The 129,601-nt window shown below is 38.9% G+C and overlaps 2 protein-coding genes across 3 annotated transcripts in view; both read left to right on the top strand.

The window, feature by feature from the left end:
• Positions 1-14,639: 14,639 nt before the first annotated feature.
• On the top strand, positions 14,640-75,899 carry LOC107188892 (elongation of very long chain fatty acids protein AAEL008004). The gene is made up of 6 exons (XM_015577276.1): positions 14,640-16,033; positions 44,750-44,822; positions 58,269-58,459; positions 70,576-70,713; positions 71,803-72,045; positions 73,244-75,899. Exons 2-6 carry the CDS (start codon positions 44,762-44,764, stop codon positions 73,601-73,603), a joined length of 993 nt encoding a protein of 330 aa, XP_015432762.1. The 5' UTR covers positions 14,640-16,033; positions 44,750-44,761; the 3' UTR covers positions 73,604-75,899.
• A 5,570-nt stretch (positions 75,900-81,469) lies between these two features.
• The window catches only part of LOC107188900 (elongation of very long chain fatty acids protein AAEL008004), a 71,260-nt gene continuing 23,128 nt past the window's right edge, over positions 81,470-129,601 (top strand). For both annotated transcript variants that reach the window (XM_015577294.1, XM_015577295.1), the window contains exon 1: positions 81,470-81,962. The gene's annotated coding sequence lies outside the window, so the exon portion shown is untranslated. The remainder of the gene's footprint in view (positions 81,963-129,601) is intronic.

The raw sequence follows: 129,601 nt of genomic DNA, 5'->3' as shown, positions 1-129,601 counted from the left end.
TTCTCTTCAACTTCTGTTTCAGAAAGCATCCTAGGATTGAATTAATGCTCGCTAAATTATTCTAAATTATTAACTGTCCACTGATATGATATTATCCACTGAATTTCTCTTTCAGGGATCATTCTAGAATCAAGCTACAAGTTCATCTGAATGAATTATTTATAATCTGTAAAATGTTTTGTTATGCTTCTCCCAGTTTCTGTTTCAGAAGACATCATATGAAGATTTCTCTTCACCCGAAGATCATTATATGAAGATGTTTCATCACCCGAGGATTGTCATAAAGGCGACCGGATTTAGAAAATAACTGCGTTGTTTGAATATTAGTTTCCATGGGCATAGCCAGGTTATCAGTCAGGGGGAAGCAATGTAATTTTTTTCCGTCCAGGGGGGTGGGGGCAAGTGCCCCTCCTGGCTACGTCTATGTTAGTTTCTGCGTTGTGTTTAGTTAAGTTGTTGAGTGTGAATAGTATGAATGCGTTAACAGATTTGTAAAAGGGGGATAGATGTGGAACGCATGTGATTCCATCTATCCTCCTTGGGTCTCCATTCGCAGCAACCTCCACGTGGTGAGACCTGGGCAATCATTATTATTTGGTATATAATTGGCAACTATAATCACCTACAAGTTGGCGAACTATATAGCAAATAATATGAGCCAATTGGCTGCGATCTTTGGTTCATTTTGATTAATTGATTCTTGTTGTTAGTTTCTTTACTGGCTAGGTCCAAGTGGCAAAAATTTCTTGTTCTGTATATAATCTTGTTCGCACCACCACAGATGAGGCTTAATTGTTAAAAATACCATGCTCGAAGATTCGCATTTTGTAGAGGAAATTTTAAGGAATGTGGCTATATTTCTGTTCAAATTTTCAACTTGTCGAGGGATACGTTGGAGCGAGAGGCGTTTCTAGTGATCAATTAACGGACACTCAATTATTGGGCTTCTACTGTAATTCAGGAATTCACCGTTCTCATAATGTAGAGGGTAGCAAAAAATCTGACTGTTTGCACGATCGGTATTTTAGAACATGAGACACAAAATCCCATAAGATGATAGGTCTATTTTCTATCTCGCTGTGTCTATACATACACTTGTCTATGGTTGTGACTGTACCGACAGGAATCTTGAAGGCCCTGATGAATAGTGCCATCTACAAAGATCTACCAACATCGCATCGTCTACTGCGTCGGTAATAAAGATTCTCTCCTGATCGACCCAGTCTCCAAACAAAAACGGAGGGAAACCAAAAGATTTAAACGGCTATAAAGGATCCACCAATCGTTGTCGTAAATCCCAACGGAATATTACCGCGCAATTGTCACGTTAAATTTACTTTGATTTCGATTATCATGCTAAGAATTCACAACGTCAAGTGGCCAACGTCCACGCGTTGTCAACGTGTTGACTACTATTATCATTTAACCAAGGAGTTGACTACTATTTATAGTAATCGTGGAGGGACTAACATCACGGACACTGTTACGTGGGCTACAAAAATAGCAGATATTATTCAATCTATGGCCGCCCAATCGGTATTTTTGATAACGATGTCCGATAGGATCGATAGGAAGAGACCTTGGTGTCATGTAAATCCAGGTGTTCGGCCAATTAACAGACGGTCGTCACGTTGTTTCGCAAGTTCGAAAAATGTTGGGAGCGGCACGCGCGCTCTGGGTTCCCTCGTCCGCAGAATAGAGACGATCTAGGCGCCCAGTCCCCGCGTACGGCCGAACGAGGCGATACTAATTTTCATCGGTGAAAGTGGCGGCGGGGCCCAGTGAAAGTCGCGCGAGCCACGCGACATAAAGGAGGCTCCGGATAAACTGCATATAGTGTGCCTTGCTAATGCATGCGTTATACATGCTAATGTATTACGACAGATAGATCATGCTTTTACCCGGCGATTACGATACGCGTTGCGCTCGGGCCGCGCGAAACGTGAATTCATAATCGAGGGTTCTGAAGGAGCCTGGCCGTCATTAGCGAATCGTTCGGGCTCGCGTAACCTACGACTGTATGATGAAACGGGGGCCCACAAGGATTCCGTTCTTTCCATAGAATCACGGTAATGGACCCGTTCAACGGCATTTCGCTAGAACACGTTCTCCCTAACGGACAATAAAATGGAACACACCCTTCATCTCTTTTGTCGGAATGTTGCTCAATCACCGAAATAATTTCTCTTACTGTTTGTTCTAAACTTCCATTTGTTTATTCACAGTAGAACTACAAAATACGTACCAATAACGTATGTATATCAGGCTTCTTTTTTTTAGAGTTATTGAGATCATAAAGGTATTATTATAGGAATTTAGGTTGTCGTATTATGGAATTTCATTTGGTATACATTGAACGCTGGTGATTCTAGCGTTAACTTATTGATTGTACCTGTTTCATGAGGAGATACAATTTCTGACAGAAAAAATATCAAACTTCTGACGCCTGTTTTCACTTTCTTGAAATTCTTCTATTTGTTTCCCTTTTTGAATGATTGCATAAAAGTCGGGAGAGGTGGCAGCCCGAAGCACCTGTTTCACGGGAGTATAGATAAACGACGCGTGAGAACTTTGCAAACTCATTTGATTGTACAGTTGTTTTTAGTGCGAAGTATGGTTTCGAATTAATATCTAAATAGCCAGTCTCACTCGAGTCACGCATAGTGTTCCACTTTAACCTCTCGCCAACTGCGACACTGGGTCGTTCGCGACCCATGTCTCGGGACTGTTTTACGGTACACTTACGACTATGCTATTTTAATAATAATATTTGCACTATAATACATAGAGAGCGTCTCACATAAGTATCCATTCAGGACTTTCCTGAAACTTTACAAAAAATTGTGTTAAACAAAAGTTGCATAAGTTTCGCAAATCAGAATCTATTTATCTTCATTTTTTCCCCAGCATTTTTAAAATCGTTCATAGTATTATAAATACTAATTATAGTAAATCATTCATAGCATTTTTTAAATATAAGAACCACCAGATACTGCCGGGCTATCCTGTTCGCGCGTATACAGTAATTATCCAGGAATAGGAGTTGAGGAAGAGAGTCTGTGGTCACGGACGAAACTGTCACGTATGATAATTGTATATGTATATTTTCTCACCTAGTAGACATGGAATTATACGTATCCATAATACTCACCTAGTCATGTAGAAAATTACCTTACATGCGTTCCGTATAAAATCGGAATAATCATCACGCATATATTTTGCAACTACTGTTTCTTATCGTATCGATTAGCACACATTAACACAGTTCTGTGGAACGGATAATTAAGAAACACATAAAAAAAGAATTCTAGTAGCTTTCCTGTAGAAGTTTGTGCCGGGGGACATGTATAAAAGAAAGTTTATTCGCTGTATATGGGGTCGTTTCGCGGATACGGGGATGTTTTAGTATAACGGGCCGTTTTTCAACGCTATCTTCAGGAATTTTTTTCACAAAAACCATTCAGTCTATATTATATTGCGTTATGCCTGCATACTAAGGTATGTTTGAAGTAGTAGTAAGAATTTTTTGTCCTTCATTTATCGCATGTATACATAGATACAGTCAATGCCGGAAGACTCTTCGAAATAATTCTCTTCGATCGGGCGATGGTGTAGGGACTGTTGTAGTCACCATAAATAAATAAACAATAGTTTATTATTTAAAAAAATAAATTATAGTTCGTGAGGGTACCCTCACGAGCAAACTAGGTTTCCACTAGGGGTACAAGTGGTGTAAGAGAAAGGCCTCCTACCACTTAGTAAATTTATTTCAATTACTGAAATAAATGTTAAACCGAATGTTAATTTTTCATAAATTTCTGTAATTGCCAAAACTAAATGGTAGGAGTCAAAAGCGAGTCGAAACGATTTCCGGTAGAATTCCACGGAAAACAAGCGGGAATGCAAAAGAAACCGTCGGTCAGCGTCATCGAACGGAAAACTTTGAGATCGGCTTTAATTATGTCGCGATCAAAAAACACTAGATCGATTTTGCATCACTCTTTCAGATTTTACGTCGCCTCAACGGGATCGATCCTACCCTTTTTACCGCTGAAACGTTTCCACGCGCGGCGAGCTGGTAATTCGACGCGGTAAAAAACAATAGGAGATCAAACGTCGTAAATTATACATACATATTATTTATCGTGCAAGCATTGCGTGAATAAATAGAAAAAGCGACGAGTAACGCCGTTTGCGTCAATTGGACGAGACAATAGGCATTAGCGATCACGTTCGAAGAGATTCGATGACGTAGGACGAACATAAAGCCACGGGGATGGTGAATCGAAGAGGGGGAGGGAGACGGAAACGAAACGACGGGCTGCGACAAATTCATAATGCATTGTATTCAACGGACGATATATCGTCACACGAGTTCCATTTTTCAAAACGATTTTGTTAATCGACCTACGCGCGTCTCATCGGTCCAAAGAATACAAATTCACTATAATGTAAAGAATGTTAAACCTGGAAAACAACAAATTTGCTTTTAAATCGTAACCCCGAAACTTTGAAAGTTTTTTTTCTCTTCTTAATGGTTGTATCACCAAATACTAACAATTCAAAATTTATGTCGATATTAAGATCGAATTTTGTTAAATATTGTACTATTTCTTGCTATTTCCCTCCCAAAAAAACCAAAACACCCTCCAGTCTTGAAAATATTTCCCATTAATTTTCTACAGATTAACGGCATTTCCCCAGCGCAGTCTGCGAACCTCCTTTCGAACAAATAATGAGGATTTTGTACACGAATTAATTTTGTACACGTAATACACTCCTGCTTCGATAATATAATATCGAACTTCGTAAACTTTAAACTCAGTTGCCTCGTGTTTCGAAACCAGTGGAGATAGAACAATTAAGAACCAGAGCGTATACGTATCGATTACATCGCTGTTGCCACGTGGTTATTTCGTGGGTACTAATCAAGCGCATAAAATCACCATAAAAATTGGCCCCAGTCGCCTTTCCACGTTGCGATCGATTATGTTAATGTTTCACCGTGTATTTTACACGAATTACGTTCTATGCTAATCTCCACTTCGGAATCGGTGAACGATCTTCCGGGCGAGAACGCGCGTGGAAGCGTACACCCGTTCTCCGCATGTGTCGTCCCGTATTAAAACATGCAAACGTCGAAACAATATTCGCTACGAATCACTGAAAGAAATCAAAGGTTAACTTTGATTCCCGGGAGACGTCAACCGGCCGACGAGAAGGTATATATTTACCGACCCGATGACCACCGCTTGTTCCCGGAAAATCAAGCGACGCAGGCGGTGGGGGGAACAGCATAGAAAAAAAAGGGAAGAAAGGTACACAATTACACGGACCAATAACAGTGGTCGTTCATCGTTGTTGTATTTGTCCGGCAGAAATTGGAAAAAAAAAAAATAAATTATACTGGGTGATGAAAACAGATTCATAACTGTAATCAGAGATGGGCAAACTCATTATCTAGATAAAAAGTTTCGAGTAACGAATGAAAGATAAAAAAAAAAGTATTTCGTCATTTTTAATTGTTTAAACGTGGATCAATTTTTATAATAAAATGATACTTCTTTATGAACGAATCGACATTTGTCGAACAATTATTTAATCTCATTAATTGTTTAAAGATCAGGACGACACCCTCAGATACTGCTGCTTTTCACTGGGTATTCGAATAAAATTCTGCCCAACTCTGTTTGTGATGGCGATCATGGTCGTGGCCAAGTTATCAGTCAGGGGGGCAAAAATATTAACACATCGACTGCCACAGTGAAAAAGGCTATACGTAGTCAGACACGCTTTATTTTGTTTTTAAAGTCATAAATCGTTGAAAATGTTTGCATAGACGTTGTTGGTCGTGTTTTCAATTATACTGCAATATTAAATAGTACGAAAAAACTTTGTAACTATGGGAAGGGTGGGGGTAAAATCCAATGTTTTCTTGTAGGGTAGCACAAACGCCACTTTTTTCCGTCAGGGGGGGAGGCAAGTTACGTATCTGTGATTTGTAAACTAGTAACGCCGGCCACGTTATGAAAGAGGATACCTTCGTAATAAGCTGCATGTGGGTCACACGTACTTAAGAACGATGTAGGACGATCAGCTCAGAAAAGTCGAGAGAAAATTAGGAGCACCGTTTCCGAAGACCGATGCATTCGAGCTTTCTGAAAATAACCTTTAATATTCCCTTTTATTCTATCAGGATAATGTTAACACGTAAACGAATTAACACTAGAATTATCAACGATAAATGCATATCTATTTCGATTGGTCGATAAACCGTAACAAAATTATGAATTTATAAATTTACTAATTTCTTCACTTCTATATGGTAATAAAAGTTGCAAAAGATCTGAGAAAATGTATTATTATAATATTTCAATCATCGTTGTGAAAGTGTACTGACAAGTCATTTTGACTTGTTTTGCAATGCAATTAGTACTACATTATATTAATTTCTATTATTTTATGATATTTTATCGGTTCTAGTGCCTAATTTCTCCAAGTCAACTTTGATGATTATTAAAGGAACCTAAGTATGAAATATTGATGTGTACTTCATATTTTAAAACGATTAGGTAGTTTATTCTTTTCTTTTGTTTGTGCTCATTAATATCTGGCTTTAAATACAGGTGCTTCTCTAAATTACTTTTTTTGGTATTGTTCAAAGGACAAAGTCCAAGTGTTGCCATTCAAGTATTTAAAGGAGGGAAGTTCGAGGATCCAGTCCCCATATTAAGACCGACGAAGGTTATTTGAAGGTCATGCTACTAATTATAACTGAATTCGCCAGTCATATCTAAAACATTAATCTTGAGAAGGTGTTTGGGTATTCGATGAAAAATCTGAAACTGTAACCTTGCGTTCACACAAATATTGCAAGTTGATTAAAGCAGAAGATCTGTATCGTTATGAATCCCTCCGAACAAGAGAGTTTTTCATTCGATTCAATTTTTCTAGGAAACAATATTCACAAAAATATGCCATATTTCTCAAAAGCTTTTCGATTTTCACCTGCTGTTAAAGTCGTAATTCACTACTACATTATCACGTAAAAAGATATTCGATTTTTGTACATCGGATTAGATTGAAAATGTTGCACACTTACGGAAAAACTGTGTACACTACGTAACGTGCCCCTCTGTACCAAAAAACTATCGTACAAATAATTTTTTCGTATCTCCATTACTTTACGAATTATGCTTTTTTCCCCGATAGAATCGTCATTTGGCCCACAGTGTGCGTCGCTAGGTACCGTTGAAACGACAGTTCCGTGGTTCTACGGGCCGTGTGCTGCGTACCAATATTCAATTTACTATTCGAATTCACAAAACAACGGACAAAAAATGGTCATTTTAGAAGGAAAAAAAGAAAAATAAATGCAACAAAGGACATAAGCAGTGAAATAAAGAACCTGTCCTCTTAAATCAAGGACGCATGGTCGCCGTATCTACGCTTTACTCACGACATCTAAACATCGAAAGGATCGTTCGAAGGATCGTCAACATTTAGTTCTCGTTAGACAAAGTCGAGACGATGTTAATTCGCCTCTTCGTTTACCTTCTTCGATGCGCAAAACGATTCCAGTTATCCGTAACGCGACGCAGTGATTCCCCCCTCTGGTTTCTGCAGGTCGCATATTTACGGAGGTTCGCATTAAACGATTTCCTGGAAAATCATTTAGAAGCATTTACTCTCCCGCGAGGACATTCGTATGCAGAAAGAGACTTGTTGCCGCTGGCTGGATGCGGAGGCCAAGCCCGCGAAATTTTGCCGCGTCACCGGTTGCAATTACCGGACTTTATTGCCAAAGTTCACGGGATCCCGAGGTATAGATATAACTACCAGGTGCTCCGGCGGTGTGTGACAATCACGAACGGAAAGTGATATCCTCGTGGGTAGAACCTTGAACCCTCGGCTGTGAAAGTGTCGCGTTCTTATTCGCTCTCTTGGACAATTCGGTGACGGTAACCTGCCCGTTCGTTCGTTCCTGTTGCATAATGTTTTGGCACAGTGGTACGCTGATCAGAGCGAAAAACCTTCGAGCGAGGACGTCGAATTCTGCGAGACGCCGCGACTGGTGAACTTCCATCCCGTCGCCTCCCCCCCCCCCCCCCTCCCCTCCAGAGGAGAAAAATAATATTATGAAATTTATCTTATGATGAATTTTGACTGCGAATAGATTTTAGGAACATCGAAGTTCAGACGTAGTTTGAAAACCGAACGTGAGATTGCGAAATTTTGTAAACCTTGTATTTACGTAGATCGGATAGTTTTGAATAATGTATCGGTAAAGATTGTTGTTTTAATAAAGTGGTAGACATTGCGTCTGACAGAAACCAAACACAGGATTCTAATGCATTAAACATGAATCGTGTACAGTGTACATAGTGCGTAGTTGAGCACTGTAGTCTTGAACAAAGTAGTAGGTATTGTATAGACTTAGATGTTAGCGGAAAGACAATACCGTAAAAAATGTAAACACTATTCTGAGACGAACGTATTAAGCTTGTTCCTCGCTCGTGTACCAAAGCTACCGAACAGTAGGACCGAAGAATTTTTAAAATGTTCACAGAAAAGTTTTGAAACTGGTTGGAAACCTCGCTCGAACAGTTCTGAGACAGTGTTTTTGTAAATATACACGGTGATTAAGATTCAGAGTCACAACACTTGAGAAAGTTTTTCGATCAAAAGAAAACTACGTGTCAGGATCATACGGAAAACGTGCGAATTTATCAAACCTATCGAATTTCTTTCCTTACTTTCGCTTGGTTCACGCAATATAGGATAGCTTAGTAACGGTCTCCTAATTGGTTCAACTGGTTTGTTCGGCTACTATTAATTCTCGATTTCGTGCTTTGTATTTTAATGAAATCTATACGAACAAAAACCAACAGATTATCCTACCTTACAGTACAGTTTCTGGTTGGCAATAAAACGTTAAAATCTCTGACCCATGTTTATTTAAATAAATGTACATTCGAAGGGAGATGTTAGCCTAAAATTCGTCCATTCTCAACACGCGATACTAAAAATATGAACTGGTATATTCCCATACGGTAGAATCACCTAGAATTGATCAAGAGAAAAGGTTTTATCCTCGATGACTTGCGTTTATTGGATTTCTCGGATTCGTTGGCCACACACCGCACCATCCATCACGAAATTTCTAAACAGTCTACTTTTCCCTACGGTTGCTGAAGAATTTAAAACATTCTTTGGTTGATCCTACGCCGAAATACAGCTAGGTCTCGATTAATGCGTGTTCAAACAGTGTAAATTATAAATTGATGCCAATACATATGGAAGGTATATTTAAAAATTTTTTATTGTACAGTTTCTTTAAATTAGAACCGAATTAGAACCGATTCCTGTATTTCAAGTAATCAAACAGTGCGAATTAGAGTAACACGATCAATTTCTCGGAGTTATTATTCGCGTTACTCGAGACCTATCTGTACGAGACTCAAAAGAGCTGAGGCTACAGACGTTTGCGCCGAATGGAATCGTCTCGAAGGAGACAAAACGATTCGCCGGCGTCTCGTGACCGTGCAAACCAGCCAAGAATCACTTTCGCCGATCGTCAGGGGCAGGGTGGAAGGGAGGCCGTGGTTCTATCCGTGACTTGCATAACCTCCCGCGAAGCTGTTACACAGGCATTATACATACTTTCTGTTCGTTTCCTTGGTAGCCGGAATTACTCTCATTCCGGACCACTTGCCGGCTTGCTCTTTCTTGAACTCGATCGGGGGCAGACCACGCGTTAATTTCCCTCGAAGCCTACAACCTCCCGTTTCGTCCTTGAGGATCATTGCCTTCTGGATTCTGTGCTGTCGTAACATTCACGATGAAGAGATTAAATTCAATTCAATCGTATTTATTTCAATATTTTATCCAACAATTAATAATTATTTATTTCAACCCACTGAAAGCTATTTAAGCACTCAAAACTTGGGGAGGAAGAAATTTGGAAGACTTTTGGTGAATAGTGAATTATGGATCGTTTTGCATTTCCATTTTTGATTTTGTTTGTATGAACTTTTATGAAAAAGTGATAAAGGGGTTTCGTAATTGAGGGTTCAAAGTGACTGTACAATTTTTGTTAGACTATAATGTAGAGTAATTTTCGAATATGAATAAAAAAACTTTAGGGGGAGGGCGAAATTTGGGCTTCTTATCTTATAATGATATGGACAGGATGATGATTTCATCGGTATAGAAGGAACCTACATTGAAAGAAGATCATATTAATCATGGCAACCTGTTGGGTTACATACACATGAATAGTCAACCTCAATCTATTCAACTATTTTTATTTCAGACTAGCACGAAATCCAGACTTGTATCTGTATGACATATTTTCGCTTTGCTACGCGGCTTTCTGCGTAGCACGTTACAACTCGCGCGTCATCTTTGCTTGTTCACTGTCATTCTCAACCTTGCATACTAACGGCCTTGCCAAACAAATATAAATATTATTCTTTACGTTTGAGCCGACGCGAAGTGGTAAATTGGTGCGATGAATATTCAATGTTTAGTGTAAAATATACAACATAAAACACGGAGTTCCCTTTTTTCCCTATCATTAACAATAAAGTGGTTCGAAAGATGTAGTGTTATACACTTGCATGGCATAATTGTAAAACCGCCTTAAAATTTTCAATTCTTACGTCCTGCGGTTACAAGAAAAAAGAATAATTTTCTTCTAGGGAATATAATCTATTCTTTCTCTGGAGAAACATTATTTTTTAACACGATTTCAGACAGGGCATACTTAGTTCGCTTCTATTTTAATTATAACACATAAGAATGGAAAATTTTAGAGTGGTTTTCAAAACCAAAGTTTTGAAAGACGCAAGTTCTCACGGATCGTGCCCATTTGAGGAAAGTTGTCGATGTTTCATCGACGTCACAGATGACATCGTCAGGGTTCCAAGGATATACATATAAGGTTTCGGTGTTTTTTCCCGCAAAAATTTGCCAGCATATCCTATAACAAAAATTAACCCTCCGTGCCCCCCTCAGTCTTTTCTGGCACAAGCAAAATTTCATCCTCAAACAGCTTCGAAATGAAAGCATTGTTATTAAAAAACCTTTTAATATTCAACTTTAAACGCTTTTGGATCGTGTAGTAGAGATCCTAGGAACTATCCTTGAATTTTTTTAGATTTTTTGCAATCCTACAAAATAAAAAAGATAGGCTTCAATATAGAAGACCCAGAAGGATGACATAAGCAGTAAAAATAATTGGTGTCACAGAGAGTTAACAAGTTGCAATAAAAATACGAAATAATTACGGACTGTGCTTTTTTGTTTGGTACCACATGTAGGATTAGATTGTCAGTTCACGTTATAATTCCATTTTAAAGTGTTGGCTGTTATTATAAATGCAAGACCATTACTAATTTTTTTGTTAATTTTCCTTAATTGTCGTCAATACGTCTGACAAGGGAAGGCACGGAAGTGTCCCCCTCCGATTTTGATGAAACTTCGTGTCTGTTAAGCAGTCAAAAATAAGGGATACGTATTTTTTTTTATCGGCTGAGACGCAACTTTAAGAGGTGTAACCATCCCTCGAAGTTTCGATCCGAAATTTTTTTGTTATTAACAAATTATATTTTGGATAATTTGTTAGCACCATATTATTCTACATGAAAAACCACAAACCTCGTCCATTAGAAGTTTTCATGTACCTCCTCTGATTTTCGAGATAGTACTTTCGGGTCGAAACTTCGAGGGGTAGTTTCACCCCTTAAAGTCGCGTCTCAACCGATAAAAAAAAATACGTATTCCTTATTTTTGACTGCTTAACAGACGTACGAAGTTTCATCAAAATCGGAGGGGGACACTTCCGTGCCTTCCCTTGTCAGAATATCTTTGCACTAACACCAGATGCGTATTCATTTGTTTTTGATACACTTTTTCACAGTTCCCCTTACCCTCAACGATGGATAGGTAGAGGAACACATTTAACATATAAATATTAAACATATCACGTCAATGGTTTTTTACTCGAGGGCATTTGTGAAGGAAAATGTTTATCAAAGCACAAATTAAAACGCGCCTGAGGTTCACGCAAAGTATTCCGTGATGTGATTGCTGCAATTATGGAAATTTAATAAGAAATTATTAATGCAATAGAATGCGTAGACGCCAGTTTTGCATTCATAATAACGAATAACACTTAGCGAAGGAATTATAATGTGAACTGACAGTCACAGTTCGTTAGCATTTCGTGTTTTTATTCTAACTTTTTAAGAAAGCATTCAAGAGCTTAGATTTTTATTGTATATACATTTGTTTCTGATTGTTACTTGTAGAATATGCTGGTAAAGTTTTACGGAAAAAAACTGGGATCCAATGACGAGTATACTCGTCAAACGCCGTTAAAGGGTTAAAGGCATCATCGATTCTTTCGCTTCTCGTCGCACGGAATAATAACCGCATTGTTTCGAGGTCGTGCGTGTCGGGTGATTTTTAACGGGGCGAGCAATTGGCTCGTTCCCTCGTTAAGTTTATTCTTCGCAAGCCGACACCCCCCCCCCCTCTCGCGTGAAAACAGTCCGGGGAGAAATGAGGTTGTAATCCGAGCCCAACCGCGGAACTTCGAAACCGTGGAACAGTCTTAAATTCAGCAACGTGAACGCCCAAGAGGCGGGAAATGACCGCGGTGCAGCGATGCCAACGGGAAACGTGGTAAATCATGCGAAAAGATAACAAGACGTCGAGGTGGGGCCGGATGGTAACGCGAGGAACACGTTGATGCGAATTATTTTGCGTCGTGTTTCCCCTTGTTCGATAAAAAAAAGTTGTCATCAGCGTGTCGTATCAGAACACTGGTACATGATGCTCGGAAAAGGATACCCAGAACGTTCAATTGTAACATGTATAGATAAACAAAATTAAAAGAATGAATATGGATTGTAGCTTGATGTTTTTAACCCTTTAACGTCTAGACCCTTAAAACGTTATTTCGAAATTATTTGAAATCAAAAATATCGATATTAACTTTTGAGTGTACTTTTTGAGGGGTGCCTGAAATTAAATTTCCATTGAAGGGTTCCTGATTGGTGTTCCGTTATACGAGTAAGGACAAAGTTTGTGTAACTGTAAGAATACCATAAAGTTACGGTTAAAGTTCGGTTCGAGGAAGACGTGATGCAACGTCTTACAACAAAGGGATACTAACCATTTGCAGATGGACTTCAAGTAGGTTAATCTCCACAAATATGGCTTGCAACCGACACTTGGCCACTTTCCCGACCTTGTGAGTTCAATATCGATGAATCGACCGATCGTAATACGTTTTAATAAATATTGATTCGCAAAGAATAAGCTCGAGATTACACGTGCAAATCTAACCCCATGAAATAGTTATTTTTACATTCACTCCAGAAGCTTTGATCGAAAACAAATATTTAGAAGCGAAAAGGAATAAATACATAGAAATCATTTATATCATTCCAGAGAAGAATATTGAACGACGATATTGAACAGTGTACTCAGGTTAATAGTGACTGCCACCTAATCCTTTCTCGGGAATAAGAAGCGGTTACGAAACTTAAATCGCAGTATCTCGTCATTATTTTGCTTTCGTTCGTGGAAAGTATAAACGTCTGTAAACATAAAAGAGGGAACGCCGCGTGTATCAATGACGTAATTATTGAAACAATGAAACAAGCAGGCAGATAAAAATTAATGATAAACTTTACAACAATAAATTTGCGTCTAACATTTGCAAACTTTAAACTAGGCTCCGGTCCTTTCTTGGGTCAGGTGAGGTTATCGTCAGTACAAACATCATTGGTTTGGCAATTCTTTTCGCTCCACGGTTATGATCTGAGATGTCAAAACACGAAAATCAGATGTAAATGTATTCCCGGTAGTGACACTGGGTCCATTTGCAAATAACCTGCTTTTTCATGCTCTTCGAAATTTTGGAGAAAAAAAAAATATATACACAGTTAGTGCGCGACGCATTTAGTTTTTCAATGAACCTTAAAATAATATCGTGTTAATATTATTTAATTATATGGATTAATTGTAGGTATTTAATCACGAAAAACAATTACTTATGCATTATGAAGTTTACGATACACATTTAAGAGTAGTTAAAGTCAATCAGACGTCAGCAGTATACATAAACTTTGTAAACGTAACTATCAACTTTAGCATTATTTCCCGTGTAAAACGGAATACCGATTACCCTCATTGGTGGTTTAACAATTTTTTATGTACCTTGGTTTCAAGTGTTACGAAATACAATACACTTTTTTTCATAAATAAACTTGTATACATGTTACATGTAATACATGTTTCTGTCATGTAAAACATGTATACATGTTTCTCGATTAAATATTTCCCTTACTTTTATCGCAAATTTAATATTTATTTTCAAGAAACTCAAACACATGTGCTGTTTTAATAATACATATATTCGTCTTTCTTCTCCAACACCTTGTGACATTGTTAAAAATATGAAAATAGTGGGTAAACGTTTCGAACTTGAATTGTGTGTCAGTAGCATATTTAAATCAAAATAACGGATCAGTTTATGTCCTAGTACAACATGGGATCCGCGATTTGAGAACCATACGACACTATTTACAGTAACGCCCGCGAGATGGCAAATCGTCGATGGTGGTTTTGGTCGTCGTCACGGCGGCGCGGCGGCGAGCCCCCCTCGGTTTCCATCGTCTTTGTCGCGTCGTGCCTCTCGTCGTCGTGGTCGTCCTCGTCTCTTCGTTCGCGGTACGTTTCGTTTTCGTTCCCCTTTCGAAAGAAAAATCCACTCGGTTTCCCCGTCAATCACACATACACACACACACACACACACACACTTACGGAGCTAGGAGTGGCAATATAGGCGACAGACGAGAACAACACAGGGCAGGGACAGAGAAGAGGATCAATCGTATGGAGATCGGATAAAGAGCCGCTAGGTGGGAGATCCATGTGTATATGCGAGCGCCCGTAGAAGCGTGACAGGTTACGAACAAATCCATCTCGGTGGTGGTGGTCGAAAGTGGGAGAGACCGAAAACGGGAGGAAGAGAAAAGAAAAAGAGGACGGAAGGAAGGAAAAAGGAGGGAGAGAGTGTGTGCTCTGTGTATGTGTGTATGTGTGTGTGTGTGTGTGTATAGTAGCGGTAGAATGAAGCATCGTGGCGACGAGGAGTAGGGTGACGACGGGCGAGTAGCGAGCAAGGTGGACGGACGCGCGCGGGGCGGTCAGGTAAACGTTTGAACGCGACGGCGGTGGCGGTGGCGGCGGCGGACCACCGCACGTTACGGGCCCGTACAAAAAGAAACCGTCAGTCGAGCGCGACCGCGTGCACAGGAAACTGTCCCCCACGGGGTAGAGAGATATTCGGCCAACCTACGAGGACGACGACAACGACGACTAAGCTGGATTCTCCTTCCTCTTTTTCCCTCGCTGTCCGCTCCTTTATCATTCCTCCTTCCGTCGTCCGTTTCTATACCCCTCTGTACTCCCCTTTTTCTCTTCGCCTTCCCCGTCCGTCGTGTCTGTGTAATACTACGCGCCCGCGACGACCACGGAGAGAAGGAGGAGGAGGAGGAAGAAGACGCGTGTCGCCGATGAAGAAAACTGGCGACGAGCACCAGTCATCATTCTTACTCGCGTTCACTCGCTTCTAACAGCGGCGGCGAGAGCGAGTCGAACCGTCGTTTTCGTCAGTTTCGCGATACACGGCGAACGAACGAGACACGCGCGATCATCGTCGCCGGGAATACACACCGTAACACGAGAAGGAGGAACCAGGACGACACAACGGCGGCCTTATCTTCCGCGTTCACGTAGACGAACGACCACGGCGTGTTCCCTTTTGTATGTACCACGGTCGGTCAGGTGACAAGAGGAAAATAAAACGGGACCCTGGGACGGGAGAGATTTTCCGTGAGTTCGGGGGGTGAAGAAGCCGGTAACCTCGGTGTTGCGAGACGCCCGTCAGACAAAGAAAAAGAAGAAGACAGTCGGTGAAGGGAACAGAAGAAGAGGGAACGACGCGTAAACGCAGGTGGGTGTAGTCCTTTGACATACTGCGCTCTCGGCCTTCCAAATAAGTGTGTGTGGTACCGTTCTCGATGGTTCAAGGCGTGCCGCCCGCCGGCGCGCCTTTTGAGGTTAGGACGGCCCCGTGATCGATTCTCCCGAGCTTCGTAAAAACGAAACGAGACGCGCTGACCGACCACAATACGCCTCCTCGTCGACAATCGTATCGTGATTTCCACGTTTATCGTACCCAGTGTCCCGTTATTGATCGATGAATGACTCCGTCTTGCATCGCGTCGATCACGACTCTGTCCTAAAGTTTCTACGAAGAATTTTCCCAAGTAAACGGTGTGCATAAGCGATACAATCGTTGGATTCCAGGTTTCTGTACGGGCACAACCTAACCTCCAACAGAACACGCAATCTGTAATAACGGTGCAATAACGATTACAATGATTTCGTAACGTATTACTATGACAGTTACTTCACGTTTCGTCGTAACCAGATTACAGATTTTATGTACTTGTGACGTACACGATTGTGTGTTTACTTTATTTGTACCCTGCTCGAAGTTAATGGGCCAGAGATATTTCTGTTTGATTAGGGTCACTGATTTAGTAAATATAAATCTATATTGACGCAAACATCCGACGTTTAGTTGTAACATTACATTGCTCGGTGTACTGTAATCGTGTATAGAAAACGATAAATTGAATATAATAGGGATCAATATTTCGATATATGTACAAGCTAATTACACGACGATACAGTTCCCGAATTGTGGATTGTTGTGTTGCAATGTTTACATTGTCCCTGACTGGGGAAACGGTATAGACGGTTCAATTATATAGATTTTGTGGTGCCGAACAATTTGTTTGATGTAAAAGACATTATAATCGTTATATTGTGGTGGAATAATTATCCGTGAGTCATCTAATCATCTTCCACGGAATACTGCGATAGGTTAGATCTTAGTATCGATATCGAAGAAAATCCTCCGGCTCGATGAACGTAATCTGTGGCACGTGTGTTTCGCGAACCCGTAACACATAAATTCTCCATTTTTAACTATGATATCGCGACGAGAAAAATAAGCGTGTTATATAAATCGAGGAGAAAACGGTATTTTCTGTGTATGGTTTTGACGCCGTTTCTCGACGCCGTCTCATTCTGTTTATTTATTTACCACGCGTAATAACAGTAATCCAGTATGCACATAAGATAGAAATACTAATATTGGTCGGGCAAAGTATCAAAAACGAACGTGTGTCTCATCGTGTTTCAAGTTGTCTGCATTTTTCTCTTAAGGAACGAAAAATAATTCATTAGATTGTTACTCTACTAGGTACGTAGACTATAAGTTATAAATCGTACGTGGAATGTGATCCAAAGTAGTCGAAAAACAGGTGTCCTCTCTAGTGGTCGAAATAGTCCATTAAAGTAAATAGACAAGACTTATATTTATTAATAGTTTCAAATAAAAATGTAAGGTGAGCTCGTTTACTCGTTTATTTGGAAAAACTAATTCAACATCTATCATTTCTCAAACAATTCTTATATGGGATATTGTACTACATTTTTTAATTCATTTTCCCGAGGATAATCACCTCGGTCAGTGTCCACGTAGTTTTGGGCAGCCTGTACAGCCGGATAGGAAAATATCATTTAACCCTTGAACGCCATGTATTAACCTCAGCGGTCCGTATCTAGATCTTTATGATCGTTGCTCGTGGATTAAATTCAGAAGTCCGTATATCATCGTCACCGATTACAACCACCGTTAACATTCTAGTAGTTCAAAAATACATTGCTTTATAGGTACTGAAACATTACGAATAATTCGAGTATTATCGCAATACATACTGTTCGGATATCCGAATAGCGAACATGCCCGAGAAACGATTCGACCTCCAGTATCAAGCGACCCAACGGTCATCCGTCTCCATTCAAAAACAAGCGTAGCTACCAAATACGGCTTAAAACTCCATCGTTTCGAGTCAATTTCTCCGTCTTCACGGTCCATTCGTCGCGAATCTGTTGCACAGGGGGTGCGTGGGGATGGATAACATGAAGGAACTCGGGCCGAAAATAAATCAGAGGGACGCGTCGAATCCGTGATTCACGGTGCTATGTTTATATCCCGCCAGGATATCTGTATCGGCGCCGGCCGCGATTTCTGGCGGTTATTGTGTTCTCCGCCACCCTCCCCCTCTCCCGCCGTTCCAAATCGTGTTCATCGAGGCAACGGATAGAGCATAACCGCTTTTACAAAACACTTTCGTAAATGTTATCCAATCCGCTTTGGTCCATACTATCCAGTCGAAAATATAATTCAGCGTGATTTTTAGCACATTATATTTTTACATATTCGGATTACCAACGAATACCTCGGTGTGGTGTGTACTAGTGATGGCAATAATTCGAATTGTATCGATACGTATTGATACCCAGAGTATGGATACACATGTATATCGGGAATGAAGTATCGATATCATCGGTAACTAAATTTCGGTATTTATGGGTTAAGTGTCGATACTGGAATATATCGTCACATTAAATATGAATACATAATATCGAAAGGTATCGATATTCGAATTTAAAGGTATCGATATCCGAAATATCGATATTTGAATCGAAAAGTATCGGTATTCGAAATATCGACATTTGAATCTAAAAGTATCGGTATTCGAAATATCGATATTGTATCATCCATCGCTAGTATGTACAGTCGGCGGGACGACGGACTGTTTACTATTTGAACGGCGCGACTCGTTTTTACGCGCGGATGCCGTTACTTCCGGTTCGTAAGTCGGGGCGCACGACCCGTCGTTACGAGGGAAAATTAATAATTCTTTCGCACGCGGACCGGCAAACGTGTTACGTTTGAAAATGATAATGCGCCCGGGGACGTAATGCTCGTTTCCGGTACAATTGGCTCTCGTTGGGCTGCTGTTGCTGCTGGACAGAACTCGATCAGACGACGCTTTCTCTCTTCTTCTTTTCACGGCCTAACGATCGAATCGCCCCTAGCCCCTCCCCCCCATTCTCGCGTACGCGTGAATTCACGAACGGCTTATCCGTGAATTGCGGCTGGATTATGTAAATCGAAGTCCACCGGTGTCCAGTGTATAAAATCGGTCGAATGTAAATCAATTCGTTCTCTATCGAAAGTTCTTTTGACACGTTCGGGACGGCGCAGCGGGATTCGTGGAATTGATTTCGATGCTGTAGGGGGTTAAATCTGATTTATTTTTTCAGTTTTTAATTTGGACACTTGTTAAATGTTCGCGGTTTTCTTTCATAGAAAAATGAGGAAATGATGTGGTGATCCATTGGTGGAACACGCTGCCTTCAATCTTTTTTGCCATCCATGATTGGGTGTGGATCATCGAATTGTTTCATCATTGTTTTTATCTCTCTTTGTTCCACATTTATATTTTTGTTCCTTCTGGGTTATTTATTTTTTTTTTTTGTTAGACACTTTGTCGTTTGTTACTATTTTTGTATTTCTTTTTCCAAAAACACTTGACGATCCACCGGTCACGCGTTAATTAATTATTTAAGGTAACATGTTGAAAAATGTTCAATTTATAATTAGTAAGATTTACAAAGCGCTATACATATATAGTTGGGAATATAATGTCGATTCAAAGCGATAAGTATACAATTAATCGCGTAAATATTTATGTTCTTAACAGCCAAGAGCTTATATATGTCTTTACGACATTATCTCGATGATGTAATGATAGTAAAAATGTGGACATTACACGGTGTTGAACATCGAGGAAAATCTTTATCCGAACGTGATTAGTATTTATGCTCAGAATGAACTTCGAATCCTCGGTTCTTTTGCTGATTCATACTGATTAACGACCGTCAGCAACAATTTCGATTGGCGCTGAATATTTCATGCATCAAACATTTTATATCTGTACTTTATGACATTAGTGTTTTAGAAATATTTGAACTCGAAACACTTCTGATCGTGCACTGGACACAGGAATTGTTGCAGCAAAACTTTTAGAAATTGGTGAAACTCGGTCTACAATTTCAGCGAGTTCGTTCGAATCGTTTAACCTTTCGCTGAACGTCTGATGTAAGGAGTCGGGGATGAAAAGTGACAGTCGTTGGTCGGGCTCGAAGTCAACGGATATTCGATCGAGAATATACGTGCTCCAATTAATAAAAAAATCTAACCTGTAGCTACAAAACAGACACTTGATGATCGATTGTTGCAATTAAACCGACGATGTCAATATTTTCAAACCGCTCTGGCATCCTGCTACGTTGCCAAATTTGTCGTTTAGATAATTTTAATTACATTACAACTTACCCTGTGTTACAACCTGCTCCGGTCTCCCCTACCAAAAAACTTTTGTAGAAATAATTTTTTCGTATCTTCATTAGTTTACTTATTACTGACTTATGATTTTCTCCAGTTAGAATCGTCATTTGGCTCACTGTGTGGCGGGGCATATACCGGAAGGCTAAATAAAACCGCGTCGATTCCTTCCAATTTCGTTTCCTTCCGGATGAGAACGTTCCGTCGACCACGATCGAACGATCCTGCGGTGCGCATCGGAATCGAGAAGGTAGCACGCGGGGTATTTCGCTGGAATTGAATAGAATATCGAATGTTGGTCGGTGATTTTTCAGATGTTAGAATCGAGGGATGGGAAATACCTGCCTCTGGATCGGGGGAAGAAAATTGGTTTTCCTTTTTATTTCGCCCAAATTGTTTCCGAATCGAAGTTAAAATAGCTAGTTTTCTATATTATATTTAACATGGTTCTTATGGAGTAATTATTGGAGGTACAGTAATTCCTTGATGAATACGACACGATAGGGTCGTTACAATTTCGTATCGATCAACCTGTTCTAAAGTAGACGACCAAATTGCTCGGGGAATAGGCCTTGTGCGGTTAACTAGTTTGCCACCTACTTCACTGCTGGAGAATATTAATGCTCCCACTTGTAAATTTTCATACGGGTCGTAGAGCAAATAAGTCTTGAGCAACTCGAGAGCAAATTTGAGAATCTACTGTACAAGTCTTCGTGGTGTTGTAACCCTTTATCCCCGCAGTTCGTGGAATACTGATCGGTTATCCTTGAGCACGGAAAAGCACCAATGGTGTCTCTCCAATATACCGAATCCTCTTTAGTGAATAATGTTCCGTTACCAGTTTCGAATTGTTTGGATATCTTTCAACGGTACAGGTCCCCGTTCTGTGTAATAACGTGAATTCGTACAATATTAACGGTAAAATTCGTTACCAGACACGTTTCGTAATTCGAAAAACACAGATTTCCAGGAACTTATCAAATATAATCTTCCACCAGCCACCGTCTCGCAGACGATTTTAACATTTCTCCACTCTGGTTCGTTGACTCGAGATGTTTCGAGACATAGTTTGCATCCCATTACCGTCTGTTACATACTAATGACGCTTTATCTGTACACTGGGCACATGTTCTCGCTCGCCGCCCGTATTATTTCTCTCGTAAACGACAGCGAACGATGTTTCCTTATTTCGTTCCGAAATTTCCAAAGTACACCGTCCCTGGAACCTTTACAGTGAGGTCGTAAAATCGCTTGGGAGTCAAAGTTTCGGCGTTTCGAGCGCCGAACACAGCAACAGGGTCGTTCCTGGCTGGGGTGGTTTATTTTACTTTGCCAAGCAACTTCGATAACTATTGATTTAATATTCATCTTATATCTTGAACGTTTGTAAATTTAATTGATTATATCTTCAAAATTATCGAGTGTCTACGCCTAATATTTCATATATATCATTAGGAACCTATATACTATCATTGTACAGAATCCATTAAAATCAAAGTCGGATAGTTGGGGTCCTTCCCTTCTTAGTTCCAGGGACAATAACAAAGGTATACCTACCCAGTGCATCCCAAGAAAGATTTCTATTTACCCTAACAATCTTTTCAGGAGGGTAGAATCACGCGACGTCCACTTTTATTAGCAGACTTTAGTGCACCCCGAGACCGCATTTACTTATGGGAACGATCAAATGGTTTCGATAAGTATCGAAGAGTCGGTGTGTATACCAGATTCGGTCTAGAAGGGCAATCAATGTCGACAGACCGCTGCAAAGCGTCTTGAGCCGCCATTTAAGGGTACATGGTCGAAATGTCCCGGTAATTAACTTCCCCATTTTCCTTCTTCCCTCCTTTTATCCTTTTTTCCCCTCTTTATCCATTTTCTCTTTCCGTCCTTCGTCGTGGGGAGGCTCGAAATAACGATATCATTGTCGGAGCACTTGTTTGGCATTACCTATTAGAGGATAACAACGGATTCGAAGGAATCGATAGGAATCCAACGCGAAATGGCATTCCGAGGGAAGCCATAAGTCGTACGATGTCGTATGTGCTGTCAATCGATTACGACTTTAATCGCGTCTAATAAAAAAAAAAAACATTCCTGTTTGTCCGTGTTATCGTCCGATGACGCAAAAACTGGGACAGACGAGAGAGCCGCCTGGAATCCACGCAAGGCACCAGTACATCTCGTTAATAATGGCTCGAGTTTCGGAACTGGGTATTCAGCGCGGTTGGAAATAATTAAACAAGCGTTTTGGCGTTTCCCCGTGTTTCTGTAGTTCCCTGTCTGGGAAATCGCACGGAATGGCCATTCTGGGCTTGATTGCAGCGACTTACGGATTGATAATGGTTCTTCGCGGAGTGTTCATTTAGTGATTACTTAGCCTCTCGAGTAGGTAAGCCTTTACGGTAACAGGTGTGGGGCAATCAACTGTTATCTTTTACGGCAATAGACACCGCCGAGGACTCTTTCACCTCATCTACACGTAATGAGAATACAGTCGTAAACTCTGATCGCTTTTAAGACCATGGTATTGGTGGTTCATGTGGGCCTCGATTGTACCTTAAATTACAATAGATAGAGTCTGTTACAGGAGGTATAGACACATTTATGGTACCGATCTCAGCTAAGTCTTTACAGAGAAGTGTTCATAAAGTTTCGATACTCTTCAGTTTTCAACCTACAGTTCCAATACCTTCAATTCAAAAACCTTTAGTTCCAATACATTCAGTTCCCATACCTTCAGTTTCGATACCTTTAGTTTCCAACTTTCATTTCCAATACCTTCAGTTTCGATACCTTCATTTTCCATCCTTCCATTTCGAACCATAACTTTCAAAGCTTTAGTTTCAAATCCTCATGTCCAAACCTTCATTTCAAAACCGTTTACAGGTTTCGAACTGACCATACCTTCAATAATTTTAGAGTTCTAACAAAGGGCTCTAAATAAGTATCTATATAAGTATCTAATCTATTATCATAAGGCGTGCTCCATAAAAAAGTTACCTTCAGGGTAGATCCCCGACGGTTTATGGCATTTTAAATAATATTTAGGTTAGATGGTTACTTTCTTCTGTTAATCCCCTTAAATTCCATGCAATTCTCTAGATCGTACTCGTTATTTTCGATTCATGATTCATGTATGAGCAACCATCGTGAATAAACTCGAGTAATAATTCACCGCGTTCCGTGACCGTAAGGTATTTCAAGCTTCTTCCGGTTACACGGTGAAAAATAAAAGTAATCGATCGAAATGCCCCGGTTACAACATTTAATTGCTGGAAAGTTTGCAGACCCGGTTGAATTGTTCGTAATGGCAATTCTGTATGACACATTCACCTCCGGAGTTGCGTCCATCGGTGACGAAATCATTGCTCGAAAGCGGAATATCCATCCACTGGCAAGACCACGTATACATATCTGTCTCTTCGTATTCGTCAGATATAACGTAATATATCGATGCGTCACGGTGAAACAATTTTATGGAATCGGTTCGATAATCTTTGCGACAGATCTCAAGTAACGGAAAATAATCGGATCAGATTAGGGCTACTAGGAGCTACGCACATAATTCGAAACAAAATGATTAGAAAATCGATGAAAATCGTTTGATTATCAGAATCAATTTGCAAAACATCTGGAAAATAATTGTTAACCCTCTAATGGTAAGGCTTGGGTCATATTTGACCCAAGTTATAGTTCCTCTTATGCTGTCCCATTTTTTATTTTTGGATATTTTTTTTTTGTATTTTCGTTTTAAAATATTTTTTTCTTATTCAGTAAACGCTTAATACTTATTATTATATGTTACATAACTAAATTATTATTCGTTATTACATAAATAAAGGAACATACAAGTTCAATAACTTTTTTTTCGGGTCGGATCCGACCCCACCTTACCAAGTACGGTCTATAACAATTTTCGGATCCTTGTAAGTATAAGTACTCGTATGGTACACTTTGCTGGATTCTCGAAGGAATACGAACAAATCGCTTCGGATTCGTTTTTGTGGGCAATCGAAGTGACCGCATTTTTTGCCACGTGGCAGGACAAATGTCAGCGATCGCTTCCGCGGCGAGTAAAAGGTCGATCGATCCTCGGACCCAGAAACCTCGCCTCTGAAAACCGCGGGGTCTCGATGATTAATACAAGCACCCCCCTTCTCCTACCCCCTTTAGGGGAGAGTCCAATGAACGCGATAGCCGAGCGCGTCGTTATCTGTCACTATTTGGTCTTTGCCGTTTATCTGCGCCGCGGTGGCCCAGAAAAAGCCACGCGATTCGGTCGTGTGTGCGTGTATACAGTTGGGTAAAAAAAAGTATTCGTACACCCTTTAAAACAGAACAACTCTTTCAAAAAATTGGACCAAGTGACTTGAGTTTCTTTGTGAAGTTAGAAGGATATTTCCGGTGGTTTCAATGACACAAGAAAATACGTAAGGGAAAGAATGTTTTTCTCAAGGTCATATTTTCAGATATCTCAAGGTCATTGTTGGGGGTTTTTTTTTTTAATGGGATAATGTATGTTGATTAGCGTAACGTTATAGTAATGAACAGATAAATTCAGCCATGTATAATATGTTGACCTTGAAATGACCTTCGGAGGAATTATTCTTCTAAAAACATTTCTCGCAAACTACTCAAATTCATCGTTGCTTTCTATATGTATATGTATATTATATTTGATGGTGGTGGTGGTCAACTGACTACCCCCTGAATTACCTGGAAGCTCGCTACGAGGGTCGAAACTGAACAAAACGAAGGAAACAGGATCAATACGAGAATGACTGTACCCTGTCGCCACGACACGCGTCGCTTAAAATTATATATGATACACGCAATGTGAGAAACTGATCGCGTGCGTCAGTGCGTAAAGAGGGGCGGGGAGGGGGATGCAAATTCGGCCGTGTGTCACCTGGCCGAGGAGTAGTTATCACTCCCCTGTGAGAATCTAACCCCATTACCGTGTGTTTCGCGTTTTTTTCGTTACTGGGACCAGTCTTGGTATAGTACTAGACAAAAGTATAACAATTTGAGCGTAGTAATTCTTCGAAGATTAATTTCTTTAGCGTTCTCCTCCTCCATACTCTTCTGTCAGGATGTAACTCAATCACCGTTTGTTTCGCGTTTCATTCGTTAATGGCAGCACTCTTGATACAGTACCGGACAAAAGTATAACAGTTTAAGCATAGTAATTCTTCGAAAATTAATTTCTTTAGCCTTTTCTGTATTGACCCCCGTAATACCAGGATTTTGTTTTGGTTACATGAACAATCAATGGTGAAGGTACTCGATGCCCACCTAGTGAAAATCTGTGAAACAAAAATTTTGTGTTTTCAATATGTATCTGGGAATAAAGGGTTTAAATAGAAGTGTCCCACTAAACTTAAGAATATTTATTGGAAATAAATAGTTTTACGAGTGATTTTTTTTTAGAATACAGAAGTTGTTTTAAAATGAAACTTCAGGCAGTAGTTCGGTCACTTTCACTTTGACAATCCTCATGGTCCTGACGTGTAACACTTTTTTTTTCACTGTCATCCACGTACATATACTGTTTATTTTATTCTTTTCCCATTTACACGTCCAGTGTCTGTTTTCATTTTTTGTTGAATTTTGTTTTATATTTCTTCGAAACAATACTTATGCTCTCGTATGAAAAGATTTTCCCAATTTTTCCTGAATTTTCAATTAATTATTCCAGCGGGAATTTGTGAAATAGTAATATGGTAGGCATGAAGTACCTCTTCACAGGTTATTCCGAGGATTAATCGATGAAAAGTATGGATTACCTTAACAGGTATTTTCTTTCTCGACTGTATAGACTACTCTGTATCGATTACAACTGTTAAATTATGCGAAAATCTTGATTTTCAAACAAACTCTTACAATCAGCTTATTATAATTTTGTCTGGTACTGTATCTTCGGTGACCATCACAATCAACAAACTAAGGGTTCGCTCTATTACAGAAAAAAGATCGCTGTGTCATCCATTGTTCTTTTTTTTTTTTTGGTAGAAAAGTCAACATGTGGCAGACGGATCACGAGAATTCTCGTGTTCCCTATTGAAACATGCTTCGCGTGGATCACGGAAACTCTCGTGTTTTCGTATATTTGAAATATTTCGAGCACGAACATACACCTGGTCCCTGTTTCTCAATATTCTTATAAATCAGCGATGAGCAACCTGTGTTTTTTATTGTAGCGAGCCAAAATTCAGAACCCAATAATCCAAATGGGTCGTTGAAATTGCAACTTCAAAAAAGCCAATTTGTGCATTAACTCTTGTTTAAATTTGTTACCTTTTATTTATTCTTTTTTCTACTCGAGTTGATTAAAGTGGCTCGAACAAACAACTGCGGCGGGTCAGAATCGCACAGAAACAACAAAACCACGTTAGATAATTGAATATTGTTTGAATCAGGTCGTGTTCAGCATCATTTCATATTGGACAATTTCATTGGTACACTCTTTTTACCTTTTTCTTTTTCGTTCTAACATTGGGACGCTTACGTATCTTTGCTCGATTCAAAGGTTCTCGCGTATGGGAGTCTAAAAATAGTATGAATTTATATCTTCATGTCTGAATTGAAGTTAACTGTTCTTACTCTGGTTCTTGACTCGATGTTTTTTTCCTTGTGAAACGCGTGTAACGTTTCGTAATGTGCGCAGTACATAGTTGTGAATCCAAGCGCTTCAGAATACTTCAAATTAATTTCGAAATACTTCGAAACTCGAGATCGAAAGCTATCAGAGTCTTCAGTAGCGTTCAAGGTTCGTTGAAGTTCGTGAAGGGCTATCAAGGCCCTTCCAACGGCTTTCAGGGACCAGTTGTGACCGTGAAGATTCATAAAAAAAATCGAAAGCTAAAAAAGTTCAATGGAGAATGATCGAGAATGGCCACAGAAGTTTAAAAGAAAATTACAAAGAATGGCCACAGAAGTTTAAAAGAAAATTACTAAGAATGGCCACAGAAGTTTAAAAGAAAATTACCGAAAATGACCTGTCTCATCCTAAAGATTCGTGGAAAATAAAGGCTACAGGAATTTAACTTTTAGCCAAATGACAAGGGAACTATAGAGAAAAATGATTAAAAGTGGCCAAAGAAAAAATGTTAAATCTGTGTGAATGATCCAAGATGGCCGATCGATGAAGATTGCCCAAGATGCCTCGGACTCCATTGAAAGGAGCTCCATTAAGCCGAAAAGGATTGACAAAGCATGACAATTTCTGGCTTCGGTGACTTCATTTATATTGTTCGAAGGGAAACAAAGCTTGTCCCCCCTCTGTTCGGCCCATAAACAAGATTGACTACTGATTCGATTCTGTTCTCAAGTCACTGAATAATTATTTCCCAAGAAGCAATTTTCCAGGATGGGAATATCGACGTGTAAACGTGTGCACGACAGCTATGGTCAAGAATTGCTTTAACCGCTGTTCTTTGCAAACAATTACTATATTGTTATATTTAATTTTTACTCTTCTGAATGTACGTAACGTTAGGAAGGGACATTGGGACGTTTCACTTTAGAGGTAAAAATACGAATGCAAAATTCCGAAAGCTCACATGGTTTTTTTTTTAAGTAGCAATATATCTTGTGTGCATTCCAATTTAAGGTATATTGGATTCGTTGTTTTAACACAGTTATTACAAACTTGTCGTTGCTCTAGCTCGGTCAATATCAAACGGGTTCGAGAGTGGGATCCATCCAACCATGATATAATTACGGTACCCTGCTTCTCTCTCGATATTGGTCCCGAATCGTGGACCACTAGAGGGCCATTACTAGAGTAAGTTGAAGCATCTGGAGCAGTAGTTACTGCACCATACAAAGAAGTCCATTATTTCTTTTATTGCAAACGAACGTACAATAGGTAAGGGGAAATCTAATATAGTCATCGATATAGTAAACCTCGAATGTCACAACGAACAAACGAATTCGTTCGTTCCTGTCGTCATACATGTTATTCGGACCTTAATTCAGTAACAAAAGAAGAAAAATTCAATTACCGTTTACAGAGAATCAATTCCATCATTTTTTTCTCGTCGAATGTCGTATGGTATTTCATTCGATTCAGTTCGCAAAAAAGGGAGACCAACCAGATGCGAGGGGGAATTTATTATTTCGCAATTGATTAATATTTGCCGACGAATAGAAGATGACTAATTAAAAAGGCCGTGTTTCCTCATTGAATCCTTTCCTCGTTATTAAGAGGTCAACCAATGTCGTCTTGTGTCGCAACTTTCTTCCACATTTTCGTTTTTTATAAAGTTACAGCGCTACAGTCCTGGCAAACAATACCGTACAATACGTGTTGCAATTTACACATTGTCCATTTGGACTTTCTTGTTGTTTGAATTACCATAAATAATTTCAAACTTAAATTAGTTACTGGAAATTGTTGAGTCGGATGAAGTTCCCGGAAAACTAGGGTTAAAATGACCTTTGTCATCGTTCTTCGAGAATTAGAGTTCCCTACAAACCTGCAAAGTTTCAAAAAAATTCAAAATTTTCTATATTTATAAATTTGTTTATATACCGGTATTTTACGTTTCGGTAGAAGTCTCTGAGTAAATGTGTGAACCTTTGGTATGCATCAAGTCAACAATATATGAATGGTGTATTTGTTATAATCAGACATGTTAAAAGTTAGTCAACTAGCCTCGGTCTCCCCTCCCCTGGTGCAACGATAAGGAAGAAAAAATATAGTATGTAGCTTGGTAAGGAAAAAATAAACGGTCGGTCGTTTTACGAAACGAGCAGTTAAGGTAGCTCCTATACATAGAGGCGGCTCATTCGAGAAGAGAATTTCATGGTCATCTCGGAAATGGGGGGAGAGTCTATTTTCATCTGCCGAACCTTTCCTTTACGAAAGCAACGTCGATAAATTCCTCGCCCCGTTGGAAAGCCTGCGTCGATTACTCGAATTACAACGTCCTGCCTCGTGAATTACTGCAACGTCCCCTCTGCCGCACCCTCACCCCTTATAAGCGCGATTTGTTGCCTCCCCCCGCATAGAATTGCACCGCCATCGTGTCCATGGGATTTCAGTTTATCGCTGGACTGCGGTAGGTTTATGCAAATTCACACTTTTGTCGATCGATTCATGAGACCAGCGACGTTTGTTAATTTAGAGGGTGGTTTTTGGTAGGTGAAGATGGAAATGAGGCCTGTGTTAAGGCTTTAACACTAAACCTACCGAACCCTTCAGAAAGGTAGGAATTGGTACGCCAGAACTGATCATTTTGACCGGTCGTGGTAGGTTTAGTGTTAGTCGATTAGGACCCAACGTTGCGTTAACAGGTTGACTGCAACATTGCAAAAAGGCCGTATGTCAGTTGTACTTTATTTCGTTTTTTTGTGTCAGAAATCGTTGGAAATATTTACGTTCGTAGAGGATGTTAGTCTTGTTTCAAATTATATTACGGATATTCATTTTACCTGAAACTATCATCTCGAAAACTAGAGGAGAAAAAAAATTTCCGATCGAAATTTCGAGGGGTGGTTTCACTCCCTAAAGTCGTGTCTCAGCCGATAAAAAAAATACGTATCCCTTATTTTTGACTGCTTAACAGATATACGAAGTTTCACCAAAATCAGAGGGGGACACTTCCGTGCCTTTCCGTGTTACTTCATAGTAACATAAGCTTTCGTATCTCCTAAAACAATATTTATTTCGGACGTTCAGCAATTTCCTAATGTCTGGTAACATTTATTGGATATTCGCTAAGTTACGATCGATTTGTTCAATTTTCTCGAGCGTTGATTTACGAACGATCATCGGGTAGGTGCAAAGTTCTCTCGGAGGACGAAAGAGAAAAAAATAAGAGTTTCTTTTCTCGCGGTGTCGTAACCGTTGTTTCGGGGCAGAGGATTCGAAAGATCGAAAGATGACGAGGCCTACCGAAGAGGATCGAGCTCGTCCGATGGGGCCCCGCTAATAAAATACTTTCTAAACAGTGTTAGACGCGCGCACGCCGGAAGAGCTGAAATTCTGTCGCGTACACCGAGGCTTTTCCCCTTCCGTTTTTTCTAGCCAAAAGTACGAACATTTTCATGTTTATTTTTTTTTTTTTTTTTATTTTTGACAAACAAGTTGATGGAAACTAATACAAGTAAAATACGATAAATAACACAAGAACATAATTAAATATATAAATATATATTAAATAATCTACATTCGTATAGATTATTAAAAAGGAATTAAGAATTTTTTTCAATTAAGTGCAGTTTCCTAGAACAATAAGTAGGAATGTTTTACCTTATAATTCCAATTAAATGGAGGCAAATTGAATAGATCGTGTCAGAACGAAAGAAATCGTTTAAAAACAGAAATAAATGTAGGTATACCGTCGTTTCGCCTGCGGCGAAAGCGTGTTTAATTTCGATGTCAGCTGTTTGAATATTTATGCAAAATCACGTTTACATCGACTAATTTATGAAAATATAAATTACATAAAAGAATCTTACATCGACGATCGGTGGTATTGGGTAATGGAGGTATTAATGTTAATTTGTACATTGTCGTTAACGTTTTTATTCCACTTTTGTTTTATGCATTGTTACCTGCTTGTAAATGCACATATCTCGCAGGGTAATAAGGATATACATAATTAAATTAAAGACACGCGTTCTTACATTATGAATGAATGTTAAGCACTAAATTATCCTTAATGGAGAAATACAGTCTTGTAGTTCATCAATCTAATACTAGATAATAAAGCGTACATGTATTAAATTATTAAATACTGAATATAGAATGATTGAATTTGGCTGTCTTCTAATGCTTTCTGCATTTATCTCGCAAAGGACCATAGATTCACGTGACAATATTAATAAATTTCTTCCTCTTCATTAACTGCTTAAATACAGTAATTCCTCGATGAATGCGACTCGAGCAACGGCGTTATTCCCACCACTGGGCGGAGTCCTGTGAAACCAATCAAAACAGAGTAAACAGAAATTAAGCAGAGCCTCGGCTTCGGGCAAAAAAAACAAATTTATGAGGGGTTGAAAACCTTTCGCCCCGACTTTTGGGGCGAATCGGATATTTCTCACATTTTCGTTTTTTGTTTGCAAGAGGAAGATTTTTAAGTTTAAAATTTTTTTTTTATTATTAATGTTCAAGTTAAATGTGTACTAATTACAAATTTATAACAAACAGTTGGCATTCTAAACTTGGACAATTATTTTTTTTACTATCAAACAGAAAATGATCTGTTTCGCCTCGATTTACCCTAGTTTCATACACTGGCCACTCATAAGTACATAGTAGGACACCTGGTCTGTACGAAGGAAATGTGTTTCGTAAAAATACTATATTCCACCGTCACTTTTATTACTTCATACTAACATAAGCGTTCTCCACCGAGAATTTAATAATATCCTCTAAACGGTATTCATTTTCATCCATGTCATCCTTCAGCAATTTCGTGACGCCTTCTAACGTTCACCGTATATCCGATAAGTGTTCTAATACGTACTTGCCAGCGGAATTGTTCAGTGTACGACTTGAAAGTTACACGCCGTTACACACGGGTTTAAACCGTCTACCCTTTAGTAAACGGGTTAAAGAGGCACGCGACCAAACGCAAGCGACAGGCAAATTTACAAAGGAGCGTGTGTTGCAGAAAGGGAATCTCAACCTATACTGCCACCTTTAGTTTAATTGTCCTAACTGACATATTCAAATATTCGAGAAAAATGAGGTTTTATAATTCTCTTTGCGTCGTCCTTGTTTTCATCGTTTAAATTATGCTTATTTTTTTTACACGTATCTTGAACATAAATAATTGAGGCATAAATATAAGCTATAATCAGGGCGTTCCTGGGTTGTTGGCCGCCCGGGTGTAGTATCGCCGCCCTTATTAATTTAATATTAAGAATTTAATATGCAGTGTTTATTTATATACGACTTGTTTATATTATTTATATCGATTTTTTGAAAATTTCTGACTGAGCATGACCCCTTAAATCACGACCATGATCGTGATTCTGCGAGATCACTGTGATAAATCATTATTAGTGATTTTGCACACCATCTCTAGACTCGACGCGACGCGACGTTACGTTAGATTGGCCGTCTGGTGTAATCGATCTCGAGGACCACCACGTAACCACGTGTTTAGTAACTTTCTCGTAGCCGCCCGTACCCGTCCGCGGCAGACTCCCTTTCTCTCTGCCTCTTTCTCCCACGATCTTCACGCTTCTCTTTCTCGCTTTTGCCCACCTTTTCACGAAACTCCCTCCGCCAACGGGTCTTTCTCTCCATCTTGGAATGCGCGCTGTCTTTCGCGGGACGTTCGCAATCGATGAAGGAAGAACATCGAAAGAGAAATTCCCAAGCGATTTAATAACCGATCTCGAGATCCGGTTTTAATGTCTGGGACGCTGAGCGATTTTTTCACACCCTTTCGAAGACGAATCGACGGTTTTCCATCGATCTGACTCGATGTTATAGGGCATAAGGCAAGGGATTAACACTAGAACTACCTGTCAGAATGACGGATTCCAGATTTCGTATTTTACAATTAATGAAATCCTAGAAATACTTTCATCGGAATTTCAGTTAAAGTATTCAGTTAAAAATGTTGGAGGACTCGGAAATGGGAGACTCGTGAGGTGATTTGAAACAAGTATTTCCGTAACAAAAATGTTATCTGAGGCTTTGTTAACGAGATACAGTGGACTCTAACTATATTGCCATTAAACATATTGCCATGCGGGGCATTTCCCCTTCACACGAACATTAAATGCTTTTTAAGAATAACCTTTTTCTTATTTCAATTCTTATTGTTTCTTGGATATTATGCAAGTTTTGGATGATATTGTGAAATCGGGCGACATGATACACGCAATTGGTCTCACCTTATTAAAGGGTTAAAATAAACGTCACATCCCGTGACCTGTAGGCGAGTAACCCATAAATTATTCGCACAGAATCGATCTATGCATTGTTCGTGCAGAATTGATCTATGCATTATTTGAATAGAATTGATCTATAGACTTTTTAGCGTGAGAATTGTACCGAAATAAACGTTTCGGTTCCGGTCTAATCAATCCCGAATAATGCGCGGGGGTTAATGATATACGCTGCAGGTGTAAACTTTGGATCGGTCTTTGTTCTTTCGATAGACGATCGTTTCGATAGATTTTCCGCATAAATGTTCTTGTTCCATTCAGAATCTGGGGTTTTATTTGTTTTTATTTGCTTTTGATTAGTAGACTGCGGATTATATGCATTTATAACCAATAGGGCTTTGTGTAATACAATAGAGAAAGAACTTTCGTCAGATGCACACTGTTTTCTACTTTATTCTGAACCCAATAAGATATTTAAAAAAAAAAGCACGAAATTCCCATCTTTACAATTGTCTTCAAAAATTATTTTAGAAAATGTCATTTTGCATAAAAATCCGCAGTCTAATGATTAGAAATAGAGACATTGATCTTATGTGTGCTCCAAAATTTGTTCGAATGGCCAAATGACGATGTGCTCTCTCGGCATCTTCGGTACAAGCTCCTAATTATTCCCCGTGACGTTGCTGGTTTCTCCGTTTGTTCCGCTGTATGGTATCACTTCCCAAGGTTGGCCCCGTGAATCTTTCACCGACGATTTACGAAAGCCTTTCCTCTCGACGGACGCAGGAATCTCGTGGTTTCGTAACGTCGCGTAAGAAAATCGTCTGGCTTCGCTAAGAGGGAAGGAAAACCCGTCAGTCAGACACAGGTTGGCGGGTGTTGACGAAGCAAATACTACGCGCGGCCCAAGGGAAAGAAAGGCAATCGCTTTTGCCTCGGATCGCATCCCGATTTCTTAATTATGCAAATTCTCTCTGTGTTCACTTCGACTGTTCCCGCCTGGCACGGTGCACTTCAGCGAATTTATTCCTCGTGAATTCAGACAGTGGTCCCAGACAATTACGTCAACGTTCTTATAGCCAGTCGATTGCAAATCATTAGAGAATGAGTCAAAAGTCATGAGAAGAATGAATAAAAAATCATGTGAAAATTGAAGCTTTGTCGACTGATTGGAAGTAATCAATTGAGGGGTCTCGTAACAAAAACGATGGTTGCCGATTTTTCTTTGATTTTCCAGATGAGAAAAAATGTACTCTGGGATCTTTAAGTATATGCACTGTTAAATACAATAAACGAATGTTGCAAAATTTGATTTTGTGCATTTGACTATAATTTTTGTGGACGAAAATTATTAACACGTTGACTGCCCACTACGGGATAGTTCGTAGTTGAATCATTCCAAAGGGGCTGGGATTGTTTAAATATCGTTGGAAAATTTATGCCTGGAATTAATACCGCAGTTTTATTTAAAACAACACGAAGAATCTGTAATAATGAAACGCATGTATTGTCGACGATTGATGACCAGGGACTATGATTTTGATACCGATATTATGCCATCAAAGCTATACCAAAACTGATATATTACCGAAAACCAATATAAATATCGGTATTTTACGTTTCGGTAGAAGTCCCTGTTGATGACTTGAAAAATGAAACAAACCGTGTCTGCTTACGTACGACATTTTTTACTGTGGCAGTCGTGTTGACTACTGGTATACAGGGTGCCATCAAACACGTGGTACAATCGGCAGCATGGTGATTCCATAAGAAAGAATAAGCCGAAAAGATAGAATAAATTTTATTTGTTTGGTGTTTCGTTTTCGAGGAAATCGAATTTGAACATTAATCCGAAACTCGTGTATTCGTCATGGGGTTAAGTAGAAACGGAATACAATGAACAGACGAGCCAACCAAATCCTATTATTCAATTGCCACGCGTGTCCAGCAGATTTTCAAATTCGATTATCTCGAGAATAAAGCCTCTGAATGAAAAAATGTTATTCTTTTTTTTTTTTTTTTTCAATTTATTTTGCATGTAGAATCACCACCCGATCGGTTGTACCACGATTTTTGGGTATATTTATACACCCTGCATATTCATGAAAGTGTTTTTGTTATAAGCCCTTCGATTGCAGTCGCACAATTATGGAATCACAATTAACTGTCGATTACTATACGTGGAAACGATCTCCGCTTAAAGCATTCCTTCTTATCGAATCGTGTTCAGGAAACGAGAAAGAAACTCGAATGGCATTTACCATTCAGCGATGATAAGACAAGCCAGCCAAAACGGTTCTCTCTCTATTTCTTCGTCGCAACCGTCGATGCGAGAGAAAGTGCCCACGATTGTTTTCGCGAAAATAGGGGTTGCAACATGCTGCACTCTCCCGCAAACAGTACAATTTCGTTGCTGCAACTAATAATGTCTGCATACATTTTTTATGATTCATCGTTCGCCACATGTACTTTTATCTCGATCGAACGAGACCCGTTACAGTGCCTCATCGAATGTCAATCGTATCATTTTTACATTCTGTTTTTTTTTTTTAAATATAGAACATTGTTACTTAACGTTATTTATTGCTGTATGAATAATGCAATTTGCAGAATGTTCAAATCAAGACACGTGTAACGTACAGAAACAGAACTGGGCATTAAAATCGTACTAGATGTGAATTAAATTATTGAAAAAAATACGACTTCTGAACTTAAATTGGACTTTTATATTAATAATCTATAGTGTGTTATTCCCACCACTAGGGGAATGTCCCTGTGGAACCAATCAAAACAGAGTTAACAGAAACTAAGTAGAGTCTGGGCTTCGGCAAAAAAAAAAAAATTTATGAGGGGCTGAAAACCTTTCCACCTTTCCACGAGTGCTCCGAACGGGACCCGAATATGTCGCACTCATCGAGACATTACGGTACATTGTAACTTAACCCTTCAAACACCCAGTGAAAAATTTAAGCAAGGAACCAGAATTTCACTGACAGTAGAGTAAATCGGTAATCGAGTAGTTGGGAAATTTAAGTATTCCCTCCAGGAATAAATGAAAACTACAAAAACTAGTCCAGTCTGATGTCGATATTTTCGACTTTAAAATAACAAGATACAACACAAGTTTCGTAATTTTAAAATAATGATTTTAAGGCGTTAAAGGGTTAAACCGCTTTTTTTTTTTACCCAAAACCTATTACACGTGACCCATATTCGAGGTTTCCATTTAATTCTAAAACGTGGTGTTTCGTGGAATGGATTTTTCGTCCTCGGCTAATTTTCTTGTTTCGCCGAACGTATCGATATAATAACCACCAACAACACGCTGTTGCCACCCCTCACACTGGCTCTGTTCATCGTGCATGTAAACAATACGACCGTGTCGCTATCTGGATCACGGCGGCGGAAAATGGGGTCTTGCGATGTCGATAACATCGCTAGGAGAAAGGTTGGAGAGGCGAGTCTTTTTATTATAAATTTAGTACACGCCGTGGCGGTTTCAGCGAGCTAATTATGCGTAATTATTTCCGACGACAGGCGGGAAATACCGTACATACACACGTGGATCGATAGAGTTCTTTAAACCCGTCGCGATTCGATTCCCGATACGCTTCTGTCGCGGAGACTTTCGCTGATAAACGTGTAAGGTGGTTCGTTGAAACAAGTTTGTCCTTAGCAAAAATGTTATCAGAGGCTTTGTTAACGAGATATTAACGAAAAACCCTGACCAATCAGAGAGCGTAAGTATGTCGGTCGAGTTCGAGTACTGAAATAAATTGTTAAACCGAATGTTAATTCTAGCATAAATTTCAGCGACTTCCAAAACTTAAATGGTGGTCCTTCGTCTACCTCACTTTAAACCCCAGCGGAATTTGCTCGTGACTGTACAACAGACGCTTAGCTTTCGAGGCCTGTTTTGTATTATCGGTTTATCAGAAAACTTGGAGACCAGTCGCGTCTGTCGTGTGAGTCATCCTTAAACCATCTCCGAGTGCACTCGAGTGACTCTCTCTCTCTGCGCCGGTGTGGCTCTTGTTCCGATTCTCGAACAATACGTACCTCCCTGGGTGAAAGAAAGCAAACCACGGCCGCGTTTTCAACAGGCGAATTCGGTGACCCGGTTCCTCCGAGCGTGGTACGGCTTGTGGATATCGCTCGAGAAGCGTTAAACGCCCTCCCCACCCGCGAGTCTTCGATACGCGTTGCGTAATGTTGTGTCACCCGGAGCCTTGAGCACGATTGCCTTAACCCCTTGCCTTATAACGAGTGCCGGACTCGTGACAATTATAAACTGGATTTAGTGAACGTGAATTCTACCCATTTTCTTAAGTCGAAGTTAGATACCATTTTTGGTGGTTTTTCCGTTTAATTTTGGAGATAAGCTGTACACTTACGGTGAGCGTGGAATTGATTTTGCGTTTCGAAAATTGTTACTAAAGTACTACGGCGTGAGAGAAAGACGGAAAAATCGTAAATCATCGAAAAAGTTGGGAAGTCGCAATTCGATACCAAGGTACTCGATGGGAAGTATCGAAAGATATTTGGTATTAGCTTTCGATACCGATACCTCTTGAAGCGATACCGAACGAAGACGAGTACTATACCGACATAATGTCCGTTCGATACTTGACGAAGATATCGATACCAGTTCTGATACCGAATGAAACACGGAACCAATAGAAATTCTTCATGTGGTAATCATTCTCACGTCTCTGTTTTCTCAAGAAATCAATATTTTGGTGAAGTGTCATTTTTGTAGTTCGATAATTCCGTAGAAATATCAAATGGGTATCGATTATGTTTGATACTATTCGATGAGGTATCATAATTAGCGGGCTGAAATCGATAGTATTGATTCGATATCATTCCGATCATGATCTGTGTGATCGACGCTGCCTGAACGGAAAGTATGTGTACTGTTGATCACCGATAACCGACACGGCCACTTAACATGGTTAAGCGATTCGTGCAGTCATCGATCCTCCTTTTTTCATTGCTGTCGCGCTTGGTTCCGACGAAAGCCCTCTTACAAAAGGAAGTTAAGTAACACGACCGGTCGTTACACTTGATGCTTTCGTTTTACATATAGCAGTGGATTGAAAACGGTTCCTAGAGTAACAGTCACGATCGACAGGACCCATTTTTTTTTTTTGTGTTTATTCATTGGCACGCGATGAGTATTACGTTAGATGGGTTATAGAATAAGGAAGGTATCGTAGGAATACAGTATCGTGGGAATGACAGTATCGTAGGAATATAGTATCGTGGAAGTGACAGTATCGTAGGAATATAGTATCGTGGGAATACAATATCGTGGGAATACAGTATCGTAGGAAAATCGTGTCGTATGAATACCGTGTTATTTGTAGGTCTCCCTGATTCTCTAATCAGCGAAATCGTAATGTAGGAAAGCCATGCTACACGGCGGTTGCCTGCAATACAGGCGTTTCATTAGATGTTATTTAAAATTTTAATATATCGATTTCTACGTAATTCTGTACGTTACAAGTGCATAAAGTCTGCAGTCTAGTGATTATAGTCAATCTGGAGCGTGTGCTCGCGTAACATTAGTCCTCCTACCGTTTCCTCTATTTCGATGGTAGTGAGCGATCTTACGAGTAGTAGCGGATTGCAGGGTACAAGGGGCTCCACCTGTGGACAGGCTTGATTTACACCTACGGCTCAATACGGCTTACATCGGTGATGTCTAAGATAAGCCCCGGAGCTCAGGTTCCATGCTCTTTTTTTTCCGTCAGCACGATGCCACCTGTCGATTACCGTCCTGGTATAACATTGTTCCGTCGAATGTCAGCGTCTCTCACCCGTTTTATGGCTCGTGGAAGGGTAACAAAATGAGAAGTGATCTTCCCAACCGTGGACGTCACTGGCTTAGATGGTACATTTATTGGACATCGCGAACTGACAAAATTGTTCTCGGTGGCTGTAGGGAACTTCTCTTCACGCTTCGTGACGATTTTCTTCGTGGAAGTTTGAAAGCAGCAAAGTCTCTAGAATCGTTTAGGGTTGTAGGAAGAGTATCTACAGTCACGAAGAAAGGAATCAAACCGTTCGAATTCGATTTCAACAGAGTATTTATAAGATGATAGTGTATACTATCAGTTTTATCGTCAACATTTCTTTTTCCTTTTTTTTTTTATGCAAATTTTATTCTTATTAGAAGAACCAATACCTTTCCAATATCTTTGACAATTTCGATTCAGATTCAGGTGCCTGGTTATATCAGCCTTCCTGAATATCACCTGTCGCAGGGTGATCGGTGAACTCAGGCCCGGATTAAAATATCTTGCGACCCAGGGTTACCAACCTTCTTTTTAACAAACTTGATTCGATTTAATTCTACATTTACCACAATTCTTAATTATTTCAAAAGGGAAACAGTAAATAAAATTTCATTCAACTATTTTTTAACATAAATGGAAGGCTTAGATCGTCTCCCCACCCTAATCTGTCGCTGAAAGAACTGCCCGTGGAAATTCAAACAGAGTCGCGGTTAAAAAGGCGCGCAGAGCCGATCGATGCGCTTTATGGTGCCGCGAAAACCAGTGGGCTACCACACAGAGGCAGCCCCCACGAGTGGATTTTCGCGAACACTTATCCCACTCTGCATTTCGCACGCACTTCCACCGTTAACGACTTTCCTCGCTCCCCTCGAGGATGATCGATCGGTCGGTAAACCCTTCCACCGACGGTTTAGTCCCATGGAACGGCACCGTTAATGTTGTCCGGGCGAAAAACGAGCGCGTACGAAGAATAACGACCGTTTAATTGTCGGATTTTCAGCTTTGGATATTTGCACGCTGTTTTAATCCTGTTTTGCATATTCTGCAGTGGACGCTATTAGTTAACCCCTTCGGTGTCGAATTAATTCTCGAGGATAGAAAAAGCATGTCTTTACATCTGGACCCCAGAGCCAGAGTGTATTAAGTTTCACTCTTTCCGATGGTAAAAATTCTTTCGTTCTAAGTCGTCTAGTTTGCAATATACAGTGGGTAAACAAAGTATTCCTGTATCCTTTAATACGGAACAACTGTTTTAAAATTGGACCAAGTGACTTGAGTTTCTTTGTGTAGTTAGAAGGATTAGTGTACTAAATGATGTTAAAAAACTTTGAAAAATTTGCGACTTTTCAGAATGTCGAAGAAAATAGTAAATGTCGTTTGTTATTGGATATTTTGATAATGTATAGAAAGAAAAAGAAACGTTGCAAGTGATCAATTTTATTCTATCTTTACATTATACGAATATAAAAAAAATCGATTTTCAAACTATTTTTAAAATAATTACTATTATACCAAATTGGAAAAGACTTTTTACGTTATGCTAACAAATGTTGCCAGTATTAAAGAACCAACAGCAAGAAAAGAAATGTTACAAAGCCAACTGGACAATTAAATCGACTGTTACTTGGAAAATTCAATACGAAGTTTTGATAATCGTGCATTATTTCGATAAAATTCTCAACATTTTCGTTCGTAACAGCGTGGATATTGTACCCAAGGACCACCGAGGGATAGAGAAAAATGCGCTGGGGCGCGCGCGTCTCGTTTCCTTTGATTATAGTCTCGTCAGAGCCTTCTGAATGAATGCATTTCTTTCTCCCCAAATCGAGCAGTCTTTGAACCTCGCAGATTACTCCGGCTTCTGTGCCATCGTTCAGCTGGTCGAGAGATGAGAGTATTAAAAAACGGGAACGAGGACAGTGTCGCTTCGACCGAAACTTCGTCGCGAAATCTTCCTCTCATTTGCTGGCGCGTGTGTGTAACATGTTGTGTAATCCCTGTTAACATTCAAATTGCTCAAGCCTCGTACGATCGTTATTATTATTATATTTTTTTAATAAAATTGTTGGTCAACTTATCGAAGAACCACTTCTTCATTGATATCGATGATTATTGAATATCGGTGAGGAAGTTGTTTTTGTCGATAAGTTCATCCAATGATTGGAATCCCCGTTTGAATGGACACGTATATCATTGTTGTTGCGACGTTACGCAGGTTGGCGGTGGTCGTGTTTTGGTCCGTTTTGGGTCGTTTTTGGCCGTCAATACGGTCAGCAAGCCGTCATAAACGGCAATTCCTGGACCAGCTGCGCATTACGTGCGAAACATTTACTGTCCTAAGACCATTTCCTTATTGTATTTCGACGCTGACTTCCAGGAATCCCGGAAACAATACGCACACCAAAGCCCCACTTCTTCCACCTCGTACTATCCACTTCTTTCACAACTTACACCAACCAAAATCCTGTATTTTCCACCAATCGCACGTCGATCCGTTGCAACAAACGTTCCGTGCGTTCCATCATCCAACAGAATACATTTTACCGTGAACAAGAACACATCGATCAGCCAGCACACAACTAGAACACATACACATACGTCACGTTGGTACGTTTATATTGAAGTTTCTGTGTTTAACGCAGTTGTGTCAAATCATTCGGAATTATACATCATCGTACATCATCATTAGACTGCGGATTTTATGCATTTATAGCCCATAGGGCTCTGTGAAATGCAATAAAAGACTAAACTTTCATCGGATCCAATGATTTTTCTATTTTAATTCGAATCCAATAAGATACTTAACACTACAACTACCAAGCAAGTCAAATGACTTGTCAATACACTCTTACAACGACAATTAAAATGTTGTGACAATAAATTTTCTCAGATCTTTTGCACCTTTTATTACGACATGAAAGTGAAAAAATTAGTCAATTTCTAAATTTGTAAATTTTCAAAAGTTTTTCACGTTTATCCACCGATCGAAGCAAATATGAGTTTATCGTTGGTACTTCTAGTGTTAAGAGGAAAAATAAATTTCTACGTTTGTTCTTGTCTTTATAAAGTACGTTAGAAAATGTTATTTTGCATAAAAATCCGCAGTCGAATCATCACACACCATCTTACCAACGATTTCTGTGGTATTGACACTAGGAACTACTAAGCAAGTAAAGGTGACTCGTCAGTACGTTCTTGTAACGATAATCGAAATGTTATTATAATACATTTCCTCAGATCTTTTGCAAGTTTTATACGATAGGACAGTGAAGAAATTATAATTTATAAATTAAAAATTGCAGGATTTATAAATTTTTAAATTTGCCTTTTTTTTTTAAATGGTCAATTTATAAAATTGTAAATTTTGAAAAGTGTCATGTTTATCGACTGATTAGAATAGATGTGTGTTTCTCGACGTTATTAGCTCTGGTGTTAATTTACCAAGGATTAGTGGAAAATCGTGTGCTTGCAGTGTCGTTTCCTGATTTCATCTGTTTCTCGTTGTTTATTTTATATTTACCAAGGATTAGTGGAAAATCGTGTGCTTGCAGTGTCGTTTCCTGATTTCATCTGTTTCTTGTTGTTAAATAATAATCGACACAAATGGAATTATTTGTGGATAACATTAGTGCAAAGTGGTTTCACATTAATTAACATAGTGGTCTTCTGTATTGAAGAATTGAGTTTTTGCGGTTTTGCTATTTAACCATTGACAACCACCGAAAGTATAATAATCTGTAATAGAAAATTCAAGTGATAATCGATGATACGGACCAGTCACCTCGTATAGCTAGTTGTAGGGATGTGATTAATTGCTCGATGAAAATTGATTGATAGTAATGTTTAAAATGTCGATTTACGATGCAATGCAATCATGTGTATAGAACAAGACAAGGACATCTGACTCGTGCAATGAGGGTAATTGATTACCTAGTAACTATTTTTCATAGCTTCGTTTTTGCATCAATTTGTTGAGTAAAGAACTCGTCGTGCATAAATTAAATAGTATGACATGTAGTGTACAGAAGTGTGTATGTTACAGTGAGTAGTAGACGTTTACGAAGAATAGAATGGTCAGAGGTTCTTTGTACAGTAAAGCCTCCCGTATCCGAACACCCATTATCTGAATCTAATATTCGAACGTTCTGTTATACGAACAGTGTCTACCAGCAACCGATGCCTTCTGCTGTTAAAAAAATACGTAGCGTTGAAATACTATATATACTTTATTCTGTTCGATTGAATTCTATATATAAAAATTTTTATAATTTAGCAGCCATAGAAAGATACAGGATCTATAAATATTTAAACAAACTGTCGAATTTTCTTGATTTCTATTTAAATAACTGAGGTTGAGTATCGGAAAAATGTTTGTTCTATTATCCTAGAATTGTCTCATCCGAAAACGTATCTCTTCGTTATTATGTAATTCAGATACAAGAGGCTTTCCTGAATTTCGATCGTAACTATCAAAACGTGGTGTACCAAAGACTGTTATATCTGTGCCATTACTAATACAAACATCCAAAAATTGAAAGTAAATTCTTATATAATTGTCAATTATATTATTTACTAGCTAAGAACTGCGAATTTTCATAAATTTCCATAAATACAAGCACAATTGAAAGTCTAGACGAAAAAAAAATGTTTCCCTTTAATTGGTGTTTCTGTGATTATAAACTGTTCGCATCTCTGGAACATGTCGCAAGAAACTTTCCCTTGTTTACTTCGCAATAATCGTGTATGATTTATGCGAAAATCCTTGTTGTCAAGGATCAATGGAATAAATCTGGGAACCAATCGCAAAATCTCGAATGATCGTTAGGTTTAAGGAGACAGTGGGGATTTTTCGTGAAACAGTACGAAGGTCGTAAAACGAATGTTTGCGTGAATCCCACTCCTTCTCATTAGCCTCCCTCCACTCGAGCTTCTATAGGACGCTATTCGCTAGGTGTATAACCGATATCGTCGTCTATTGACGGCGAAATAGGTACTGATGTTGGATGATTATACTTGAATTATACCTGGTACATTACGTTATACAGGTTCTAATGAAATTTTTCTGAAAAAAAAAAAAAAAAAACGGTAGCTAATGGACATAATTATTAAATGTTGTTTTGATAAAATTAATCATGGAATAACATTCCAACCGGAAATAGAAAATAAATTAACTGCTCCTATAAAATTATAATAATTGTGATACATGTCGTGTGATTTTACATTAATTAAGAGATGATCGCTTTACACACACACACACGTTACTGTATACAAGGTAAAAAAAAGGGTCCATAGCTTCTGAAGTAGATAGTATTCGTCAAATAACGAAAAAACTCTTAATAAATATGGGTCGACAAATCAATATTTTCAAAGTTGTAAATAATTTTTTCTTCTGGTTAAGCTAGTAATCTTCTCGTCTCGAGAGCTGTCGTATTTGTATGGAAGCAATGGCATATCCATAATTTCGTTTTTTCCTGGTTTCAGGTTTTTCCCCACAAATTTTATTAGTCTTCTTACAACTTTCAGCAAAACAAAAAATTGTCTGTAACTTTGAAAATATCAATTTCTCGACCTACGTTTATTAAGACTCTTTTTTTTTTTTCCCATCATTTGGCGAGTACCTACATACCCTAGAACCCCTTTTTTTCGTATCACCCTCTGCACAGCTCATCGATCCGCGGAGGCGAGATTTCCTTCAGTTCACCGGAGTAAAACGAACACCCTTTGTGTCTGGTTTCAGAGCTGAGCCAAGATGACGACTATAGTGGCGGATCTGGTGCACGGGTACAGGGACCTCATGGATAACAAATCCGGTAAGAGATGATTTTCCTTCTAAATCATTGAATAAGCCGAACACAACAGCGGGGGCGGTTGGGCGACGATAACAGGGGCGCGTCTGCGTTCGATATTCGAGGCAGGTCTTCGATATTCAAGTGGGTCTCGTGCCTTGAAAAATCAAAAAGAAGAAACACAGCGGGACGCGATAACCCGGAAGCCAAAGCCCTCGTGGCGAACCGATCTCGTTACCCGTCTCCAGGGAACAAGTACCCACCGCGGAATAAAGGTTGTTTTATCGGGTTGTTCGGAAAGTAATTTCGTTTTTTCGTTTCCAGTTAGATGTTAATCGTATTATTAACGGAATTGGAAGCAGGGTAATTTCTATCGGTCGATCGTTAGCTGAAGCTAAATTCCCCTTTGCCGTCTAATGACGGATCCTCGGTCGTTTGATCGGTCGCTCGGCGTATTAAGGTCACACCAGCCGTCCATATACGGTTACAGAGATGGGTCGTGTGATGCTAATCATTCTGAAACGAACGTTTACTCGGTTCAAGTGTATCCTTGAATTACGGGACGGGAGGAAAAAAGGATTCCGCGACATCCAATTCGAATGACGGGAGCTTTGATGGAACACCGTTGGTCGATTGCTAATCGTGGGAAACACACACAGTGGAGAACGATCGATAGTATAAACACGTGTGTACTTTGCAATCGCATAAAAACATTACACCTACGATCCATCCACGCACGGGAAGACCCGACAATCGGCTTGGATCGTTTAGAGGCGATCAGGGTCGAGAGGGTTCGTTTGGACGATTGAATCGTCTTTGATGCATCGTTCTGGTTTCCCAGCGTCGCAGACTGCGACCAAATGATAGAATTTGGAATAAAATGTCTAAATTTAATGATAAGTATCCAGAAGATTATACTCTTATTCGCAGAAAATTAAATTAACAATTCCTTTAATTTAACGAATTTTTGGCATAAAATTATTCACTGTTTTCTGTTTGTATGTTATCGAGAATGAATAATTCATTTGATCTTTTTTGTGGATCTTTGAACGTGGAATACTGCTTAATATCAGGAGAATTATTTTGTCCACTGTGCGCCGTCGTGAATTCTGTTCGTGACTGGGACATTGTGCGACTCACCTGCGAGCGGTTGACCATTTAGCCAGGAAATACATACCTGTATGCCATTATCGTCAATTAGTATTCGCCCAGGCATGTTAGGTTAGCTTTACTATAATATATGCCAACAGAACTAGTTTTCTTCGCAATATGGGCCATGAAACAAGCAAGGTTCACAGTCATTTATTGATATTTCTCAAAAATAGAAGTATCTAGCTCTTTCTTCGAACGAATGGTAAATAGTACTTTCTCGAGTCCTAGTCAGAATTGGGCACATTGTATTCCGAATAACAATTTTATTCTACGGAAAAAAAAAAACAAGAAAGGACATTTACAAGATGTACATCATAATAATAACGATGATTTTTAAATCGTTTAAATTGAATTAGAGTAAACAAAATTTACACACAGACACTTTCTATATTCCATTGAATTTTTAACTTAATTAAAAACGTTCTTAATATTTTTGCATTGCACAAATAACTGTACATACAATTTATGGAATTGTAATTATATAATTATATAAATGTTTTAATATAATAATGTATTACCTTTAGGGTTTGAATCTCGACTCGAGCTGTCAGGTTCCCTACTATCGAGATTGTTTAGATTTTAGCCCTTGTCCCCATCAACCGCTATCTCCACTATAACCATACCTAATATATGACCAAAAATTGACACCACGATAAATTGTGACCACCAGTTTGACTCGTGATATTCAAGTTCGGCCTAAAATTATAATCACGAGTCAGACTCGTCGAAGTATACGCCAAGGGGTTAAGGGGCTAGAATTGACTCCCTTCTCATCTTTTTCCTCTTTTCACGTTCACGTGTCGTCGCCGTTCTCTGTGGATTATCGACCTAACGCCTGTTGGCGAGAACCAGCAGCCCGTGTTTTCCGCTAATCACGCCCTCCCCGCGTATTTGCCTGATTACACCGGAGAACGGACGGTGCATCGTCACTGGAATCCGTTCTTGCGGGATTTACTTCCGACGGTGGCATTCCGATGAACACACGGCCATCGCCGCGGAAACACTTTGCGCACGGCCCACCATCGGGCTTGTCGTCGCGTTGGAAACAGGTCAGAGCGTATTGTGACATGTTCAGCACCGCGGGTGCTCGATAATATCACAGCGGTAAATCCTTCGTGTGCGCTTTCGCCTTCGGTCGCTCAGGTCTCCGCCAGAGTTGGGCAGAATTTTATTCGAGTAATACACAGTGAAAAACAGCAGTATCTAAGGGCGTCGTTCTTAGCTTTAAACAGTTAATGAGGTTAAACAATTGTTCGACAAATGTTGTTTCATTCATAAAGAAGTATTATTTTATTATAAAAATTGAAATTTCCACCTTTAAGTAATTAAAAATGACGAAATACTTTTTTTTTTTTTATCTTTTATTCGTTATTCGAAACTTTTTATCTAGATAATGAGTTTGCTCATCTATGACCAACTGTTTAGGCGTACGAACGGTTGTGCGTATGCAATTTTTTTGTTCTTGAAACATTATATTATAGAGCCAGTTGAAATTAGAATGTCATCGAGGAAAGACGTCGTTGTTACTACTGCAACGTGTATTGTAACGCTCCGAAATTCGAGTCTAAAAGTAGTGGGGGACACGCCTGTTCTTCAACGGAATCAGTTTTCCAAGAAAATCTGGCCACGCCATAACACCCCGTGGGTAACTACGTAATCTAGCAGGAAGCATTCCAACTCCCGATAGGGTTAAGATGTCACGAGAGTGTCTTCGTATGTGACACGTGTAATCGAGTCGCTTGCATGCCTGCCAGTCACATCGGCCCGCGTTTTGTTCAGCTGGATTTTTTGCCGTATCCTCGAGCCCAGACACCTTGGGGACCCCCCTATCAATTTACCGTTGCTTTGGTCCTTTCCACTCGATGAAAGCTGGTCCCCTTGAATGTGGGTAAATTTTCCTCGATATAACATCATTCATTAACGACGGAACTATAATAAATTTTTTTTTCGTAAGAAAAAGGTGTGACAATAACACGTCAAGAATTGATGAGAATTTGCGTCACGGCACTTTTTTAACGAAGATACAAATTCTTGCCAAACGATAAACTCTGTTTTTCCTGGTTTATACACGAGATTTCAAGGCTTCGTAAAAATCAGGAATTTGTTGTTCATTCGAATGCAGCCTTCGTCCATATGTCCAATTGGTTATTTTGTAAAAGATGGAAACGAAACGGAAATGTAGTTTCCTGAAGCAGTTGCATCGATGTATTATAATTTTCTATGAAATAGTGGTAACGAATACGCCTGAAACATTTTTTAGAATTACTTAACAGAAATATTACAAAATAATAATCAGCCGTAAATAATTAAACGCAAGATTTAAGATTGCATACAACATCGAATTGAATATAATTTACATTTTCCTTGGAATTATATAAATATATTTTCATAATATATCAATGTGTTTTTTTAATGCTAATTCTTTTTTCATCTATCTTCCGTAATTTTATCGAATAATACATAGTAAAAAGCAGCAGTATCTAACATTGTCATGCTGATCTCTGAACAATTTCCTGAGATTAAATAATTGTTTGCCAACTGTCTACGTGTTCAAGAAGAAATATTACTTCATTACGAAAATTGGAATTTCCACGTTTAATCAATACAAAATGACCACACTTTTTTTTTTTTATCTTTCATTCGTTATTCGGAACTCTTAACCTAGATCATGAATTTGCTTATCTCTGATGACTTACAGACGGGATTGTACACGTGTTTTGAGAAATGTTCGCGAATAAGCTCGTAGAAAATTGAATTTTCACTCGCCAGTTGTCAAAGTCGTTAGTCGGTTGGCCCTAATCCATCTGCATCGTATTCAAATTCCCAGTTAGTAAGTTTGTCTTAAAATAAAGTTCAATTTCCATTGAATATCGTTGAAGGTTTGATTATTTCGTCGTGGTTCACGGATTTCTTGCACTTTAGACGTGCGATTTCCGTCGATCCTACATACGACGACGTCCGCTTATGAATGAAAATGATCGTCAAATGTTTCTATTTGCCTGTTAAATCGAAACGTGTACGCCATTGATTACGGGACGCTGAATATTTAAACATCGGAATTGGGTGAAGGTTATTTAAAGCGAATCAAGTCCGCCGGTGAATCGAAATTATATTTGCGTGATTTCCTTATGCGCATTCTAAGTGGTGGACACTGATGGTGAAGTTTTAATTACGCCTCCTTGAAAGTTTACTTTCTGTTTCCGGTAACGACGGTTGTTTGACTTCTTGTCCAACTTGAACTGCCTTGAAATTGTCCCCCTAGCGTGTCTATAAAAAGGTGGCCATTTTATGGTCACGTTATTTCATCCGAATATCTTCGTTCTGTCGACTCTTTAACTGTCGATCCAAGAATTGCGTTTCCAGTTACATGAATCAAAGATTCTTCCCAACTGATAAAGCTTTTTTTTTTATTACATTAGTAAGTGAACTATGTACAACTTTATGTTTTTCTGTAATACACTTTATGCTGCACCTTCACATGTTTAATGAAAAAAAAAGGGGCACAAAGTTTTATACAATTTTGCTTGTATCTACTGTAGCTTTCAAAATACACAGGAAAATAGAACAATTTTCAGACTAGAACAACGAAACCGGACAAAATGACGGATTTCAAATTTCTCGTTTTACAAGTACTGAAATCATAAAGGTTGTTGAAATTTCTGTTAACATTTATTTTATTATACGTTTCACGTATACTACACTATAAAACATCTAACTATTGTATTATAGAATAAATGGTGCTTCTATTCGCGATATTGACAAATACGAATGTGTTATATCAGTGAGAATAAAAAATCTAAAAATATCGGCGATGAATAAATATTTTTGTTCTGACTATTTATGAATTTCTGTCCATTAAGTACTGCATAATACCTTTTCATGAATATTCCGTGAAAATGTGATGCATTGACTATAATTTTACGGTATTTCATTTTATCCGGTGTGTAAAGGTTTTGTACGTGCTTTCCTTAATTAAAGCGATTTTCAAAATTAACCCTGTACACCGAAGTAAATCTGTAAATTTTTGTTATGCAACAAGTCAAGAAAATATCAATGGTTACTTTGTAAAAATGAGCCATAATACAATTTCCAACGATGCCACGACGATATTTAATTTGAAATTCGAATTCTGGGTGAATGTCATCCAGTGTGACAAGGGACGGGTCAAAGATCAGGACGACGATCTCAGATACTGTTTATCTTTTCACCTACGTGTATTATTCCCTGAAAATTCACACCAAGTCTGACCTCCAACCTCCACTGAGCAAAGCGTTCCACATATTAATAGACACCCTGTATAATTCCTCGCCGCGTTTCCCGTCGACAAAACTCCGGAACCGTTCGTTTCGTCGCGGACGACGTCGCCAGGGTGGGTCGGTCGATTTGATCGACGCGCCGGATTCGTTAATCATTTCTCGGTGACACAATGGGATCTTCGTGTGTGTACCGTTCTTTTATTATGCGGGTCGGGGCTGATGCATGCGAAAACGATCTTGCAAAATCAATAATACGCGTCCAGGGGCGAGGGGAAACGGGCGGTGGCGACGGACGGCCTAATAAATTCGTCTTGTTATCGACTTCCCGCCGGAAAGTCGGAACTTTGACACCTGTGTGGACAGGTGCGCGCGCGCTGTTGCGTAACCGATGGTATTGGAAGGGGGTACCCTTACTTCATCGACAATGATTTCATCGACACCGAATTTCGAGCGGCAATATTTACTCACCGTCACGTTTCGATCACCGAGAACCATTTCATCGACGATTTATCGATGTCGACTTCTAGGGCGTATAGTAATCCACACACCACCCAGTATTAACCACGCAGCCAACATCCCAGAACATACCATTGAGTGTTAACCAGAATCCTTTTTTTTTTACCATTTTTTTTTTACCATTTATTAATATCTAAAGTTGTCCTTGGTGGAATATTGGGTACGTGGTTAACACCGGATGGTGCGTGGTGGGATGTTGGGGGTGCATGGTTAACACTGAAAGTAGATATTGCGTCATTATTTGTTTATACGAGGGAATGAATCGTTCATCGTCGGCGATAACGTGTAGCGATATATGTATACATGTAAATACACGTACAGAGTGAGTCACCTAACGTTTGCATCTCAAATATCTTTGTTGCTTTTCAAGATACGTTAAATCTCTTAAGGACAAAGTTGAATGGTTCAATGGGGCGCACACAATACAAACAAAATTTTGGTTGTCATTTTTTTTTTTTAGAGATATCTAGGTCACCTTCATTTTTTTTTAAATGGAATCACCCTTTTTTATACACCGATAATGATAGTCCCTTTCATTAGGAATTCAGTGGCTATAATTATTCAAAAAAAGATCATTCAAAAAAATAAAAACAATTTTTAAAAATGAAGGTGACCTGGATATAAAAAAAAAAAATTGAGGTGCAAACGTTAGGTGACTCACCCTGTATTGTCAGTGGTTGGATGGAAATAACAATCATTATAGGGTAAATGTCCCAATTAGTGCCACCTTAAGAGGCACCTGAAAATCGTCTCAAATGATTGTCAGTGATTTAAACGTGTCGATGAGTTAATATTGTCGGCGAAATTCGACGTCGATGAAATCGTGTCGGTGAGGTAAGGGTAACCCGTTGGTAGGAGCATTCTAAATCGCGCGCGCGCGATTGCTCCACTTCTCTCGAGCCCCCCCGTATAACAACAAACGGCCACGGACCGCTTGCGAAACGACACGGGGCACTCGTTCGTCCGTCCGCCTTTTTCGCGCACTTCGAGAATGTCACCTTGCTCTCTATTCCATTGTTACGTAATCCCCTCCATAGTTGCATCGTGATACGTCGTACAACGTGTGTATCGTCGACGAAATTACTGGCTGTAACGAGTGTCGGTGGGCGTGGACTTTTTTCACGAAGAAATTTTGAATATCAATTCACAATGACACAATATTATACTATTTCCCTAAAAGACGATCACGGTTCTGGGTGCAGAATAGTTGTAAGTCCAAAAGTGGGGCCACAATAGTCGTTAGTGCTTGATAAGGGTGATTCGTGGGGTGATTTGAAACAACTTTTTCCTTAGCGAAAAAGTTCCCCGAGGCTTTGTTAACGAGATATTAACGAAAAACCCCGGACCAATCAGAGCGCGAGTCTACCGACTGAGCGCCTGCGATAGCGTTGGCTACGCCCACAGTCGACTAGACTCGCGCTCTGATTAGTCCAGGGTTTTTCGTTAATATCTTGTTAACAAAGCCTCGGAGAACATTTTCGCTAAGGAAAAAGTTGTTTCAAATCACCATAGGAATCGCCCCTTTCAAAGACTTACAAGTATTTTGGGACACCTTGTATAGGCTCAGTCTCTAATACAGATTGACAGAAAATGTCATGTACAGTTTGTTAGGGGCCCTTAGAACCTGCCTTCAGGCATGCGTATAGCACTGGAAGAATCCAAAATTTAAAAATAACGATGTGAGCATTAAAACAAGGTATGAAGCGCGAGACATTGCCTCAAGAATCAGTCCTCCGCCTGGTCACGTTGACGTTTTCGCGACGGGCGACGAGAAAGAACGGTAAATGAAAAAAAAGAAAGGGTTGCAAAGGGGAGGGGGGTGGGTGGTGGTGAGCTGGACTCATTTAGAACAGGGAGGAACATTAAGCTGGACGCCCATTACGCCTCGGCTCATTTTATTCTTCCTGGGCGCTTTTCTTATGCATTCAGACGATTTTTCAGGGAACGGATCGAGTCTGTCGCTGGCTTAATACGTTCGCTGAGACTGTTACGTCGAGTGACGTTGTCGGAATAAATGGGCCTCGTTTTGTTATCGCTGGTCGTCTTTATTTTTCAAACACGACAATCTGTGAGCAGAGTTGGGCAGAATTTTATTCGAATAATACACAGTGAAAAGCAGCGGTATCTAAGGGTGTCGTTCTGAGCTTTAAACAGTCAATGAGATTAAATAATTGTTCGACAAATGTCGATCGATTCATGAAGAAGTTTTATTATAAAAATTGAAATTTTCACGTTTAAACAATTAAAAATGACGAAATACTTTTTTTATCTTTCTAAAGTTAATTATATTCTCGTGCGATATAATTTTGAAACTTAGTTTTGAAAGTCTTCCACATAGTCCCAATAACCATCCAATAACCTACATATCCTGGACTTTATTGTCAAATATCTTCCTCAAAAAGCTCAGGATTTATAGTTCTAGTTTTGTGTCTATTTCGTTCTAATAACCAATCTGTATGACTTTTATTTAATTATTTAGTCCTTCGAATTTGGCACGGACCACTTTAATGTTTCGAAGATCTCGGAAAATTAACCGAGTCCAGGATAAATTTCAGTTCTTTGTTTTTGCGTCGAACGCAGTTAAGTACTCCGTGCATCCTTAACTCATTCATCGAAAGTGTTGAACATCCGAAAGGGATAAATCCTGGAATTGAGTTTCCCAAAGGTTCCAGTCTTGGAATGGTTGCAAAGACAGAAAACAAATTGAACATTGGAATCGAACAAAGAGGAATAAGATGCAGACAACCGGGAACCAAGCAATTCAGAACGAACATCTCACTTTAGCGAAACGTCACACACGCGGACAGATCGGATCGGATCAGCGAGGACAATTTCTCGGCTCTTTAAACTTTCAAATTCCGAATTGGAATGTCAAATATCTTCCCTTTTCGGCGAATCTATAAATATCGGTAACCTCACAATGACTCACGCATTCCAATCCACCAGCCAGAAGACCACTTTTCATTTCAAAACGAGTCTTTTTTTTCTTCTTCTTTTTTTCAATACATTGCTTCGCTCTCGGCTCTAATTCAAACTGCCCCCAGAAAAAATGAATCGAATCACCCTACGTAGCCATACTTATCCCTGAATACTAAATGTTCGAATAAGTAGCGAAATAAATGATCGGGATCTGAGAACAAATTTTTTCCACGCTACAAATCTTGATTCCCAGTCTTTCATCGAAGGATTTCATTTTTAAATGCTTAGTTTTCATTTCATGGTTGAAAAACGAGCAATTTCTTTTTTATGAAAAACGTCACTTCACTTTCAACGTTCGCCATTTGGCCTCGATGATTTTTTAAAGAAAAAAGCTTCGATTAAAAGCAAAATAAACTAATGGGTTAACTGAATTTTCCCGAAATTTCGATGTCGGATGATCCAGTTCCAAGCAAGTATGGTCACCGCGAACCACATTTTGTCAGAAAGGCCTTCCAGGAAATCCTGCATAATTCTCGAATAAATCAAAATTTCGCATGAGAAATTTAACGAAATTTTCGTCAAACGTGCCTTTATTAAATACAAAAACTCTCGTGGAAATAAATACGTACGTTTTCCCTGAAAAATGACCAAAGAGTCGCTATTTTTCTCTCACATCCCACAGATGACCCCTTAACGACCTGTATTAATACCGCTAATAGTTTGCATCATGTTCGCTCCTCCTCCCCCTCCGTCGACGAAATAAAATGTAACGTCCCTAATAGCACAAAAGTATTAGTTAAATATGTGTTTCAAATATTGAAACAATATTTTTTGAGCCACACTTTTTAATATGAAATAAATAGTGAATCCAAATATTGTATACATATTCATAGAATATAAAAGAAACATTTAAACAATTTTTCTTTCTAATATTAAAAAAAATTTATTCTATATTTGGAAAAATTGTTTTGTTTCCAATATTAAATAAATGTTTATCTTGTATTGGGAAAAAAATATTTTTTTCGTAGTATGAAATACACATTGTATGTACATTTAAATATTAAAAGGAGATTGAATTTCTTTTTAATATTGGATGAATATGCATTCAATATTTTGTGCTACTAGGGGTTTGCGCTTTTTGGACGTCCATCGAAACTGCGACGATCTTTCTTTTCCTTCCCTCTTTATGCAATCGGTGATCCAGTTTCTCATCGTTAATAGTGCATAATGACGGAGTACTTTCTTTGCCGATCATTCGACAGACGTGTTATTCGTTTGGAAATGTTTTAATTAACGATCGAGACAATCTTCCGTCCGCCTCTCGTCTACCTCGATTGGAATATTCCACGTATTTTTCTGATTGTAATTCATTTTTTTTTCTTTTTTTTTTTTTATCGCAATGACTTCGAATATCTCAGGGTTGGAACAATTATCCCGAGCGTCGGCAGCCTCTGACGGATACGGCCATTGTTCCCCGTCTGGGAGTCGATGCTCCTAATGACGCTATTGTCGGCCGCTGAGCACGCGGCGGAGGCGCTGCGAAGAAAGTAAACAACAGAAAAGGAGATCAACGCGAGAATGCATTTGCCGGCTCGAGGTTTCGAGTGACTGCATTCCTATTCCCTGTGAATTCTGTTTTCTTTTTTTCTTTTTTTCTTTTTCACTGGACGAATACACGCAAGAAATTTTTTTTGCGAAATCTTTCGGAACTTATGTAGAAGGAGATGACACACAGTTTACTGGTCGAATATCAAGTATCGATAATACACGACAGTTGGAATTTTTCGGTCGGTGTTTGAATAAATTCTGAAAAGGTCAAACTGCAGAAAAGCTACTCCCCGATTTCGATCATTTTTGGATATGTTGTAAAACTCGACATTTCGAAGAACTTGTCGAAGTTCGTCGGTCGAATAAAATTCTTTTTATCTCAGTTATTTGTTTTGAATATGGGAAATTTTCGTTTTCTTGTAAATTAAATTGCACGGAACGATAATAATACTTGAGCGTGTAGTTTTGCTCGTCAATTATTCTGTTTTCGATTCGAAAGCCAAGAAAGCATGGCGATAAATAAGCTTTTGAAGTTACAAGGCTAAGTGTTATTCAAGTGCATTGAACATAACAAAACTGGGAATTCAATGTTTCTTCTATTTTATTGATCGTTTCCAAGATTCTTCTCAATTATTTGCCATTTCTTGAAATAGGTATTTCATAAACAACCGTGAACAATTATATTCCAACAGTTCGTCGGCTAAAAAATCTACAATCTTCGCTAATAAGGAAGATTTCTCGTCGATTATTCGAAACAAGTATTAAAAAAAATCACATAAAGATCTTTTTCCATACAGGATTCTGTAAACTTCGCAGTTAGCGATGTTTTGATCGAACAAGACTGCATTCACCTGCGTAGAAACTTAATATCATCGATTAGCATACCTCTCTGAAATTGTCCAAATAACAATTCACTATCTTTTTTAATACGATTGTAATATAGATACTAGAGATCATATTCTTTCCATTTTCTTAAAAATAAAACTCGAACTTAATGCATAAATCGTGGATCATTCATCCTGGGACAGGGAATGCAGGATGATTTTCATTTTGCCTCGCTTCCGAGTTGGTGATTGTTAAAAATACCATATTTCGCCCATATTATTTATTACCCATATTTCGCCTGTATTTTCAACAAGTCTTACTATAGTTTGGCATCTAGAATTCACCTTGAGTGGAAGCAGGGATTTATTTTCGGTTATACCTTTGCCCTATATAGCCCTATATAAGCCTTACCCTCATAGAAACCGAAAGAATACCGGTATTTATTGCTTTAATGTCATAATACCGGTTTAAGTCCCTGTGTGAAAGTGTCTTACATTTTTATTAACACCCTCTGTAATGTGTAAATAATGGTGTAAGTCGGTCATTTAAAAAGTGTTGGTGAAAGTGTTAATGCAACCAAAGTCGACACCTTCCATCAATCCCTCCCCTAAAAAAATCACCACATACATACAGTGAGAGTTAAAACTAAGTATACACCTTACAATTGTGAGTTTTGTGTAATACTTCTGTAGCATCTTACTATTATAACATCATGGCAGTAATATTGGTATGATTTTCTCAACATTTTCGGGATAAATAGGCAGTCAAAAAATTTCGAAAAAAATTTAATTATGTCACACCTATTTACTCGATCAACAACTACTCCACAGCGTTGTCATCCAGCCACAACCGATAGTGTCCTAAACCGTTCGATCTCCCGTTAAAGGGCGCAGTGTTCTTGTCCTCGTTCTTCTAAAAATAATTGCACCGCGCAAAGAGGTTAGCGAACCGGGCAAGGCGGTATATTTTATCGTCGCGTAATCACAGGAAAATCGTAGTAACGGGCTGTGAGGTTTATCCGTGACGGCGATGCGTAAAATCACGAAAAAAACGAGAGAGAAAAAAAACGATCCTGAAACGAGAAGACAAAGGTAGAGATGCCCCTCGAGGGAAGACTTGTTCGTTTTTAGATAAATTGCAGTTATTAAAATTACTGCAATATGGTATAAAATGATCCTTCGGTATACCTTCAAAGAAATGCAAATAAAAAATATAATTGATCAGGTAGCTAAACTCTATTTAAGCCAATGTTAAGATAAATAGACTATCTTAAAAAAAAAAACTACTTTACTTTTATTTAAATAATGAACATTTGTATTTTTTATATAAATTACGCCTTAAAGGGATCGTTTTAGACACCTATCTCCTACCTTGGATTCGGGACTACTGTTGTCGGTCGTTAAACGCATCGTCCAGGAGGATCCGATAATGAGACCGCGCGCGCAGTTTGAACGGGCATCACCCTCGGACAGGGGAGCGAAGTTTAATTAGCGGGCAACTCGCGGATGAAGTGGGGGTACAGTCATGGATCCTCTAACCCGAGGCGGGGCAGCTGAAATTTCGCGAGGATCGCTCCGAGCGGAGTCTTTCATTTGCTCAGCCGGCTGGTTTTGCTAGTCGAGACGGGTAGAAAGACTTCTCGCCAGCCTGGACTTTAATACGGCTTTCTAAATAGAGGCCAACGTTCGGGGGGGGGGGGCCCGCTAATCTCGCAAACCTCTACGACCACGCGCTGCCGCTGCTAACGATCCTCCATTGAACGCGATATTAATCAGCCTCCACGCGAATCTTCCACGTTTGTCCTTCCCACGTGCGACAGCTTTGGTAACCCGAACATTCAGATTTTTATGAAACTTGGCTGGTTTGTACGGGACCTCGATAGATGCGTCAGGCAATTTCTATTTTTGCTACTTTCTCGTCAGCCAATATGGCTTTCCTATTTTTGTGTTATATCCTGGAAACTATGGTAGATGTAAGAAAATTATTGGAATGAAAATTTAATAGCACTTTGTGCTCTGTAAAACTGTGCAAGGAAATTCGTACAAATTTGTTGTTTGAATAAAATTAATTAATCTTTAAGAATTTCATTGGGTGGTTGTGTAGAGGATGAAATGCTGTTAAATTTTCGTTTTAACAATTTTGTTGTATGTACTGTAGTTTGCAAGATATATGGAAAACAGGAAAGCTGTGATGACGCATGATTTCTTTACTGGTTTTTTATCACCGGATCTAACGCGATGCGTTTTGATTCTAGATCCCAGGGTGGGGCATTGGGCGATGATGAGCAGCCCCTTACCGACGATGGCGATATGCGTGTCCTACGCTTACTTCAGCAGGGTTCTGGGACCGAAGATAATGGAGAACAAGAAGCCCTTCAACCTCCGGCAGGTTCTGATAGTGTACAACTTGGTACAGACGATATTCTCCTCGTGGATCTTCTACGAGGTTTGTCCATTTTCTATCAGACATTCGATTTCGATCGTTTAAGTATCGGTTAATCTTCGAACATTAACACTAGAACTACCAACGATAAACGCATATTTTTTCGATCGATCGATAAATACGGCAAACTTTGGAAAATTTACAAATTTTTAAATTAACCAACTTCTTTAATGTCGTATCGTAATAAAAGTTACAGGAGATCTGAGAAAATGTATTGTTATAACATTTTAATCATCGTTGTAAGAGTGTATTGGCAAGTCATTTTGACTTGCTTGGTAATTCTAGTGTTAAGGGCCGTTTCGATACATTAAAATATCGAAAACATAGTTTTAACTTGTTTCATAGTTTTTGCTTAATTAATTTCATATTATTCCATGAATACGAGGGTTACTGCTGATCTAGTTGATCGTCGATTAAAGTTAATCGAAGTGGCTCTAACACGGGGAATACAATTTTCCAAGCAGTATTCTTCTCTCTCTACTTTTACGTTTGGCAAAATTCACCGAAAGTCACGTGGCAGCAATGCTATCAGTTTTGTCTTGAACTTGAAATAAACAATTCTTACGCTGTTAATGTTAATAAGGTCGGTGAAAAAAAAAAATACAAAATATTATCTTTACTACAGCTTGCCCGGTGTTAATATTAATGTCAGGAATACTTAATGTTGACATTCCACATGTGTACTGTTTGGTAATGTTGGAACACGTCGTATGGCACGAGTACACTTGTTGGACAAGGTGTAACGAACTCGTAAACTTTGTTTGAGCAACAACAGAATCGTTTTTCACACCTCGGGATAGCCATCTTCTCGGTAATTTCAGTGGGAAACGTCTCGAACCTCGCCCCGGGCCGTAGATGTCCCAACTGAAAGTCGGTTTTAATTAATTTCACCGCGAAAAGTCTTCACTTGGTCGAGTCTGAGGCCTGCTGAGGTCTTAATACGCGTCGAACCTCAGACTTTCAATCATCAGCTCATGTTTTTTCACTTCGACAATATTTTGCTTTGACTTATATTCGACCGGTTTTTACGAAACGAATGCTCATTTCACCAGAAACCGAGAAAGTCGGTAAGAAAGGACCACGTACTTGTTGCGAAATGGAACGTCTATTGTTTTACCTTCTGTTTCTTTTAATCCTTTTACTTCCGTATCGCGTTCACCCTGATGTAATAGTCTACGAAGTGTGAAGCTCCTTTTGTCTGTCTTGTTCGAATGGGATCAATTATAGCGATACCAGAAGAAACGCAACTGAAGATTTACCTTTCATATAGAACGTATCAGAGACGAGGAATACCTTCACTGCTGGTGAAAGATTTAACGTTGGAACTACCGACGACTTTGGCAAGGGGAAACTTATGAAAATAAACAAATCTATTTATTATTTATTTCATATATTCATTATTTTATAAAATATTTAATATTCAGCGTCGAGTAGCCTTCGCAACACTCATCGAGGATTTACTGTATCACGAAGAAAAAAGGGTTGACACACGTTGACCACAGAAGCAACACATTTGCTCTTTTCACCCTTCCAAAAACGTGCGGTTTCACGATTTCTCTAATCCTGACACAGAAAACACGCCGCCGTGTGGTTCGCGGACAACGGTGGCTCGTTGAACTCGTGGCTCATGGCCGGGGACAAAATAATCCCATTCCGACGTGTATCATCGATCCCGTCCAGAATAATTAATAGGCCGGCCTCGGCGGCGTACGATACGACGACTGTCCCTTTATTCGTGAAAGTTATTGCCTGCCGGCTACGATTCCAACGACGGACTAAGACGAGGACGACGACAGCTCTCCGTAGGTTGCGTAAGTCCTGGGTGTCAACGGAATTTGTCGCGCGGACGACAACGTTGAAGCTCGCGATCGCGACCGAGATACCGAACCTGTGAAACTCACCGCCCCACGGTCATCGCTTTCCTGCGAAACCGTTCTGACCACGCTCACAGGTAGTAAAGTAGGGTATCTGTCATTTAAAAGAAATACATTTATAAATAAACATAAACAACATTTTTTTATTATTAAATTTTCCTGTCATTTTGTGTAGGGATTCGACCTCGAAAATTGAACAGTAAATGACAGAAATTTCCGATAACAAGAATTGTGACGATAAAAATAGTTATAGTTATATTCGACGGATTCGCGATTTGACGAAACTAATTTCCTGGTCCCATGAATCGCGACGTTTCGATTGCCCCGATGCCCGTCGGGGATCGGGAATGCGCGTGCGTATTTAATGAAATACCGATCGTATTTGGTTTGCGCTTAGTATGTCGCGTGCGCGGCCGAGTACTGTTATTCCGTGAGAATCGTACTCACGTAGGTACCGTCGTCGCGTAACTTTCTACGCGGTTTTTTTTTTCGTCGGTCCAATTATTATTTACCTGCGGGATCGCGATCGGTTCTTCTTTTTTTTTTTTTTTAACGATCAACAGGCGGATGGACCGTTGAAAGTAAGACTTATTTTAAGACAACTTTATTTTTTTTTTAATGGAATCATTTATTTTTTACTGCATTGATTGATGCAGCTCGTCATTCCCCGTAAAAAAATTGTTAATTTATTTATACCGAGGAACTATTAGTTTAGCAGATATTTTCACATAACTTTATGACGGTAAACATCGTATCACTAGTACCACTGCGCCAATTTTTGAATTAAAATATCTCCTAAATTAATGGTTTCGCGGTGATTATAGAACACATTACGTACACCACATAGCGGGAAAAAAAGTTAAATTGGACCAAAAAGACTATGATTTCAAAGTCACACGGCAGGATAGAGGGTTAAGAACAATTCGAAACCACCGAGAAACACTCTGCAAGCGGATCGAACAAGTTGTTAAATATTAAATCGATTGATATTCAGAAGCACACGTTGGATGTATCCTCGTCGTTTATTGTTGCGAAAAATCGAACCAGGGTTAGACGATGTTCGTCCACGTAGACGTTGAAATTCGGCTTGAGCTATTAACCGGAAGTGGTCGTCGGCGGTACATCCGACGAGTGCATATTAGACCCGATCGAAGGCGATGAAGTGACGTCGAGAGAGCACTCCTCAAATATCGGGGTGACGTCGTCGGATTTTATCAAGTGGCGAACGGCGGTGAATCGTCGACGAACACCGGGAAGAATGTGTCCAGCCTCTTATTACTAGAGCAGAGTCGTATAGCCTGGAATCGATCGACTTTAGTAAAGTCATTCCGATCATTATTCTCTTACAGTGTCGTAGAAAAGTATTCGTGGACTTGGAGACTTTTATCATCGATCGACAGGACTGGTTTTCGTTGTAACACTCGAGACAACTTGAAAATTTCAAGTTTCATAACAAAATAATACATTCTGATAGGAGTTCGGTAAGAAAAACAGGACGGTTTACTGGTATAATCTAATATTTCGCCAATCCTGGTAGATTGAATTTACTAAAAATTTTACAAGTCCTACAAAACATCCAGTCACCTTCGCGATAAGCACAGCAAACCGAATGAAATTCATGATTGTTTATTTGAAATGTTCTATAGTAAATTGTAAAATGAGAACGAGAAAACATTTTGTACATAGCCCCGACGAATAACATTGCTTACGTGCATAAATGAAAATCAGACAGTTTATGTAATGCATAATAACCCTGTGTAATAAACGGTCAGATTATACATTTAATTACAGACTTTTGTTCCAACAAGATTAGAGCCGTAAACAAATGTTGTACATTTTTTTCTCTTAAAGGACAAAAAAGAAAGCTCTGTAGATCGTCCTAGAAATTAGCTGTTAAGGTATATAATTATACAAATCATAAATATTACATAAATTACACGTCGTGTGAGGTCCATAGTAATAGAAAATCGGTAAAAAACAGCTGTACGTGTAGTAACACTAATTACCGACAGTAAAGATAAACATTGAAAATTACGTCAGAGATCACGAACAACAGATATGGACGAGATCTTACCAGAAAAGAATCAAATTAACCCCTTTATAATTTTTATTATATAACCTCTTTACAATTTCTTATTATGTATACAAAAATAGACTTTTTTTTTCTCGTAAAACTATGTATTTTACGTTTCGGTAGAAGTCCCCGGTTCCTAAACATTTATATAATTAAATAACAAAATAAAAAAAGGAAAAGCTGGTACTGGTGTTGATGGTTTTCCTAAATTTTAGCAAGCGTTTCTTCATTTCCCCTGTGATCGATCGCGATTTTCGAAACTGCTGTCGAATATAAAACCATGGAACATTGAAATTTTCTTGCATTCTAAATCACGAGGCGATCGGTAGAAACGCCTGAATATTAACACCAGAACTACCGACGATGAACGCATATTTGCTTCGATCGGTGGATAAACGTGAAAAACTTTTAAAAATTTAGAAATTTAGAAATTTAGAAATTGACTAATTTCTTCACTTTCATATCGTAATAAGAGGTGCAAAATATCTGTGAAAATCTATTGTCATAACTTTTTAATCGTCGTTGTAAGAGTGTATTGACAGGTCATTTTGACTTGCTTGGTAGTTCTAGTGTTAAGATGATACAAGACGTGTGTGCTCTCATAGCGTGATTCGACGATTCTGTTTTGATAAATATTTTCGCGTTCGATCGAGCACAAGGTCCCCCGTTGCGTTAATGCAGAGCCGTAAATCGTCTTCCCGTCCTCACTCTCTCTTCGTCTACAATAATGAATCCCCTCCCCCTGGGACTTATTTATGAACGATGGCAGACGCGGCTCCAGGCGACGTTTCCGACATTCTGGGTTTCTGTTTGCCCATGTAAACGAGTCTAATAGAATTCAAATGAAATTTGCAAACGCAGCACGACACACATACACTTCGTCCGTCTCGGTTGGTTACTGCTATGTAGGATCGATAACCGGCGCCGGAGCACCGTCTTTTATCCGACAACGGCTGCCGAAAAATTTCGCCCCTCGTTTCGAGGGTGCACAGCGTTCTTCGTTGGTCACCGTGGTATTAAGATCAATGTCCCTATTTTTAATCACTAGACTGCAGATTTTTATGGGAAATAAAATTTTTTAAAGTAATTTGTAAAGGCAGGAGCAAATGTAGGAATTTAGTTTTTCTTTTAAGTGCCCTATTGAGTTGGAAATAAAATAAAAAAACTCGTTGGATCGAATGCAAGTTTTGTCTTTTATTGTGTTTCACGTTGCCCTATAGGCTGTAAATGCATAAAATCCGCAGTCTACTAATCACGTTCCGATTTCTACTCAATACCTACGTATATTTTTTATTTAATTTAAAAGGTAAATAATAAATTGGTTATATAATAATTTATTTAAATTGGTTCAGTATTTACGTACAAAATGCTACAGCCTGCTGTTCAATAGATGGTAGCATTTTAATAGAAATATATTTAATAAGTGTGTCCAATCGTGAGTTACACGGAACGTTGCATTTTTACTGAAGACAACCAACGGAATATTTAATATTGTTCGCCAAAGTTTTGTTTTGGTACTTCCATTTTCGCCGAGCAGAAATAGAGGTACGCTCGTGTGCAGAAATGCGAGCATTTTCATTTTCGCTGAACAGAAATAGCGACATTTTATACCTCGTGTTAAATTGAACTATTATTCAGTTGAAATGTTTTTAAAAATATTTTTATTTTCGTTTAATTATAAAGGGAGGTTTAGATTTTATATCTAATAACTCTAATAATTTTTGTCGATTGTTAGATAAATAAATAATAAAAATCAATGTCTGCGGTAGCAGAACTCTTACATGATTAGAAAAAGGGACATCGACCTTAGTTACATTATAGACGAGATCTAAAGAACTTGCGAAATTAGACACCTCCACAGAAATGGCGACATTTATTAAGTGAAGCCCAGGTAGGCTATATTTTATTCTAGTTTCAGTGCGACGAACAAAGAAATAAACGACTCAAGGTGACTTCCGCAAGTTTTTAATAAGTATAAGTTGAAAATTTAACAGAACTTATCTTAAATGCTTTAATTTTCGATTACTACTAAAACAATCGCAAGGCCAAAGATAAAATTATTGAAAAAAAAAAACAACGTTGTGAAAATGTCTTTTTAACACAAGCTTTATGGAACTTTAGTCGATACTGCGAAGTTAAGCACTTTTTATTTAGTCACAAAAAATGAGAAATTATTACGTGACGTCCAGTTACTTATTTTTTACATAGAGTACGCACCTTTACGAAGAAAACAAGCCCAACCTGAGCAAAATCCATGGACAAATAAGGAAGTTATGGGCGATAGAGTGGGAGTGTCTATTTTCAACTTTTCCCTATTTCTTTCTGTTTCTTAGCGAATTACGTATTTGTCTTCAATGAAAAGAAATTTAATTTTTTCCACGTCCTTATTTATTCTTAATGTTATTCTAATGTATAAACTAGTGTTGTCAAGCCAACTGCATTTTCCTCGAAATAATGAAAAATATGGTCCGTTTTAATGTGGAAGTAATAAAAATTCTCTGCTGTCGCATCGATTTCTGTAGAAACGAACCAGCGGAAGCGTGCAGATTTAAAAAATTTCAAATCAGCTAACACGTGAACGATTACATATATCGAAGAATTCGATGGCTCCGCGAGAGGCTTCTTCCGCGACACGTGACAGAAGTGTAATCAACGACCGGAATTATCTGCCGAATAATGAGTCAGTAATGACGCCCGATCTCGATAACCTTGTCGTGTACACGTAGACGATTAATCGCCAGCGTATAAATACGTTTTCGTTGCTCGATTTGTGGCATGAACTCACTTTGCACAGATTGATAAAGTGGCCCCCGTGCACGACGATAATTCGACGTGGTCTGCGGTCATGTACGTACACGGAACGACTCGTGATATCGATAATCGGAATGGATTTTAACCAACGAATTTTTTCAACGACAGTTATTGCATTCACGTCGATTCCCCTGATATGCATTCGAATATCTGTAAACACACACCATGACGTCGATCAAAGTCGTATATCAATGGATTACTGGTCATCGTAATCACTTTATTACGGTTAGATTGCAGATTTCATGTGTCTGTAGGCTGCGGGGCTATGTGAGACAATAAAACAGGCAAAAAATCATCGGATACAACGAGTTTTTCTATTTTACTTTGAACTTAACAAGTAGACTGCGGTTATGAAAATTAACAATTTCCTGTGGAGTAATGTCGAAAGATTAAAATGGTGTAACACATAGATAATATCAAAGGGCTTGAAAAGTTTTCTTTTATTGTATTTTCTAAGTAATCCAGAGTCTAGTATTGAGATATTTAAAGAGGACAAAAAATTTTGTTTAGTTTTTCTCTTGTCTTTAGGAATTAGGTTTATAAAATTCTGTTTTGTATTACGATTCGCCGTCTAGTAAATAACTATTAAAGTGACGAAAGTAGAGGGGAGGAATTCGTTATCGGTTACATGTGACAGTTACGCGTGAAACATTAATTGACCAGTAAATCGATTGTTCGGAGGAAATATATCGAGGAACGATAACGCTCTAATCGTGGCACTACTCGAGGATTCGTTACGAGAATATTATCCAAAGTACGTCACAGTAAATGGACGAAGATTGATGTGTGTTAGGAGCGAATGCTATAAGCTTTACTTTTTTTTTTTTAAGGGGACAATTTTAGAAATCTGTAAGAAATCATTTACTATAATTCTTCGATAATGGTCTCTGTTGGGGACGAACGATCTAAGGAGCTCGGTAGGTATGAACGCGAGTTTTTTCGGATCGATGGGAAGGAAGAGCCATTAGTACGCCGCGAAGGTCCAGGTCGACCGTTTCGTTTCAGCACGGGGGGAGTACCGTAATGAACAAGGACGTAATTTTTTTTTTTATGACACCGTGACGATTCCGAGCGACGCGTATCTCGGAAACACAGGCGCAATCATTGTTACATTTTAATTTCCGCACGATGTGGTTCAAACGTCTTTTACCTATTGGGAAACAATAACGGCATTCATTATTGAAGTTATTCTTATTCTAATATAATTTGCACTGTCATTAATCCCTTGCCAAACGATTTTCTTTACGACTTCACTGTCAAAAAGTACTTTATCGTTAATATTTACCCAGATACAGTGTTATATTTATTCTGAACCTTGTATGTTAATATCAGCGAAGTAGTATTTCGAAACTGTTGTTGTTTGATTTTTTTCACTTTCATTTTTCTACTTCCACAGTGACCTGATTCTCTCCGCGAAGTGCCGGAGCGATTCGAAGCATCGAAAAACTCGGCCGAAATTTTGCAGTCGATCGCGTTATCCGTGTGGTACCCTCGCGATAGACATCGAATCTCCCCTTGATGCTCGACATGAAGTTTCATTAAACTTGACCGCTTCGAACGGCTGGAAAAGCCCGGGGTACAGTCGCGTGGGCAGTGTCCGGTAACGAGAATACGCTCGAGGGAGCGTGCGGGGTAGTGTGTCAAGGACGCGCGATGTGAATACTCCTTTAGAAGCTGTACGCACGCCAGACCGATTTTCGCGAGGCTTATCGATGTTGATTAGAATTTTCCCAACCGTGCCACTCCCTTTTTCTTCACGTGTTATCGTCAATCAGGCATCGATCCTCCGCGTTGTTTCCATCAATTTCCACTCAGGGCTAAAACAGAGGTTATTTTTGTTTCTACCTAATTATCTAACCATTTGACCATCTGACCATCTGACCATCTTACATCTTACCATTTTCTATCTTACCACCTTACTATTTTACCATTTTACCATATTCTATCTTACCACCTTACTATTTTACCATTTTACCATATCACTATTTTATCATTTTACCGTCGTACCATTTTAACTTTTTACCATTTCACTATTTTACCATTTTACCACCTTCCATCTCACCATCTTCCATCCCAGTTTGGTTCCAACTTGAAGCCGAAATTATCCGACAAACAAACCGAGCAATTAGCGATTCGCGTTACTCTTTAAGCGTTAACGGGCCAGAAAGTGGAGAAGGAGGGGGCGAAAAAGTAACTTCTAAGTTTTAATTAATCCTTTAATTCGGCCGAGAGTCAGGGTAGTTGGAGTAGTTGAAGGTGGAAAAAAAAAGGGGGGGAGGATATCTAACGCTGAGAATTCCCCGGCAGACGTGACTCGCTCACGGATGCATAGAATTTTTCAATAGACACGACCAACAGCTGGCTCACGTGGCCGTAACTTATTCAAAGCATGTGACAACGTTCGTCCGCGTGTAACTGCTCGTTTCGGCCCCATATGACTCTACGAAAAAAATGGTCACGTCGAATCGGTGCGCCTCGGAGACAAAATGTTGGCCACCCAACCCCCACCGTTGCCTGGTTAACCCTAGATTACGAACCTACGTAGAATTTACGTATTGCTCGTGTTTAAGACTGCTAAAATTTTATTAATTGACTATTTCTTTTAGAAGTACCTTGTTAACTTCATGTATCGATAAGTAACCATGTTCATTTTTAAAAAGAAAAAGAACTTCATCATGTAATACCGTTTTCTCGTTCAAAACCCCAATTTTCTATAAGTGGTAGGGGATCCCTAAAATTTCTTTCAAAAATATAAAAATTATTGCAGTAGTTTCCTGAGATATAGAACGTACTCGGAACGTAAAAATATGTTCTCCACTATGCACCCTCGGCTTCCGTTAGGGGAAAAAGTGGGGTAGGGGAAGGGCCTTCAACCACTTGGTATCGGGAATTACTGAAATTTATGCCAAATTAACATTCGATTTAACATTTATTTCAGTATTTGAAATAAATTTACCAAGTGGTAGGAGGCCCTTCACCTACGCTGCTTTTTCCCGTAGCAGGAACCAAATTTGCACGTCAGTGTACGTATTTAGAAGCGACAGCAACGAACGGGTACGTTGGCGAGAGATGACCAAGAAAGGGGGGGTAACGAGAAAACGCGCGGAAGATGCAATTTCATATTCTAATACGCCCCAGAGTCCTCGCGTCATCTTTCCTGCATAAGTTCTTCCGGAATTACGCAAGAGGATCAAGTTCTTCTGAATGTTCTTACGCGGCGCATTTCCATAGTCACGGGCGTAGAACAAAGAGAGAAAAAAAAAAACAACATAAAGTGTAACGCGCACCATATGATTTACGAATGTATCATTATTGTGTCACGCACGAGTAGATCTCGTTCGGTCGCGGAACATTTCATTTAAATACGAATTTTTTACCCAGTTAACGATTGAATCGATTGGAAGTTTGAGGTCAGACGGGTGCCTTTGTTGTTATTATAATGAACAAGACAAGTGTTGTTCGTGTAAAAGATACAGTCATCTTGGCTGAGATTATACAAATTGGGATCAAAACTGGTAGCTTATTCGTCATAGCGTACGATCAGGAAACGGGAAAAAAAACACTGCATTCGGTTTCTAGATCGATACCCACTAATCATTGTTTTTCCTACTCTTCAGAAGTCAGATTCACCTCTCGTGCTCGGTTCAAGTATTATTCGAATTCCTGGAATTCAAGCATTGTCAAGGTGTAGTTTAAATATTCTGACGTGTCAAAACTTCGGCTGTGTTAAGTATCGGATATTACTAACTTTCAGTTAAGATTACAGATAAAAAAGGAGAAGAAAAATCTTTTCAAAATGAATGGTCCCAAGGATTTTTTTACTGCAGTTTTCATCGAACTTTCTCAGTTCTGGCCGCAATTCTGGCATTTGAAACATGGAACGAACCTAAGAGTTTTGCCGTATTTTGTTGGGAGCCACTTTTAGACTTTAAGGGAGAAACCACCCTTTTTATCCGATGCATCCCCTTTACTTATTCGTTTGTAACTCGCAAGTTTCAAAAGATATCGAAAAAAAGTTTACATAAATTTTGTGTCGTTTTTAGGTGGCCATATATCAGTAGGAAGAAATTTTCAAAAAAATCAATTAAATTATTTTCTTGAAAATTTCTCTTTATTACATTTTATTTCGGAAATTGCAAACGGTTGAATTTGATTCGCAAAAAGTTGACTTTGATTTGCAAAAGGTTGACTTTTATTTGAAAAATGGTGAATTTGGAGTGCAAAACCTGTAGTATCTACATCGGGACGAAGCTCTCCACGCTTGTTCGTCGATAAATACGCAGGAAAAGTCTTCTTGCGTGCAACCTTGGCTCGGTCGCCTCGTACCCGGTTCGCGAACATAATCTCGGTTCCACTTACACTTGTTAACCAATTATCGCGACGCCTCGACCTCGCCGAGTTTTCGCTTCCGTGCCACGCTCCGCGGTCTCGTTTTCGAACGCGACCGGTATCGGTTAATCCGGATAACTTAATACATTCGCTAAATTTTTTAGAATTTTTCAATTCAGATAATCCACTTCCAAGATATCATAGTCACCATAAACCCCCGTTATAAACAGGACCTCCGGGGTAATCGCTGATAACTTCGTCCTAAATAAATATTTTGTAATGCCAAAATTCAAAGAGATACTTTAAAGTACATTCTTTCAAATAAAAAAAAAAAAAAAAGATTGTGGAAAAAGGTGTTACAGTTTTTGTGAGAAAAGTTCCAAAGAATAACGTTTCCCTCGATCTACCGACTGAGCATGACCCTTTAACCTCCCCCAAAAGTTCCAAGTGAAAGCGATCTGGTACGTGACGATTTTCCAGCGTTCTTCGAGTAGATTCGCAATGAAACCGTGATCCACAGTTGCAACGCACTTCAGGATCGATCCCAGTTTTCCTTTTCGGGGTCGCAGGCGCGGGGAACACCCGTGGCCTGGTTCCCGGGCGGAAACTACGCGAAAAAAAAAAAACGCGAGACAAACAGACCCATTGTTTCGTCGCCGTTCTCGAAGGAGCGTGCGAGCTTTCAGAATTTTAAATACAGCCGACAGAGTCGTCGTCTCTCCCGACAGCAACCCGCACCCGGAGTAGGACTACCTTTTGTTTCCCCTCCGGACCACCCCTTCTACCCTTCGAAACCACCGCACCACCCCTGTCCTACAGACCACCCACCCTTCTCCTCACCTCCTGCAGCTTTCCTGGCTTCTTGATCGAACAAAGCGTAGCGGGAGACAGAGTTTCTCCGTGAAAAGCGCGAGGGGGGTGGCCTGATCGAGGGGGGTGGGGGGTCTATAACGGTGATTGTCGTCGTCGGCCCGCCAGTTGAATGCAAGCCCTTTTATTGTCCTCACTTTCCGCCCGTTTTCTTGTTTCAGTACTTGATGAGTGGCTGGGCGAAAGGATACAGCTTCCGGTGCCAGCCGGTCGACTACTCGAACAGCCCCATGGCGCTCAGAATGGCGGAGACGTGTTGGTGGTATTACATCAGCAAGTTCACGGAGTTCTTCGATACCGTGAGTATATCCTATCGATGCGTTCGATCGATCGTTTCGCTGTATCCCATCCCCTGGTCCGATGATGGAACCTACGTGGGCGGTCTTTTGTTTCGTTTCAGGGGGTGGGGGGGCTTTTAAGTGATGCGCAAAATCGGGACTCTTGTCCGGGGAGTAGCAACTTTGTGCTTGTTAATAGAAGGGTTAGGGAACCGATGGTACGGTGGAGTACAGGGGGAGAAAGATTGTGAATAGAAAAATTTAATTTCTATTTCAGTTTACATTTCTATTACCATTTAATTCTGTAATATGAAAATGGACATTCTTACGGGGTTAGCAACTTTGTTCCTGTTATCCTGGATGAAACGATAGAGCATCGGGAAGGAAACTGCCAGAAAATTTACGTACTTACAAAATGTATCGCTGGGGGTTTCCAAGGTCCAATTTATGTAACCGAGTGAATAAAAATTGTGTTTGCATACAATTGCAAGCTTTGAATTCGTTTTCGTGGGAACCGGTAATGCGAGGTCAAACGGCATTCTTGTTCTGCCGTATTCGGCATTCTTGTTAACCGTGTTACGAGGTTCAGTTCCATTATTGCTATCGTGGTTTTGTAACCTGATCGATTCTGACAGTCATCGCTTGAGACGCACAAATTTAAGTCTTATCCTTTGTAGACATTGAACACTGGACTATGAATGATCGTGAAAATTCGGAATTTACTGAGTAATTTTTTCGCAAAATTTTACACAAACAGGATATTAATTTTGTCATTGGTAGTTCCACTTAGATGGAAACAAAAGATTCAGCTATTGAAATAATACTGGAATTGTCATGCTGTTCTTACTTCTTGATCATCCGTGCCTGATAGGACACTAAGATTCTTTAGATCGTTGTTTGTAATTTATTTCCCTCACAAATATTTATATTTTATCTCAAAAAAAAAAAAAAAAAATATTTATATCTCAATATACGTTCAAATTTACTATAATTACAATTCTGATAATTGAATAATTACCAATCTTGTATTTGAATAAATGAATAATTACATATTTTGTAAATGCTGATTACAAATGCATCGAGGTTAATTACGTGTGTGCGCTTTTCCAGCTCTTTTTCATCCTGAGGAAGAAGAATCAGCACGTGTCGACTCTTCACGTGATCCACCACGGGATAATGCCGTTCTCCGTGTGGATGGGGATGAAGTTCGCGCCAGGTGGCCATAGCACTTTCTTCGCCCTCTTGAACACTTTTGTTCACATAATAATGTACTTCTACTATATGGTGGCTGCGATGGGCCCTCAATATCAGAAGTACATCTGGTGGAAGAAGTACCTGACTACTTTGCAAATGGTAAGTTTCACTCGACCGTTGTCAAATTTTATTCACCGAGTGTAATTCAGAAAAAGGAATATGTTTACAGAACTTGAGTGTAAAAATAAACAATGCGTAGGGCGTTTCGAGTCGTACATCCCAGACAGCACATGACGCCTTGAAGACGCCCATTTTACGACTATTTTAGGTCTAAGGCGTGTTTGAGCCGACTTCAAGGCGTCATTGCTATTTGGGTTTATTCCACGAATTAATGTACACTGTAGACATTGAGAAGATTGATAGTTAAAAAAAAACTGAAATTACATTGAACAATATTCTTAGTGTAAAATATTAACTTTGATAGCTTACTAATCCTACATACTAATACTACTTACTAATACTACTACTACATCACTATCCCCTCTGTGTCGTACGAGTTGGAACAAACAAGACAGAACTGCGCCGTCAGCTAATAAAGCACTTACTAGAAGGGGCCACTACTCTGTAATCGTGTTACCAGGCTCGATCAGTATGATTATAAAAAGGGGGAATACTGTGCGCACTAGATTACGAAGGTAACTTATAAAAACTCACGGCGGGAAACAAAGTTCCAACTACAGATCCTCTCAAACTGATCAAATTATACAGGGTCTAACAAAAATGTTGCCGGTCCCTGGAATGGGACACTCGTGAGGCAATTTGGAACAAGTTTTTCCTCAGCAAAAATGTTATCCGAGGCTTTGTTAACGAGATATTAGCGAAAAACCCCGACCAATCGGAGCTCGAGCCGAGTTCCCGCGGTAACATTGGTTACCAATCGCAGTGCGTACCCAACGCTACCGCGGTTACTCGGCTCGCGCTCTGATTGGTCGGGGTTTTTCATTAATATCTCGTTAACAAAGCCTCGGATAACATTTTTGCTAAGGAAAAACTCGTAACAAATCGTCTCACGAGTGTCCCATTTCAGGAACATGCTACATTTTCATTGCACCCTGTTTACATGACTCGTATCCAAGTGAATGTCATATTGCACTAGGTGATCGTTATCAAGGTTGCCGTCTAACATTTCCAATCCTAACCAAATAAAACCTCGTAGGGAGTGGTCGTTAATCGGTCGAATACACGCCAAGGGGTGAAACAGGTGGGGTGGTTCCCCTTTGACTTTCCATTTCCGGCCCGCTGAGAGACCACGTTCACCGTTCTATTTAATCGATACTGGTTTCCCGTTCTGTTTCAGGTGCAATTCGTGATGATCATGAGTCACCAGTTCCAGCTGCTGTTCACGGAGTGCAACTATCCGCGTGGCTTCATGATCTGGATCGGTCTGCACGGCGTGCTCTTCCTCGGTCTGTTCTCGGACTTCTACAAAGCGAAATACGTGGACAAATCGAAGAGGAAATCGTCGAGGCACAGCTCGCAGAACGGCTCCACCGGCGGCGGTGGTCTATGCATGCCCGTGCTCGAGGACTCGAAACCGCGGCAGAACGGTGTCTCGTCGTACGCGACGATCTACAACAAGGAGTACAACAGCTGTTACAGCAACGGAACCAACAACGGTTACGTGGCGAACAACAACACGGAGAAGAAGCTCGCTTAGGACAGTTCGCGTATGGTCGCTGCAGAGAAGCTCGGGACAACACCGAATCGATTGCAGCACGATACATATTTAAATCCGTTACACGGTTCGAACTCTCGGCGACGACGCTCGACGGCTGCGACGACGACGATCCTGACGCGACGGTGGCGGCGCTCGCGTCATTCAGCTTCTTGATTGCTCCGCCAGGGGGGCACGACTGGCGCTCACGTCGCGGAGCTTCTCGAATGCCCGCGAGGGGGCGTGGTCGACGCGAGGAGGGACAAGAAAATGGCCGTTTGCCGCCACCATGCCAGTGTCTGCTGTTGTTGTGTTGTTCAAGCGCGCGTTCATTGTCGTCGTCGTCGTCGTTGTCGACGAGAGAACCAAGTCGCAGCATGCGTTCGATAACCGGCTAACGCTTCTTCGAGGAACACTCACATATACGTTTCATTTTGTATACTATCTGCTGTCCACCGAGAGCGATCGTCGCCTCTCATATCCGTATGGGAGTGGAAGGGTGGGGCGCTGGTGGGTGTGGGGGGGGGGGTTGTTACACGTAAGAACTCTAATTATCGATAAATTAATCAATCGTCACCCGCGGGATAAGGGGCTCGTGTCCGTTGCACACTTCTTGTATATTGATTGCCGCGTGTACACGTGTGTCATGTACACCACATAAAATCGCATTTACTGGTCCGCAACGGGCTTGCGGACGACCACGTTTACAGACGGCCTCCCGGAGTTACGGCGATTTTCTTCCTGGGCCAGACGCCGCGTCGTCGGGCCCCGGATCACGACCGACGATGACGAAGAACGACGGAGAAACGCGAGACGGAGAGCCGGAGCAACAACCAGGCGGACAAGATTAAAACGCGCACACACACACACACCACGAGATCAGTAAATTTTAGTAATGGTCAAGAACCGGATCCCCTCGTTGTGGAACCGGATAACGATCCTCTCTCTTTTTCTCTCTCTTTCTCTGTTTTCTCTACGCCGCTATTGTGTTTGTGGATATACTTGCGGATCGCGGGGGTATTCTCGCGTGGAGATCGTTTTGTCGGAGGTTCTGTCGTGATTTGTGACGAGGCCATTTTCGTACGGGACGCACCGGAGAACAGGATCGATCTCCGAATGTTTCTTTAGGGGTGTGCGGGTAGCTAAACGTTTCCGGATCGTCGGACCCGACAGAGGGTTTCGAATGGAAACGGAGGATATCCGAAACGAAAGATTTCTTTTATTTCCTCGGACCGAGTACACGTGCATCCGTCGGGGTTTCGCGGTACCGTACCACTAATCTGGCGTTGCGTCTACGACATTCGATTGTTCAAACCTTGGGGAGTAGGGGGCGGGAAAACGTTACAAATCATGAGTAATGTAATAATAATTTATTATATACTGGAATGTAAGAAACGCGTCAACTTTATATTATCTACTTGTTGTTATGTATGTCCACCGTAAGAAGAGTGTTCTCCACGGAGACACTTTTTGGGGAGATGGCTTTCGAGATCAGAGAACCTTTTGGATACCCGCAGACCTCTATATGTAACCGTGTTCCCTTATCGTTGTCCGACTCTGTCTCTCTATTGCCCTGATTGTGTTCAGAAAGCTTTGGTGTTCGTCGTAGAAAATAAGCGTCCGTCGATTAGAGGGAAGAGGAGATTGCACCGTGCGGCTCCTTTCTCTTGAAGCTTGGTTTCGCCCCTTGCCCCCCCCCCCCTCCTTCCCTTAAGTAAAGTCGCGCAATAGTTGAATGTAGTCGCGGCAACAAGGACGTGTACCCTTCGCGAATTAGCTTTTTTACGGCTCGAGAAGTCACGCATATTGTATACTTGTGTTTTCGTTAGTCAAATCTCTGCGACGTCGCAAGCTCTCTCTCCCACTTCCCCTTTTATCTCTATTCGAATAGCGGGGCGGAATCAAGCTTCCGAAAAAGCACTCGAAATTCTCTTTGACGAAGAAAAAAGATAAAAAAAAGTAACAAATTTGTCTGTTGTTTGTGCCGTTTTCGTACCGGATCGGGTGAACCACCGGAAGTGAAGTCGAATGCGGAATCGTTCCGCGTGTAATTCTGTACGTACGACACGTGTTTACAAAATGCATTAGAGGAAAAGGAAAGAAACGTTCAACCGCGAGAAAATGAAAATCGTACAGCGTGGATCTTCTTGTTAAGGTTTACGGGAACTTTTTTTGTATACTATCCTGTTTGAGCGAGAGGACCGATCGAAGAATTTTTATTTGTGACCGAAAAAACGATGTATAAACAAAAAGAGGAAGAAACGAAATCCGAACGCGAAGAAAACACACCGTGGGCGAAGAATGAAAAAACAGAAATGAAGAGAAGCAAAACACACACGCGCGCTGCGCGACGGAGAACAATTCGATCCTGCGAAAAATTCGATGATTGTATATTTTTACAAACGGGAAAATAGATCGATCGCGCGTAATAAAAGAAAACTAAACGAGGAACGTTGCGGTTTGATATAATAGGTGTCAAAGACGTGCTTTCTTGGTGAAAGTATTCGTATGTAAACAAACAAAAAAAATTTATTATGCCAAGTTTTAAATAACGTATTAGAGAAATATTTGACGAGGAAAAGAAGAAGAAAAAAAAAGCGATTTATAATAAAAGACGGAGAAAAGAAACATACGGGAGAAAATAAAAAAAAAAAAACGTCGACAAGACTGTTACTATAGACGTAAAAATGAGCGTGCAGGTGCAAATATTATTAGTCTCGGATCTACAAGAGGGGAGAGGTTCCACGTGGAACGAACGTTTTTTCTTCTGATACGCTAGCTTTTAACAAACGTTGCATTTCTATTTCTTTTTCTCGCATCGCCGGACGGGGCACAAGGACGAAGCCCCCTTTTTTCTCCTTGTCCGCCACGTCCAGAAAACTGTACAGGAATTGATCGTCGAGTTTACAATTTAGCGAATAATTTCTTTTTTTTTTTTTTTTCTATCTTCGAAGCAAATGAGTCTTACCCGCTCAAACTGTTATTCCCTTATCCCTTCCGTTCACGCGAGAAATTTCTGGGCATATTCCCAAAGTGACGGGCGAAGTCGACGGCGGTGTAGCCGTGTTAGCGTGGTGTGATAATTAAAATTGTTCTCGTCCCTTTGTAGCTTCTCTATTTTTTTTTTTCGGTGGAAAAGACGCGCTTTTCCCCACCAATCGGTTTCTACGACAGTATTTTGATACCACCGAACCACCAGTAGGGCCAGCCATAACGGTTCGGATAAGGGAATACACCGAAGCTCGTTCGAACATCGAGCCGCCAAGCATTTCGATATACATTTCTTCCTTTTTCTTTTGTATCTGGACCCTAGTGCCACCGATGCTTCGAAGATTTAATTTTTTTTTTTACAAAATAAAGGTACTCTTAATGCTAATATACGAACGCAGCTTTTCCGATACCACAATACTGCTGACATAAAAATAGTACACGGACCAGAATTCCAGCTATCGAATTACCTCGCGTTCTGTTGTTTGTAGTCAGGCGCCGCCACGCGTTTTCGCTTTAACGCCATCGTGTTGTGTGTATGTGTGTGTGTGTGTGTGTGTACGTATGCGTATGAAAACGTGTGTACCGAGGGTGTATACTGTTCTTAGGAAAAATTACCTACACGCGTCAGAGATGATGATGAATCCTTGGTGAGGTCGTGGAACATTCGAATGAGAGACCCACGACGTAACGTATATAGGATCATCCAGTTTCGGGTGGATAGAACTTATTCGAACGGCGAAAGTGTACATAATCGGATAATGGAGGTTCTCCGCTGTACATTCGATTACGGTGCACTCTTGTAAACTACCGACGTGTTTGTATCGAATACCGTAGGCGTTGGAGACAAAAGCAATTTCGCACCTGTTAAAGTCTTGCAAAGAACTACTAAGTTACGTTTCGACGAAAGGAGGAGGAGAAGAAGAAGAAGAAGAAGAAGAAGAAAACAGTCACAGAACAATATGAATTCTGTCGATCCCACACACACACACCGCGTGTCTGTCAATGGAGGGACAATAAGCCACGTCGACGCCGGGACACGTATAGAAGATTCTAGCGGAATTTCGTAATGTTTCGTGCCGTTTTCTTATCGTACCAAGTCGATACAACCCGCCACTATTGCGCGAGCCCATGGCGGTCGACTAAACCGTTTTTTTCTCCGTGTTCCTTTCGATTCTGACCGGCGGTGGTACACACAAAGGCTGCTTCTCTCGATGTACAACTTTCGTATTTTTCTAAAACGTGAACACGCGCGAGTACCACATTTTTCTGCCAAGTCGTGCACCTTTTTCATAACGTGGTTTCGAATGACTGTTAGTAGACCTAGAGGAACACACGATCCTTCGACGAAATATCACCGAGAGCTTGTGCCCCGGGTCCTTTGCTGTTGGTTACTGGCTCGAGGCTTCCGGCTGTGAACCGTGTTGGATCTTTCAGAAATCAGGAAAAAAAGAGTGGACGGAATCAATGTTCAACGAAAAATGTTTCGAACAACGTGATAGTGTCTAAGGGAGAAAATACTGTACACCAAACGGTAGAAAAGTTGCGATCTTTGTGAAACCATTTTTTTCTAACGAGATGGAAACTCTTTGAACCAAGATTTATCATTGTTTAGTATCTTGTGCGAACCCTAACCAATCTTATTGAATAATTTATTGTAAAAACTAGATTTTTAACTCTATACTAAAAGTTGCGTCACACTGCATGGATGAGAAAGGTCGAAGTGTTAATACGAGTCGCCATGCTGAGAAGGAGGCGCCATTTTTTAATATTAGACATCCGAAGACTGAGAATCGATTCCAGCAGTTCCAACGATATACTTTATCTCTTCCACAATGTCTTCACTTTGTCAGTAGAAATACGTTTTTGATTATTTATTTTAATCTTCAAGGTAGTCAACTGCAGGATGGCGATCAATTGTTTAACCTTTGACAGAAAACGCAAGTTTACGCTCGGAAGCCTCGAATGTTTTGCACCGTATCGAGTGCCATTCCACTGGTTTTGCATGAACGGTGGTCACGTTTCAAAAAGGGGGCAAGTTTGACTCGGCGTTAGAATAGTAAACAATTCGGGTCACGGTTGGTCCCCTTCCGCGAATCGGCCCCATTTTTCCGTTACCTCGACGCGGCACCCAGAAACAAAAACATCCTGTTCTACGCGAAACTGTCGTCGTAGGGTTGATCAGTCGGGATACCCTTCTAGTTTCAATTTTCGTACCCTCTTTCTTTTTCTGGTAGACGGGAATGGAAGGAGAGGAGGCTACACGCGTGTATTGGACACGCCAAGTCGATGATCGATCGTCTTTCACTTTCAGAAAACTGTTTTTAGCCACGGGTGAAAGGTGTCGAGCCCAAGGTTCACACAAGAGGCCGAGGAGTCAAGAGCACACATCGTCATGTACCTACCTAATGTTACGAACTCTGTAATGATTATCGATTCTCATTATATTTTTGTACATAATTGGGGAGAATTACACGAGAATAAAGTGAATTTAAAAGGAGCGAGTTGCCTTCAGCCATGAACACAGGGAAAAAATATGTACATATATCGTTTTATTTGATCGTCCGACCAACCCCCCTACGTATGTACGACTCTCGATACGAACAGCGAAACGGGTAAAGCGAAAAACAATGTGTCAGTGTCAAAGACGATATAATGAGTCCTGCTTCTGACGGCGCCGAAGCATGGGACAAAAAATTAAATTGCATGTTAAGTCACCTTATATCTCGTCTGTGATCGTATCTGCTTCGTTGATGATAAATTTTGTGTTATTTGTCAATCACGCGAATTGTTTCCGCGCGAAATGTATTTTCATGAATTTGCACCTGTTCATCTCTCGGTAAAAAATCGACTTATCGATGTACGCGTCTCGACCGGCTATTTAGGCAAACACCGTGCGTGTCGCAGCGATCACCCGGAACGTGTCATTAAACAACAAGCGTTTCGATTTTGTTGGAAAACCGCGTGCCATAGTTTTGCATGCAAAACGTGTTTCATGACATAATTTACAAATTCTCTTGTATTTGTCGTTCGTAGAATGTCGAAGACACTCGTTATTGATTCTCGATCGTTGATGCAGCAACGTTAACGACCAAATTGAAATGGCAGTTCGACGGTGACAATTCGTCGACGGAAACGAAACTTGATGGCAGAAGATACGGTATCGGTGACAACTGAAACATTGAGATTCTACGGGACACGTGAGTACTATCCTCTTTGTGGCGGATTAAATTACTACGTGTAAAACGTGCATTACGTATTTGCGGCACGGGAACGTCTAAAAACGATTCGAAAGATCAGTCGTAACCGCGGTAATTGTAAGCGTTAGTAGTATTTCACGGTCGTTTATATTTCCGGCGATGTTCTATTTCCGCAGTTTCTGCGCTCAGAACCGCCTAGCTAGGCTATGGGATAAAAACCGATTCTTATCTGGCGAATTTTCCAATTTAAAACGTGTAACCTTCGTGAACTGTATCATCCGAAAACAATGGTGTTTTTAGAAAACGTAAACGGAAATCGGTTCGTAACCTTCTCTATTTTTATCTATGAATATTTTGATGAACACTTAATGATTCTAGGAAGACATAACCCTGGACTACTTTAATAGTATTTCATAACATCAACCAACACCATGTGGTACTTTTTCCAAGCAAATGCTATTAGTGTCATTTCACTTTTAACCGGTATATACTGCTTGCTTCGGTAGAAAATACTGAATTACTTATTAGTACGCCTAACAGATAGACGATGCCGCAAAAACCACGTGGCTGGTTAACACAAATAGATTGCGTGCAATGTTCAGGTGCGTATCAAGAGGATACAATCATTACAGATTGCGTTGCACACCACGTCTATTAATAATAAATTAAGGTAATTACAATGGTTGTGAATATGTCTTTACCACCGACTAATCAAATCATTATGCCTTCACGAAGTAAATGACATAAGTATCCATTCGAACAGCGTTTATTACATTCCCGCCGCAAACGAAGAAAATGCTACGCCATATGTAATCACCAGTTTCACGTGCAGAGTCGCGTATCATTAACATTTCCACTGTCAGAGCAGTTCTTACAAAATATCCACGGAATTAGAACCCTCTTAAGGTTTAACTCAACGTTTCTCATATCCCTTTTCTCTAACTTTATCAAACTAGCGGGCCTTGACGAAATTTATTTTAATGAATATTATATTATAAACATCAATTGCTCGATTCAGGCAAAAGTTGTGCCATTCATAATAATTATACGATAATACAGTGTTTATATATCAATACAGCGACACAATTCCAAAACCGAAAATACCCCTCCGCGATGAAAACGTTTAAACAGAGCCCAACGACCCAAATCAAATATTCGCGCCAATTCCCCCAAAGCCTACCCCAGTGATTTTCAACCGGTTTGTCGCATCACACTGGTCTGCCGTGACAGAACCTTAGATATACCGTGAAAATATTTAAATATGATTAATTAATTTATTCTCGAAAGAAGTCCAAAGCACAATAAGTATACATATAAAAATTAAAACCCCTTTAAATTGATTATACGGGTATATCATTGTTGGACGTTCAACAATACTTTACACAACTGTACAATGAGATAAAGAAGGTTAAAAAAACACTGGTCTACAGTATATAACAGTGTATAACAGGTAAAATAGTGCGTAGTGTGTATCGTTCCTTATCAAAATTGTCGCGCGCCAATACCAAGAACCGTTGGCACCGGCAGCGCCACTAGTCATCGACCGAACTGAAAATCTGACTCACGTGGTCTCAGTCTCTCTTTATTCCCGAACACACCGTCAGGGGGAGGGGGGACGCATAAACGCGTGTGTATCCCGCGCTGTTCGTGCGACTTTTTCGTGTCAAAAATAACCGTTGTGTGATACGAATACGGGTCTGTTCGCGGAACACGTCAAGAAACAATTAAACGTGGCACCATACACACAAGACTGCATATCGTATCGAGTAAAACATAAACACGAGAGATTCTTGCGAGGCATGATGAGGATGGTGTTGTCGCATGGTGGCGACCGCATCACACGTCACGAAAGTAGCGCGCGTTAGACACAAAACGCCGGCGTAACAGGCATGTAAAATCATCGAGGGAACTCGAGCATCTTCGGCGAGCCCCGCCCTGTATATATTTATAAATCGGGATCCAACGAATAGTGTCCACACCCGCGGCCGGCAGACCCGGTACGCTTCGGAAGCACCCGAATCGACCAGCAAGAAGCCGAAAAAAGAGGAAGAAAAAAAGGGCCGCCGATGGAACAGGAGAAGTAAGGACAGGATATACGTTCGCGAGTGGCGCAACAAGTGAAACAAGGGGCCACGCACCGGTGTGCCTCGTACTGGACGCACGCATCACCACGGGTGAGTAGCGTTCCTTTGATCAGCTGATCACACTGTGTGTATATATGTATATGTATACCGGCGTTCCGACCACCATGGTGGAGAGACTACGTATACAGGGTGGGCCAGAATTCGTAGTACAACCGGGCAGGGGGTGATTCTACGTTAAAAAAGAAGAATATAATTTGGTATAACATTTTCTCATCCGGCGCTCCATTTTCGAGGAAATCGACTTTAAAGTTTGTTCAATTTGTAAATGATTTAGTACAATTTGCTTGTCGTATATTCCACTACTGCGTTGTTTTTGTCCGGGACAGTGTTTACAAACATTGAGATGATTCTGTGGATAAAACAATACAAAGTGTTTCTACTGATTACTCATTTTTTATTCTTTTTTCCTACTAATACACGACAAGCAAATTCTACTGAATCGTTTACAAGTTGAATAAATTTTGAAAAAGTTGAAAAAGTGTTATACCAAAAGATTTTCTTTTTTTTTAACGTAGAATCACTCCCTGCCCGGTTGTACTACGATAGTATAGGCGTGTGTTCGATTGCGTTTCTCGGTGGGACGCTGCTGCTGTGCGGCAGCACCTCTTGCTTTTTTTCGTGCCCCGTGATGTAGGCCACCTTGTTTACAGACCTGTCGATGCAGTTGACATTGCGTAGGCGCCAAGTGTTTGCAATGATTCCAAGCTGTTGTTTTTTTAGTTCTTTCGGTGTGACACGAGGTCTGGCAACAAGTGTTTTTACTGTTCAGACGGAATCGAATATATGATTGTATACATATACAGAAAAGGGACTCTGTTTACTTTACTACATACAGTATGTCCGGTTTAAGTGTATACACGATATTATTTCTCTGACTATTGAAAATGCGAAGGAACGTTTCATATGAAAGTTGTTTGATTTTATAGAGCAAAGTTAATAGAATTTTGGAGTCTTTCTTTTTAAATTGTTAGTTACAGAGACTTTAATAACAATGTAATTTTCTTTAAATGGGAGTACCTATTTTTATTACGGCCATGTTATTAGGCCATTTAAGACGAATCCAATGATATTACAATGGATGTATGTACATACTGTGTTTTGAAGTTTTTATCTCCTTGGTGGCGGATTAACTGTGGATGTAGTGTCGAATAAGCCCCTTCGATTTTCATAAAACTTGATGAAATCGTTTGAAATACTCCCAAGTGATGTAAAAGTTCTTTAAACGCGATTGAAAATTAACTGGGATAACGTTAAAATGATGGGGTAATTAGGGAACCCATATATCTCAATAGTTTTGTATTTAGCATTCAACACTCATTCCCATTGCAGAATCAAAGTTTACACGTGACAATGTAAAAACTCGAGGTGACCTTCGTATCTGGATAGAAAATGCAAAATAGGAGAACCATTAATTATTACATTATGTCCCACCTTGATATCATACGGCCTCTCCTTATCAGTGCCGGCGAGTCTCCAAATACTCATCAATGATTTATTGTAGTCCGTTACTCGAGTTCCATTTGAATTTCATTCGATGGTAATTTACGTGTGTAATTTAAATCGCCGCGAAATTTTCGGCTGTTGACCCAATGTCCGATACGCGATTTAAAATGTAAAACGTATTTATACACGCGCGAAGTTTTCGGGGGCTACGGCAATAAATACAATGCATTTAGCTTCGACTCAAAGAAAACCGAATAATATTCTTCTGTGTTGAATCGATTTTGAAATCGTCAACACGAGTCCGACTCGATGTTATAGGGCAAGGGGTTAATAACAGGTGTGTTCGTTGTCCGAACTGTTCGTTAACCGATCACCCACTGTATTTTGTTATGCTGTACTACAATCCCCCCCCCCCCATTTTCGAGCAAGGGGGCCCCCGAAAATTTGATAGCCCTGGGTCACAAAAAATCTTAATCCGAGCCTGGGTCACGGGCGGAATCGGGAACAGCGTGAAAACCGCGCACGAGGCTACTGGGGACACTTCCTTCCTCGATTATACAATCGCGGGCACTTTGTACCTACTTACTTACGACTCGACGCCCGTGGAGAGATAACTCGGGCCGTGAGCGTATCGTCCCCGCGAATCGATTAACCGCGACATGGGCAACGGAAGTGGACGATGTGTGCGGCTCCGTTCAACACGGTCAAAAAGGTACATTTCGTATGTAACCGTGACGTATTTCGCGATCATTTTTACGTAACACGGAAGATCATTACGCCAGGGGTCGTGAAAGAGCAATCGGCGTGGATCGCGATCTTTTGTATGTAAATAACAGGATCTGCCAGTTTCGATAAGGAGGTTTAATCCCACCACAGTGGAACGAAACCATGGAAAAACCGGACATTCATAGATGCGACTTTAGCTCTACTATTTTTTCTACATTATTAATTGTTTTAACACTCGGAATATCTATAGTTCATAATACCATCATCATCGTGTTACAAAATTAAATAAATTGCGTAATTACGTATGGACAATAATGATAAACACCGAATCTAGTAAGATCTGAATCACGAATCGTTGCATGTGAATTTGAAGGTAGGATAAAGTAGGATAAGTAAGAGTTCGACTATTCACGAAAGAAATGTAGAAGGTATACAGGGTGTTCGCGCTATTATTAGCCACTATGCGTTTCTTGCGAGTATTGAATATTCAACAAAAATGAAAGGGGAAAAAGTGGTACTGTCTTTTTGCAAGCCACGTAATGACGTGCGTAATTTTTTGTGCGTAATTTTTTGTGCTTGCACGATTTTTTTCAGAAACGAAGGCGACCTCTATTATTTTTCAAATGGAATGCTGTATATTTTTTTGTACCATATGAAAGTGTTTTTCATCTGTTCCGAAGTCGAAAATCGTTTCGAGATTCATCATGTGAAGTCGCCGGTAGTCCACCGACGTGCGTCGCGAATTTCGGAAGAGTAGTCTATACACACTAGAACGTTATTGACCAATTCGCGTGACAATAGAGAACGTTTCGACATTTAAGCAGGCCGACGAAAGTAGCTCGGAATCCGTGAGCCATGGGTTTCCTGTGGAAATTGTGAAATCTAGTTCACCCGCCGGTGGGAGGAGAGTCCACGGGTTTTTAATCGGCCCGGACGGTCGCGTGGGAATGGTATCGGAAGCAGTCTCTTATTCGAAGTGGTAAAATAAAAAGGAACAGCAGAATTCTTCAAATCGTCTGAAATAGCGAGCGTTTGACTGAACGCAATTTCCGTTTCTGCGCGTTTGAAACGTGTTCGAATTAGTGATGGGACTGGTACGATACTTATTGCTGGTACTCGAAGAATTCGATACCTAAGAATTAGTGGGAAGTATCGAGAGGCATCGAAACTTTTCATACTCAGTCATTTACTTTTTAATACCTCTTAAACTTCGATACAACCTTTTTTCTTACCTACGATTCAAGTAGGTTTCGATACCATGAACGACAGAATTCGAATTTTTCAAATACTTTGTGAATACAGTAAACCCTCGATGAATGTTCGTCAGAGAACAGGGATTACAATGGTACATGTTGTAGATTGAGAAAAGGGGACGTCTGCTTCGTGCTTGTTTCCGTCGAGTAAAAAGGGATGCGCAGGCGATACGAGCACATTTGTGAAAGCGATGACACGGTGTTCACGTATCTGTTTCGTGTTCACACGTAACCGTGCGTAAGAGTTTTCTTGTTACGCCGATTGCGCGCTGAAAGGATAATACCGGATCATTAGAGACGCAATGGGTTTTGTGAGAAACACACGGGAAAGCGTTACGTATGACGCGTGGTATCGAACGAGAGCGTTCGAAGACCAGAACGTTTTCCAGCGCGATGTGTTCAGAACCAATGGGAAACAGTTAAACGACGTTTCATGAATTGGTCATACAGCAAAGAAATAGAAATAGTATGGCTCCTTTTGAACTTTTGGACGAATAGAACGTTTCGGTGTGAAACAAAGTATTTAACATTAATTTTCAATGTTATAAATAAGTTTGCGGCAAGCTTCCTTTTTGTAAATGTCCACCGATTCAGGAGTGTAGATTCACTCTACATTAGTTCTTTGCATCTTGTATAGAAAATATTTGAGAATGAATTCGACGTACAGTAAATCTTCGATGAGTGTTAGTAGTGTTCTAGGCTTACAAGGGAAGGCACGGAAGTGTCCTCCGATTTTGATGAAACTTCGTATGTCTGTTAAGCAGTCAAAAATAAGGGATACGTATTTTTTTTTATCGGCTGTGACGCGACTTTAAGGGGTGAAACCACCCCTCGAAGTTACGACCCGATAGTACTATCTCGAAAACCAGAGGAGATCCATGAAAACTTCTAATGGACGAGGTTTGCGGTTTTTTATGTAGAATAATATGGTGCTAACAAATTGTCCAAAATATAATTTCTTTATAACAAAAAAGTTTCGGATCGAAACTTTGAGGGGTGGTTTCGCCCCTTAAAGTCGCGTCTCAGCCGATAAAAAAAAAAGATGTATTCCTTATTTCTGAATATCATCTTTCTGGAATTCGTTCGACTAACGACTCTATTAATGTTTACGTGGTGACAGTTTGCTCGATTGACACGTTTCTTATTCCCATACATTACTTAATGTGTTTTTCTTTTATTCTTCACCGAACAAGGTACACAAAATTATCAGATTGAACTAGATATTAGAAATATACGTACATGTATGAGGCAAAAAATAGAACATCACATTGTAATTAATATTCAATAAAAAGTTTATTCACGCACAGTGACGCGAACTGTTTTTCTGTATGTTGACGTGAATTTCCGAAACAAAAAAGAAAATCAATCGTATTGTCTCGGTTTAATTGTAAATGAGAAATCAGTGGAATTCATTATGTAACAACAATGTAGGCATTGGCCTGAACTGGCTGTACAAGCACCGGAATACGGAAGACATTCTTGTACCTTCGCTACGGAGCTGGTGCATATGCAGGGTGCGGCGGAATTTGTGTCGCAACCAAAAAAGATACGATTCCACGTGTATAGAGACCAATCGGAAATATAGAATAATATATATATATATATATATTTTTTTTTTTTTCATACCGTAGATCCTTATTTCCAAGGATATCGTCTCTGTAAAATCTGTCGACCACTATTCGATCAATCTTGTCATTTACTTATCGTTTTTATTTATCGCAGTCACGAAGTCCATGCATATTGCCTTCTCGAAAACCTGGATTCTCTCGAAAACGAAGCTCCGTAGCGAAAATTTTTATACCACATTTTGAATTTGTCTTTGAAATAGTAATCTTTTTTTATCTGTGACAACCACGGAGTTTTCTCACACCCTGTATAAAATATCCCCGGAAATTACATCGAACGCGTTACGTCTCGATATAGTGCCTTGGCGACGCAGATTGTTTATCAAGATTCATTGCCACCGGTAAGAATTCTAAATTGTTGACGGCCAATAACGAGCTAATTAACTATTAATGACTAAGCATTGTGGCGTATGTCAGTCCGCGACGATTCGCGTCGAAGTTTCAGACGCAAGAGAAGCTCGATCCGGTCGGTTCAGTTGCAGTATATTTACTATATCTAGTTACGTTAAAAAGAATTAGAAAATGTGTTATCAAAAATTGAAGAAAATTTAATTTGCGAAATGGGACATAGTAATAATTTGCGAAATGGGACATAGTACGATTATGTAGAGGAATGTGTACTGGAAACGTTCTAATTTGTTAATATGCAGGAGTTTCTGAGCCTTCGAAAATATCGCTTGTCAATTGATGTCAATAAATGACATAAATTTCAAGAGAAAATTGATTTTTTCGCAAAATAGTCGCATAATTCTCTAAACTTAAATTTAACTTTTCCAGTCGCCTTTTCGTCGATGATATTGCGCTCTAGGATGAGTCTGCCTGGTCGCGATGACTATTTCGCGGCGTGCGAACAATAATTTCGACCGCGTGCAATTCACCTCGAAACTTTCACCTCTCGGTAGCCCAGCTCGATCAGAAGCTCCTCTCCTCCCGCTTTCCCTCTCCACTCGAGCACTCTGGACGTAATCGGTTACGGGCACGATGACTGAAGAAAAGATATAGGGGAAAGGTGTCTAAAACGATCCCTTTAAGGCGTAATTTATATAAAAAATACAAATGCTCATTATTTAAATAAAAGTAAAGATATCAAAATCGGGTGAGACACCCTGTAGAAAGCACACTTTCCAGGTCACTTCTGCTCGCTCGATACCTCCGTCGTTCTTCTCTATTTCTGCATCTACCTTCCCCAAATCTCGTTCATTTCACGATAATCCCATTTCTCGCTGGTGAAAATCAGGTCTCTCGGACCATTTCTCGAAACGGCCCGCGGCGGCTCGAGTTGCGAAAAAAGATAAGAAAAAGAAACAATGTAGGTCAGGTGGGCCTCCAGGCGTAAAACGTCAGTCTGTCGAACGAAGTAAAAAAAGAAAAAAAAAAAGAAGAAGAACGGGACACAATGTCGAGCATACCGAATCACGTTTAATCGCGATTCAGAAACGGTACGAGCTCGTTCCATTAGAGCCCCTTTGGAGAGGGGGTGGAGAGACGAAGGATCGTGGGCGCACGTTTCCAGTGTTGTGCAACCGACCGTGTATATCGAGCGATCACGCTCGATTTTGTCCCGACAGAGGCGATCGTTCGCCTGCTGGCCCGAAATCGCCGGGCCTAAGTGGGCCAAGGGCAAACGATTTGTGTGTACATATACACTGATCCGTTTATTGATGGATCGAAAAACTCGCGACGATTAATTATTCTAATTAGTCCGAAGCGATTCTGCTAGAGCTGTGCCAAAATTAGCGGAACAGTCGATGATTTGGTTATTTATATAGATACTACCATGTTCAAAAAGTGTCAGGAATTTATTTATATAATAAAAAATACAATGTTATTCATGGTAAATCTCATTGTCGCCTTCGAAGTAGTCCCGATTGGCCTACAGTGGGTGTCAAAAATATTCGTACACCCTTTAAAACGGAACACCTTTTTTAAGATTGGTCCTAATGACTTGAGTTCTTTTGTGAAGTTAGGGACATTAGGTTATTAAATGTGTAAAAAAAAATTGAAGAAGTTGCAATTGATTGGAATCGCGAAGAAAATAGTAAAGGTCATTTTTTACAAGCTTTTAATCTGAGGCTATAATGAAAATTTAATAAATACATATCGAGAATTTATGTTAGTTATGAAATTATTTGTAATACAATTACAACAAATGATAAGCTGTCAAGCCAAATATTGGAGGGAATCTAAACAGTTGTGCCAACAAAAAAAAAAAAGAAAAGTTTCACAATATCATATACGGGCGACATTTAAATGAAAAATTCCTGAAACTTTTTGAACATGGTAGTATATCTTGTTTTTTCTGATCGTTCGCGAATAAGTTAGGTGTTCCGTGATCTTATCGAGATGGTAGCAAACTTTGCACAACCTTCAGAATCCTATCTAGTTGTATCGATCTTCGTCTCTGATTAATTTGATTCAACGACAACTGATTTCGAGATAAAGCTGGTGTTTGAGGATCCGTATTAGCGTGCGAAGCAAATGTCGGATTTATAGGGGAAGCAAAGGGGGACATCGTCTTGGACTATCAGTCCATCCTGACTTTGGGTTTCCATGGGATTCGGTTTTAACCCATTCAGACAATATTGTTTTTTTTTTTTTACATATTCAGGACTACGATGTTATTACGACTATATTGTATTATGTTTAGTAGTTTCGATAGCTAATAGGGGAATGTTGTCGAATTCGGACCACTAGTGTAACTTGTCTTTTTTAGCAATTTACGTCGTATGATAAACAATATATTGGTAGTATGTTGAAAATATCTATGGAAATCAAGATGACTTTATAGAAATTTCGAGTAGTGTATTTTCGGAATACCATCAATTTTATTGCTCCATCGTAACTGTTTTTGTATTTTCAAAAAAGTGGCGGTCACCCTAAGTATTAATATAGAAATAGTGAGAAACAAATGTTAATTTGAACTTTGCTTACGTAAAAAGCGAATGACTTGATAGAAATTTCGCAATTTGTTTTCCGTTGAATTATACATATATATATATATTTTTTTGTTAATGAATGTTATATTCGTTTTTTGAAACCACTTCCTTTAATTAATCCCTAAATGCTACCGCATACAAATTTTTTTTTTTGTATGGAATTAATTACAGGAATTCATCAAAAGAACCTGGTGACTTTATTCAAAATTTCGGCCAGTATATATGCGCTCTTCCAAAACGCGCGTCCTCCGAGGGTTAACCGGTGTTGTCATTCACGATCACTTATCTGCCAGGGCCAATCGTAAATACATATTTTCAGAGAATGTATAGGACGTAGCATTGACGACTTGTTGACCTTGATCGAAGCATTCGTACAGACGTTAATCACGTTAGCGTTCATTTAGAGATACTAAATTCGCAAGCTGGAGGTCTCTATACCCTATACCGGTTTTCCTCGTAATTCCTCCTCGAGTTCCATCGTTTTATCGCGATTCTTCGTAGCGGTACCAAAATTCCGCGATGTAGCGAACGATCCATCATTCGCTATCAATTCCAACGATTTCAGATTATTCCTGTTCAAACAATTTCAGTTATTCCTGTTCCAACGATTTATTTATTCCTGTTACAACGATTCAGTTATTACCTGAATGCTATCAAACAAAAGAAAACCGGTACAAAAATTCACTGGCGATAATTCACGAATCGTCGTTGGCCTTTCTTTTTCTCGAAAAAATGACCAAAATTCATATTTTCATTGAATTCTCATAAAAATCGGTATTCTCGTGTTTCTGAGGTAGCTGAATTTGAATATCTTGGTAAAAATGCAAAATTCACCAATTTTTATTCTTTTTCGATTTTCATGCAAATTCAGCATTTCTACGTTTAGCATGTGATGTAGTTCAAACATGTTGTTGACTATACTAATAAACAAAGTAAGAATTATAAATCTTGTTTGACACAAGAAACTGCTATTTCGCTTATTCCATGCGTAAAGGCGGGTATATTATACATTCTATTTTATGAAAATACAAAATATGTTGTAATTTCTATTTTCATAAAATGAAACGAAGATCCTTAAAAAATGAATGGTTTTATTTAAACTGAATATTTTATTCCATATATAAGTACGAAACTAAAGGATAATGTTTGTAATAATGATGTTATGTATTTTGCCGAAGCTTTTCGAGAAAAAAAATTATCACTGTGAGGCATCGAGGACCAGGTCGTTGCTCCTCGATTATTTTTAACCGAATCCTTGAATTCTCGCGGATCGAGTGGAGTGTACCGGTGCGTTTAATCGTGGCTGCAGCTGCTCGCTGGCGCGCGTTCCTGTATTGCGATCAGCTGTGCATGAATGACTCAATGTTGTCGCGTTACGTAACCCTCCCTCCCCTCCCCCGTAGAATTGGGTCGTCTGCCGTGTGGAAAACTGCGAGGACTACTCGTGAATTCGTCTTTGGTTCGCCGATTGCTGTCGCTTTCGACCCCCCTTCCCCCCTCCACCGATCCACTGCCCCTGGCCCCCGCCATCTTTGATAAATTTGAACAGCTGGTTTCACGGATAAAAAGATTCTCGATTGAGTATCTGTACCTTCGAGGAATGGGGGGGGGGGATGAATGGCATGGTCGTAACCAAGGGGGCACAAAAAAAAGTAACTTTTGACCGACTCTACAAGAAAAAAATTATATTTTGCCACCCCCACTTCGTTCCCAGAGTTATACAATTTTTACGTAATATTTAATATTGCAGTATAATTTGAAACGCGACCGACAGCCTCTATTAACAAAACGCATACATTTTCAACGATTTATAACTTTAAAATTTATGTCTGGCTACGTACTGCCTTTTTCACTTTGTAATTTTTGCCCCCGCCTGATTGATAACCTGGCTACGCCAATGAGGACTTGTAATGTTGTATGGAATGACCTTATCGGTCAGTATCGAAGTGCTTTCGAAATTCAATGTCTTCTGTTGGGTGACACGACGTGAACGTTGGTGATTCCACGCGTTGAATCGAACTGAAGACCACGTGGATGCTCGTAGAAGCTTTCGTTTCTTGGAGAAATTTGATTTTCCTGTGATTTCTGTTAGGTTCGTATCGTGTAAAATTGAAATATCGGAGTAGCTTGAAGGTATTGAAAAATTCGGATGTTACGAAATTTAGAGTTAACGATATTGAATAATCGTAAGAAATTTATGTTTTTTCCCCGTTTTACGTGCATGAAAGTCGTTGAAAAGAGGCGAGAATTGGATAGGAGACTTTGTACGTCAAAGATTGCGTTATGAAGACAGATCCTTCGGGTCGCTGATTTTAATGAAACTTTTGGGGCATGTAGTAGGCTACTTCCTGATTGCAAATCACTCCTGAAAGTTTCATCAAAATCTGCGATACGATGTTGGGGCAGTTTTCTTGGTAGACACAAGAATGTTGGAGGATCGGTTTGCGAATGTACCGATTTTGATGAACTTTTCAACATGTATATAACTAACATAAATCTTTGTTATGTATTTATTAAAGTTTCATTATAGCCACAGATTAAAAAGTTGTAAAAAACGACCTTTACTGTTTTCTTCGTGATTCAGACCAATTGCAACTTTTTCAATTTTTGTTTACACATCATTGAGTAAAGTAATGTCTCTAATTTCGCAAATGAACTCAAGTCATTTCGACCAATTTTAAAAAAGTTGTTTCGTTTTAACACTAGAACTACCGATGATAAACGCCATATCTGTTCCGATCGGTCGATAAACCTGAGAAACTTTTGGAAATTTACAAATTTATAAATTAAATAATAATATTAATTTATAAATTTTAAATTCATTGCAAAATTTTGCACGTTTTAACAAACATCGCAAACACGGAAGTTATTCAATCGAAATCTATTGCAAAATTTGGGAGATTCGAAAGTGTAAAATTGTTCACTTCAGAAAATCAGCTTTCCTTTCGACGGTGAACATTCCGCCGAGCACAGACTGGTCGCGGGTAGTTAATTGTCCAGAAATTTATAAGGAAAAGTGTGTCAGCCTAATGGAAGAATACACATGGGAGTCTGAAGGAAAATTTTTTTTGTTTGTTTCGTTTCCCTTGACCGGCAATAACAATTTTATGTTTCACGCAAACTGCTCCGCTGAATAGCTCGGTTATGTAATCTTTCTGTGGGGGTTTCGCAAAGGGGAAATGGGGGATGCCATCTTGAACCCTTTCGCTGTTACAGTCGAAGACTCTAATCGTTCGCCACAAACCGATCTCCATATAACGACGTAAAACGCTCATGTTTTCAGTGTTTTTGCCGTGGCTGGTAAAGAATGGAAATTTTACCGACGTCTTCAGTCAAACCACGCTTGTTTATTCCACGGTTTTTCTGCACTGTCTTTTTTTTTTTAATTTGATTACCATGACAAGCACAGAATATATTAAGTGTCATTAGGCTTTTTTGTCGCTAAAAAAGTCACAAACAGGTATTGGATTGAATCATAAATATTTGTTCGGATTTGACTGAAGTAATTCCGATTGATTAAATGTTAAACATTGGCACGTGGGTGATCCGCGTGAAAATGATATCCTTTTTTTGAAAAACAACACGTAAACTACCTATAGAACTGAACTTTATTAGTTGATATTACAAAATATATAATATTTAAAATTAATGCTAGTTGTTCGATTAATATTGTTCGGTAGTCACATGATGAATGATTGCTCGCATTCATTACATTTTGCTCAAATCTGTTGAAAAATACTCGGTATCGAAACGAAAGTATCGATCGTTTACTTGTACTTACCTGGATCGGTATATCCCTAAAAGTGGTCGTTGACTATCGATGAGCCCTATCGAGTCACGTGCAATACCCGCGCACCGATTTGACGAGAATCGAAAGTCCAGCCCGTGTGAAAACCAGCCTCCGGGCTACTCGCCTTGGAGTCGAGTTCGTTGTACTGACTGTGTGGACATGCAACTCACTCTCGGTAACATAGATCGATTTCTTGTCTGTGTTTTATAATTTTGTATACTTAACACTAGAACTACCAAAGCAGTCAAAATGACTGATCCGTAAATTCTTATCAAAATTATTAAATGTCACAACAGTGTATTTTCTGAGATTCTTCGCAACCATTAGAATTTATTCAAGTTGTACTGCCTTAATTATCAGGATAAATTCATAATTTTATTAATTTTCTATACCTACTGTTTCCCGGAGTTATCAAGAAATATAGAATTGAAGTTACCCTTGTCGAATCTAACAACCGTCCGACTAATCAGATTAAAACCTGAAAGAAAAAAAAACCCTCGAATGGACCTTTTTCTGGAACCAATTAACGAAACGATCTCCAACACGATAAATTGGGTAGTCATTAATTATCAAAGTGTTAATGTCAGACGGCGGTTATTTATACAAGAAAAAAATGGAAGAAACCTTTAAGGACTTCAACTTACTTGGAGTCGTTCTCTGCCTAGAGACACATTGGACTCCAAGAATCTCTCATCCACGCGTAGTCATCGCTGGGGAAAAGGTCAGGGAGGTTCAAAGAACACGGGTAGACGGCAAGAATCAACGACCACCGCCGATCTGCTTCGAATTCGACGACCGTGAAACGTCAAGAACGGTCTACCTCGGGGAAAGGAAGGAATGTTAATGGACGTCGACGTGTATAGTGTGTATGTGTGGGTTCCACGATTTTTTTTTTTATTACATCCGTCTATTTTCTGGATAGCCCCGTGACCTTGAACTTATCACAGTCGTTCCCGCGGTCTTCGTCTCCTCGTTCTATGCAAATGCGATCGTGTGTATATTCGTCGGATCTGGTCTGTCGCAACCAAAATCGCTTCGAAATATTTATGTATATCCTCCTCGAGGTCTGGTCGGAGACACCAGAGTGAATTCATCATCGTTCCCCTATTTAAGCGGTCGGACTTCCGGTCTCGGTAATTATACAGAATGAGAGAGCCACCTCCGATTTCAATGACCTCGAAATATGTTGTCAAGGCCATTATTCTGGACAACTTTTTCATATACATGTAATGGTTGGTCTCTTTCAGTTTTCGAGATATTCGCAAAAATATGTTCTCCACTATGCACCCTCAAGAGCAAACTCGGCTTCAGCTAGGGGAAAAAGTGGCGTAAGAGAAAGGCCTCCTACCACTTTGTAAATTTATTTCAAGTACTGAAATAAATATTCAAGTGAATGTTAATTTGACATACATTTCAATAACTCCCGAGATAGGAGGCCCTTACCCTTTTTCCACTAGTCGAAGCCGCGTTTGCTCGTGGGTGTACAATTCAGTCTCGTTGCCACCATCGGATGGATTACCGTGAAATAACATTTAAGAAGTAAAATCGTGATGCAAGTTATACTCCATTTTATTTTCGAAAACTCGCGCCCGTTGACCTGGACACGAGAGTGTATCGTCTAAAAATAGACGACCGCCTAACCGTCCCGTATTTAGGATCCTCCCGATATCAACGAAAAATGTCCGCCGCGGCTTTGACCGATCGCCAAAAATCCAGCTCACTCCGCGTAGTGCCTTTCGCAACCGACGATTCTCGCTTTTGGCCGGTGACGCGATTCCGTTCCCGCTTACGTCATTCCAACGATGCACACGCGCCTTTTGGGACTATTTGCACGGGCAAAGATCAGGACCCCCCCTTAAAAAAAAAAGACAGACGTTCGATTCAATCTCGAGGATTCGATCGAACGTCACATCGTTTAGGTTAAATTCTCACTAGGGATGTTAGATTCCGATTCAATACTTGAGAAGAAAGATTCCTTTGGGTAACACGTCACTGCCATGTACGATACATATATACATTAACACTAAACCTACCGACATTTCATGTATACCTAATCCTACCATGAGCGGTCAAATGACCGCTTCAAAAAAACATATGTATCTTAATATAGAAAGAGATTTTAGCAAATTTTTTTCGGAAAGCAAACAATAAAGAAAGTTGTGAATATTGAAAAATGGGTTGTATGTATATTATAGGAAAAGTCAATAAGCTACATGGTGATACAGTAACGTTGTATACGAGAAATTCTAAACGAAATTTCAAAAACGGTCATTTGACCGCGCATGGTAGGTTTAGTGTTAACGGTGAAAAGTAGCAGAGTTTGCTCGTGAGGATGCATATACGGTAGAGCACAGTAGCCATTTTTGTTCGGGTGATACGAATTAGAAAAAGAAAAATGGCGGACGGATGGGGCAGTTCGTTTCGTCAAAGTCGATTACTTTTTTTCGCAAAGAGTCATTGAAAGACATCAATGTAACATTGTTCAGTTTTCATAAGCGTTAAAAAATGGTGGTCATTTTTGTTCGTATTATACGAAGTAGGAAAAGAAAAATGGCGAACGGTCGGGGTTGCTTGATCGGTCAAAGTCGATTTCTTTTTAGTTGTGGAACAATTTTAAAATGATATTAATTCATGTTTCATCCAGGAAAATAAAATGATTAACGTAGGTGATTCTCTAAGGACATACGTTGCATGAAAATATTTCGCAGGCGTCGCGAGAATCAACAGGCTGCGGGTTCTCCCGTAAAGTGACTCCGATTGGGCGGCGTAGGAAACCCAAGGGACCATAAAAGAAACCGTTTCATAATACCAAAGTTCAGCCGGAATTCGGTAGAGATTCTCCGTGTATCGATCCCGGCGGAAGGATCGTTGGTTTTCCTCGGGGGAAAAACCGCCCTGAGAAAACGACATTTTCCGCGCTTGCGACATCTGCGAATCATTAACGCGAGCTTTGGCGAAGTTATCGAAGAATTTCGTGTCTGTATATTACAACACGTCGATTACCTGCAATCTCCAGGTAATATTTGGAATGTTTTAAACCTGAAATACCAACATTAAGTTTTTTTTTGTCATTAACGTAAACGCGTGGCAAAATAATATTTGTGTGTTTTTCTTTTCACCAATTCTATTAATATTAATATTGTAAAATCGTTTATTTTAAGTATAAAACAAACTGTACACGTGTATTGAATCTGACGGGATATTTTTAGATTTTAGGGTAAACAAATCGGAAGAATTTACAATAAAACTTTCATTGTAAATGTATCTCGATAAATACTCACTTTAGACCTGTTATACCTTAATGCTCGTTTATTCAATTTTAAACGCTCTTTTAATTTCCGTAAAGAAATAGAGGGTGTTTCATTAAAAAAGAAAAAAAAACAAGGTGACCTTCGTAACAATAACCCAGAAACAAAAATTCATGCGTACACACTTTTTCATACAATGAATAGTGGACGAGTAGTCTCAAGTTTAATGAATCAATCTTGTATACGAAAAAGAAAAAAAGCTTACATTTCATTAGTCTATCTACAATTCATTTTCCCTCGGGGCACTGTGTCCCGCGTATTAATGTTTCCACGGTGAAAATATAATTAACAGAGCTGGTCTAATGCTTCGAATTAATAAGCGTGCACGTGGGACGCACGTAAATATTTGTCCTCTTAGCTATAACACGCGTTGAAGACGAATGGTATATGCATTTTTATCGAAATAATCGCGAAGTCGATGACGGTCGCAGAAGATCCGCCCGGACAAGTTCCCGTCTCTGTATTCTTAATGTTTTCATTGCTACGGTCGTTTGTTGCCTTTTTTACAGGGATTTACGTCACGCGATTCTCCTTTCCTCCGAATGTTTGCGCTCGCCACGGGTTTCGACATTGTCCAGTTTACGCGATTCGATCCCGATACCCATGAATATCTTATAATCGTCGTGGTTATTACGTCATCGGTTCTTATTGCAACGCTAAATATGCATGCGAATTAATGCCATTCGATCTCCTGGCCTCGGGTTGTATGGGGACTGTATTTCATTAGTTTATTAAAATGAAATAATGGAATACGTTGGGAGTAGGGGAGACTCGGGACAAACGTAAGATGGGACGGAATAGTAACAATTGTTATAAAACAAATGCCGATCGACCAACAATTCTCTTCTTCCATCTTTATACACAAATTCCATCTGTCCACCATCTCTTCAGCCTACAAAATTGGTATTTGGTGGACTATGGACCGAGGCGAATCGGATCATTTTTTGTTTGATAGTAAAAAAATCATAGTCAAAGTTCATAAAGCTTATTATGTATTATAAATTCGTAGTTAGTACACATTTAACTTGAACATTAATATTAAAAAAAGACTTAAAAATCTTTCATTTGGAAACAAAAAATGAAAAAGTGAGAAATATCTGAAAAAATTCAAATTTTCGATGAACTAAATAATGAATTTGCCAATCACTGCTTCGAAGCTAATGAATGGTTCCCGGTTTTTCTAAATTGGTAGATAGAATTGTCTAGTCATATACCGATCGCTGTGGACTCTGTTCTTTCTTTTGCCCCGTACGTAAAAATACAAACTATTTACACAACCCATACTTAACTCTCTACATTGATCTTTTCCTAAAAATAGACATAATAAAAATTCTCTAATTCGTTTAATTCTTGATTAAATGAATTTTGTTCGATGGGTGACATTGAACCGGTCATAGTCCACGCGCGGACGCTATTCATCGAACGCACATACGCGTCCATCGCGTGGCACAGTGAGCCATTACCATAAAATTGGTGGAATTAATCAAAAAATTTTCATGACTTGACATAAGGTAAAATTAGGACTATTTGTGAGCTTGTACTCGCTTGAAAAACACTGAACAGGCTACGGACCACAATGACGTTACATACGATTGCGTTTGTTTTATAAACAGTATTTAATTCACTACCTCTTGAGACAATGTAACGATCAGTCTAAGCAAATATTATATCAAATAGCAACGGATTCTTGTAGTACAGGTATTTATCTATTTTCTGTTAAAGTCGTAATTCACTATTACATTAATAAAAAGATATTCGATTTTTGTATATCAGACTAGATTGAAAATGTTGTAACTTTTTTGGTGTATCTAGATTTGTCAAAATTTTTTCAGTGTTACGTTCAGTAAACATTACTGTTGATATTGAGACAAAATTTAGCTGCATCAGTTCGCAGCTACAATCGTGAGACAATTTTTTGTTTTAGGAAATCATTTCGTAATTGAAATAATTAATAAATAAGTATGTTACTTCATATTAAAACATTAAGGTGACATTAAAATTTTTCACACCGTTGCACTTACGGAAAAACTGTGTACACTATGCAACGTGCCCCTCTGTACCAAAAAACTTTTGTAGAAATAATTTTTTCCTATCTTCATTAATTTACGAATTATGATTTTTTTCCAGTTAAAAACGTCATTTGACCCACTGTGCGTCGAGACCATCAACTACAACACCTAACGGTATCCCGTAAAAACGCAGAATCATTTCGCTCGAACCCCATAAAACGAATCTGTCGGTTGATTGATGTGTATTGTGTTGTGTTCTTAGTCTCGATTCGCGCCTTTTCTCGTCGATTTTTTTGGTACCTCGGTAACGGTACCGCAACGAAATTATGCGAATCATTTGGCCGGACAGGATTGAATCTGTCCAATCGAAACGCTTAAAGAGGCTCCAGCAAATTTTTAATAACTATATATTTCGTTGAAAATTTAACGGAACATTCTTAAAAGCTTCAACTTTCGATTGCTACCAAAAAATTGCAAGGTCAACGATAAAATTATTGAAAAGGAAACATCATCAACATTTCTTTTCACTTGTAATTTAGTTACAAAAAATAATATTTTCATAAATAATTAGTATGGAAAAGAAGACATGTTAACGATCAAGTAAAAACTAAAAATTAAGATCAAAGTATGCAAACTTAAGTTTCAATGCCTTCGGTTTGTTCGACAAACTTCTCAATTTTTTCCTGCATCATGCTCCATTAATCGAATTGTTCTTTTCACCATTTTTCGGTTCCAACGAAGAACGTATCCAGAAAACGCTAGAAACAACGAACCGCGACACGATCTACGGTGAAAGATCGTGATTTTTGCAGCGTTGACGCGGTTTCCTCGAGCATAGAAAGTGGAAGAGTGTAACAGTTCGCGCGAACGCCTTTGTGGGCATGAGTTGCAACATCGGGGACCGTTATGGGCCACGATTTTTTTCGCCCTGGTAGCACGATCGCTCGCGAAGGGACTTCGATCCCGGCGAAATCATCGAAAAGAGAACGGACAGTAGTAAAAAAACTTAAAAATATGGCATAATTATACAGTGGGTAAAAAAAGAATTCGTACACCCTTTAAGGGAAGGGGCTATGCTAGTGTGACGGCTACATAATAAGGCAATTTTTGGGAATTTTTTAAAGAAAAACTATTGGACTTATCAATTTGAATAATATATATACATATTAAATAATATTTGTAAAGTATGCTATTGATAAGTTCAATATTTTTTTTTTTTTAAATTCCCAAAAATTGCCCCTTAAGAGCGTGTCGCCACTCTTGGAAACCCGGATGAAAAAAATATCCTGTCGCAGGTGTCCGAATGCCAGGAGCGATCCTCCTCCCATCGATCTTCTTACTAAACGCTCGCTGAATGTTAAACGACATTACAAAATTATCGAAGGTCGTGAATAAATATCGTCTAATAAGGAATATTTCGAGGCTGGTATGAGGTAATATGGGCAACGCGTGCGGATCTGTGCGAAACATGAAATTTCAGACGCGACCGTGTACCGAATTCTCAATATTTCTTTCGTAGTACAGTTTCCTTAATTTCATATAATACCACTGTTGGCAGACATAGTACTTTTAGCGAACAGAATTAATTTAAATGTTGATATTTCAACACGTTCAGGTGCCAAAGTAACTAACTCCACTTTTGGAATTTCTTTCAAAAGGGCCGAAGCATTTGATTGGTGCTTACTACTAGAACAATCGAACCCGTCAAAATGACGGACTTCAAAATTTTTATTTTACAATCATTGAAATCCTGGAGATATTTTCTTTGAAACTTATGTTAACCTCTGATATCTTTTATAAATCGAGCCGTTCCGTCGTCAAATTGACTAACTCCCCCCAAAAATATAAAAACTTGAGAGCACCAGTCAATAATGCATTGGCACTAAAATTTGAAAAAAAAATATTTCAAAATCGTCCGATAAATTTTTTTCTACCATCAGACTGACGTCGAATATTGGCTCAGTTGATCCGTTCAAGACACCAAAGTGCCTAACTCCATTTTTCGATTCTTTTTTTCCAAATACTAGCTTCGAAGCACTTAACGAAAAAAGTATATATTTAATATTTTCATGGAGTTAGGCACTTTGGCCTGTGAAAAAGCTCAGTTTTTGAGCCATCCCCGACGTCAGTTGCAGCGACCAGTCTGATCGTAGACACAAACAGCAACAAAAAAAAGAAACAATTTCATTTGACTTGACCGTCTGCCCAAAATGTTTTGGAAGTTTCCAGAAAACGATGATCCTGTTTTGTTTAAGGTTCGTGCATTCGCTCAGAGGTACCTACCGTATACCCTCACGTTCATTTCGTCGCGATGCGTGTCGTCCACAAACGGCATAAATAATTTATATTTTTGTCGGAGGATTCCCAGGATGCTGTGCGTGCATCGTATCGAACGATCTACATTATAACTTAAACCGGATCGCTCCGAATGGTCGGCGACGCTTCGAGGCAGAAAAAGACCCAATACTTGGCTTATTACTGCAGACGATTATTGAAATTACTAATATTCGCCACGACGAAAAGAAAAACTGTTTGATGCGTGGACACCGATTAGTTTACTGGGGAAAACAGTGTTGAATAGATCATGTATATTGCATGTACACCGATGTGCAGACTCGGCTTCCGCTAGGGGAAAAAGCGGCGTAGAAGAAAAGTCTTCTACCGCTTGGTAAATAATTACAGGTAGTGAAAATAATGTTAAATCTACCGTTAATTTGGCATACATTTCAGTAATTTCAAATACAAATGGATTACCCTAGGGGAAAAAGTGAGGTAGACGAAGGAACTCCAACAATTTAGTTTTGGGAGTTAGCTTGGGAATGTCCAATTTTTTTATGCTCGATTTCAATAGATCGCCATATTCTGATTATAAAAATACTAAGATGCATTTGTCCTAAAACTTACCGTTGCTGATTACTATTTGGCTGTTTTCATTCTATTACTTTTATTATGGAACGTATTCGAGAATACGCTCACTACGTCAAATGTTAACAAATAGCGAATAGAAAAAAGTGGAAGAAACAAATAAATTCAAAATTATGATTGTTTGGCGTTTTCCCCCGAATTACATTAATTTACTTCAGTTTGTGCAACATGTTACGTGTCGTCGCAACACGAACTCGCACATGTCGTGTCCACTAACGGAAATGGCACTCTCGAGTCATAATTGACCGGCTCACGCATACACGGACATTAATTATTCGATTCAAATTCCCGATTTTCACGAGCAGGAAAGGTGTTCGACGACAAATCACGCTCCGATCGATCCACAGACGATGGTGGGATCGCGTGCTTATTACGCAAGACATTGGTAGAAATTTATTATTTCGTAACGAGATCAAATTTTCCTCTAGTTTTATTTCCCTCTTTTTCTATTTCCTTTGTTTTCTTCCCCCCTCTTCTACGCGTCGATCAGAGGCAAACGTCGACAATCCGTTGTATGGAAATTCTCTGTTATTATACTTCGCTGTTTGTGTTCTGTTTTTCCTTCTATTTTGCCACGGCTCGTCTCGACGAACCTTTACACGGTGTATTGTTTCTCTCCCGTCGAATGGAAAAACTCTGTTTCCACCGATTAGGAAATCCGAATTTCTAAGAAACTGGTATTTTAGTTGATACAGGGTGTCGCAGTTAACTTGATCACCTCGAATAACGATTGAACGGTACATTTTATGAAAATTGTGAGCCGTGAAACTTAAATGGTATCGAGGGGCATATCTTATAAGGTATGTGCCTTTTTTTTGTGCGTGGAGGCATGTCAGAGATTTCAAGGTCACCTTGATTGTTTTTAGCCCAATGACTTATTTTTTCTGAGTATAAATTTGTTTACCTTCATGTATCCCAAACCTAATAGTTAACGAGATATTTACAAAATAATCTCTATATTGAAGTTGAGGGCCATCAGTCCGAGATAGTAAGTGTTAAAAATTATTTTGTGAATATCTCGTTAACTATAACTGTACCAGAAATGGAAAGAACGGGAAACTTTACGTTCAGATGCGTGGTCACATCCTTGGATCGGAGCATCATTTCTGGTGTTAAAAATGTGGGTGTTTAAAAAAACAATCAAATTGACCTCAGAATGACCTCTAAATTTCACCCTTATATCACATTCAAGATCACCATCGGACGCCTCTTTTTAAACCCTAAACTTTTTCTACAAAGCATTGTTTTATTAAAATTTCATATTTCCAAGTTGATCTGGAATACTCATCTTTCCGGTACACCCTGTATACATGGTGTTTCGAGAGTGACCTTTTCGGACATTTAGACATCTCTTTGCTTGGCGATGTCTTTTAGTTTTTTGTTTCCGCCCGATGAAAACATCGTCCGAACGGAAGGAATCGAAAGATCGTAGAGATTTAATCGCGCACTTTGGACCCGTGAATCCAAACTACGCTCCGACACTTCTGTTATTATTATGTGTTGCGTAACTAAGCGGGGAAAAAATGCAATATAGACACGTTTTTTTTTTTTTTTGCGTTTATGACACATCTGATTGCTACTGTGACAATATGTATATATATGCCGAATCACCTTGATAGGATTATACCTTAGGAACGCTCAGGAAGGTCAACGATCTGCGATTTCCTTCGAGTGTCCTCGATGGTCTGAACGACCAAGTGACTTTCAGGCCCTCGAGGAAATTAAACTTTTTTTTTTTCTCCTAGTGTCGGCCTGGACCTTGAACAGAATGGCCATTATTGTACTTCGGAATGCTAGGATTGCTTATGCCGTGTTGGTGGCTTCTTTTATCTAGCTTATCCGACAACACGTAGGAGTTTCCGTTTATTTTTATGACAAACAATTCTCTATCGTTTTTCCGTTTATTTTTATAACAAACAATTCTCGATCGTTTTTCCGTTTATTTTTATGACAAACAATTCTCTATTGTTTTCCCGTCGATTTTCATTCATTAATCGTTGAAATATGGTAATCAGTGAAGCAAGCTACTCTATTGATGTTACCGTTGGGCGAGGTTTTGAACATTGTTTCTAGACCTTGATACTGAACTGAAAAAGAATGTGAATATTGTTGGTATGTAAATTAGTACCGAGGAATATTCGATTAATAGCATCGTTCGAATATTTTGATCTGTAAGAATTTACGTAAAATGTAGGTTGGTTACCCTAGTGTCTATTTATTTTTCGGTAAAGTTTTATCGATCGTATTGTTTGTGTTACGCAAGATTTCCGCCGTTTTAATAGATTAGTACGTAATAGACAGCGGTAATAAATTGTAATAAAAATTTTAATGAACCGAACCGAAAAACTTGTACAATTTGCATTTAATCGTGCCTGTGTAAAAATGCAAATTGACGGGTTCTATCGTGTGACCATCGGTTCGACCAATCACATCTTTTAATAGATAACACGAGAATTGAAGTTTTATGAAACTCGGTCCGAGGCTATTTAAAGAACCAAGCCCATGCAACAAATGGAGGACGGTATAAACAAAAATACAAGGGGAATAACGGATCGTTAATGGTAATACGATCAAGGTGATAAAAGCAAAGTTAGTGAATTGCAGGAATTACAGTAAGAGAAAGGGACTCTGGAAAAAATTACTCAGAACCGTAATAAACATTCGCCGGAACAATTCGACAATTAAACAACTTACTGTCGTCTTCTCCGAGTTTACGTAAAATACTGTATCGTTGGTATTAACATTTCAGATTTAGAATAAACTTGTCATAAAAATAGAATTCCTTTGCATCTGGGAAAATATTAACGATAAAGTAATTCTTCAGAGTGAAGTCGTAAAACAAAACGTATGACAAGGGGTTAACTCTTTAGGGTTAGGTGGGTTAAAAGTTATATTTTAACCCACCTCGAAAAGTTAAAGTACTCATAGTCATACAGTGTAATATTTTATTTTCATATAATTCTTTTTATATTAAAAAAAATTCTGCGCAACTAAGGTTTTTATTTTCTTTAAAATCGTGTGCCTCAAAGAGTTAAAGGGTGTACGAATACTTTTTTTACCCACTGTAATTATTCGAATAAAATTCTGCCCAACTCTGCCATACACAGATACACAAGCAAAAGAAAAAGCAGAAACGCGACGAATGTTGTCTTGTGCGCGCGCTCTGCCGTTCTCCGCGTGTCGATCCGCGGTGCGTGGTGGTTCGGCAAGGTGGTAGGAGGGACGCGGGTACCAATATGGCGGCTCGGTTAAAAGCAATCCGCCGGCCGCACGACTGTCAGTCCGCGACAAGGCACGGCGGTACCGCGTTCGTTCTTACAACTATATATATATATACATAAAATCAGTGTCACAAGAGGCGCGAAAGTACGTCTGAAATTTTCCCTTTGTTTATTATTATTTTTTTTCTTCGTTTTTCCCATATTTTTTCTTTGGTTTCGTCTGAAAGACTGTTCTCGATCTTGGACAAGTTACTCTTGCTGGTCACCGGAAAAGGGTATTTATATACATATATATATATACATAACCAACCAGGAAACGTAGCTGCGACAAAGCATCGGTCGCAACCGAACGGTGAAATTTTGTGAGGGATCTCGATAAATAAATCGTCGCGAATCGTGTCGACCCCCGGTCGTGCCAACGATTCCAGTTGTTGGCCCGTCGAGAAAATTCGGAAACTGTCCTTCGTGGAATTATCAGGTAGACACCTGGGTTTTAATATTCCCAATTATCCAACGTCAGTGTTCGTCGCGCGAAGAGAGAACGACGAAGTGTGTGGTTCGATTGTTGAAGAGCTCTGGGGGACGATTACGTGAGAGAGATCCTTGGTCCCGTGGTCGATCGACTAGTTCGGTAAGTGAAGAAAGTATATAATGCTTGGATTTGTACGTTTGTGTGCGTGTGTGCGTGCAGCAGCCAGTCGATCAGAGATACATACACGGCCAGACTTTGTTTCTCGCTGGTGACGTAACGGGAGCGTGTCACGCGGAAACGAGCGTTCCCAGCTGAATGGAAGCTTGATACGGTGTTGTTGCGATGCAGAGTGGCAACAGAAACGACTTTTTCTTTGGAGCATAAAGTTTTTCACGTGCGACGGCGGTCGGATCATCGGTTCTGTTTTGACTTTTAGAGAGTATTGAAGCATTTCCACGCGAAATAAGACAGTTTTTGTAGTTACGTTTCGGATTTTGTTGACACTTTGATATGTTGTACGCTTTAGTGATACGTAAATGAAGGATTTTTGAGAATTTTGAAAATTTTCGATTCTACAGCTGTTTGATATGTAGTGTTAATGGTGTTTTTTCAATCAATTTTAATTGTTGAATTAAATCACCGATCAGAATGAGCTTTGTGGGTGTTGGAGTGGAGACATGAGAAGAGTACCTAGTTAGTAAAAATTATTTCGCCTGAGAGAAAATATTTTTTAACTGTTTATTTTGCAATATTCGATTGCCGAAGCTGTATAATACTGAATTTTAAAGTCTCCATATTTTGGAAAATTTGTCCATAGAAAGATCAAATAGGACTAAATCCACAAATTTTTTTCAAATTTTTCAATAGTGCGTCGTTATCGTAAAATTGCATTTCCTTTAAAAAATTGCAAAATAAATGGTTAAAAAATATTTTCTTCTAACTGAAATGATTTTGATTAGGTACTGTTATGTCTCCAGTGTAAGCACTCACAAAACTCATTTTGATAAGTTTGTTTGTTCAACAGATAATTCATTACGCGACCTGTCGAGCCGGTGTGATTGACGCAGCGTTAACTTCAATTAATTTTCATATGGCCCATTTTATACTCTCCTTATTATTGAAAATTTGTCCATGAAGAAGACAAATAGGGCTATATCCTCATTTCTTTCACATTTTTAAATAGTGCTCCACTATTAAAACATTGCATTTCTTTAAAACAATTGCAAAATAAATGGTAAAAAAATATTTTTTTTAACTGAAATAATTTTGTATTAGGTATTCTTCTATCTCCACTATAAGCACCCACAAAAACCATTCTGATCGGTTTGTTGGTTCAACAGTTATGATTTATTAAAAAAAAGGGTTGACACTGTATTTCAAACAGCTGTAGAATCGACAATTTTTAAAATCTTCAAAAATCCTTCGAGATACGTTTATGTATCACCAAAGACTACAACATATCCAAGTGTCAAGAAAATCCGAAAAGTTACTCCAAAATTGGGTCCGATTTAGTTAGTACTGTAAATGAGAATCGAGGGATATCGTATCGAGAGGTGTTTTTTAGGTGGTAAAAATTTGAATGTCGATGACAATACATAATCGAACGTGCCAGAGCTCAAAAATTCACAGTAGAGTGAGAATGTTTATGCAAATAGCAACTGTAATTTACTGAAAGTGGTATCAAACAGAAATGTGTTTACTTTGCTAATGATTCTGTCAGGCTCTGAGTAGAATGAAAACATCATTTATCCTTATTAAATGTTTCATTCTACGAAGTTTTCCATAATTGTGTGTGTGTGTGTGTGTGTGTATAGTGTATAAATTTTACAATCTGATGGCGTATGAAACGTACTTGAGCGACAGCTTTCGATGTCCGTATAACTGTTGTAAATTATCTGTAATACATGCACATATTGTTACAATTTCGTTTCAAGTTAGCATATACTTAACATACATTTACAATTTTTGTGAGTTTAAAATAGTGAACCTTGAATTATCCCATTATTCGAATACATTTATTGGTTACTTACGACTTGAATTCCTATTTCGGTATGTTTTACGAGTTCGCGTACGGTATAAACGCGCAAAACCTGTAACCTACTTGCAACACTAATTGGTCTTCCTTACACTTATTACAACACTGTGAAACATCCTGCAAATATCGATCTTCAATGACTTATTTATTGAAACCAGAGAAAAGTAGAAGTTTGTGATCCCAAGTAAAATGAAAACCACATTAAAATTCATTAAACTGTTTAATACACCGAACGTCAGGCAATCAAGCATGTTGTGTAAATGCATAACATCTACAGTCCACTAATTGTGCCTTGTATAAAGGTAATCGTTTAAATTTCCTTAAATCTACGTATTATTCCTTGAAGAGACTAATATATGCACGTTGAATTTACCATCTGTCATAATCCTTTCAAATTTCCATTATTACTATTTCGACTCAAACTGTTAGATTGATTATCTGTAGGAAATCTGTAGAAAAATAGTTAACTTCGAAAATACGATCTCGTTTTCACTTGGACTGCGAATTTTAATAATGATTATCAAGATTTTTTTTCTAATGTTTAACAATGTTTTTATTTTCCATTGGGTGAAGGGCGTCACCCTGAGCTTTAAACAGTTAATAAAATTAAATAATTATCGAGCAAATGTCGACTCATTCAAGATGTACATTAATGTCTCGATGAGTGCGACTTACTCTACTGCGGAGCATTCATGGCAAGGGGGAAAGGTTTTCAGTCCATCATAAATTAATTTTTTTGTCCGAAGTCGAGTCTCTGCTTAGCTTCTGTTTACTCTGTTTCGATTGGTTCCACTAACACCAACCAATAACACCGTTGCTCGTGAAAATGGTATTTTCCAAAGTACTTCATAAAGACGAGAACGAAAGTAAGAATTTCTTTCCTCCCTTAAGTATCTTATTAGTTGAGGAATAAAATAAAAACATCGTTGTATTTAAGAAAATATTTATCCTTCATTGTATTTCACAGAGCCTTATGAGGTATAAATGCATAAATTAGTCGGTGTCAGTTAGGTTCCCGTTCGGTGTAGTTTTCGATTCCTTAAATCTTCCGCTCGTCTGGGTTAGGTCTGGGTTAGTTTCCTCGCCGTCTTTTTTTTCCTTTTCTTTTTTCCTTGCCCAGTCCGGTCTGAGGAAATGTTTGCGTGATTCGGCACGTTACGCATTCGCTGGACACCAGGAAAATGGTCCGAGTGAGCGTTCGCCATTCCATAGAAAAAACGGTGTGCCATTTCGAGAAGTTGCAAGTATTTTCGCCGACAAACCCGATAGGAATTGCGTTGATTCCTTTCGAGGACGAGTATTAAATGTCGAATAGAGGAGATCTAGTTAGGGTGTATGGGAATTTAGAGACCTAAGTTTGGAGGTTTTACAAACCTAAATTTTCAGGTGTTACAAGTAGGTACTATATTTAGTTAGAGCATGTGGGAAGCTTCAGACCTAAGTTCTTAGGTTTTACGAACCCTAGGTTTGTAGATGTTACAAATATGTATCATATTTACTAGTAAAAATCCCCTATTGCCTGTTCTAATATAAATTCTCCAGATTTTCACAGCATACCCCAACCACGACTTTTCCTTTCAAACTACTACAATTTTCCCCCAAGCAGTTCGTCCAACCAGTATTATTATTAGGTGTCAAAAGCAAAAACAATTTCTCCCCTAGTATTTTTGCAGCTTTTTCGATAATCCCATTCGACGCAGAGGATCAGCCTTTCGGAGAACAATAGACACGAAAAAGGGGAATTTCCCGTGTTTCGAAACTCTATAATAATTGACGAAGTAATTCATTCGGAGTTGAATCGCAGCGATTAAGGCGTCGATGGATTTACAACGGCAATCGAACTGTCGTCTGTTCGACGTGTTCAATCTCTCAGCTGCTTTGCATGTCGTGATATGATGATAAATCACGGTATGAAAGAGGCGTTAACGAATCGATGAACTTTACCGCCGCGAGGCCAGTCATTGAGCTTGGCACAATATTTACAAACATTCTGTCGACGGGGGATTGATTACGATTGTGTAACCGGGACGTTGGGGAAAAAAAGTGCAATTAGATAAGAACACGTTTCTCGGTTTACTTCGCCTCCCGCCTGGGGGGGCCGTCCTAGATGTCTGCGTTCGATTGTACGGGAAATGATAACGGAACTGTTAACGAATCCGGAATTTTTTCTTACCTTGAAACGTGGTCACAGGGAATTTTATCGAAATGCATTTATTGTAAAAAAAATTCTTGCAATGTGGATGTCGAGTAGAATAAGTTAATTAACTTTAGAACAAACAATTCCGACAAAATGACGGATTGCAGAATTACTATTTTATCATTCTTTAAATTATGTTGGAATTTTATGACGGAATTTATGTTGGATTTTAATTTACTACAGTTTTTATTTTATGGTACATTATGTTAGATTGTTCTTTATATTCTGTATATTATTGTATTATACCATTTAATTTCAGTATACATTTAATTTTGGTAGTTCTGGTGTTAATAAGGACTATGTTAGAAATTGGATGAGTAGGGAAATGGTGGATCCGTTAATAGTCACTGGTCTGTCGATTCTAATTTTATCGGGCAATTTGTGTTTTATTACGCCCGGAAGTTTTTACAAGCTATAAATATTGTATAAAGATCTGTAGTCTCGTTGTGTAGATTTCGAATATTCAGGGAAATTTACAATATTTTACGCTAATACTTGGGGGTCTTAATGTAATAACAATAATACATACATATAACATGATAATGAATTATTTCCAATACCTCGATATTTTTATTTTCCAGTAACATATGAAAACTAATTTTCCATTGTGTTTAATTCAAATAATTTTTTATATCAATTACATCACTCAAATAAACTAACAAAGAAATAAAAATAAGAGGTTATGGAACTAAACTAATTATTAAGCAGAGAATACGGGAATTTTTATAATTCAACCGCAATTTGCTCTAAAAATTGTTCTCGCTTCGAACAGTTCTTCGGAATCCAAGAAATTATTCGAATAAATATTCGATCGCACAAAAGAAAACAAATTGAAACATTATTTGATGTCAACTCCATATAACGAAGTAATCTACAGAAAAGTCATTTATCTGTTCGAATAAACTAACACATGATTATTTCAAGTAACACGTAGCCAGATAAGATAATGCATTATCTTAACGATTATTCTTCAAATAGTTTATTCGGATAATGCCCAAGTCTGATACCTGTCTATTGCCATAAATACACGAGATTCAAACGGAGGAAAAAAATCAAACACAAAACGAACATTTTCATGACTGGACAAAACTCGAACGAACCGAAACAACATTTTTCGTATTCCTTGGATGCGTCTGTCGATCGGGAAGGAATATTGATCGTCGACGGGATCGTTACTCCTCGGATCTCGAGCACGGAAGCTGCGTTTCTAATTACCGATTCGAACCTCGAAACACGCTAGTTCGCTGCGTCCTTCGCCGAAGACTCGACGCGACCGGAGAATCGCGACTTCCGTAAAAAAAGATTTCGCGAGGATCCAGAAATGTCAAGGCTCCCGGTCGATTAGCATAACCGAGATGTTTATGAATTCCTCGAACGATAGAGATTGTTATCCCGCGTTCACCTCCTTCGTTTCACTGAAGAACCTCTTACAAGGGAAGGCACCGAAGTGTGCCCCTCCGATTTTGATAACACTTCGTATGTTTGTTAAGCAATCAAAAATAAGGGATACGTATTTTTTTTTATCGGCTGAGACGCAACTTTAAGGGGTGAAACCACCCCTCGAAGTTTCCTCCGATTTTGAGGAAACTTCGTATGTTTGTTAAGCAATCAAAAATAAGGGATACGTATTTTTTTTTTATCGACTGAGACGCGACTTTAAGGGGTGAAACCACCCCTCGAAGGTTCGACCCGAAAGTACTATTTCGAAAACCAGAGGAGATGGATGAAAACTTTTAATCGACGGGGTTTACGGTTTTTTTATGTACAATAATACGGTGCTAAGAAATTGATCGAAATATAATTTATTTGTAACAAAAAAAATTTCGGATCGAAACATCGAGGGGTGATTTCACCCCTGAAAGTCGCGTCTCAGCTGTTAAAAAAATACGTATCCCTTACTTTTGATTGCTTAACAGACATACGAAGTTTCAACAAAATCGGAGGGGACACTTCCGTGCCTTCCCTTGTTAGCTATATTTCATTATATTTATTATATTATATTTGTATATATACACGGATGAATATATGTACACAGTTTAACATAGCATACATTCAATGCTTAGTTACAGCTAGTTAATTAAAAAATAAAAAAATGTTGTTTGCGACATTTTTTAAAATTATATTTTGCTTTTTCAACATATTAAAGCTCGAAGAAAATCGGAGATACCGATCAAATTGTAAACTATTACCGAATTCTGTAATTTAAATTCACTGAAAAAAATTGCCAAGTGAAGTGTTGCTTTAACGCAACGTTGAGTCCCAATGATTGGGTCGCGATCGGAAGTTACCGTGACCGTTGGCAACGTCACTGACCAATGCTATCCATTCCGGTGTATTTCCCGAAGGTCCACGTCTCTTGGACTTTGATGACACTTATCGGTGATTAATCGTGTTGTGTTATCTACGTGGAAAGAATTTCTATCTTTCGCTAGGAAATTCGATCGACTGTTGAATTGCTGCCCAAAATCATTAAGCTGATTTAAATTTCATTTCATCCAATCTGGGTATAATTTAATTGACGATTCTTGTTATCTCGCGCGGAATATTCATGGTTTACATCGTTAATAATGCATGTTTTTTGTGGTTTATGTGTGTGTGTGTGTGTGTGTGACGAACAGACGCGAATCGAACGACCTCAACCCCTCCCTCCTCCCTCTGGGGAGCCTTGGAGACTCGTGACGCGGAAGTTTCTCGACTTTCGTGGTCCCTGGTGAATGTACAATCGTCGACGAAGCCCATTATAAATGTTTCATCGCGTAAGACCCCGTAGTTTTTCGCGAAACGCTGGCCAAAATTCATAACTTCATTGGATTTCCATATAAATCGGTATCCTCGTGTTTTCGGGGTTGTTGAGTTTGAATATCTTGTCGAAAATGCAAAATTCATAACTTCATTGGATTTTCATAAAAATTGGTATCCTCGTGTTTTTGGGGATGCTGAGTTTTTAAATATCTTGTCGAAAATGCAAAATTTGCAAAATAAATATTTTTCTCGATTTTCATACAAAATTCAGCATTTCTACGTTTAGCAACGTTCATGTATGTAGTTGAAATATATTGTTAGAAATAGTAATAAACAAAATAAGAATTATTAATGTTGTTTGAAATGAAAAAGTGCTGTTTCACTTATTCCATGCGTAAAGGCGGGTATATACTAATTGAGGACCAATGTTGTGTATATGCAATATTTATTGGAGTGATATTTCTTATTGTCTAAAATTGGATGGAGATTGTTTAGGCTTCTATTATTAATAATTGATTAAAAAAAAATTGTGCCCGCCAACGAAATCAATACAAACGTCATTAAGTAGCAGAAAATTTGATCAACTTTAATGGTCTGTATCTCGCTAACCGATCAGTATATTTTCCAATTTCCAGCGACATTACTTACACTCATATCTATACATTAAATGTGTCATACTAGCAATAAGCTGCTACATACTTCAATAAATTTACGTTGGCCAGATTCTCGGGAAAAAGAACCACTGTGCGCCGTTCCGTTTTCGTCCATCCTTGGATCCACGCAAACGACTTTTATTTTCGTACCAAGGCACAATCTGCTTTGGAATATCAGAGTGATGAAATGACGTCACCGTGGTAAGTTTAAACCCGAGATTTCCATGAGGAAACTGGACGTATTGTTTTGACAGGATTTTAACCCTAGAGGCAGGTCCTGAAGAATGTCTGACGCAATGGAATAAAAGTCTCGTATGAAACTTACTGCTCGAGGCCTTTTCTCTGCCAAGGCTAAGCGGTTATTATATTCATGTATCATTAACACCAGAACTACCAAGCAAGTCAAAATGACTTGTTAATACACTCTTAAAATGTTACGACTAGACTACGGATTTTTATGCAAAATAAAATTTTATAAAGTAATTGTTGAAGATAAGAACAAAAGTAGGAATTTCTGTCTTCTTGAGAATAAAATAGAAAAGTCGTTACATTCTATGAAAGTTTTGTATTTTATTGTTTCTCACAGAGTTCTAGAGTCTATAAATGCATAAAATCCGCAGTCTATGTAGTTATGACAATACATTTCCTCAGATCTTCTGCACCTTTTATTATGACATGAAAGTGAAGAAATTAGTGAATTTCTAAATTTTCAAAAGTTTTCGAAAAAAATATCGAAGCAAATATGCGTTTATCGTCGGTAGTTCTAGTGTTAAAAATTACAACATATTCAACTGTCAATAAAGTCCGAAATGTTACTCAGAAAGGTGTCCGATTTTACGTGGAATACTCCGAGTATTCCACTTAAATTCCAACCTCGTTCATCGTTGAGATCCCCATTGCGTCAGAGCCGTTCCACAGTTTGCTTTCGTTTCGATAACTAACTCCGAACCGAATGAACCATCGATCATTCAAACAGGATCGTGTTTCGTCACTCTCCTGGTCCACTAATTACCGTAATATTTTTCAAACGTCAAATGTACAAAAAGATCGAAATTCGTCGATTAGTTTCGCTACTTTGGAGGCTAAATCGTCAGCTGAAATCGCGCAACTGTTGCCCCAGAGCATGGACAGTGTTCTTTTAGTGCGTGAAATACAGGGTGAACCACGAATCGTGATCAGTAGAGATTACTCTGTTATTAGCAGTCCGATCAAAAATATTTCTATCAGGTAGATAGCATGGTTCCAAAAGAGCTTTACCGTAATTATAGCAAATTTTTAGTCAACTCTTTTTTTCCATGATTTTTCAAGGTCACCTTCAATTTTATGCAAATACACCTAGAATTTTTTTACGCCTAACACATGTTATGTTATGATACTTACCGAATTCGTCTTGAAATCCTCTAACAGATAGGTGTAAAAAAATTATAGCTGTATTTGCAAAATATTGAAGGTGACCTTGAAAAATCGTGAAAAAGAAGAGTTGACAAAAAAAGTTGCTACAATCACGTTAGAGCTCTCTTGAAACCATGCTATATCTGATAAAAACATTTCCGATCGGACTGCTAATAACAGATTAATTTCTACTGAACACGATTCGTGGTTCACCCTGTATATTAGCAATAAATACGGCGGATTATGTCCGTAAACTGTTTACGGTTTGCGCGTAAATGTCGAATAGGGGGCTTTCGTACGGTTTAAATGTCCGTCTTAGCTATTACGTTAGAGGATGTGTTGCGACACTCTGCGTATTTTCTGGCAGAGAACCGAACGTGTTCTGCTTTCTCTGTTCCCTCGTTACCTTTGTAAACTTTCCGCCAGATTGTTGATGTTTTTTTTTTTGTTTGTAGGGGGAAAAAAGTCACGAAACGGAGGGGGCGGTATGTTAACTACCAGTTTCGGCACCGAGGGGAACTGCGGCTTGTTTCTGGCCTCCGGGATTTAGAACCGATCGAGATTATTAAGTGAGATTGCCGACCGAGAAAATTGACGGTGTCGTTAAAGTTGTTGCTTTTCTTTAATGTATCTTGAAACATGTGGATGAAGAAATCTTAAGTAGACACCGTTTAGAAAATAATATCCAGGATAGAATGGGAAATGGAGGTTCAGTGGAATGAATGAGAAGTGCGGTGCCAGAGATTATAAAAAGTTGCGAAGGAAGATAATAATATCGAGGATAGAATGGGATATGGGGACTTAATGGAATGAATGAGAAGTGTGTTGCCAGAGATCGTAAAAAGTTGCGAATGAAGAAAATAATATTTAGGCCAGAATGGGAAATGGGAGCTCAGTGAATTGAAAGAATTGGGAGATCATAACAAGTTTCGAGGAATCTGAAAATTTACACTGTTTTGACGTTCCAACAATTTTAATAAGACTTCACAAACCCGTCAGTTTGATTGTTCCTGTAATTCTACTGTTAATTAAGTTGTTTATTTGAATTGGTGTAAGTCCATTTGTTTATATTTGTTTATTTGCGATTGTATTCGTATTTATTTCTGACCATGGCAATCTTATTCATTTTTCTCGATATTGTTTTTACGCCACTTTTTCAAATCCGTTCGATTAAAGCTGTTTAACACTATAACTACCGACGATAAACGCATATTTGCCTCGATCGATGGATAAACGTGAAGAACTTTTGAAAATTTAGAAATTGACTAATTTCTTCATTTTCATATCATAATAAAAGGTGCAAAAGATCTGAGAAAATGTATTGTCATAACATTTTAATCATCGTTGTAAGAGTGTATTGCAAAAGTTGCGAGAAACATTCTGGTTTCCCCTAACTCGACTCGTTTACGTCGAACAATTAACTTTCCATTCAACGCCGTAATGACCAACGGCCGACGTCTTTATTGACCCATTTTTCAACGCGATAGTCCCGTCTGAAGATAGTTTACATTCTGTTCGCTCGGTTAGTGTATACGATAGAGCGCCTGTTCGTAATTAATTATAACGGTCGTTCGATGATGCAAATTATTGTGTCTGCTTGTCGCGTATTATTCGAGTCGGTTGATTCGAGATACGTTAAAATGTTCCGTGACTTTATCGTTTTTGTTCTTCGCTGTTTGTGCGTTCTCAACGGTTCGAGACAGTAATTAATTTTGCTAGCTGATTCGAGATACAAGTTACCATCCTTGCAGTTGTGTTTTACAAACTCTCGAATGAAACCGGCAAAGGTGACAGTGAATGTATTTTCGGGCATAGAAGAGAAACATATCTAGTTTCGAGGAAGGAACGAAAAATAGAAGGACAAATTGCTGGTTTATATATTCAGCAAAGAAACACGTGAACCGGTGAGAAAAATAGACTGAACGATTAAAACAACCCACCAGAGATTTACATTGCAAACCGTAGCATATACATACGGTCCCATCCCCTGATCTTCATAATTCAGTGCTCTTTGCCTTCGGTTCAGCCAGTGACTAAGGTAGAATTCTCAGAAACAGGCATGAAAAATCGATAATGTTGCAAAAAAAAAAAAAGAAAACATGATCGAGACCGGTCCCGTGACGGACGGGAATTTTGTCTCCGAGAGAAACGATGGTTGGGAAGAAACGAGTTCTGGTTCAAAACAAGGTCCTGTTTCACGCCAAACAAACGAAAGATATGAGACAGATGTTTCGTTCTTTTTTAAAAACAACGTTCTACAAATCGACATCATGTACCGACAATTATCTTTATTTCCAAGAATTGTACACTATACTATCGGATAGAATGATTGCAATATATACGATCTTCTAATTCTCTCGATCATTGTGTTGTACCTTTAACACGTTGACTACCATGATGGTCATCAGTAGGACTGGGACTATGCAAATAATTTAGTATTCGAATGTTTTATAAGTATTTGAATGCGACGAATAAACTTCGAATACTTACTTCAATATTCGAATACTCGAATATTCAAATACTATTCGAATACTTACTTCAATATTCGAATACTCGAATATTCAAATACTATTCGATATTTTTTCTAATATTCGAATACTAATCGAATACTTGACTATTCGAATATTTAAGTATTCGAATATGTTGTATAGTGACCAAGTATGTATTTAGATATTCGTAGTACGCATTTGAATGGTACGATGTGAATTATATATGAAGTTCTTTATGTTTAATATTGTTTTCCAACTTTATTCTCATTTAAAACATTCCACAATATTTGAATCCAAGAATTCGGTCTCCGAAGATGGATCATCAGTGAAATCAACTTCCTTATTCCTTGGAATCGCTAAGTAACACAATACTTCAATTTAACATTCCTTTTGTTTTTATTCCTCTTGCATTAAAGACTTCTGCAATTGTTTGTCTTTGGTAATGACCTTCAGATCAGGTCTTTTCATTTACTTGGCTTTTCCATGTTTCAGAATACCTGCCCTTTCCTCGTGGACACTGTTTTACACATATTTTTCTTCACATTCCAAGTTTCGTGATCTCTTTTCCTCGAGTTTAAAGTCGATTGAACCGTAATGTTTGATTTTTCGGAACCGGTGATCCTCGAAAAAACTTTTCCCCTTGTTCTTTGGACATCCCAAGTTTCGCAAGACCCCTTTTCCATTCTTTTGCATACTTTGCTCTGCCTCTAGAACTATAATAATATTGCTAATACTATTGATAAAAATAATGTTACTTTTACATAGAAATACGTTATATATGTAGGTTTGGTAATTTGAAGAGTGAGGGATATCTTGTGTCTAAGGGTCAGAAAGGGATGAGACAATTAGGGCGAAGTTCGAGGATGAGTAATAAGGAAAGAATCTGGGATGTTCACTGTTTGAAGATCGATTCGCTAGATTTGAAATCTACGAGTTCACTTCTGAAACATTCGTGTGAAGGAATAAACATTTCCAAGTTCAGTGAAGCTCTGATATCGCGTAAGGATGTCTTATCTTAATCGTCCTATCGAATCACAAGATTTTACATCGATTCCATCGCGCCTTGGTATTCATAAACAATGCATTAAAAAGGCGAAAAAGAAAGATTTCTCACGTAATCCGGATATCGAACGTGCCTCTGCGTAATTCTCGTCATCGATAACGACTTCACTTTCGGTAAACAGGAACCAGTGACGTGTCACTGGTACGCAGACGCGTTGCAGACGATCGACATATGTTTTCCTGGTAAAAAAACCGTTAATGGTGTCTTTAACCCGTTGCCATACGATGTCTTTTGCGATTTCACTTTCAAGAATTACTTTACCGTTAATATTTTCCCGGATACAAAAGGAATTCTATTTTTATGACAAGTGTTAGATTTATTCTAAATCTGAAATGTTAACACCAACGAAACAGTATTTCACGTCGACTCAAAAGGAAACGAATAATATACATGTTTTCGAAATTCAGTTTTGAAATCGTTATCGCGTGTAAATTTCTATCAGCTTTAATGTATTTCTCATTTTGTCTAGCTACGTACGACTTTTTCCACTGTGGACAGTCAATATATTACTAGATTCTTCATAATTTCACGTGGAGGTTTGTACGTTAAGTAAAACTTGAATGAAAATAAAATAGATATTCTACGTTCTTACTATTCGTACATTAAGTAACTATTGACCAAAAATAAAATAAATATTCTACGTTAGTACTATACGTACATTAAGTAATTATTGAAGAAAAACAAAAATAGATATTCGTACGTTAAGTAAAAATTGAATAAAAATAAACAGGGTATTTTAAAAATATACACGGGGTTCCTCGGAGCCCACCTGGCCAGTTAAAGGGTTAACCAACGATCGCCGATGATTCGTAGGAAGTTCGAGACCCGAGCGTGACCTCGAGCCGAGAAGTTGACCTTGCCCCGTTCCATCGCGAGTCGTCCTCCCGTGCACGTGCTAACGCGTGCGTTGCTCTATCTCATAGATAGCAATATAACGTGATGTTGGGGCTGTATCGAGATATACAGGTGTGAATGTACGGAACGTGCTGGTGGAAGAGTTCAATTCGAGTAATCTGTGGAACGACGAAACTGTTATTCGATACTGTTCAACGTACACTTGCATTGTGTTTCGCGTTTAATCGACGGATATCAATTGTAGGGAGTTGGATAATTACGAACACCTAATCAAAAGAAGCAAACAGAACTAAAGCTGAGTGAGGAGACGAATTTTTTTATTAGTTGTAATCATACTTAAACTATTCATATACAAACTAAAATATCCAATTTTGGAGAAATTATAATAAAAATCAAGTTTTTCGTTGATAAATGAAACCCTTCGTGTTCGTAGGACATGGAGTTATCACGAACAGAGTGCTAATAAAACCTAATTATCCGCATAAGTTGCAGAGAAAGTCTCTGGGTGTGGTTTCACCACTGCTGCATAAGTAGATTGCGGATTTTATGCATTTATAGCCAATAGGGCTTTGTGTAGTACAATAGAGAAAATACTTTCGTCAGATGCAATGTGTTCTCTATTTTATTCTAAATCCAATAAGATATTTGAGAGAAGAAAGATATTCCTACCTTAGCTGTTGTCTGAAAAAATTACTTTAAAAAATGTAATTTTGCATAAAAATCTGCAGTCCACATTTGCAACAATCCCCGATGCATTCTTGAATATTATAAGAGTTCAAAATAATGATTAAAAAGTAACTGACTTTCAGTCGTAAAAATTCATTACTATATGAGATCATAAAATTCAATATAATAGTAGAATAAACCAACCAGTAATTGACTGCATACCAGTGAATGACCATTAGGAAGGAAATGTAAATTATACATTTAAAAATGATTAAATATTTATAAATGGAGAGTTGTTGCACTTGGTCAACAATTTGGTCATTCACTGGTTGGTTTGTTGGGAATATACTACTTATAGCAAAGAAATAAATAATATGATATAGTAAGTTATCTCATATTTTTGCAACTTTTCGTAACTTACTTTCTCAGTGAATAAATTTTTGTGTCGGGGGTTTTTCAAATTATTAATTTAATTTTTTCTACTAAGGCGTCACGAATATCCTTCCGTCCGCCGTGACAAGTGTTAAACGATCGGCACGTTCGTCATTGTGCATTGAACTTGATTCTAACACCGTATACGCGAACTACTTACAATTAGACGCTCGTCGCAGCCGCACAAAGGCCCCCGTGGCGCCTCGTGTTGCGTTTTCGTTCGATGCATCCGGTCGAACGCCGCCACACACACGTGCCTATCTCGAACACCCATCGATTAAAGCTATCAACCGCTCGAAACGTATTAGCGACGTCTGGAAAATATAAAGAAAAAACAGAAAAACGTTTAGAATTGCATAAATTTCCTGTCGTACGTCGCCGATCCAAGCGAAAGTAAACAGTCGCTAATTTCGGAGTCATTTCCTCGAAAATTGACTCCGTCGTTTGTCCTTCTATGTGTCGGCACGCCATGAAATACTATGTTATTACATACTTTATCACAATGGTCGATTTCTTTGGTGAATTATGATGACAGTTCTCGTCCTGAAATTGCGAAACAAACAAAAATATCGTCATCCGAATACGCTTTTCCTTTTTAGTATTGTCGTTTCTGTACAGTACAATAAGGGGCAGTTTTGACTGTGCGATAAGCAAATAGATACGAAAGAACGGCTGAAAATTATGTCTGGAACGTGTTATCGCGGTTAATGGATGAATTATGTATATCGATGCACGTGGCGACGCGAAATTAGTAACGTAGTCACAGAAATGGCGACTCTACTTGAGGGGGAATCTGGTGTAAACAGCTAAAAATGAACGGAACTTTGGGGAATTTATTGTGAAGAAAGTGTCAAGCCAATCTATTTCAAACTTTGTCAATAATTTATTGTGCAATTAAACTGAATACACAAAATTTAATTTTCACGACAAATTCATAAATATATATAGTTACAAGGACTTATGTGCAGCAACAAAAGATGTTCTACGTCGGGTTATGTAGCTCAAAAACAGATTCTTTAACATCTTTTTCACAGCATCGATCTATTTTGAAGTTAAGAAATGCAAAATTAAAAATATTATATTTTTTTAGAACAGGCAACTTTTTCAACCTTCATTTTCATTGGAAGTGAAATTTGAAAATCACTCACACACATCGTTCTACCTTTTCGATTGATTTTTTTCACGACGCTTTCAGTTTAACGGAAATTTTCAAATTTCAACATCCTCGTGATCAAAATATAGCGGATGAAATAATTTATTCCACAATATCGAGTTCGTTTTCAGTCAGAAAAAGGTGCACGTCTTCGGTCAGCATCGTTAATACCATCTTAATTTACCGAGCATGGACATTTATTCGCGAACTTTATCACAAGCGTCAGCTCTAATCCGACTTAATGCACGAGCACCCGCAACGAATTACGGTATTCGCAATAAACGTCGCCGTTTCGTTTTGCAATGAAGACGACAGGCTTTACAGTGATACTTAGTTTCGCAAGGATTTCTGAAGATTCGATTAACGTTCCGTTTCGTGCCTACGACAGCCGTCTGATCCGTCGTCGACGCCGTTCTGTTGATTTACATATCTACCGAAATTAGGGATTATTCATATTTTTTTTTTCATAAATACGAGAATTTATTGTGCGATTTCAACCGATTGCTTTTTGTCCTTCGTGTCTGGCTGCCATTGGTAATTTACCTAATTCTGATTTTCCATTTCAAAGTTCTACTGAAAAGAACTACGAAAATGCTGATAAATGTGCTGGTTCAAAGGTATACAGTAAATTCTCGATAACTCCTCGGAAAAATCTCTACGTTTAATGTTTCTATTTCGTTCCAATTACTCGAGGTTTCAACACAAGAAGTTAGGCCCGAAATGTGGTTCATGAAGTGACAATGCACAAAGTAGCAATTTATGAAATGGCAATTTACAAAGTGGCAATCCATGAAGTACAGATATAGTGTTTCTCTGCGATAACTGCTCCAAAGCGGTTCCGAGCGTTAATCGAAGATTTACTGTAAAAACAAGATGGGCTCAATATTTATTTTCCATCCCTTGGAAAATGATCTTTGCGTTTTCTGTTCGCCATATAAAGCGAGCAGAAATCACGCAGAATACAATAACGCCTTGACAATTATTATTATTATTATTACCGATCATTGATTACGAGAGCGTGGCCATCGTCGAAGACGCTGCCAATGGGTCGCGATCCGTGAACTTTTTCTTTCCCCGTACGAAAAAATTACGTGTCTAATTAACGCTCTGAATACAGAAACCGTGTTCTGACCTCGACACAGTCCGCATCGACGATTTCACGTATCGTTGCTCGCCACGCATCACGAGCCCATGTTTCCAGAGACGCGTTGATTAAGACGGTTGGGTCTTTTTTTTTTTTTTTTTAATTTTATCGACTATTAGTACATTACAATGTTTCGTTATTTTGGATGATTGTTAACCAGAGATCTGTTAATATTCATGAACGAATCATCTAAATGTGTTGTAGATACAGTAAATGCTCGATAAGTGTTCGAAGGTGCTACCCAGGTATTTTAAAAATAGTTAACATCGTTTTATAAGAAAAGTATTTTATAAAAAAAAAATAATTTTTCTGTAATATTAACCAACAAGTTAGCCGAATGTGTTGCAAATATTTGTTCCCCTTCGATTTAAAAACAGTTAACGTAGTTTCGACTCAGGGTATCTTCTCTCCTCTATCTTGTTTCGAAATGGCAGGGTCATTCGTGCAGGACAAAACGTTCAGGAATTTAATGACAATTCGCTGCATACATTTATGCAAATGATAGATATTTGTGAAGTGATTTACAGAAACTGAGATCGTATAGATTCGGTTGTTTCATTGGGAGATTCTATCAGTTTCCAGATAACATGGGAACCTCGTTGAATTTGAATAAACTTTTGACTATACTGAATTTTAAATATCGCCTGTGTTGACTGTAAACTGTGGAAGTTTATGTAAATTCGCAATTTTAGATAGGAGAGTTTAAAATTAAAATTAAACAGAACTTCAAATCCTGCTTCATTTTAATTTTGACATATTACTATCTGAAATTGTGAATTTACATAAACTTCCACAGTTTGCTTATTATTTATGTGGAATACATTGATTTTTTTGTCACAAAACTGGACAACGAATGTGCAACGGCGAAGATATTCTCAAAAAGGAAGAGAAACGAAAGAATTCGTGTTGACTTAAGGGGAGAGCCTGGTGTGAACCAGCTAAAAATGAATGAATTTTTGGGAATTTCTTGTGAAGAAATTATCATACCAATCTCTTTGTAACTTTCATTGCTTCATCTTATGTGTCTGTATTTTCAGGAAGTTGCACAAAGTATTAATATAGAAATAGTTAATAGCAATTGTTAATTTCAATGACTTTATAGAAATTTCGCAGTTTGTTTTCTGCTGAATTATATTTTTAATTGTTGTTTTTTTTTTTTTTTTTTTACATAAATGTTATATTTATTTATTGAAACCGATGTACACGTTTTCTTCAATAATCCAAAAATGCCACCAGACACAAACTTTTCTGCGTGTGCACTCACGCGATACATTGTGTCGGCTTCGAAAAACGAGCCACGTGGGAACGTGTCCGAAGTGGTCTGGAACATTCATGCCCCAGACGCCACTGGAAGCCATAGATATGTTCGATCCCCATCTTTCACTCCCATCTGACCGACTAGTCCCGCTTGACCCACTTGTGTCACACTTTCATTCTTACACCACTGCTTTGAGAAACTAGTTGCTCTCTTTCGAACCTGCCGCACACTATTTGGTCGAACGCCACCCTGTCGATTAAAAGAAAGGAAAACACTTGGTCTCTCTCTCTAGGAAATCCCAATAGATAAGCCCCTAGTAGCACAAAATATTGAATACATATTCATTCAATATTAAAAAGAGATTCAATCTTCTTTTAATATTTAAATATACATATAATGTTTATTTCGTATTACGAACATATATATTTTTTCCCAATATAAAATAAATATTTATTTAATATTAAAAAGAAAATATGTTCTTCCAAATATAAAAGAATTATTTATTTAATATCTATTTTACATTTAAAGGGTAGCTGAAAAAATATTGTTTCAATATTTGAAAAACATATTTAACTAATATTTTTGTGCTACTAAGCACGTACAAAATTGCTCCAAAGATTTTTATTTTAGTATTATTTCTTTCGCCGAATTCAATATACAAAAACACCAAAATTATTCATCATTCGAAATTGCTATTACATCAAATGAATCGATAATATTTTCCTTTTCAAATAACAATATTAAAAATAAAGTTCTGAATTCCAACTTATTTCAAATACTTATTCCTTATTTCTCATATCAAATAACATTCGCCCCAAAAAAAAATAAAAAATAGCACTTTATCGAGCCTGTCCAAACCCCAGCAAATAAATAGCAAGCTCCGAGTCACGCTGGCGCGGTCCACCGGAAGGATCGGCCGAGGTCGTCGCGCGACACCATCCGAAAAGACAAAAGGAACGCGATGGTCTCGTGACGAGCCGGTGTTTTGCCCCAGGGGCACGAATATCGAAACGCTGTGAAAACAGTGACATAATCGATGGCCACCAGATAGGATAACCGGCTTGGAAAGCACGTCGAACGTTCGCCAGCCGTGCCCTCCACACTTTTCTCCGCGGGAATACGCGGCCGCAATTTCTCGCGCGAGTGTCAACAAAACGGCACGCGTGAGGCCCAACTCTACGCTCCTTTCTCTCCTCGGCCTACTATCGCTCCACCTTCCCACCCCTCTGGTAAGTCCCTATGCACTCTACCCCCTCCCACTCTCTTCTTCCGAGTCAACTGGCCCCCCAATTCCTCTCCACTCACTACTTACAAGGGAAGGCACGGAAGTGTCCCCCTCCGATTTTAATTTCATTTCATTTCATTTCATTTAGTTTAATTTCATTTCATTTCATTTCATTTCATTTCATTTCATTTCATTTAGTTTAATTTCATTTCATTTCATTTCATTTCATTTCATTTCATTTCATTTCATTTCATTTAGTTTCATTTCATTTCATTTCATTTAGTTTAATTTCATTTCATTTCATTTCATTTATTTCACAGTATTTACTAATTATGTTAACCCATTTCCAATACCTATGGATAAAAATAGCGATATATCGATAGGAAAATATCGATATACAGGGTGTCCCAGTATTGATGGTACAACCAGAGAGGGGTTGATACTACATAATAAAATAAGTCGAAAATATAGAATAAATGTTTTTCACTGGAGGCTTTGTTTTCGAAATAATCGCATTTGACGTGAAATTGAATAGGACTTGGTTGGCGTGCCTGTCCATTGCATTCCGTTTCTACTTAATATCTTGGACCAGTGCACGCGTGTCAGATTAATTTTCAAAGTCGATTTTCTCGAAAACAAAGCTTCGAATGAACAAAATTTATTCCATATATTCGACTTATTTTCTCATTTAGAATCACCCCATCCCCGATTGTACCATCAATACTGGGACACTCTGTATACAGTTATCGATAAACATCGCCCATCACTACCATTCACCGGCATTCACCCACTGGTGATGTTTCCCTTGCATCTTCTCTGTGTTTCACGTTACTCAAGGCGCACGGCAACCTCTTTTCTTGTTGTATTACTTAAGAGTACACGGGGCCGGTTGCGTCGCCAGGTAATAGTTACACTTGCACTTTCGTACCGGTAGAGCCACGGGACGCACGACGACTTTCCCGCTCGAGCAAACGGTGTTTCCAACCGGGGGGTCTCTTTTGTGCTCCGTACTAGAAATTGTGTGCAAAATCAGTAAGAATGATTTATCACAGTGATCACACAGACTCACAATCACATTTCTAATTTAACCGTCATTCACGACCGTCCTTTACAATTTAATTTTAAATTAAATTTACGCTTGTAATTTATAATCATTAATATACTGATTATTCTTCATTGTTCCTCGTTATTTAATTAATATATTTATTTAACTTGTATAGGGCGAAGGTACAACCGAAAATACCTGTATTTTACATTTCGGTTGAAGTCCCTGATTTCGATAATTCGATTTTGCACGAACCCCATCGATAATAATCGCGACGTGAAACAAGGACGGACGGAAACGTGAACTGAAACACTTTAACGATCGCCTTGCCTCGAATTGGACATGTTCCAGTAGTAGTTCAGGGGACGAATCAACTCTTCTAGAGTCTTGCCTCCCGAATTAACGTTTCACCGATTTCGATGAAACGCGTTGGGGGAGATGAGGGGGGGTTGGCGACTAACCGTCGAGTCGAATTTCAAGCTCGTGAAATGTCCTACGATTTGCTTCTGGATTGGCCGAAAGCCGCGCGGAACAGATGATAAAAATCTGTCGAGGTCTCGTGTATAGTAGATTCACGAAGCAACGCGAGCGAGTCGTCGTTCTGAAAATTGGTGAACGGCAAATATAGAAATGAGATAAGCGTTTCACCTACACACGAATGATTTTTATTATTAAGTGGTCTATAGTCAGTGGTTATAATTTGTAGTGTAGACCCGAAAGAAATTATTCACTGTTTGGATACTTCGTAAATAAAAGAAACGATTTCGATAGGAGAAAGATTTCGATAGTGCAATGTTCTGTCTATGCACTGGAAGGAATTAAACGATTCTTCCAGATTTCCAATTTGAGTTATATTTCGTAAATGTTTTTTTTTTTAATAGGGTGGATGCACCAGTAAATGAACTCGATTTTGTAAAAATAAATACTCGTTTCAAGGATACTGTAGTTGTAATAGTTGTGGGCATTTTATATTTAATACTAGAACTACCGATCCCGTCGAAATAACGGATTCTAGATTTTTTACTTTACAATGTAAAACTTCAAAAATTCAAATTTCGCCACGAAAAACGGATTTCTAGCCCACTATGGGGCGACGGGACTCCGCAAATAATTGGTTTCACTTTGAATTTCTGAATTTTGTCTTCAAAGTGATTTCCCCACGCACATAATTATCGAAAATGGTTAATATATTAGATTTTTATGCGTTGACGGGTTATCGATTGACGTATAAAAAAATTTGTTAAAAATGTAAAACTTCCAAAATTCAATTTTCGCCACGAAAAACTGATTTCCAGCCCACTATGGGGCGATAGGAACCCCGCGAAGCACGCTGTCTCGTTCCGAGGTTATACAATACCGGTCGTTAATAACGCGAAACAGGCTTATTACACGACCGCGGTTGTTTACGCGTGCCGCGGTTAACGTGTAATTTCGTGGCGGGGAGATGATTGCGCCGCGTGGATGAAAACAAATTTCTCCTCGGACTTAATCGAGTGTTCTGACCCGTTCCCGCCGCGGCCGTAATGAATACTCATTTCGTTTGCCGCGAAACGCAAATATTAGGTTGTCGTGAATGTGGTTGCTCGACGGTGTGTCCTCCTTCGCCCTATACAGGGTGTCTCACCCGATTTTGACACCTTGATTTTCTCGCTATTGTTACTCCTAGGAAAAAATGTTTCATCAGAGGCTTGAATGGTTTTGACTGGAGCATATTCTGATGTCATAAATTTTTTCGCGAGTAGACGGGTAAAGTTAACTTTGTTTTTTTAAACGGAATGAGGTATTTTTTAATACATCAATCGATGCAGGTGGACATTCGTTATAAAAAAGTACTAACCTGTGTATGTCGAAAAGTTAGTAGTTCAGGAGATATTTGAATTTAAATAATTCTAAAATACCATTACTGTCGTACTTTATTACCATTCCTGTAAATAAACGCTAACGTCTTAGTACGACAGTAATGGTATTTTAGAATTATTTAAATTCAAATATCTCCTGAACTACTAGCTCTTGAACAGCTTTTTGCTTCTTAATTTTATGAGAAGAAAATCTTTTGCATAAAAAGATGCAATGACCAGGATGAAGCAGTCAATGGACCTCGGATGGTTTCCAAACAGGGTCACAGTGTCAACGACCAATCTTCGTGTCTCCTAATAGACGTTCCATCGATAGAAAGTATGAAAAGATGGTCCATTCACAAGTCCTGAATTGAATTGCCATCTTAAAACGGCTCCTGTTCATTTTCATCACGCCCACGCATCTTCTAACAACCGATTAAAATTGATCGATTACGATGCTTCTTTCGTCATTCGGTACTCCTCCCCCACCTCCCTGTGCACACGCGAGATGATTACGCTGGCGGCAGTGTCGTCGACAACCTGTGCCGGTATAAATACCGATTGTGTCACTGGGTGGTATGAAGCCGTGATCTCACAGGCGGTCGCGAAACTAAAACTCGAAACGTTATTACGCGGACGCGAATTTTTCACGGGCAAATGTCTCGAAATTGTGCTCCAATTTGACTCAAAATTGTGTTCGAATTTGATTGAAAATTGTGTTCGAAATTGATTCGAAATTGTTTTCGAATTTGATACGAAATTGTTTCAGCCCCTTGTGTAAGTTATCGTAATACAGTGTGTCCGTGTCTTTCGACGTTGGAAAGGAATCTGAGCTTCGATCACGTAAATTACACCATCGAAAAAGACTTCCTGGACCATGTCTTATTGTATAGTGGGTCAAAAAAAGTATTCGTACACCCTTTAAAACAGAAGAACTCTTTCAAAATTGGACCAAGTGACCTGAATTTCTTTGTGAAGTTAGAAGCATTAGTTTAGTAAATGATGTGTTAAAAAAATTTGGAAAAATTTGCGACCTTTCAGAATGTCGAAGAAAATAGTAAATGTTTTTTGCAACTTTTTGGTCTGAGACTGTAATGAATATTTAATAAATACATTTCGAAGATTCATATCAGTTATATATATATATATTGCAACTTTAATTGATCTCGGTTAATACAAAAACGAGTAACAGGCATCGAAAGATGTAAGAATCTTTAGATATACTACAATTGTCGGTCAAAAGTCGCAAAAAAACTGCGATTTTAAAAATTTTTAACCGTTTGTATCTCATAACAACGTTAACCGATTTCTCTGAAATTTTCAGCATGCACGTAACTAACATAAATCTAAGTAATTTATTCGTTAAATTTGCTGTGCAAATGTTTACTTTTCGATTCTTTTAATGTAAAAGGAGATACTACGTTTCATTCCGTTTCATTTACACAATTCTAACACTTGTTCGCGTAAATACAATTACCTTTTCCGTCATTTTGACGGGTTTGGTAGTTCTAGTGTTAAGAACACTGGTGTTAATAGAAACATTTACCTTATTCTTAACATACCGTGGTCGAACCAGTCGGTGCCATTGATGAACTCGAAACATCGAAACACGTTTCGCAAAATCGACAGAATTAAACGAAAAAAAAAAAAAAAAGAGGAAACAGGCGTTTGCAATTGAAAATATTCAAGGAAAAATCGCTTCGATTCGTCCCCATGTGTATCTTATCTCCCGTTCGAATTGCAAATAGATCGCGCTGTTTTATGTAACCGCCTC

Source organism: Dufourea novaeangliae, unplaced genomic scaffold (assembly GCF_001272555.1).
Source record: "Dufourea novaeangliae isolate 0120121106 unplaced genomic scaffold, ASM127255v1 scaffold141, whole genome shotgun sequence".
In the NCBI taxonomy this organism is placed as follows: Eukaryota; Metazoa; Arthropoda; class Insecta; order Hymenoptera; family Halictidae; genus Dufourea; species Dufourea novaeangliae.
The sequence above is the reverse complement of the archived record's forward strand: the minus strand, read 5'-3'. Positions and strand labels throughout refer to the sequence as shown.

Bases quoted from the DNA above. Each gene is read 5' to 3' on its own strand.
- LOC107188892 (XM_015577276.1), top strand. From the start codon at position 44,762: ATGACGACTATAGTGGCGGATCTGGTGCACGGGTACAGGGACCTCATG. The intron at 44,823-58,268 runs GTAAGAGATGAT...TTTTGATTCTAG, and splicing joins CCTCATGGATAACAAATCCG to ATCCCAGGGTGGGGCATTGG. The intron at 70,714-71,802 runs GTGAGTATATCC...GCGCTTTTCCAG, and splicing joins TCACGGAGTTCTTCGATACC to CTCTTTTTCATCCTGAGGAA.